The 144,179-nt window shown below is 41.0% G+C and overlaps 1 protein-coding gene across 1 annotated transcript; it reads left to right on the forward strand.

The window, feature by feature from the left end:
• Window positions 1-19,689: 19,689 nt before the first annotated feature.
• On the forward strand, window positions 19,690-85,055 carry MSN (moesin). Its single transcript, XM_026487609.4, has 13 exons — window positions 19,690-20,085; window positions 60,100-60,183; window positions 70,340-70,435; window positions 71,825-72,099; window positions 73,522-73,605; window positions 74,278-74,424; window positions 75,442-75,538; window positions 77,395-77,558; window positions 80,189-80,319; window positions 80,581-80,741; window positions 82,012-82,104; window positions 82,424-82,648; window positions 83,194-85,055. Exons 1-13 carry the CDS (start codon window positions 20,074-20,076, stop codon window positions 83,356-83,358), a joined length of 1,734 nt encoding a protein of 577 aa, XP_026343394.1. The 5' UTR covers window positions 19,690-20,073; the 3' UTR covers window positions 83,359-85,055.
• The last annotated feature ends 59,124 nt before the right edge of the window (window positions 85,056-144,179 follow it).

A 144,179-nucleotide genomic window follows, 5' to 3' on the forward strand; every position in this document is an offset into this window, starting at 1 on the left:
TTTATTTTTTTAATAATGATTTTTTATTATGTTAAGTTAGTCACCATACAGTACATCCCAAGTTTTTGATGTAAAGTTCCATGATTCATTACTTGCATATAACACCCAGTGCACCATGCAAGACATGCCCTCCCTAATACCCATCACCAGCCTATCCCAATCCCCCACACCCCTCCCCTCTAAAGCCCTCAGTTTGTTTCCCAGAGTCCATAGTCTCTTGGTTCAGTCCCCCTTCTGTTTACCCCCTCTTCCTTCTTCCTTTTCTTCTCCTACCGATCTTCCTACTTCTTATGCTCCATAAATGAGTGAAACCATATGATAATTGTCTTTCTCTGCTTGACTTATTTCGCTTAGCATTATCTCCTCCAGTCCCGTCCAAGTTGCTGCAAATGTTGTGTAATCGTTCTTTCTGATGGCTGAGTAATATTCCATTGTATATATGGACCACATCTTCTTAATCCAGTCATCTGTTGAAGGGCATCTCGGCTCCTTCCACAATTTCGCTATTGTGGACAATGCTTCTGTGAACATTGGGGTGCATATGGCCCTTCTCTTCATTGTCTGTATCTTTGGGGTAAATACCCAGTAGTGCTATTCTGTGTTTAAAGCTTAGAACAGCTAGACTCAGTAGTTCTAGGCCTGGCTGCACATTAGAATCACATGGAGAGCTTTTGAAAATACTGGTGAACAGACTTCACTCAAGCCAGAAGATTTGATTTAATTGGTCTAGTGTGGGGTCCAGGCATTGCAATTTTTGCAAATCTCCCCAAGTGATTCTAATGTGCAGCCAGAGCTGTGAACCACTAAGCCAAGAGAAGCCCAGTCAGATGTAATCCAGATTGAGGGAGAACAAACAGGGCTAGATTGACTTCCTGGTCCTCACTAGGGCAGGACCATGGGGAAGGGATGGTACTACTCCACTGCTCCCCAGCTATATCTGCTTGCCTGGAGGGTGATTAGGAGCAGGAGGGCTGGTTACTTATAAAGATGACCAAATTTTCTGGTTTGCCTGGGAGTTTTCTGGTTTTACAACTGAAAGTCCTTCATCCCTAGTAGACTTGAAATGTTGGTTACCTTACACAGGGTAACTGCAAGTGTTTAAACCAGAAGTAATTTGAGCACTTGTTGGGACAACCACTTCTTTCTCTTCCTCAATTTTCTCTTCTGAAGAACACCAACAGCCTTTAAAGGCTTGTTCTACCTCTCTCACTGGCTGCTATAAAATGGAATAATGTAGGTGAAAGGGCTCAGTGATATGTAAAGCAATGCATACAATAGTGGATAGAATGTTATAAATAATAAGCAGTACCTGTCAGGCTGGAAAGGTTGGGCAAGATTCTTGCCAGTTAAATCTGTAATGCGCACTGTAGTGGTGGGATGGCTCTCATTTATCCTTTTCTTTTCTCCTATGGGTTCATTTATCTCTTCCTCCACATTTAAAAAATTCTAGGATATCAGAGATGGAATTGACCGCTGACACCTTTCAGTCCTATTCCATCATCAAATGGAGAGATGGAGTCCTAGAGAGGGAAAATAAGTGATAATACAGGTAACAAGATAATGCAGTTCATCAGTGGCAGATCTGAGACTCAAACTCAGCATACCTTGATGTGCCCAGCTCCTTCATTTCAGAGTCACAAAACATTGTCAAACCATCTCCTTGATTCCCATAAACACATATGTCCTTTTTAAGGGCATCATATTTTATTTCTCCTGCAAACACTGAGTTCAAAGAGAAAAGGAAACTCAAGGAACTGTGGGGGCTTAGGGCAGGGTAACAAAATTCAGTCTGAGAAAGTGGCTACAGTCAGGGAGGACCGCTCAGATAAGGTCAACTGAGACGAAAAAAAATTACTAGTTTTTCAGACAAACAGAACAGAGGGGGGAGCGGGAAGCCAGCAGGGGAAAGGCAGTTTAGGTAACGGGAACGGCATGCCCAATGGCCCAAAGGAGTCAGAAAATATGGTTTTTCTTTTCTTTTTTTTTTTAAGATTTTATTTATTTATTTGACAGAGAGAGACAGCCAGCGAGAGAGGGAACACAAGCAGGGGGAGTGGGAGAGGAGAGAGGAAGAAGCAGGCTCCCAGCAGAAGAGCCTGACATGGGGCCCGATCCCAGAACTCTGGGATCACGCCCTGAGCCGAAGGCAGACGCTCAACGACTGAGCCACCCAGGTGCCCCAGAAAATATGGTTTTTCAGTTCACTCCCATTGTTGTATGACTGCAGAGATGGGTGATGGTTAGCTGGACAGATGAGGCTAGTCATATATGCCTTGCTAAGGAGTTTGAACTTTAGTTTGTAAGTGTCAATACACCAGAAGGTTTTCAAAGCTTGTGTCAGATATTTAACTCTCTTGAACCTCTTGTAACTCCAGGGCAAATACAGAGGGATTAATAAAAACAGTGTGAAAGTTAGTTATCTTGAATCTCTGAACAAGATTAACACTTTCCTGGCCCAAGCTGCCAGTAATGGAACTGAAGCTTAAACCTGACTGACTCATTTCTGTGATACTGGGCTGGGAGGAGACTCAGCTCCTGTGTGGAGGTTCAGCCCCACCCTCCTGTGTAGGCTGAGCCAGGAAGAATCTGGGCCCAGGCTGGCAGACCTTCAGGTTGTCCCTTCCATAGTATGTTTTCTAGGTTGCTCTAGGGTCAGGGGCCCAGATCCTCTGGTCCCTCTACCCTTGGCAGCTACTGCCCCCTGGCAATGTGTCCTCCAGGATCTTTACTCTGGTCCTTAATCTCATCTGTATTAGAGGAGTTTTCCCCATCTGTCTTCTGGGCTTCATGTAATGACCCTTCCTACTCTCAGGTCACTATAGCATGGGGTTCTCTCTTTCTTTCTCCTCTACAGAGTTTATCTAAAGCATGTTCATTTAGCTGACAGTCTAATGGGGAAGGCAGATAATAATAATTAGAGGACAGTGGGAGGGTTTGGTATCCAAAGCATAGTGGGAGCACAGAGAAGGAAGGGAGTTTCTGTGGGTGGTGGAGCAGCTTCCCAGAGAAAATGAAATTTGGCTTGGGTTATCAAGGGTGAATAGGAGTTGGTCAAGTGGAGAAGGATTATAAAACTGAGGGAACAGTAGGATCGAAGGAACAGAGCTTTGAACCTACCTGGGGATGATTAAGTGTGGTTCCAACAGAGAGGTAATGCATGGTAGAATAAGGGAGAGTAGGGAATGGGGGAGAAAATGCTTAGATGAGACAGCTCAACCACTCCTGGGCATCTCCATCTGGGTGGTTTATGCGTAACTTAAACTCACCATGCCCCAAAACTTCTTTTCCTCGCCCCACAAACTGGTCCTTTTTTAGGACTTTTAATCACAGAGTCTTAACAATTCTACCTCTTTAATCTCTAATTTATCTGCTTTTCTCAATTCCTAATACTACCATCTTAGTCATAACTGAGGAGTACTGTCTATTCTTTCCCTATAATGAAAACTGTGTAACTGATCACGTCTCCCTTTCCATATGGACTTCAAGATGCTCAGAGCCAAATTCACAGTTCAGCCGTGTGAGCCCTAGTGGCTTCCATATCTGTGTTTTATTCTTACTAATTTCTCCTTCTCTCTCACCATCGTCAACAGGGTTCCTGAATTTTGACTTCCTAATTCTGACATCTGTCATTTTAAAAAAATTTATTTATTCATTTTTATAATTTTATTGCTTTTCTGTGGTAAGTTGCCTCAGATCATCTGTGGAATGAGTTCAGAGATGGATAAATTGAGAAATGGTTAGCTCACAAGAGAGAAAATAGTTCAGATCCTCATTATTTTTGCCTAAACGATTACAATGGCTTCCAAACTGAGTTCTATGTCCCGCACTCTATCTCATCCCCTCTAGTTGGTCTTCTTCTGTTCAGCAGTGTTATCCTTTCTAAAAGCAAAACCTCAAGTCACTCCCCTGCTTTGAAAGCATCAGCAGTTTCTCACTGTCCTGAGGATGACATTAAAGACCCTTAGTATGAGGTGCGAAGCCCTTTGCAAACTTACCACCTCTCATTTATTTCTACTTCTTGAGTACCAAGTATACTATATGCCAAACACTGTGTTATGCACTGGCACTCAATAGTGATAAAAAAAATAGACACTCTTCCTGCTCTCATAGAACTTAGAGTCTACTTAGGGAGACAGGAATTACTCAACTCAAGACTCAAATAAATGTATTCTTACAAATTGTGGTTATCTGGAGGAAGACTGACTAGTTCTCTGAGGACATATGGCAGGGAGCCTTACTAAGTTTTAGAAAGTTCCGTAAGAAGTAACATTTTATCTAATGAAAGCACTGGGTTGGTGCTAACTAGGCAAATTGTGGGAGTGGAGAAGCGTGTGCCCCCTGCGGAATAAATAGCATAAAAAGATCTTTGTAGGGGTGGATTAGAGAAAGAATGATACATTTTAGAAACAGAAAGAAGGCCAGTGTGTCTGGGATCTAAATAGCAACAAGGAGTGTTGGTTGAGAGGTTAAAGAGGTAGGCAGGAGCCAGGCCACAAAGAGCTTTTAAAGACCATGACAAAGATTCTGTTCTTCATCTTAAGAGCAAAGAGAAGAAGCCATTGAAGGCTTTTAAGCTGGGGAGTGACATGATCAGATTTTAATATTGAAAAGATTCCTGTGACTGCTTTGTGGAGAATAGATAGGATGAGAGCCAGAAAGGATGTGGAGAGATGAGTTAGGAACCTGCTGCAGCTATCCATTCAACTTGGCTGGGACCAGGGTAGCAACAGTGGTGATGGAAAGAAGTGGGCAGATTTGAAAACTAGTTAGGAGGTCCATTGATAGGACTTGGCAATGGACTAAAATGGCAGAGGATAAGGAAGAAGGAGATGCTAAGGATGACTCTTAGGTTTTTGAAGAAGAGGTTCAATAGGGAAGATTGGAAGGGGTTTTGGAAATGTTAAATTGGAGGTGTCTGTGAGGTAGAACCTCTTTGTCATATGACCTAGTGCTTCAGCCTCATCCAGATGGAACTTGCAGATCTCTAAGTTTCTGATATCTTCTGCTCCCTTGACTTTGTAGATTCTGTTCCTTCTATATGATGCAACACTTTCCTTACTCCTCCCCTCCATTCCCACTTTCCAGGAGGAAGGAGTAGCTCAAGGAAAGTCTGTATGACTTTGCATGGTGTGTGTGTGTGTGTGCTAATACAAATGAATGAGTATAGTAGTTAAAAGTGTGGGTCCTGTGTAAGAGCATCTGGGCTCATATACTGTCATCTTCAGGTGCCAATGACCTTGAGCAAGTTACTTAATCTCTCTCAGCTTCAGCTTCCTCATCTATAAAATGGAGATAATAATACCCATGATTTGAGGCTGTGAGGATTAGATGAGATAAGAATTCATATCAAGTAATTAAGTGCTTGACACATAATAAGCACTCAATAAATATTAACTGTAGTTATTGTATTGAGTGTTTGTAGTGGTAGGGTGGGGAACAGATGTAGACAATGAAGACACCAGCCTGACTAGAGATATCCAGCTGCATTTAAAAAGAGAGACGCATAAATGATCTATATTCTAGAAATTACAAATCACTCTTGAAAGACATTGAAGAAGACACAAACAGATGGAAAAATATTCCATGCTCATGGATCGGAAGAATTAACATAGTTAAAATGTCCATGCTACCCAGAGCAATCTACACTTTCAATGCTATCCCGATCAAAATACCAATGACATTTTTCAAAGAACTGGAACAAACAGCCCTTAAATTTGTGTGTAACCAGAAAAGGACACGAATCACCAAGGAAGTGTTGAAAAGGAAAAACAAAGCTGGGGGCATCACAATGCCGGATTTCAAGTTGTACTACAAAGCTGTGATCACAAAGACAGCATAGTACTGGCACAAAAACAGACACATAGACCAACGGAACAGAAGAGAGAACCCAGAAATGGACCCTCGGCTCTTTGGGCAACTAATCTTTGATAAAGCAGGAAAAAACATTCAGTGGAAAAAAGACAGTCTCTTCAATAAATGGTGCTGGGAACATTGGACAGTTACATGCAAAAGAATGAAACTTGACCACTCTCTCACACCATACACAAATATAAACTCCCAGTGGATGAAAGACCTCGATGTGAGACAAGAATCCATCAAAATCCTAGAGGAGAGCATAGGCAGCAACCTCTACGACATCTGCCACAGCAACCTTTTTCATGACACATCTCCAAAGGCAAGAGAAACAAAAGATAAAATGAACTTGTGGACTTCATCAAGATAAAAAAACTTCTGCACAGCCAAAGAAACAGTCCAAAAAAACTAAGAGGCAGACCACGGAACGGGAGAATATATTTGCAAATGACACTAGAGATAAGAGACTGGTATCCAAGATCTACAAAGAACTTCTCAAACTCAGTACATGAAAAGCAAATGAACAAATCATAAAATGGGCAGAAGATATGAACAGACACTTTTCCAATGAAGACATACAAATGGCTAACAGACACATGAAAAAATGTTCAAAATCATTAGCCATCAAGGAAATTCAAATCAAAACCACACTGAGATACCACCTTACGCCAGTTAGAATGGCAAAAATTGACAAGGCAAGAAACAACAATTGTTGGAGAGGATGTGGAGGAAGGGGATCCCTCCTACATTGTTGGTGGGAATGCAAGTTGGTACAGCCACTCTGGAAAACAGTGTGGAGGTCCCTAAAAGTTAAAAATTGAGCTACCCTATGACCCAGCCATTGCACTACTGGGTATTTACCCCAAAGATACAGACGTAGTGAAGAGAAGGGCCATATGCACCCCAATGCTCATAGCAGCATTGTCCACAATATCTAAATCGTGGAAGGAGCCGAGATGCCCTTCAACAGATGACTGGATTAAGAAGATGTGGTCCATATATACAATAGAATATTACTCAGCTATTAAAAAGAATGATTTCTCAACATTTGCTGCAACATGGATTGCACTGGAGGAGATAATGCTAAGTGAAATAAATCAAGCAGAGAAAAACAATTATCATATGGTTTCTCTCATCTATGGAACACAAGAACTAGGAAGATCGGTAGGAGAAGAAAAGGATAAAGAAAGGGGGGGTAATCAGAAGGGGGAATGAAGCATGAGAGACTATGGACTCTGAGAAACAAACTGAGGGCTTCAGAGGGGAGGAGCGTGGGGGAATGGGATAGGCTGGTGATGGGTAGTAAGGAGGGCATGTATTGCATCGTGCACTGGGTGTTGTACCCAACTAATGAATCATTGAACTTTACATCAGAAACCAGGGATGTACTGTATGGCGACTAACATGATATAATAAAAAATATTATAATAAAAAAATAAAAAGAGAGATGAATAAAAAACTAATGAAGTACTGTATGGTGACTAACATAACATAATAAAAAAAAAGAGAGAGATGGAGATAGAGAGATGAAGCTGGAAATGAAAGGTGGAGCTTGGATGTGAATGGAGAGAGAGTGCCAAAAATCACTGTCCATGAGTCATCAAGTGAGCACTCAAACCTAGGCTGGGATGCCAAATCATGTGACCTTTCTACTCTACTTACTGCTGACTTTCACCAGGAGAAAAACGGGAAAAAAAAAGTTGCTAAAAGGCAAGGTGCATCACCTCAGCAAGGAAAAGGTAGAATGCTCAGGATGTAGTCCAAAAGAAGAGATAAGATAGTTCCAGTGTATGAGACATTGTGTGTAAGGAAGTGGTGATTCTAATTCTAGCTCTTATACTCACTAGCTTGTGTGACCTTGGGGAGGGCTCATACTTTCTCTGAGCCTTTTCATAGTAGGGCTAGGAATCTCTACCTTGAGAAAGCAAGGAGTAATAGAGATAATAAGACATAACGTGTGAAAAAACAGATCATCACCACCACTGCAAATAACATATGAGCAACTCCTATCATGGCACATAGCAGGTGCTCCAGAAAAGGTTCTTGGTTGAAAATCAGCATCTGTATATATGAAAGTATGAAAAAGAACATCTGTCATTATAATCTAATGAAGAGTGTAATAATTTTCTGATTACCGTAATAAATCACCACACATTTAGTGTCTTAAAGCAACACTAATTTATTTTCTTAAAATTATGGAGGTCGGAAGTCTAAAACGGGTTAGCAGGGCTGCATTCCTTCTGGAGACCAGGGGAACATTCATTTCCTTCCCTTTTCCAGTTTCTTGAGACTTCCTGCATTCCTTGGCTGTAGATAATCTCCATCTCAAGGTCAGCTGATTAGCAACCTTAATTCCATCTGCAATCTTGACTCCTGTTTGTTATGTAATATAACACATCCATTGGTCTGGGAATTAGGATGTGGACATCTCTGGTGGGACCATTATTCTGTTAGTCTGCCTACTATAAGAAGGTAGATATTAAACAAGTAAATACATAGATAAAATACATTATTGCAATCTACAGTTAATGCTGTGAAGAAGACAAGTCTCTGAGATTGAGAATAAAGGTGTGTTTTTTTTTTCTGGGAGGAGGGTAGAAGACATTCTATTTTAGAAAGAATGGTTAAGGAAAGGAATTATATTTAAGCTGAGACCTAAAGGAAGGGAAGGAGCCAGCCATTCAAATAACCAGAGGAAGAGTGTCCCAGGAAGAGTGTACCAGTCAGAAGGAACAGCATCTGTAGAGACCCTAGAATAGGAAAAGTATGACACTGAACAGGAAGTAGAAGTATCCCATGTCCAGCCTTGCATAGGGACTGGGAAAATTCAGGTAGGAGCAGAACACCTTGTAGAAGTAAAGGAGATGATAAATGAGTAAATGTAATGAGGTAAAGTGATTTCATTACCTCCATCTCCATATAATCTATGAAGTCAGAGACTTTAGGGATAAGAAGCAGCCCCCCCTAGACCAGCAGGCAACCCCATGACCCTTGGGGTATACTGTGCTGATCCGGCTCCCTAGAAAATGGAAATGGCCAGAGTGTGGAGCACCAGAGGGCCAGTACACCTGCAGCTCTCGGACACAGCCAGTCAGTGGGTGGATCCAGACAGAGGCTTTTGCCCAGGAAACCAGGATGATCTCATCTCCATGACAAACACCATCAATCAGGAAAGCCTGGAGCTGTGGCAAGTTTCTGGGAGATGAGAAGAAAATGCAAGCCATACTTTTGACATTAGAAGCTTTTGTTGCAGATGTGGAACTCATGTCGCAAGAGGAACAAGATTTCTCCAGTTTCCAGATCAGTTGCTGGACAAAAGAAGCCCACATTTCTCCTGGGTCTCAGATCCTGCCCTGAGCCATGGTAGATAGCCTGTCTGGGTTTGCTCTTAGCAGAGAGATCCAAAAGCCAGCCTCTGTATTTCTTTTTCTTCCCTGAGAATAATTCAGCTTCTGTTTTTAGGAGATATCGCCAAGCAATAGAACTATAGGACCTTTTGTTTTTTAACTAACTTGCTTGATCTTTATTGTTTTTGAGTCTGGAGACCCAGCAGAAGAACACTAGCCTGGGAATCATGAGAGCTAGGTTTTTCCTAGAGCAATTTCATCTGCTCCTCTTGGCCTTAGTTTCCTTACATATAAAATGGGACGTGTAACCTAGATGATGGGTGAAAGTGTGATATTCTAGGATTCTGATTTCTGTTTACATCCTTTCACAAGGTGGGGTTAGACAATGATGAAAGAGTACGTTAGCTCTAAGATTCAGTGTTTACAGGGCTTTCTTTCTGGGCTCTCTTTCTTCTCCTAAATGTTCTGACACAGAAAAATTAGCTGGATATCTTTGAGCCCAGTCATCTGGCAGCACATTTGAGGTTTTGTTGATCTGAGGAAAGTAGAGTCAGATCATTCAGCCTCTAATCTCAAAGCCTTGGAGAAGGGGGTGCTGAGGGGTTGGGTGTGAGAGGAAGTGGAGAACAGCTCCTCCTCTTCCCCCGAGGCATTACACCTGCCAGCAACGTATCCTCTGGAGCCACTGGAGAGGTCCAGGAACACATGATGTATTTGGTTCTGAGGGACATGTCAAACTTGGTGGAAAGCCCTTCCTTTTCCTCACTGAGACATAGCTGCATATGGGCTCTCATCTTCATGTACACACATTGTTGGGTTGAACATAAGCAAAGTGCTTTTGAGGGAGTGAGAAGAAGAGGAAGGGCTCTCAAAACGTATTTTGAGACCTGTATTTCTCAGATAAAAGAATGTTAGAATGTTTTCTGGTCTATGACTAGGGGTAAGTAATGAGAAAAAGAGTCATATAGACAATACACATATGACCAAACAGGTACATCTAAACCCAGGAGCACCCTGGAACCTATGTTTCCACCCACATAGCTATGGTCATCCTTTTTCCATATGTAAGCACTTTATGGTTTGCAAAAATGCTTCTCATGTTCAACCTTATATATCCTTTTGACAACAATTCTGGAAGGTATCAGTGATTATTACCTCAGTTTTTACAGATGAGAAAACTGAGGCTTGGGGCTAATCAATTTATTTGCATTAATTTTTTTTGACCAATAAATGACAAAACAGAGGCTAAAAACAGGTCTTCTGGTTCCAAATGCAGTGTTCTTTATATTATCTTATGCTGCATTCTAAGTGACACTTCCTTTCCCTCATGCATATACAAAAAAAAAAAAGTCATGCAGATATCCAGCTGCATACACACACACACACACACACACACACACACACACACACACCCGAATCAACCATGTACAACTCTAGCCATTAGCAGAAGGCATTGAGCAGTGCTCTTTTGGAGGCCTCAGTAATTGGGGAGGAGTCTGCTCAAACCTTTGAGGCATCCTCCCTCTGTTCCTTGTCCATTTACCTATGCTGTTTCAGAGCATTAGAAATAGTTTCAATTGACCTTGCTAAGATGAAGCCTTTGATTTTCATACCTCAACACTTAGGATATGAGGAGTGGTAGAAAGAGCACATTATTTCCATAATGTTTCTTGTCTGTCTCTTGCATTAGGCTGGGAGCTCTGTGAGAGTAGTGGCTTCTATAGGTCTATATCCCTGGGGCCTAGTGCAGTGCACTGTGTATAGTAAGCATATATGAACACATTTTCTGAATGAATAAAATGAATGGTTGGATGAATAATAAAGTCAAATGGCTTAGTTTCAGATTCTTGTAGTATGATCATGGCCAAGTGACCTCACTTTTTTGAGCCTCGGTTACCTTATCTGTCAAATAAGGATTGATACCTATTCTGTCTAACTAAGATGTTCTTAGGAATGAAATAGATAATGATTTGAAAATGGATTTGTTTTCACCTGAGGGTTTTTACATTTTGGTTTCATAGATTCTTTTTTTTAAATGTTTTTTTTTATTATATTATGTTAGTCACCATACAGTACATCCCTGGTTTTTTATGTAAAGTTCGATGATTCATGGGGCGCCTGGGTGGCACAGCGGTTAAGCGTCTGCCTTCGGCTCAGGGCGTGATCCCGGAGTTATGGGATTGAGCCCCACATCAGGCTCCTTTGCTATGAGCCTGCTTCTTCCTCTCCCACTCCCCCTGCTTGTGTTCCCTCTCTTGCTGGCTGTCTCTATCTCTGTCAAATAAATAAATAATAAAATCTTTAAAAAAAAAAAGTTCAATGATTCATTAGTTGCGTATAACACCCAGTGCACCATGCAATACGTGCCCTCTTTACTACCCATCACCAGCCTATCCCATTCCCCCATCCCCCTCCCCTCTGAAGCCCTCAGTTTGTTTCTCAGAGTCCATAGTCTCTCATAGATTCTTAAGAGTATAGGAATCTCCTCTTCAACGTCCCAGAGTGTGGGCTCCTCCAATCTTTGCTCACACATCTCCAATTATGACTTCAGTACTTTTTATTGAGGGAGAGGGGGGAACAGAGGGAGAGGGAAAGAGAGAATCTTAAGCAGGCTACACGCCCAGCACTGTGGGGCTCAATCTCATAACCCTGAGATCATGACCTAAGTCAAAATCAAGAGTCAGACTCAACCGACTGAGCCACCCCATGACAGGCGCCCCATGACTTCAGTATTTATTCAGTGACTCTCCAGTTTTAGACAGATATGATAAGAACCTTCTTCCTTGCATCTCATTTTAGCTTTCTTTTAGCTCTGTCCTTTGAGGCCATATAGAGCCCATCTGTTAACCTTTCTTAAGGTGACCATTCTGAAGTCCAAACACATAGACAACATCCTCCTGAATCTTTTCAAAGTCAAACCATCTCAGATCCTCCAACTGTTTCTCCTGTATCCTGGGTCCCAGGCCCTCCCCAACTAGCTCACTCTCCCATTGATATACCCCAATGTGTGTGTCTCCCCTTAAAGTGGCAAGACCACAGTATCATACAGTTCTTCAAATGGGGTCTGACTAGGGAAGAAGACAAAACTGTCCTTTCCTCCTGGATTTTAGTCTTCTAGGCTTGAATTAACTTTCCTGGAAACCAGAGCTCACTGCTTAACATTTATGAAGTTTATAATCAAGTAAAACATCAGAGCTCTTTTTTTAAAATTATTTTATTTCATTTTTTCTTTTTTATTTCATTTTATTTGCAGTGTTATATTAGTTTCAGGTGTATAATATAGTGATTCAACAATTCCATACATAACTTCAGAAGCCTTTTTACCCATGCTGCTGCTAAAACACATCTTCTCCATCTTTTCCTCATGACATTAACTCTTCGGACTCTAGCACAAACATTACATTTGTTCTACTTTTAAGTTTTACTGTTATTTGGGCTTGTCACAAACTTTTTGGATCCTAACTCTATTGCCCAACTTATCTACATTCTTTCCTAGATTATTCTTTTTATTCTCCTTTATTCTCTTCTTTCCCCCTCTCTTCTTCTTCCTCCTCCTATTCATCCTTCTTCTTCTTCTTTTTTTTTCCTACCATTTTATATAATTACAAAAGTAATTCAGGCTCACTGAAAAAATTAAATAATATAGAAATATATACATTCAGAAGTGAAAATTCTCTCTTTACTCTTCTCTCTAATCCCAGTTCCCTTTCTGGAGATAACAACTGTTATGACTTGTTGTGCATATTTCTCCTTTTCTGGGGACTTGCATAAGTATAAGCACATGGACATTTTAATTCATAAATAGTATCATACTATTCATATTGTTCTGTAACTTCACAGTCATAGTAGTTCTTTTCATGGTAGTTCATGGTTTTAAAAGGTTGAACAGTATCATGTTGAACTGATATACCATACCGTATATTGTATATAATTAGTCCCCTAGTGATGGATATTTAGTTTGTTTCCCTTAATTATTATAGTATCACAATAAATGTTCTTGTTAATTCTTCTTTGTGAACAGTAGAATGTTTCCCTAAGGTAGACTGGTAGCAGGGCTGGCACACACACACACACACACACACACACACACACACACACACCACACAAAAGGCAGGAAAGAGAGAGAAGGAAGGGAGAGTGTTGTAAGTGGAGGGAGGAGTAATGAGACAGGAATAGGAAGCTCTATTCTATTAGTTTTGTCTCCTAACAGGAGAACTTAAGTCAGTATAAGGGGAAACTTGAGCCATTAGAGAATTTGGATGTAATACAACTCGATAGGCCTGCAGGGCTAGACATGAGAGTGGCAGAACCCTCTCTTCCCCGGGCCTAGCTGAGCAATTTGTCCTGAGCTCCAAATATATGTCTGGAAGTGTGTTGGGCTCCTTCTGCATGGAACACAAAATGTGACCCCTTCACAGGAGCAACTCTAGCCCAGTCTGAAATGGAGGAAAAGAAAAAAAAACAGCAGTTGACAAGACAAAGCAAGATGTGGGAGGGAAGCCAGGTGAGCACGGCGGACCTTGGGCACTACAGGAGCTGGGGAGAGGCAGAGAGTACAAGGAGGGCAGGAGAGATCAAGGGAAGGCTTTGTGCAGAGACGAGAGCGAGCACACTATACCGTGTACATGTAGTGGGAGTAGCCTGGCTCCAGGAGAAGGGCTGTGCTGGGGAGCTGTGGGAGGAAGAGAAGGCTACAAAGTTTACGTGTGTGTGTCGGGCAGGGGGGGGGTCACCTGACAACTCTAAGCACAGGTGATTGCTGTATTTCTGAAGATCACCATGGTGCACATGTGGAGCATGGCCACGTGGAGGAGGGCCAGGATAGGGCAGCCTGGAGGCAGGGAGACCAAAGAGCTGGTGAGGGTTGACCTAGGGCACTGACAATGGAGATGAGGGGGAGAGAAGCTGTGAAAGACAGAGAGCAGGGCTTGGTGACTGGATGGTAGGCGTTAGGCAGAGGGGAGTTAAAGATGATAACAGTGTGCACATGAAGGATGGTGCTAACAGCAAAACCAGCAACAGACATAGAGCCAATAGGGAGGAGAGTTCCTAAGGAGGAAGAGGGTGAACACCCTTTCCAGAGTCTCATATAAAACCAGGCATCTGGGGGAGTGGGCAAATAGCTTCCTTCTAGGCGTATTGAGTTGTGAACTGCATTTTGAGTTGTTCATGGAGGTCGTCATATGCTCAGCAGGCTATCTGGCCACATATGGTCTCTGGTCACGGCGGGGGGGGGGGGTAGGGCTGGGGGCTAGTGACTCTATTGGGACTCCCCTTCTGCAGGGCTAATTTCATATTCCAAGAGGACACTGGCTCAAATTGAATTAATATTGGCTGGCTGGGGGGAAGCTCTTGAAAAGTTTCTAGCCTTTTTGGAGGAAAAGCCAGAGAGAAGCTCTTCCCTCTCACTGTGGGCCATTAGTATGATTAATAATAAATATTCCCAGGCACTTTGATATTGGCAAGATGCTGTATCACCACTGTTTATTATTACCCACTCGCTACCTCAAGCTGTCTGGTGTGACCACTGAGGTGTAGGGGTGATAGGAATCTTAAAATGCATCTCTCTCCTCGGGTTTGTCTGGTCACTGGTCAGGTTGAGGAAAGAATGTGGACTTTGGACTCATAAAACCTGGTCCCAAATCCCTGTGCCACCATCAACAAACTGTGTGACTTTTGGATAAGTCACTTCACTCCTCAAAGCTTCAAACTCCTTGTTTCTACCTCTAAGTTTTCTTGCTAGATATTGAAATGTCCTCCTCACTGCTTGGCACACAATAGATGCCTCATTAATGGTATCTTCTCCACTTTCACCCAAACCCTAGCTTTTGCTTCCAAGAAGCTGATAGAAGACTGAGGATGCTTAAAAGCAGTATTTCTCTATTGCTGAAGTATACTGTACTCATAGCCATATTGTACAAGGAGGACCTATTTTCTTTGGGGAGATAGCAGTATATTCTTTTGCTTATTCTCTTGTTTGTGTAATGGTACAGCTAGCCTGGTGCTTGGCTACTGACCCAGAGGAAGGAATAGAGATAAAAGGCCTCAGAGTGTGTGGTCTCAAGCTAATGTTTGCTCTCATCTCTGACACATTTATCTTTAATGAACTGGGAAGGGGTTCCTGGGTTGTTCAGTTGGTTAAGCGTCAAACTCTTCATCTCAGCTTAGGTCTTGATCTCAGGATGGTGAGTTCAAGCCCCATGTTGGGCTCCATGCTGGGAGTCGAGCCTAGGAAAGAAAGAAAAGAAGAAAGAAAGAAAGAAAGAAAGAAAGAAAGAAAGAAAGAAAGAAAGAAAGAAAGAAAGAGAGAGAGAGAGAGAGAGAGAGAAAGAAAGAAGGAAGGAAGGAAGGAAGGAAGGAAGGAAGGAAGGAAGGAAGGAAGGAAGAAAGAAAGAAAAAGAAAGAAAGAAAGAAAGAAAGAAAGAAAGAAAGAAAGAAAGAAAGAAAGAAAGAAAGAAAGAAAAAGAAAGAAAGAAAAGAAAGAAAAACAAAAGAGAAAAAATGGGTAAGGGAGAAGAGCAACTTCAGAGGCTTAGTTAATTCCTTCCCTAAACATCAGCCACAAGCAATTGTGCTGAGGTGAAGCAGAAAAGATCTAATTTAGATGTAAAGAAGGACTTTCCAACAGTGATGAAAATGAAAAGCAGCCCTCAAAAAGTTCTAAGTGATGGGATCTTTCAACTGTTACCATCCAATAAATGGGAAGGCGAGGGTGCTTCTTTATCCAAAGTATCTCTAGGATTCAGTACTGCTCCCTAACCAGTTCCTCTCTGGTATTGTCTCTCCTGCACTATTATGTCCTCTGAAGGAAAAATACCATTTAGAATGTAGAAGCTTCTTTATTGCAGTGATTTTAAATCCTAGGGGTGGGAGGTGATTACAAGTCTAATCTCATTTCTCTCTTGAGTTGGGCATAGGCTTTCACATAAATCTGCATTACACAGTTCCTGATTTCAATTTCCTTGACTTTGATATCCAGACTTGCTGCTGCTCCAGATTAGCCCCAGACCGCCAGGAATTCTGAGCCTTTCCACTTGGATTCCACATCTGGCCCTAAAGCCCAGATCCTTTGCATCTCTTATCCCCTGATTCAGATGCCCCCAGCCTCCTTGGGACAGCTCTAGAATTTTTCTGTATCACCTTCTGCTCGTAACCGGCCCTCACCTACCTTTACTGGTTGAAAAATACTTGCCTACTCCTCCTTGAACCTTCTGAATTCAGATCTTCTGAAAATCCAAGTGTCTTTATACATTTTATTTCCCTCACTCAGGGTAGCCAATATATGTTAGCCCTATTCACATGTTTTCTCTCTACAAACAGTGACATAAACGTCATCATATCTAAACCTAAGCATGGGGATTACTCTGGCCACAGGAAGATTGAGCTAACTCTCATTTCACATGGGATCATTGTAGGGAGTGGGGTGGGGGGATACCAGAAGTTCTGGCCATATATGTATAAAGGGTTTTACAAAGAAGTAAGAAGCAATGGTGTGTTTCTCTGGCCATCTTGAAGAACAAGAGACCACCTCAGCTGCTTCCACTTTGTTCTGGAGATGGGGGGATAACTGAGATTGGTCCCTCCTAGCTAGAGAGTTTTAAATGTAACCTTCAAGCAATGTCCAGCTGTTTGACCATAATCACCATAACCACCTTCTGTCTGTGAAGTTGGAAGGGGGGACTATTTCCCTTGTTCTAGGTTTCAAAATTCTTGCTTGTATTATCTCAACAGTTTAACTGAATTCTTTGTCTTCTCTACTATCCCTGAATCAGTTCTTTACACTTATTGCCTGATCTTGGGTAAGTTCTTTACTCTTTCTGATCCTCAGTTTCCTCAACTTGAATGGGGGCTGAACTAAACAGTTTATGATAGCCTATGCTTTCTTCTTATTTCCCACCCTTCTCCTCCCCAAAGGGCAAACCTTATCTTTCTCTCTTGGTCCCTCTTTCCATCAACTTCCTTAGCTCCCCCACCCTCTGATCTCCCTTTCCCTATTTGGACTCCTGCGCCCCTTTTCCCTTTTAATAGTGTGTTCAGCTGCTTGACGCTCCCTAACTGGCTCTCTCTTGTGTGTTACAGGGGGTGTTGACATGGGACATGGGGAATGACACACAGGGGTTTCCACTCTCCAGAATGGATAATGAAAGTTGGAGTCTCCAATCAACTTCCCTTCCCCCTTTAAGCACTTATCCTAGTCTGAGGCTCTTGTGGGCTTTAGGAGAACATAAATGAGGGAATTGGTGAGTTCCTTGAACTTCTGAGAGTGAAGGGCCATGGTAATGTCAAGGTATGTGATTGGCTGCTCTTGCTATCCCTGCTGTTGAGGCTTTCTGGGGAGTGCTGCTCTTCCTTGGAGGGTCAACTTCTCAATTTAAGAAAATAGTTTGGGCAGGGAACATTTTTTTTCAGTTCTGTAATACATCTAAAGTAATTTTATTTTTAAAAATTTATTTTAAATTCCAGTATAGTTAAAATACAGTGTTATATTACTTTCAGATGTACAATATAGTGATTCAATAATTCCATACATCACCCCGTGCTCATCACAAGTGTACTTCTTAATTCCTATCACCTATTACACCCATCCTCCCCACCATACCTCCTCTCTGATAACCATCAGTTTGTTCTCTATAGCTAAGAGTCTGTTTCTTGGTTTGTCTCTTTCTATTTATTTTTACTTTGCTTGTTTTTTCCCCTTTGTTTCTTAAATTCCACATATGAGTGAAATCATACGGTATCTATCTTTCTCTGACTGACTTATTTCACTTAGCATTACACTCTCTAGATCTATCCATGTCATTGCAGATGGCAAGATTTCTTTCTTTTTTTTACGGCTGAATAATATTCCATTATGTATATATACCACATCTTCTTTAACCATTCATCTGTCAATGGACACTTGATCTGCTTCCATAATGTGGCTACTGTAAATAATGTTGCTATAAACATAGGGGTGCATGTATCCCTTTAAATTAGTGTATCTGTATTTTGGAGGTAAAAATACACAGAAGTACGACAATTACTAGATCATAAGGTAGTTCTAGTTAGAACTTTTTGAGGAACTTCCATATATTTTCAACAGTGGCTGCACATTGCATTCCTACCACCAGTGTAAGAAGTTTCCTTTTTCTCTATATCCTCCCCAACACTTGTTGTTTCTTGTGTTGTTGATTTTAGCCATTCTGACAGGTGTGAGGTGATATCTCCTTGTAGTTTTGATTTGCATTTCCCTGATAAGTTGAGCAGGGAACTTTGTTTACCCTAGCACACATCAATGAATCTTGACAGCAGTGACAGAAACCGAGGCACACTGATTTGTGCACATTGTTGAGTTGGGAAAGCAGAGGATCTGGAAATAGGACTGCTGATTCCTAAGCACAAATGCAAGGTCGGTCCTTATGCAACCCTACTAGACTCATCTATTGTTGAAGGGCTTCTACTGCCTTTCTCGTCCTTTTATAATGTCAGAGTGGGAAAGGACCTTGAAAGCCCAGGAATCCAGTCCTTTCTTGTTGCAAAAGGGGAAACTCAAGTTCAGAGAGGGGAAGGGACTTCCCAAGGTGACACAGTGGTCACAGAATGAGTTAATGGCAAAGCTACAACTAAAAGCCAGGTGTCCTGACCACCCCTCTCAAATATCCATTCTACTTCTCCAAGTTGGCTCATAATCCTTGAGGTATGTGGTGCCCTATACTGTAAAGGATACTCGAACCATACCTGCACACAGTTGCCTATGGATAGGAGGAAAAAGAACTGTGACCAATCACTTTCAAAGTAAAGCTCAAACTTATCCAGATAACTGGTACAGTCTTGAACTCTGTTGACCTGGGATTCTGTGACCTTGAAAGAAGTAGAATGATTGCTGGCAAACACATCTCAAAGACATGGACTAAGGGTGCATGCAACCTGGGAGATTATAGCCTTATCAGAAAGTAAATACACAAATCATGAATGTGTTGGGGGATGGAATAAAGCATCAAGGACTTGATTTGAAGAAGGTGAAGACTGGGATTTGAAGGAAGGAAAATGAATAGAGGACAGATGCAGAACAGAGGTCAAATTCTGTTGAAAATGAGGATTGAGTAAGAATGGGGAGGAAATACGATGGGAAAAAGGATATAGAGGTCTACAGAAGAGAGCAAATAAAGTGTTGGAGGAGCTGAGGCAGTGTAGCCAAGAGAAGAGAAGTTTCAGGGGGACATGCGATCTTCAGAGCTCTAAGGAATTATTAGGGACTGCAAAGGAGGTTTGTGGTCACGGGGAGCAGAGCTGAGATCCATAGGGGAAGGCACAGAAAAAAGGAGTTCAGCTACACACAATGACTTTCTGAGAGTCAGAGCTGTCTTGAGAGGGAACAGACAGTTTTGATAGGTAGTGAGCTTCCCATTAGTGGAAACTTGCAGTCAGGGGCTGTAAGCCTCTGCCAGGGTGCCGCCCAGGGTCGGGCCCTGCTTGGGGGTGGGGCCGGATGGCCTGGATTTGAAGGGGTGGGATAAAGAGTAGGCCTGTGTTGGGGGTGGGAGTCTCCCATGGAGCGCCCAGGCCCAGCCTGACCCCCACGTGGTTGGTGTGGCCAGGCTGGGCTGGGCGGGGCGAGGCCAGCGGCCGGCAAGAAGGCGGGCGCGAGGGCGGGGAACAGCGCGGAAGCCCAGCCACATAAAGAAGCGGGCGACGCGACAGGGGCGGCTCTTTCCTGGGTGGGGTTTGTGAAGTCGTGGCCCGTTAGCAGGAAGCCGAGCAGTTGCCCCAACGAGAGAGAGGGACCCAATCCGAGCCTCCGGCCCCCAGAGTCCCTGCTGTCCGTACTGTGTGCTCAGCGCTGCCAGACAGCTCCTAGCCGAACTTTATCAACTCTGCCACTTTTGCAGCCACCATGCCTAAGACGGTGAGTACGGGGGATGTGCGCTGCCGCCCTGGGAGCTCTAGCCGACTCTGGTAGCCTCTTGCTGATGCCTAGGGGCTTGGCCAGCCATCCGCCCACTCAGAATGCCGCGCCCTCCGCTAAGGCCTGGGGTGGGGAGGGGCAAGAATGGAGTCCTGGTCTGGTGAGCCCTCCGGTGTGAGTGGGTAGCGGGCGAGAAGTGTGGACCGGGCGGGACCGGCCTCTTTCTCAGATTCCAGCGTCCTGCGTGTGGGATGAAGCAGTAGGGAAGGTTCTTTGGGGGCCCGAGGTCTCCTCTTGTCACTGACGGGCTATGGGGGCAGGGGAGAGGAACACTTCCTCCAGTTCAGGAATTGGCGCTTTTCTGGGGGCAGGGCTGCCTTGGTCCAGGAGGGGCCGTGGGAAGGGAATAGGGAGCTGCAATGGGCTGATCAAGGCTCCAGATGTTTCCCACTATTACGGGAAGAAAGAGTTGGTGGAGGAGACAGTTGTGCAGGGACTCATAAGGGGCTGTTTGCTTCTACCCAGGATCACTAATACTTCACTGGGAGGAGGAGGTCTGCTCTACTTCCTAGGGTAGAAGACTGGTTTCTAACTCCTCTCCACCGACAGATCCTTGCCCTTCCCATTGCTTAATGGCTCTCTATCTCCTCCTATCCCCTCCAGACTGTTCTGTGAGGTGTGGATTTTCCCCAGTAGGGCCACACCTCTCTAGAATGGTGGAAGCTTCTAGGATTTGATCTCCACCCCACTGGCTGTTATGAGAAGAGCAGAAGCCTCCTGGGAGTGGGGCCTAGGGAGGCCGGATGCCCAGAAGGGAGGGGCATGGGAGGGGTGTGCCTGAATAATGAGTCCTGCTTGCTTTTGTGCAAGTCATACCAAGAGACTACTGGGGCCCTTCTCTTGTTCAGGAAGGCCTGGTGACCACCCTGGCTTGAGTCCCTAAGGCCAAGCAGCTTATGCTTCCAGACCCCTCTCCCTAGAGGACTGCCTGAGCCTCGTAGAGCTGAGATAGTTACTAGTAGCCTTGAGAAGGTCTGAGCGTCCCTGAAGGAGAGAAGTGGGGAGCCTGGTTCTTTGGGTATATGCTGAATTTGGTTGCCACGTTGCTATATTCCAGTCTTTCTGCCAAGTCATTCTTGCCTTTCCAGAACCCTGCCTATTAGAAACACCAAGTTTTCAACAAATATGTGCTTCTACATTCTCTCTTTTTAAAACTGCTCATGGTTTTATGACATGGGGTTTTTCCACACTTGTCCCCTCTTCCCTGACACACGTAAAGTGAGAGAGGATGAATTTGAAAAGAGAAAGAGGGGGAAAAAAGCCCACTGTCTCCCAACATGGAGGATTATAACGATCCTTCCAGAGACTCTGAGTTTATCTCTCTGTGGGTGGTTTTACCTAAATAGATGGGTGGATTTCTGGGAACAGACTTTGCCCCATGACCTCTCCTCACTAATGGCATCTTTTATCCTCATTTCTAATAATCTCACCTTTAAATGCAACTTGATGGGCCTGGAAATTGTCTCAAAGTTGCGTTAACCATCCCATCTCAGAATTGGCAAAGAAGATAGCCTGGTGATCCTTTTCCTGGGCTTGGACAGAGGCTGGAGAATGAGCTGTTTGAGGTCAGGCCTAGGGTACTGAAGGTACCTGAATACTGAGGGTATTTTTATGCAGATTGACTGAAACGTGAATCAAATTGGAAGGAGAGGGCTGAATTTTGATAGTTTGAAAGCTTTGCAGAATTTTTCGTGCTGTTCAGTTCAAGGAATGGTCAACTTTTAGGAGAAACAACTATATCATGCCTATTAAGAGCATAGAATCTTGACCTGAAAGGGACCTCTGAGACCGTCTAGTACAACTTTCTTCCTCTTCCTACCCCACTATTTCTCTCTTTTAACTAATGAGGATATTGGGCTTACGGAAAAGAACTACCTAAGAGCATATGGTGACATAACCAAGATTAGGGCCCAGGCTTTTTGATGCTTATTTCAATGATCCTCTATTCTGACTCAATGATTAGGTTCTTGAAGTTGAGTCCTCTCTCCTGCCCAAAGCAAACTGCTCCCTGTTCTTAGGCCTTCCTGGTCCTCAGATAAAAGAAAGTAGATAGTTTAGACAAAGTAACATTGGCATTTGGTGGTCTCCTGGTGAGAGTTGGGGGTTTCACAAGGTGCCCCCTGTTACTTTTCTCATCCCTCGTCCCAATCCTGAGGCATCCAGGGGCATACACTAGTTCACTGCATGTCAGCTAGTAACTTTAATGGAGGAAGAAGATTCCCTGTTTTCTGCTCCTTCTTCACTAGGCTGTTAGGCTATTTCTGGATTATGACAGATAGGGAAGGGTAGTGGAAAAATCAAATCCATTCATTCTTATGAACTATGTCTACAATCTGCCCAGGATTGGTTTCACTTTTACAGCCAATTGTCTCCTTTAATCAGCCCAACCTCCATTAAGTCTGTTAAAACATGCTTCTCTGCACGCTCTCCCTGCCAATTCTTGGATTCTGCTTCTAGTTGCTAGTTTCCTAAGTCTGCCAGAACGAAGAAGCTTACTAACTGATATCCACCCTTTCTGCTAAGACAGTTGTAAAAAAAAAAAACAAACAAACCACAACTTCCCCCCTCCCTGCCCTCTTTAAATTGTTTTAGGTCACAAAGTCTTTGGGACTTTTTGATTCCCTAAAAAGAGATTGTTTTGAATTTTCAAGGTTTTCTTGAATTTTTGGTTTGTTAGAGTTGAAAAGGCTCTTCACAGTGGTCAAGTCTAAACTTTCTCATTGTATAGATGGGGAAACTGAGACCCACAGATAAGAAGGGGCTGATCTAGAATGATATAGCATGTCAGTAGCAAAGCCAAGACTTGAATCTAGGTCTTAGTTAGAGTATCAGTCTTGGTAAAACCTTTTCAATTTGCTGGATTTTTAGCTCTACCTCAATAGGTCAGCGGAAAGGTGATCAAATGACTATTGATGGGACCATCCATATGAGCAGATGTAGAGTCCACCTCCTTGAAGTATTTGAAGGCTTTTGGATCTGGATTCAGCTAAACTTTAACAGGGACTTTGTGGACTGTTTATTCTCCGGCCATTCCTAGCATTGCTTGAGCCACTCGAGTGGCACTAAAATGGTACTTTGTGAATAGAAGGCAGAATCTCAGTCTTTTAACTCTTGAACCAGCCCTTCCTACAGACTTCAAGGCAGGGCAAGGGATTAGGAATGGAGGTTATATGTGAGAGAGGGTGACTCTGGATCCTGCATCTCTCCACCTCTTTATTTCTCTAGTTCATTCAGCCCTTTGTGAAAGCGTAGATGATAGAGCAGGAACCATCTTGGGGATTTCCTTTAAGCTGTTCCTTGAATAGCCCTCTGGGCAGAGAGGGGCTGGTGGAGTAGGAGGACACTTGAAGGCACCAACTAATCTATACTTAGTCTTGCAGAGGGGAAAGTTGCTCTGTGAGTGGGTGACAAGGGCGGTATTGACCACTGGTCTGCTAACTCTTCATTATTCTCTAGCTGTCTATAACAATAGCTTTGTTTTAAGGGTGTTATTTTTACTTTTCTCTTTTCCTCCTCTCAGGAGAGTGCTTTACTGGATGATAAAGTGATATTTAGAGGTCATCTGGTCTGTCTCCCTGATTCCAAATTCAGTTCTATCTGGATGAGATGAGATGACAGCTACATTTATCTGAACTCTGTTCTACTAGTGTTGCTTGGCAACAGTCTGTCTAGGTTCCTTTGTATCTTCCTGGGAGTCCCCCTCACTGGAATTTCCAGACTCAAGGTCCCCAGAGGGGAGAATATCTGGCTACCGACACCACCAGGGTTGGGCTGTTAATGGCTAGAGTTGATGAAAATTGGCATTATAACAGGTTGGGAACAGTGTGTTTCTGATTTTTCAAAGATAGAACTGAGTTTATCATGTATGGCTTTCCAAACTCTCACAATCTTTTCTCCCTGCTACCACACCCCACTCGTCTGCCCCAAAAGAAAAACGAAACAAAACAAAAAAATAAAAAAAACCCAGAATACAAAGGTAGTCTCCTTTGGGCCAGTCTAGTGGTCAAGTGGAGAGGTGGTCTTGTCATGATTGGCTGGTTTTGTTGTTCATCCCTCCATTTCATGCTTGATAGAGCTGAAAAACTTTTCAATTCCAGGTTCTGATTTGTGGTATAGGAGCAGTCCCTTGAAGGGTAGGTAGCTCAGGACTCCATTGATTGGGGAAGTGGCAAGTAACACTGACCTGAGAACTTTTCTTCTTCACTTTCCATGTAAGAAGAACATCTTCCCTGTCCTCCATAAAGTGATCTAAATGAAGTAAATATTTAGGCAAGTCCCTTCTTTAGGCTCTCAGTCTCTCCAATTTGTCATGAGGGTATGTAAAAGTAATAAGTACACTCTAGGGACCTTTCCAATACTGATGTCCTTGAGAGCCTCAATACAGCCTCAAGCCTCCCATTTCTATGTTTTTTTCCTTCAGACATTTTTTTTCCCTCAAAATTTGAGTGCCTTCTATGTACCAGGCAGTGTGCTAGGCTTTGCTGGGAATATACAGTTCATCAGCACTCGCTAGAATGTACCTTCTTTGTTCCCCTACACCTCTGGAGTACTGTTTTTTTCCTGGGTGCTGAGTTCAGAATGGAGTTTCTTGCTTGGGAGTTGGTTTGTTTCGGTAGTCGCTCTAACAGGAACACTGGCATGAGTGTTCTTGGCTGTTTCTTCTTAAGTCTATAGAGGGGAAAGGGCTATGTCTTTCCTTACCGAGGAATAAGAAAGAAACCAATGACACTGTATTGTGAAGGTTGACTGAAGAGCCTCAGACAAACACTGAAAACTGAATGGGTGTCCCCTCTTTCTTTTTACTAGCTGCCAATAGCATATACCCCTTGTAGTTCTACTGAAATGCTAGGAAACTACTAGGTTATGTTTCAAATGTACTTTCTAACCTTGTAAGTGTGGTAATCGGATATTGGTAGACTTTGAGAGCTGGTGGGCATAAACCAACTTCCCAAGATATCTACCACCAGTGAGCTGAGGTACAGCATTCCAAATGCATCTTCACTTAAGATGACCTCAGCCTTAAACTTCACTTCAGCTGATTGTTCTGGATGGTCTAGGTTTCTCACATGGGTGTTTTGAACCACAGAGCAAATGACCTGGCCTTTAACTTTTTATTTCTACCTTTATGTTTTAGATGGGGACAGCAAAGGCCAGAAAAGGGAAGTGATATGAGTGAATTGTAATAAGGTTGGGACCAAAACCTAAATTGTCTGCCCTCCTCCATGTAGGGGAGGAACTTCTCTTTTAAGACTTATTTATTTATTTGTTTTAGAGAGAACACGACCTGAGGCAAAATAAAGAGTTGGATGCCCACCCAACTGAGCCAACCTGGTGCCCCTAGGGGAGGAACTTTTAAGGTCTGCCTTCTAAATGGCACTTGGTGCAGGGTGGTCAGTGCTTCCTACCTCTGTGCAGGGGGATGACCTGACCATAGTGTTATTATGGTCGTGGGAAGAGCAAATCCTTCTGAGTGTGTAGAGCTGACCTCAAATGTTGTATGGAGATGGTTCAGGCTCTGACAGTGCCTTTGGGACTCTTTGTAGCACTTCCCAGGAAGGTAAATGTTTTTTGCATTGTTTGCAAGGAGTGGTAGAAAACAGATATGCATGTTGAAGGGAGGTAAAGGGAGGAGATTAGACACATTTTCCTGCTTAAGACTGAGCCTCAACTGTCCTAAGAGTCTTTATGGAGTAGAATTATTTCTTTTCTATTCATAGCCAGAGGAGTCAGCTTGTTCAGGATCACATAAAGTTGGACAGGAGAACTTGGCTTTCCCAATTAGTAAGTTAGTGGTCTCTCACTAACTTGCCTATCTTGGAAGAATGACTCTATTCACCAAAGGGACACAGATTTCCAGAGAATTGGCTCTGTGGTGATTACATTAACAAGATGGCTGCAATGGAGTTCCCCTAAATAGCTTCTGCTGTAGCAGGTTTCAGTCAGTGGGTGACTCAGTTTTTCTGGGGCCCCAGAATGACTGTTTTCTCTTCCTGCCCGCTCCTCACCCAAATTATTGCTTTCTCTTTGCCTTTTTAAAATTTTGAGTTCTGACCTCTCTGTATCTAACTTAATGTTCCAGCTTGACCTGTTCCTTGAATTAGGAGAACATTATGGTACTTTTGTTAGTACTTTGGTGGCAGTATTTTCTGCTGTAGCAGCCATTTTGAATTCAGACTGGAGTTTCCTGGCCTCAACCCTCACTACTCACCTCTAGGTGTTGTAGGCGAAGCCTGGGGCAGGTAGAGAGCTAAAAAAATAAAAGAACTTTCAGGACTTCATAGAAAGGTAGCATAGAGTAGTGGGGAAAGCACAGACTCTGGAACCAGACTGCTTGGACTTAAATCCCAGCTCTGTGACCAATTAGTTGTATAGCCTTGGGCAAGTTACTTAACTTGTGTGTCTCATTTTCCTCAACTGTAAAGTGAAAATAATAGTAGTACCTATCTCATAGGGTTGTTCTGAGGATTAAATGAGGCAATTTGTGTAAAGTGCTTAGAACTGTGCCTAGTATCTAATAAGTTAGATGCAAATGTTTGTTATTATAATTTTTTATGGAACTGAACTACTGTATGCTCAACCCTGTGCTAGATAAGATGGGTAAGAAAGAAGGCAGGCAGTTGCGTTCTCACCATTTATTGAGTGGTTTCTAGGTACTATTTACTATAAGAGATACAAATAAATGAATGGAGTATACAATTGCTGCCTTCATAGATCTCCTATTTAATTGGATATTTAAGGCTAACTCACTTAAAAACATTTTGAGAAAAATAAATTTTACATAGCATTCTCTGTAGATTTTGAGAAGGGGGTTTAATGGGACATGAACAGGGCTTTGAAGGAAGTGTATACTTGGGAGCGGCGGCTGTTCTGGGTGGGAGGGTGATGTGGTTTTGGTACGTGGAGATAAATCCTAGGCCAGTGCTCTCTTGAAAGTGAGTTTGGGGGCTCCTGGGTGGCTCAGTTGGTTAAGTGTCTGCCTTCAGCTCAGGTCATGATCCCAGGGTCCTGGGATTGAGCCCTGAGTCGAGCTCCCTGATCAGTGGGGTGTCTGCTTCTCCCTCTCTCTCCCTTCTCTTGTGCTTGTGCACAAATAAATAAAATCTTAAAAAAAGAGTTTGTCGAAATGAAGGAAGCCTTGAGGTGTTTCAAGGACAGCCACAGAGTACATGCAAGCATAGACCAAGTTACTCTTTGCAGGGTCAGTTAGAGCCAGTAGCTCTGAAGGGGTTTGTTGGGGAAGACTGCACCTTGGATTTTCTAGAATTGGGTAAATTAACTGAAATAAATTTTATTGTCTTTATTGCCCATGTAGGTATTTTATACGGCAGAGTATCAGTCAAGGCCTAATGAAAGAGAAAAGTTGAGATGTGGGCATGTGGTCTCACAAAACAAAGTATAATTCCAAGAAATCCTTTCCTGGATACGTATTTGGGAGGTGACAGGGGTCAGGGCCTAGAAGGGGGAACAATGCATACCTATCAGACTTGGTCAGCATTTCCTTTCCTCTCGTTAGTCCTGGACTCCCTTAAATACCTGAGAAGGGGGATCCCTGGGTGGCACAATCAATTGAGTTCCTGACTCTTGGTTTTGGCTCAGGTTATGATCTCAGGTTCGTGAGATCCAGCCCTGCGTGGGGATCCGTGCTCAGTTTATAGTCTGCTTGAGATTCTCTCTTCCTCTGCCCCTCCACTCGTGCTCTCTCTCTCTCTAAAATAAATAAATAAATCTTTAAAAAAATCTGGGAAGGATCAAGGCTTTACTTTTCTCCATCTTAGTGTATTTAGATAAGATTCCTGATTTTGCTGTCTCAGTCTAATCTGCCCCCTACCACTCCCTACCACATCCCCCAACCCCCTGTCCTTTTTCAGAAATCTCAGGTCGAAGGTTAGATGAAGTACACCAAGAGGTTCTTATCTGTTGTGGTCTTTGACTGAGGGTGACTAATCTGTGGTGTGGAATTATAGGGTGGGGGTCAAGGTAATAGTGTCATCTATTTGAGTGTCATCAGTTAAGTTGTACAGATCTTTGCTATCCTCAAGGGTGTTTTTTAAAACATGTTATTTATTTATTTATTTATTTATTTATTTATTTATTTATTTATTTTAGGTGGGGCACGAGCAGGGAGAGGGGCTGAGGGAGAGAAAGAATCTCAAGCAGACTCCACACTGAGCATGGAGCCCAATGCAGAGCTTATTCTCAAGACCCTGAGATCATGACCTGCACCAAAATCAAGAGTTAGACGCTTTAACCGACTGAGCCACCCAGGCACCCCATTATCTTCAAGGGTTTTAAGTGAGCAAAACTCCTCTCCAAACATCCTTGCAGATATACCTGGGAGATTAATAACTCAGAAATTCCCTCCTGAGAACAAATGTCACTTAACTTCTTTACCTTTGAAATTTTCCTTTCTTTAACATGAAACTATCAACAATATCAGAAATATGTAACCAGATTAGATCAGATCCCTCTTCCCCAGGTTTCTTACTCCTCTTGAGGCATGGTGGATCTAGAATATGTTTAGTGAGAACATCTTGCATTTTGCTTCACTGTTACACTATACCTCTCTGCTGGTACTTGAAAAGCTGCTCCAGCAGAGCCTGAGGGTGGGCCTGGGGAAAATCTCTTTTGGTTGTCTTTCTCTCTGCCATAGCCTGGGCATTTTCCTAAGGTTGGGAGTTTGCCTCCTGGCCTTAGGCCAGTTGTCAGAGGAAACCAATGACTAAACGCTTCCTCCCTGTGACGTAAGCTTTTGGAACTTTTCCTGATGATTCCCTACCAGTCAAGTATGCCTTATTTGGCTATTTTCTCCCCCCTCAAATGCCCTTTACCACCTCAACTAGTCCTCTGTTCTTTTTTGGTACAGAGAATGCCTTTCTCAAGTTTATATAGTGCCACTTGCAAACTTTTCTTTTTTTCATAGTGTAGGGCTTGCTTACAGCAGGTGGTTGAGGCTCTTTGATGGAGATGGAGGAGAGGTGGGAGAGAAGAGAGAAAGATGGGAGAGCTCTGGAATGACTGTGATTTCTCCACCCCGCTTTCATTTCTTCCCATTCTTTTTTATCTCTCCTGGCTCTCTTGACCCAGTCTGGTCACCTCTGTCTAGCTTCTTACTTAGATCTCTGACAGCCTAGGAGTAGCCTTGCTTAACCTAAAGAGGCTCAGAGTGTGGGGGTAGGGCAGGGTCTTCCTGGGCCTCTCAACATCTTAAACCAATCCCTTGGAGTAGGTAAAGCGTTCCAGTTAGTAAATTCTTTGTGTGTGCCTTTTGTATGCCTAAGCTTCTCACTTGGCTTTCCTGAGTGTAATGAGTCCAATGTCCCTCTGCCTCCCATCCTCAGTCCTAAGCTGTCTAGCCCTAGGTTAGAAGAGCTGAGCTTTTTGACATTTATAGCTTGAGGCGCCTGTCTGAATGGTTTTTTTCTTAATGCTTTTTAATAGAAATGGTGCAATGAAAAGAATAGTGTACTTAATCAGGGTATCTGTTTCTTAGTCTCTGCCTGTGCGATCTTGAGCAAGTCATTTCTTTTTTTTTTTAAGATTTTATTTATTTATTTGACAGAGACAGCCAACGAGAGAGGGATCACAAGCGGGGTGGGGGGGTGGGAGAGGAAGAAGCAGGCTCCCAGCAGAGGAGCCTGATGTGGGGCTCGATCCCATAACGCCAGGATCACGCCCTGAGCCGAAGGCAGACGCTTAATGACTGTGCCACCCAGGAGCCCCTGAGCAAGTCATTTCTATGGGCCATAGTTTTAGTATCTGTGTAATGAGAACATTGGCTTTTCCTGAAATTCTTATTATTTGTGCCCAGTCTTTAAGAAGATAGTAAGGCTTCTTGGAAAGAGTGTAACAGAACAGAGAGCAGTGATTATTTGGAGAAGTTGCCCTCTCTTTACAATGACATTGGGAACATTATTTTTCCCCCCAGCTATCCATGTGTAAGTAACCCTCTTTATTTCAGTGAACTCTGCTTAGAGGTCTTGGATCCACCTACCACAGAGCTCACTGTGGGCATCCTGGCTTGGAGAGACAACTGTTGACTAAGTGCCTTGCGTGGGGCCTTGGAGTCCAGCCTGCAAACCACAATTGCTGGTTATTTTGGGTCATTGGTGACTCCAGGAAGAATAGAAGACCCTGGGATTGGTCATTGTTCCAGCAGGGAAGGGAGAGAATAAGAAACAAACCAAAACTGAATGCAAATGAGATTTGACTTCCTTTACCCCCTTCCTCCACAACATCCCTCTTCTTAGGGCTATGAAATTGCTTTTGGCCAAGTCTTAAATTGCTAAGGTCCCCTTCCTTTTCCTCTGTCTGAGTCACTGACATCTATGCTGCCCTTGGATGTGGAGAGCTAGGGATGTGGGCTTGGGAGGAATTTCTAGTGAAGGAGATTGCCACACACCTAGTGCTAAGCCTTCAACTGATCCTGTATTTTGTGAATATGGCTTTCTTTGGTGTTAGACCTGTATATCAAAGGAGAGTGATTTCTGAATTTCTTGTCAAGGCCTAATGGGCTGATAGGACATAAGCAAGTTCCTAGAGGTGATGTGCTCTTGGCTGGGTCTGTTTTCACTCATCTTATTCTTCCTTTTTACTGATATTTTGTATAGTTTTTACTTGTGAATCAAGGATCTCAGGCTGTAGTTCAGCCACCCAGGAGCTGGCCATGAATTTGATCCTCACCTACCCTGAGCCCTGAAGGGAGGGCATGATAGAAGTAGTCTTGGTATTTGTCTTCCTTTGTTTGGGAACAAGTTCTTAAGGCTATTTAACCAAAGAAGGCTTAGTTGGGTAGAGCTGGGCAGTGCTTTTGAGTGGAAGATTCCTCCCCAACGTTAGGCTGAAGCAGCCTCTTGGCTGTGTAGGAACTTGCTGCTGTGTACAGCCACCTTGCTGTCAGCCTTTTCTTTCTTAGAGGCCTCTCAGGTGGTAGATTAGAATGACTGTTCACGAAGGAGAGTAAGCAAGCAGGTGGATGAGTGAGAAAGGGCGAAGGAAAGAGGAGTCAAATGGAGGAAGAGTAGTTATTTTTGTATTTCCCCTTTTTATAAAACCCAACATGACATATGACAGAGTTTAGTAAATGGAGTAATCGTCCATAAATCCACCATTTTAACGTAGCAATTATTATTTATGTGTATTTCTTGTCATAGCTCATATATGTAATATAATTGTCCATGGTGCAGTCATAGTACACATAAAAAAGTACTACTACTTTATCCTTACTTAATATATCACTAAAAATTTAGGTAAATGCTTAATTTTTAAAAATGAACACTTTAATGGTTTTATAAAATTCCATCCATTGGCTGTGCCATAATTTACCTTTAGTTTTTTGGGTGTCATTTAGATTACTCCCAGCATTTGCCAGTATTTATAACACTGCAATGAATGTGAGGAAAAGAAAATCTAAACCCCTTATCATGGTGTATATATAGAGAGCCATTTACCATCCTAGCTTACTTTCCGGTCTTACCTCCCCACATGTATGCTATGCTATGGCTTTGTGGGATCAAGGTTTTCCAAGTAAGCCATATCTTTTATATCTTTCAGCTCTAGCATATGTCTTTTCTTTCAGTTTGAAATGTCAAGTGTGTCTTCCTCACATCCCTCCACTCTATGTCACCTCCACTGGAAGCTTTCTTTAATACTCCTAGGTAGTATTGGTTGCACCACCCTATGTGTGCTGACTTCATAAGAACTTCTGTTATGATATGTACCATGTGGTGTTGCAACCATCTGTGCTCCCAGACTTTCTCCTTCAGTAAACTCATGGACTTGAAAGTTTCTAATTACTCCACCTCAGGAAGGGGCTCTTGTCCAGGTGGAGGTGGTTAGGAATGGGCAGGTCTTTGAAGAATGTATAGTCAGTGACAGACATAGAGAGAGAGAAGCAGCAGTAATGTATGCAAGGGATCCAAGAGTGTTGAATTAGAACCTGGTAGGACATACTAGACACTAGTAATAGAAAAAATACACCTTGGAGAAGGGAAGGTGCATTAACACCTATAGGGCAGAGAGACACCTGAGAGTCTTGTTGGCCTTGAGCCACCAGTACAAACTTCCCAAATCATTCCAAATCTCATTTTCCTATCTGCAATATGGAAGGAGTAATAGCACCCTACTTCTTAGGGTTATGGCAAAGATTTAGGCACTAATGCATCTGAAAGTGCTTTGTGAGATGTGGGGCACAAGGAAAGGAGGGTAGGCCCAGGATATCCCAGAATTTTTCTAGTTGTCCTCTTAAAGTTCTCTCCTATGTGTGTTTCTTATTAAGCCTCTGAGCCCAGAATGCCAGATGCTATGGTTTCTCTGAGCAAGGCCTACAGCTTGGTGCTTTAGTGGAAGGTATGCAGGGAAGTCCCATCTCCCCATTCACCTAAGCAGCATGGCTCCAACAGGCCCCAGTGCAGCCCTACTCATGAATAGCCCCAAGTGGCTGGAAAGGGAGGCGCCACCTTCTCTCCAGCTCTTGAGCATCAAATGAATGGTACTATAGTAGAAGGTTTCCTATCCCTTCAGCTGGAGGTGGAGTTATAGAAGCTGCAGTGAAGCTGGGTACCTTTCAGGCCTTTTGGGCCCAAACCTGCCTTGGATAGATGGACAGGTCTCTTTGCCACTGACTATATGTTATTCAAAGACTTGCCCATCCCACCTGTCTTGGGCAAACAGCTCATGGGGAACCACCCAAGCCAGATTCAAGGTCTTTGGATGCTTTTTCTTTTCTCCACATACTACCATGGCTTCTTGCTACTATTGTGGCCATTTGAAAACCCCTAAGCTACCCCAGGATTTTGTTTTATAAAGGAAGCAAATTATATGAATCTATGGAAGATTCACTAACTATAAAATACAACAAGGTAAAGGGACTTGCTCAAGGTCCCATAGTGCATCAGGGGCAGAATCATATCTTAAAGCCAGGACTGTCAGGAGTGTGTTCTTTCCATTCTATCAGCCTATGCCACTAAGAATGTAAACTTCATGAGAACAAGGAGAGTTTCCCACTACTCACTGTATGCCCAGTACCTGGCACAGTGCCTGGCATAGAGGAGGTACTCAAAAATTTATGTTGAATAGATAGATTAATAGCTACTATTGTCAAGTTGGATTGTCTTTCAGACTTCTTTGGCTAAGTCTACTAGAAAGCCAAACAACAATTCCAGTGGGCCACTGGAAATTAGCTAATGTAGACCCAGCTGGGCCCTGGCAGAATGGAGCTGAGTAGTGCCAAGTAATGGGGAGGAATTGTCCCTCTTGTGTACCTTAGAGAACCTGTTTACCTGTGAGTGGTCAGCTAGTTCACAGACAATTTCCACTCATCTTTTTATGTCTTCACGTAATATTGGTATCATTCACACCAAGGGAGAATATTTGAATCAAAATTTTTAGTGGATTCTAACAGGCAGCCATGCAAGCATTTCCATCTGCCTTTGTGAAGCAACCCACGCTTTGGCCATAGAGTACATATTTGAAGCATTACCCAATTTTTAAATTTAATTTTTTTATGTGTGCTGCTCACTGTGGCATAGCAAGCAGGCAGGGCTGCATTGTATAATCTTAATCCTGAGAGGTATATGCTCCTGAGGTTTAGGGATTGAGTTGATGCCTATGCTCAGGGATGGCAGGACCAGAGACACAGATCAGGGAAGACAGCAGGGAAGTTCTACAGATCATCATGTTGGGGCACTCAGCATCTGTGTTCTGTTGTTGCCACTGTTGCTACCACTACTGCCACCACTATTACCCAGGCTGCCTTAGGGCCCAGAGCTGCATATCCTTGCAGATTTGGACATATTTTAGTCAAGGTAGGCTAATTTGGGGAGCAATAGAAGGTACTCTTTTTCCTACACATTCCCAAGAGTGGGGTGTGGCTAGCATTTGGGAGGTTTAGGTTGAAGCCTACTAGATAAAGTTGGGTGCTCCAAAATAGGTAAGTGCCTCTGAAGGTCATCTTGTCTTTAAATGATTTCTCCAACTGTTCATAAAGTGCCGAGCTAAACACCATATAGGGTATATTAACAGTCTGTGCTGTTTGGTAGGGCATACTTAAAGACACACTATTTATTTTACAATTTATTATTTTTTTCATTATGAAACTAAGACATACTTGCTGTAAGAAATAAAATAGTACTGAAAATATAAAATTACCTGTCTTCTGCCCCTGACTGTTCAAGGAGATAACGACCATTTACCAGTTATATGAACTTAGAATCCTTTGTAAATGCATTTATACACATATAGTTTTAAATACATGCATAACACAAATCCATACTGTTCTGCAATTTTTTTTTACTTATTTTGTGGTGGCCATCTTCTCATGCCAAATCATATTTTAATGTCTGTATGGGCTCATTAATAAGCAAATTATCAAATGGGTGGAAAACATGAAATCTCCACAAATGAAAAGGGCCCATATTCTTTGTTTAGTGGAAAATGAAGAGGACATTCTAAGTGTTTACCTGCCAGAGAGAGAAAGGCTTCCTGGAGAAGGTGGGAGTTGTGGACCCTTCTGTTAGCATGAAGGATAGGATGAGGAAAGTTATTTCTCTTTCCAAGTCCCATATATAGAGATTGCTGTGATTTCATCTGTGTTTAAATGATCTTAGTGGAATGCTTGGCAGTAGGTAAACCACTTTCCTCTGCTTTACATGGACCCTTCTCTCTCCTGTGGTTTTTCCAGTTCGGGGTAGCTTCAGTCCAAACAGTACCTGACTGAGAACCCTATTTCCCAGAAGACCTCTGGCTGCCATAACTGTTTGAGTTTAAGGAAAGAAGCTGTGTGTGTATGTGTGTGCGTGTGTGTGTGGGTGTGGCTGTTGGTGGTGGAGGGTAGTGGTGGTGGTCACATGCCTTTCCAGTTTTCCCCAGAAGGACATTGAAGCTGGGTTAGAAACCTCCCCACCACTCATAGGTATCAAGGATCTTGTTCAGGTGGCAGGAAAGTGTAATTTTGCAGCGTATTCTGTTGTAATTAAGCCATTTAGTTGAAGAGTTGAGGAAGATAGTGATTTGTGAACTACAAAAACAAACAAACAAAAAACAAAAACAAAAAACACCAATATATTTTGAAAACAAATTTAGCTCAGTGGCTGCCCCTGGTCTCAGAAGTTTGCTAGCTTAAAGATATTGATCATGTTGAAAGGAGCCAGACCCAATAAGGACAAGCAGAATTACTGGAAATGCAGGATCTCTTCTGCCCACTCAGGGCATGCCCCTCCCTTCTCTTGTTTCTTAGTTTCCAGACTTCCACAGTGTATGGAACAGAGCTTCTGCTTGCCCAGCCTTTAATCTTGGAGCCTCTGACACCAGAGGTTGACCTTGATTGGGCCAGGCCTACAGGCCACAGCAGGTGTTATTGCCTTCTTCTTTAGACAAACAGGAAGCTGCCTGCAGATTCTGAGTGATCGGAGCTTTCTGAATCTTACAGCACAAGGAGACCAAGGCTCTGAGATCAAACTCCAAAAAGGGAAAGAGGATGACACTTTGGTATACTTTAGCCTTTGGGGTAGTTGGATTGAAAGTATCTCCAGGCACTTATTGTAGGCCAAGCTTGCAGGAGGATCTGTGTTTTAGTATATTGGCTGTGTGATCTTGGGGAAGTCCCTTAACCTCCCTGAGCTTCCCATTCTTTATTGGTAAAGTAGAGATGATAATGCTAGCCTCAGAGTTGGTGGGAAACTTGGATAAGATAACACTGGAAAATCCTCAAATATTAGTTCTGTAGAAAATCAACATAGAGTATTCAGGCGCTCAGAGACTTAAGTCACATTTTAACAGCCTCTGTTGACAAAAGGCAGTAGAGTGTGCCAGTGGATGAAAGACTTTCACCTCACCATTAAGAATGGTTATCCTTAAAAGGTTAAGCCTCAGTTACTAGGAACAGTTCTGTGGAACAACTCATTTATAGACCGTTTGGGACCAGTGATGCATTGCCATATAATCAGCTCTCAACCATCCATAACAACACTTTCTTTTTCCAGGTACTTGTAGTGCCTTTCCTAAGCCATGTAAGCCCAGGCAATGCAAACTCTCTTGGCTCTTCTGACAGTCCAAACAAGAACAATTTGTTAGGGATATATTTCCCAAACAATTTCCCAGACATGAAGTGGTCAGAGTGCTACTAATGAGTTATCTATAGGGTATTACTCTTATGTTGATGTGGATAACTGACCTTAACCAGTGAACTTTGGCTTCTGGAACAAGGAAAAAAATAGACTTCTACTTTCCTGGCCATTTGTGCCATTAGTACCATACTTCCAGGCTGTGAACTCAGGGGTGACAAATTTATGAGACTGGGATTGAGAGGGAGGCAACCCTTCAAAAAGTAGAGATAGAAAAGACCTTGTATGAGATTGTCCTACATAGATGTTATTCCAGGGAGGGTTTGAACAGTTCTCCTTTCCCCAGTCTATTGGGATTCAGCCTTTATCAGGGAGAGCCAAGACTGAAGAAATCTTGAAAGAGCTCTTAGAGACCCCTCCAGGTAAGTTCCTCTGGAGCCTCTAGCTTTTGAGCAGCCCAGAAAAAGGAATACTCGGGTTAAGAAGCTGAGATAGAGTTACAAGTTTAGAGGATAGCTGTCTGCTTTCTAAGAAGTTCCTATTTAAAACAACCTTGACAGATCTGAATTGAAGGAATCCCTGTACAGTTTGGCTAGCATTGCCCTACAATTATTGTCCAGTGCTCCTAGCTTTCCTTATCCCTTGCCTGGACAAAAAACAAACAAAAATCTTCAACACAAATACTGATAATTCTCTATGTTTATCTTATGCATCATAGCTGTCAAAGCCCTTTTTACCACTATTATTATGTCATTTGATATTCATTAGCTCTCTCCAGTTGGCAGGCTAGAAATTTTTATCCCCATATTTTCATATGGGAAAACTGTGGCTCAAAGAGGTTAAGGGGCTCTGCAGAAATTACTCCGCTAATGAATAAGGGCAAGACAGGACTTGAGTGGGAAGCAGAAGACTAGTTTTAGACTGTATAAGGAGGAGTGTGGGAAGGGGAGATAAATGTTGTTTCACAAAGGCCTGGACTTAAGCTCTAGTCATGGTTAGGCCAGAGTTCTAAGGCTAGAAAGGAAGTTTCAGGTTTAAACATGAGGTCTTTCCCCTATACCAATAGTTGCTCAACCTCCCTTTAGTTTCTCCTTCTAATATATCATGAGTCAAGAATAAAGCTTAGAGAGAATTCTAGTAATTTGGATTTGTGTGTGGATGTCCACCTGTCAGTTGTTTATGTTTGGAGCCTGGCCTGACTCTTGTTTTGCAGCTGGTATCCTGTGTCACCCTTCCTGCTAATGTCGGACCACTGCCTTCAGGGCTAGTCGAGATTTCCACCTGGTTGAGCCAATAACTTACTTGGTTTTGCCTTACTTCTGAACACAAGATGTTGCTTGTTAGGAAATGAGAATTGTTTGGGGACTGCTTTGACCTAGCTAATGTAGGGTTTTGTTTGTATCTTGGGATCATGAGCATTTGTCCAACTTGTTGTTGAATGGAGGAAGTATTGGGAATTGTGAAAAGAACACTCTTCTGGAGTTGAAGAGCTGGAGTTTTATCTGGGCTCTGCCACTAGTTTCCCAGGGCAATCTTGGCCTTTTGGGGCCATAGTCTGTTTTATAAGGAGTTGGTTTGCCTAATCTTTGGGGACCGTTCCTGTCCTGAAAGTCTGTGATTTACTCAGAAATGTTATATTTCCCTGACAATGGACGTGGGTCTGCCCTACCTTGGGTAGGGGGATGGTGGCCACATCTCAGAAATGTTCTCATTCTGTTGGGAACTGAGGCAAGAGGCAGCTCCACCAGCTCTGAGAGGTTGGAAGTGGTCAGCTATGTTTGGCTCCTTTTTTATGAAGATTTTATTTATTTATTTGAGAGAGGGAGAGAGAGAGAGAGAGTGAGGGAATGGGGGAGGGGCAGAAGAAAAGGGAGAAGCAGGAAGCCTGATGTGGGGCTGGATCCCAGGACCCTGAGATCATATATGTCTGGCTTTTTGAGGGGAGAACTTCATAGAAAGGCCTTGGGAATGTTTAGGGGCATAACTGGATGCAAGGATAGGCAGGCAGGGTGGTGAGAGTCAATCCAGGAAGAGATGCTTTGGAAAGGTTGTTCTTAGGGAACCTACCAGAAACAGGAGCTATAATGACACCGTGAGGCAGATGGTTTAGTATAGTCCCTGGCCACATAGTCCCTGGTCACAAGTAGTTGGTAAGCCCTCAGGAATGTGACACTGTCACATGGGAATGTGTCACTAGAGCAGCCAAAGCCTATGGAAGCAGGAAGAGCAGCTCTCTCTTGTTACCATCGCCTCTGTGTAGGGTGTGAGTTCCTTAAATTTGGGCAATAGAGGCCAGAAGTGACAAATAGAAAAAATCTAGTTCATAATGGTAGATAGGTCTGGTCCTTTAGAAGTAAAAGTCATAATGCTTGCTTGATTTCAAAGTGTGTGAGTTTGAATTTACTGGTGCCAATACATTTTTTTTTTTTACATATCTGAAGCAAGGTTAGGGAAAGGAGGAAATTTGAATTCATGATCCTAGTGGCCCTAGAGGCCAGAATGAAGGTGGAGTTCAACTGTTAGAGCTGCTGTTCTTATAGTAGGGGGCTGAGATTTGCATGAGGCCAGCTACGTTCCTTACCTTCTGATCTACTGGGAAAGTCTAGCTTGCCTGCACAGTTGGTCTTGGCCAGCTTTGGGAAGCCCATTTAGACTGATTAGACAATTGTTCTGGCTTAGGGCTTTGGGCATCAGTATTTTTTAAGAGCTCCCCTATTCTAATGTTGGACTACAGTTAATAACTACACACCTAATCAAAGCCTCTTCATGTTACATCCAAGAAAATGGAGTCTGAGAAAAGTAGAGACCTGTACCAATGCCCACATAGTGTGAATAGAGCTGAGCTGAGCTGTGATTTGTCCAGGGCTCTTTTCATTCTACTCTTGTAGCTGGAGGTAAAGGTGGCCCTAATAGCTCAATTGGGCAGTCTTTAAGCCTGGTCCTTGGGCCTGGATGAGATGGAAGTTATGTGTTCCTTCTCCCACCACAAGTGCTGGAGAAAGGAGTGGGATTCAAAGTAACTAACTGGGCCCAAGGGAAGTAAACAGCTCTCTTTAGAGCAGGAATTCACTGTCTGGGCATGTGTAGATCAGTGGTGGTAGGGAAGAAAGGATAGAACAGAAATAAAGTGAGTAATTCTATGGGTTCCAAGGCATTCAGTTAGTGGGAATATTATAGGGAGTTGGTGAATAAGAGCCTAAGGACCCTGTAAGTTCATTTTTCAGCTCCATGTAGAAGTGCTGGGCTGGGATCCTGCTCTGTGTTCAAAGCCAGGTGCTTAGGAACCGAAGACTGCTTGTTCTCCATTTCCTGCTTCAGCTAGATGGCTTTTACACCTGACTGGGCCCCAGACTCTGCCGCTTCTATACTTTTAGAGTACACTGAGTTCTTCCACAATGCCTGGCACCATATCACAATGTGGTCTTTAATTATTTTTTCACTGTTTTAAATGTGGCACCCCAATTACAGCATAAGCTTCTTCTATGGTAGAAAAGGGGGTTTTGTTCGGAGTCCTTCCTGGGGCACAGGAAGGTGTTTAATGTGGAGAAACAGGCAATTCCAGGAGGACATCTTGGTTTCTGTTCATCCACCAGCCTCCAAAGAAACTTTTTATTTGGGAAGAAAGGTGACCAGGAGCTTTAGGGTGGCTATAGCACATACTGCATTCTGTGGGACCTAATAATTATATCTTTTCACTACTAGATGGGGAACACCTTGAAGTAAGGGCTTGTCATAATCTTTGCATTCTCAGTGCCCAGTACCTGCCCCACACTTTGTAGGTGCTCAGTAGCTGCTGAATTTTCTTCTGTTTCTTCCTTGAGTCAGACTAGATTCTCTAGAAGCCGTCCATCTCCTGCGAGAAGAATCTGGAAGCTAATGGGGAGAAAAGGGCTACATCTGAGCATTGGCTATCAGTGGTACCCCTTGTATCCAGAAGTCCACAGTTCTTAGTGGTAGTTGATTTTTAGGGTACATATGCTTTCACGCATACATATTTTTTCTTTTCTTTCTTTTTTTCTACAGGAGGGGTAAATGTGAGGATCCAGGGCTTGGAATGGGAGGTCAGAAGGTGGGCACTTCTGAATGGTTGTTTTTTCTCACCACTTCCTTATGAGAGAAGTGCTAACTAGACCCTGAGGATCTTAGACCTTGTCCAGAGAAGAAAAGCTTGTGTGCAGTGTTGACCACTAATGGAGGCCTTTAGCCTTGGAGCTTTGTGGTTGGCACTAATTTCATTCTTAGCTTTCTTTCCCACTGAGTTCAACATCTCTGACTTGATTTCTTTTTATTCTTTATTATTTTTTTAATAATAATACTTTTTTATTATATTATGTTAGTCACCATACAGTACATCCCTAGTTTTTGATGTAAAGTTCCATGATTCATTACTTGCATATAACACCCAGTGCACCATGCAGTATGTGCCCTCCTTAATACCCATCACCAGCCTATCCCAATCCCCCCCCGAAGCCCCCAGTTTATTCCCCGCACTTTATTTTTGGCTTTGCTAAAATCCAGTCTGGCTTTTTGAGAAAATACCTGCTTTGTGTTCTGGTACTTTTGGAGCATGATATGGAAACTGTTTGGAGTTATGGAGATAATAGTACAGTATAATTCTAGTGATAGGCTTACTGAGATACGGAGACATTCCCATCTCCATCTGTAGCCCTTACATCCAGTGTTCTGGGGGCTTCCACTATGTTAGATGTTGTGTGTTTATGTCGGTACCTGCCTATTCGGGCACCTGTGCCTGTTCATGCCAAATATTTGTGAATCCTGAGATGGAGAGAATGTGGTGCCAAGGCTGAGTCACTCTTCTGGAAAGGTCAGAGTTTTAAGAGGAGTTGTACCAGATTTACTCTGGAATGCCTTTTCTTCTCCTTTCTGCCATGACTACCCTTCACCAAACACACCTAGGCTTGTGGATACACACCCAACTCCAGAATACTAGGGAGACTCAACCACTGAGATTCCTGACCTGAGGTGACCAGGGCACAAGGGGGTAAACAGCATTCATCAGAGCTGCTCTTCTTCTCCCCTTCCCTAATGTCCTCAATACCCTACACCTCTACCCAATAACATAGAAGACTTGTGGAATATGCAAAGATGTTTCTGCCCTTAATGACTGAAGCATATTTGTGGATAGTCAGTGAGTAAAGTTAGCTTAAATGGTTTTAATATGACAATTAATGGTGAGCATTCCAAGTAGAGTTGCCTCAGGTTTTCCCGTGGCTTTTTTGGGTGAGGATCTGGTCAGCATTGTTCAAGGTGACTTGAGAGAAAGGAAGGGTGGTAGCCACAAGATAAATAAAGTAGGCCAGTTATATAGGATCATTTTCAACTACTATTTATAGGTATATGACCTTAGGTAAGGCACTTAACCTTTCTGAATCTGAGTTTTCCGTTTTAAAAATGTGGGTAATAATGATTCCTTGGGATTTGTGAGAAAGAAAATAGTTCACTAGTGTGAAAGTACATCTAGGAGGGTGCCTGGCATATTGAAAGTGCTTGATAAATACCCTGTTTCTCTTAATTTCTTTCATGTATTTTGCCCTCTTAAGTATTTGAGATCAAAACATTTCAGGACCCTAGTTAGGCTTTGCCTCTAATCTGTAACTGTGCTCCCCATATGCAGTAGCACCACAAAATGGCCTATTTTGTGGTGAACCCTACTGTACCTTCCATTGCAGCCTATTGAGGGGGACTGAGAATCTATGTGGGCATGTCTTGCTTTGTGAAGAGGAACCCCAGCTCTGGAGAGCCTTGAAAATCTCAGGATGAGGGAGAGGGGGAAAAGAAAAGCTATACTGAGACCCATGTTAGACTGGATAGTTATGGGGTGGGAAGAAGAGAGGATGCAGAGGAGAAAATGATTAGAGGAGCCCTTACTCAAGAGGGCAAAGTAGTTTGTGAAATCAGTGTGCCCCGCCTCTTTGCAGAAGCCAGGCAGCTGTGGCTGAGGCCCATCCCAAGCCGTTGCTGTGCTGGTAGCTTTCACTTCCTCTTTGTGTATGTGTGGTAGGGTGTGGGCGCAGTGGAAATCTTAGTCTGGTTGCCTTTCCAGGTCTATCTTGGGTAGACAGGTTTCCCATATGGACTGAATGGGTTGTAGTATGCTCCCCTGAGGTCTGGAGAGTGGATCCTCCCAGGTTTGTGGGAGTTAGGGTAGGGAGTACTCATTAAGCTACGCTGGTACCTCAGTGGGGCTATGCAGAGCAGAGACAGCTTCCTATCTATATCTCGTATATTAGGCCACCTTGTCTGGCTTTGTCTTTAGGAATTTCTCTTTCTGCCTGTGGAACAACTCTCCCCCAGATCTGATGATCTTGTGTCTAATACTGTGGTGGTGAAATGGTTTGTAATTTACTCTTTTCTGATAAAATCTGGGGAGAGAGTCTGGAAACTGGGAAAGGAGACTTGGATCCTTTGTACCTTAGGGCCTGTTTTCACATGTTGTATATTTTCCTGTAGCATACACTGTGTTTCTTGCCTCTGAGTCCTTGTACATGCTATTTCTCTAACTGGAACACCATAAGCTTCCCTTTCCGTTTAACATCTTTTTCCTGTGACAGTCTTATTTATCTCAGGACATGTCAGCTCTTCCTCTGAAAATCTTCTGCCCTTCTACTTTCTCCATTGTGACCTGAGTGCCCCTTTATGTTTCCACAGTTCCCTCTGATTATCTCTATCACTACTCTTGCTGTATAGAATGGTAATGACCCATTTACTTGTCTGCAGGCCACTGCCTTTCAGCTCCCTCCCTCCCCAAAAAAATCTGTTACATGCTTATTCACTCACTTTCACACACATATGCAAGCATTAAAATCATCTCAAGGCCTTGATCCATATTGGGTGTCTGATAAGTTGGTGTATGGAACTAGAATGTGTACATATGCAACTGTATCAGAGGAGCAGATCCTTTCTAAAACACCTGAGGTAGGTAAGAGTTGGCCCTATTTTCTTTTCTAGATCTTACTAGAATTATAGGTACAATTTTAGGGTTTACTTTGGAACAATGTCTATTGCCTGCGCCACTGGCAGGGGCAGGGGGCTCTGGGTAATTACTTTAGAGATTCTGGTAGGCCTCTTTCCTGCTGCTGTCTGAAGAAACTAGACCAGAGCTAGGGTAGTGGGGGAAAGGGCTTCTTTGCCCAAAGAACTCGTGTGTGCGTGTGTGTGTGTATGTGTATGTAGGATAAGTGGTTTCAGGTATGCTCACCTTGGCATTAGGGGGTGTAAATACTGTATGTTTGTGGTGGTAGGGGTGCTAAAAACCCTGTTATTGTTGGCTGAATAGGTTAAACAGTTTTTACCAGTCTCAGTAATTTGGTAGCTGAGCTTGTAGTTTGGAAGGCAAGATGTGGCTTTATCAACAAAAAAATACAAAACCATCTTTTAAAGAAGTTATATCAATCTATATAGGGACCCAAACTAATAAGCTGGATGTTATGTCCCTGTTCTCTTACTGACCATCCCTGCTCTGCAACTTTTCCAAAATCATTATAGATCCATAAAGCTCAAGAACATTATTTGGGCTTTCTTTACCTCTGCTTCCAGGAAGATGACCATGACAAAAATGAAGACTGTAAGCTATGGCCACAAACAGCAATACCTAGGGGGCATGAGAGTACTCTTCAGCCTTCAGCACATCCACTGGAGGCAGGTGCTGAGAAGTTGGTATTTTCTTAAGGCCTATGTGATAAACCTTGTTCCTTGATGGGGGCAAGAGTTAGGTTAGGTTATAAGATTAAGTGTGGGAAAGTAGTAGGCTGGGTGGGACTGAGGACATCCTACTTAGGGGTAGTCAGCCAAAGTCCCTCATACAAGCCTAGCCAAAGATCATGCTGCACTGAACACTCACGCTTAGTGAGGCAGTGCTGTGGAATGGCATCTGCCTCTTTGCTTCACTCTAGATGAATGAGGAGGTTCTCCCTGAATGTTCAGCTACATTCTTTGCTACTTATAGTCTAGGAAGTGAAGATAAGGGAGAGCCAGGGAGTCAGCTGGTCAGAGGGAAATGAAGAGAAATTGAACAATAAGTAGACTCGAGCTGTGGTCCCTCTTGCCATCCCTTACTCTTTGAGTGTGTTGGGGGAGCTGTTTATTATGGGTCCGAAGCCATTTTCTTTTTCATAGTGGCCAAAGCCACTCTAGGCCCATTAAGACTGTCTGCAGATTGTGCTGCTTTAGCAGAAATGCTGATACTGGCATCTAAAACCCATATGTAGTGACTTGAGTAATGTTTGGGAGACTTTTTGTAAAATAAATTTACTGCATTTTTGTATCTCCTGGTTCATTAACCAAGGAAGAGCATTAGCATGTTGTCTTCCAGTTTCCAAATATAGAAGTTGCCAATTTGTGTTTTTCCAGAAAATTTGTTTTTCCAGAAAGTACTTTGGATCATCACCATTTGTCTCTAGGCATGGATCCTGTAATGTGGAAGTTGCTCTCAGTGTTAACTTGTCACCCTTCCTGTCCCTGTCTGTGAAACTGGGAGATTTACTGCAGATTACTCAGCCTGATCAGGCAGAGAACTCCAGCTCCCTCCCCAGTCAACCAAAGCCTCCTCCAAGGAGGGGAAGTGTGGTAATGACATTATCTTTCCCCAGGCAGCCACGTGTTCTCTGAGAACAGGATGTGGGGAGGGCTGGGCCCCAGTCACAGGGTTTGGAGAGGGCACGGGAAAGTGGGCTGGTGGTGTGGGCATGCGGGTTGGTACCTGCCTCCTTGGCCTTGAAAGGCACCAAGAGCCCCTGTATTCTTAAGGGTTCACTTACGTGTACTCATGTGTACACTTATACGCACATGTCTGTGTTCTTAACCCTAAGAAAGAACTATAAACACCTGTGAATGAAGCCCAACTCTTCAGGCTGGAGAAATTCAGTGGTAAGGAGTGGGTGGGCCCATGCTTCCCACTACTAGCTCATGCCTTGTGACTCCTGCACCTATTGGCCATTTGGCAAGGTTTTGTTGGGGGAGCTGGACCCCATTAAAGAATGGGGCTGCTTTGTTTCTCTTTCCCAGGGCCCTAGTCATTCCCCTCCCCCCAGATGGCTCCCTAGCATACTGTGATGATTTGCATGTTCAGTTTCTTTTCAGGCCTCATCCTCTTCTTCTCCCTGCCCCCACTACTTCTGTTGGGGACCTTTGGAGATGTGCTGCCTGGGGTGGGGAAAAGAGGATGTAGCTAGCTTCCTGTACAAGGGAGGGTGGGGTGCCTGCCTTCCTGCTTGTCTGCCCACCCGCCCAATTGCCATTTACCCAGTGCTTGAGGAACTGACTGAAGAGTTCAGAGTCACCAGAGGCTGAGGGGCTTTCCAAGGGCAAAGGGATGGCGCTTTGCTCTTAATGGCTTTTCTTCACAGTTCTTCACCATGGGGATTACTGGGCTTTCTTTTCCTGGAATCCCAATGCTGAAGTGACCTTTAGAGGCTAATTGGTCCAACTACCTAAGATGGGGAAACTGAGACCAAGAGAGTCCTTTAAGTCCTGTAAAGAACCAGTGGCAGAGTTAAGATGAGAAAAATTCTAGAAAGTTATATCTGGAGCTCTCTCCCTTTCCCTAAGCTGGTAGTCTAGTGGTTTGCAAACTGTATTTGGCTGAGCTACCTGGGCAGCTGCAGTCCCCCTTTAACTAGAACAATTCTAGTGTATGTACTTCATATTTTGAAGTTTCATATGGTTTTCCATCTGAAAGGGTGAAGAGGCAAGAAGCTGCTAAAAATAAAATAAAATTGAAAACCACTGAGCAAGGCATACCCATTACAGCTGGGGACACTCTACCTAGAAAGGGGAGAGATTATCCCAAGGTTACTGGGACCAGACCCAGGACCAATTTCTGGCCCACTGTTCTTGGCTAGTTGCTCCTAGATAATGGGTAGCTCCCTCTACCAGAAGAAGACTGTTCCTACCCCATTGCTGCATTGATCTTCTCCCATCCCAAGGATAGTTCCTCTGTCCTGAGACAGAGCTAGAGGCCACTTGATTTCTTAGATAAAATAAATGACAATGAGTAAGCCATTGGACTTTCTTTTAACATTTTTCCTTTTAACCTTAAATAAGATAAACTTGGAAGGGTAAAAAACAGTGTACTAGAAGTTGGGGAGACCTGGGTTCTGGTCCTGTCTCCTTCACACTTGAGCAAATTCCTGTTTTCCTCACTGAGGCTCCATTTCTCCCTTCTGTAAAACGGGGCTTGTCTATGCCCTGCCTTTCATATAGAATTGAATTCAGTGAGAGAATGCATGCAAACAAGTGTCTTTTAAGCGTAAAACACTGTGTACATGGAGCTAAGGTTATTCTCGCATAAGGGTGAACCAGGCAACCTGGAAGAATCTGGATTGGATAATGAGGTTGCAGGAGAAAAATAACTAAAATTTAGCAAACATCTAATACATGCTAAGTGCCAAGCCAGGTTTGTTTTTTTTTAATTTCAAGATTTTATGTATTTATTTGAGAGAAAGAGAAAGAAAGTGAGAGAAAGAGAGAGAGAACACAAGTGGGGGGCAGAGGGAGAGGAAGAAGCAGACTCCCCATTAAATGGGGAGCCAAAAGTGGAGCTCGATCCCAGGACCCTGAGATCACAACCTGAGCCAAAGTCAGAAGTTTAATCCATTGAACTACCCACGCTCCCCAAGCCAGGTTCTTTCTTATAAGTAAAGGAGACGATGGTTGTTCTCACAACAGTCCTGTGAGGTAGGCATTATTGCTCCCATTTTATTTGTAGGAAAATTAAGGCTTCAAGAGATCTATGGACTTGCAGTGTCCCAGGGCCTCCTTCCAGAGCCCACACTGTCAGATATTTGTGAAGAGACCCTAAGAATGTGCTGTGGTTTCCACTGGGGCTTGCTTGCTTGCTTTCTTTCTTTCTTTCTTTCTTTCTTTCTTTTTCTTTCTTTCTTTCTTTTTTTAAATAATTTTTATTTTGTTATATTAGTCACCATACAGTACATCCCCAGTTTTTGATGCAATGTTCCATGATTCATTATTTGCATATAACACCCAGTGCACCATGCAATATGTGCCCTCCTTAATACCCGTCACCGGCCTATTCCAATCCCCCACCCCCTTCCCTCTGAAGCCCTCAGTTTGTTTCCCAGAGTCCACAGTCTCTCATGGTTCATCCCCCCTTCTGTTTACCTCCCCTTCATTCTTCACTTCCTTCTCCTACCGATCTTCCTATTTCTTATGTTCCATAAATGAGTGAAACCATATGATAATTGTCTTTCTCTGCTTGACTTATTTCACTTAGCATAATCTCCTCCAGTCCTGTCCATGTTGCTGCAAATGTTCCACTGGGGCTTTCTAACCCATTCCCTGCCTCACTCCAGCCTCTCTCCTGTGGTAGTGACTGGCCTGTTTCTTTCGCTTTCACTTCTCAGTCCTGGGTTCTTTACCCCCAGCTTTCCATGGCACCGGGCACGTTTAGGTGCCCTTGTTTGGCCTTTAGATGATGGAGAAGCCCTTTGGGTCATCCATTTTTTGTTGACAAGAGAGGTTTCCTCCTCCCTCGGGATGCTGGTGAGGAGAGTCAGGGATTTGTTGCTCATCAGACAGACATGGCTTTTGGCCAAGGTCACGAAGCTAAAAGATGGCAGTTGTTTCCTTTCATTGAGACTCAGTTTCCTCATTTGTAAAATGGGGCTAAAGATGCTTACCTGCATGTGTATCATGTGTTGGTAAATACTTAAAAACAAATTTTCTGGTGAAGTCAAGATTTATACTGTTTGCTGAACCCCGTGGTGTAAATACTGTCACCATGGCCGATTCCAAGGTACCAATGTGAAGTCATTGAGGGAGGAATTGTAAAGAGATGCACATGATCAGGGCTAGTGTGAGCTGGTTCCAGTGCACCATTATTAATCACACTTATCTGAGACTTCCACCCTCATCCCCCCAACATTCTCACATCTCTCTGCAAATATAGGACTCCCTCACCATGTCTCTTCTGTTCTCCCAAGTTCCCAGATCATCCAGGAAAGGGAAAGTATCATTTAAGGTCTGCTCCTTGCCTGGAAACTCTCCCAGGAAAGAGTGAATATAGAGTGCTCAAGGGACAGAGAACTCAAAAAGGCCTAATTAGAACGTTTTGATCAATGTGTTTTGGCTGGTGAAGTATCTGCATCAGCTGTTTTCTCCCATTGTCTGATTCTTTTTTTGTGTCATTGTTATGTTAGTCACCATACAGTACTTCGTTAGTTTTTGATGTAGTGTTCCATGATTCATTGTTTGCATGTAATACCCAGTGCTCATTGCAATACATGACCTCCTTAATACCCATCACCAGGCTAACCCATCCCTAACCCCCGCCCCTCTCAGACCTTCGGTTTGTTTCCCAGAGTCCATAGTCTCTCATGATTCATCTCCTCCTTTGATTTCCCCCCTTCACTTTTCCCTTCCTTCTCCTAAAGTCCTCCATGCTATTCCTTTTGTTCCACATATGAGTGAAACCATATGATAATTGTCTTTCTCTGCTTAACTTATTTCACTTAGCATAATCCCCTCCAGTTCCATCCATGTCGATGCAAATGGTGAGTATTCATCCTTTCTGATGGCTGAATAATATTCCATTGTATATATGTAAACCACATCTTCTTTATCCATTCGTCTGTTGAAGGGCATCTTGGCTCCTTCCACAGTTTGGCTATTGTGGACATTGCTGCTATGAACATTGGGGTGCATGTGCCCCTTCTTTTCACTACATCTGTATCTTTGGGGTAAATACCCAGCAGTGCAATTGCTGGGTCATAGTGTATCTCTATTTTTAACTTTTTGAGGAACCTCCATATCGTCTTCCAAAGTGGCTGTACCAGCCTGCATTCCCACCAACAGTGTAAGAGGGTTCCCCTTTCTCCACATCCTCTCCAACATTTGTTTGATTCTTAACTAGATATGAGGATGGTGGAAAGCTCTGGACAATGACCTGAGCATTTGGTCATTCCAGAATGCACTTAGTTTTCTGTTTGGAATTCCAAAGTCTCTCTCTCCTGCCTGCGGAGCCTGCTCTGCTGTGCTCTAACCTCAAAGTCCCTGTCATGAGGATATCTGGACCAGAGAGCAGTTTAGAAGGCTAGACCTCTGATCCAACCCCTCATCTCCTCTCAACAGTCTGTGCCAGGTGAAGTTTCTTTAAATTTCCTAAGGGATAAGAATCACCTGGGGCAAAACCTAATTCCCAAGATTCTCTTCTGGAGAGTCTGTTTCAGTAAGTTTAGAATGGGGTCCAGGAATCTGAGTTTTTAAATTAGTGCCCTAATGATTCTTATGATCCTTTAGGTTTGGGAAACACCAAATTAGCACTTCACAACACTCTGCCAGGTTGGCATCATTATGCCCACTTTACAGGTGGGAAGGTGGAGAGCTCATGGCTTTTTGGTAGAGCTGGATCTTACATATAGGTTCAGAATACAAAGCTATGTTCTTCCTACAACAGAGACATTACTTTAGTGCACAATAGTGTCTGTGGTGGGGAGTGATGATACCAAGTAGCAAGAGGCAAGGATAATCCATGCCCTATTTTACAAATAGGGAGACCAGGTTGCAGAGGGGTTTGGAGGCAGTAGCAGGACTGTTTGCATTGCTGATCTTTTGTAGAGGTGGGCTTCATTCAACTCTAGGGAGCTGTTCACCAGGCCCAGAAGCCTAAATGTCTCCATAGTTGTTCTCTGCTTGTGTTTTCCTTCCTTCAAGCATCCCTCTAACCATAGTGACAACCAGCCCATGAGAGGCTGGTTGGTTCAGGGAACTGTATTCCATGCCAGAGGTTCCCCAATCTGTCTGGGCCTTAGAATTATCTGAAATTCTTAACTTCTGATGTCCAAACCCTGCTTCTTACATAATAAATCAGAATTTCTGTGGGTGAGTTCAGGGAATCTGTATTTCAAAAATTTCCTTAGTTGATTTTGATAAGCTGGTTTGCAGACCCAGCTTGTGATTTTCCTGGATACCAGCTGAAGAAAGTTTGGAGGTCCTCGTGGGTTGTGTTGAGGGGGTAGGGATTTGTGTATTTTGGTGAAACATGATTGGAGAAAATGGCAAGGCAGAGCCCAGATTAAGGAAGATCAGACAGCTTCTGTAAAGGACAAGGTAGCATAGGTGTTCTGTTGTTTTCTACCTCTTCTCAGGGCTCTGCTTCTTGGGGAAAATTCTCATTCCTTCCAAGAGGGAAGACATTTAAAATAATGCATGCAAGGATATGTGTGTGTGTACCTGATGTGCATGGCTTCACATTGTTTAACCAGCTAGAAATCTAATCACATTTTAGAGTTTGTCCCCATAGTGAAAGAGTCCTTTATGCTGAAAGGGCTCTCTGGAGGCCTTCTTGGGGAGCCAAGAGGGTAGCCCCTCTTCAGTTGAACACATTTTCATTTTAAATCATTTCTGGGAGGTAGGATATTTGTAACAATGTAGCTAAAAACTAAAAACATGTGGTGCCTAGGTGGCTCAGTTGGTTAAGCGTCTGCCTTCGGCTCAGGTCATGATCCCAGGGTGATGGGATTCAGCCCTGCTTCCAGGCTCCCTGCTCAGCAGGGAGTCTGCTTGTCCCTCTCCCTCTGCCCTCCCCCTGTTTGTGCTCTCTCTCTCTCTCATAAATAAATGAATAAAATATTTTAAAAATATATGTCTAAAAAAGGAGGGGTCAGTAGTCATACCATTCTACTTGTGATGTGCTATATATTTTCATGTCTATTTTTTTTAACTTAAATCTCCCAATAACCTTGTTGTGAAGTTGATATTATTAAACCTGTTTTATAGATTAGGAAATTGAGTTTCAAAAAATGGAGGTCAAAGAAGCCCCAAAGCCTTTTTCTGTTATACCATGCTTCATTCCTCAAAGAGCTGAGACAGTTATTTCTGGGACAAGGACTCCAATTTTGTGGGTTCCCCAGATACGGGGTTTGCTGTTGGCTTACCAGTAGGGTGGACATAAAGCTGACCTTGGCCTACCTCTGAGGTTAAAAACATCTTTTTGACTTGGCCTGGAAGCTTCCTCCTGTCCCTGCAGAGTTCACTGATCCTGGCTTCAGCAGTTTTTAACACCCAGAAGCATAAGACAGGGCAGAAATCCCATGAACGTTAGATATAACTCAAGCTGAGGCTTGGGTCAGCCCTGGTGTGCTTCAGAGCTGTGATGCTGGTGGTTCCAGGGGTGTGTTCCTGAGCAGAGAAAGTAGAGCCTTCTTCTGGTGCTCCGGGCAGACCTGGCATCTCTAGGTAGCTGCAAATGGTCTGTGTTTCCAGCCTACAGATACTTCTTATGAAACTTGCAGGCAGGAAGCTGGGTCAAGCAGGAAACTGATGTGAAAGACTGAAATCCAGCAGGGTGTAGCCCCAAAGAGGGGCTTTGCCCATTTGGGAGACTTAGTTTATTAATGATGGGCCCTGTCCCCTTTTATTTCAGCAGATTCAGAGTCTTAGGAGAATTGAAGAACCTGTTATCCTTAGCTATGAAGATATAAATCTGTTCCTCAGATTCCCTGCCTCTTTCCCTATTGCATCCCACCCTCTCCTCACCAACCTCCAGCTCAGATCTTGGCTGTGTCTGCTATTGGGGAACTTCCCAATCAGTTGCTATCCAAGTTTTTGCAAAATAAGCTGTCTTAGAAACAAGGGATCTTTGAGTTCTCCTCTATGGTGTTAATGAAAGTTTTAGTCTCCCTAGAATGAGTGTTGGTGAATGTCTCAGAGCCTGAAAGTTAGGCCTGCCCTCTGTTGAAAGCTAGACTTCCAAGCCATGCCAGCTTGGAGTTTTTCATGGAAGCAAGATGGCCCAGCTTCCTCCACATAGTCTTCATAGTCCTCAGCAGTGGTTCACCTGAGGTATCTACTGTTTCTAAGTGCCAGGGTGGTTCTATAGCTTATTAAAGGCCACTGGATCAAGAGCCAGGTTTTTAATCGCTGATCACATGCTGCCTAGCAGCAGTGTGACTCTGGGACAATGCCTCTCCTTTTCTGGACCTCAGTTTCCCCAGATGTTATGTTGCAGAGTTTGAAGCAAATGATCTCTAAGGTTCCTTTCAGGTCTGACAGTTTGGGATTCTGGACTGTTTATTCTCTTGGAGAACAGGGATGAGAAGTTCAGAAGGATGCTATTCTGGAGGAGCCAGATGAGATTCTAGAATGAGTGAGTTTAAATCTTGAGGAACTGTAAAGAGTAGGAATGGTTATGCTGAGAAACTGGTGGGACAGCCACTGTAGCTAAGAAGGAGAGATGAGCTGGGGTGGGGGTTAAGGGAGTAGGTGTTGTTTGATCCTGGAGTATGGTTTGGTTGAGGTGATTCTGAGAATACATCCTAGAGTTAGGTGCAAATGGCGAAAAGCTAGTTTACTTCCTGATATTCATGTGTTGAGAGGGGGACTCTACCTCAGTCTGAGCTTGATCAAAAGGCCATACAATTAAGGATGGATTAATGGGGAAGCTGCAGCTCGCTAAGGTAGTCTCATTGTTTCTGACCTTTACAGCTTTGGCCTCTGCTCTGAACTATCATTCCCATAGTGACTAGGTATGTTCTTATTGCTAAGAGTGATTAGTTACATGTGGGGGTTACTCCCCCAAATATATAGTTTACTGGTGGAGTAACACCCCATTTCCAATATGCCCTTGTCTCCCAGTGCTTCTTGGGGACCTTTTGGAGGGCAGGGCTGAGCCAAAGCAAGTAAAAGGGGAATCCTTGTCTCCCATGGCCTTTGCAACAATTGAAGTGGTTGAAGAACTGCTGACCCATTCAGATATGGGTGTGCATGGTGTTGGATGAGGCTCTCCTTTCCAAAACTACTGGGAAAAGGCACAGGCATAGGAAGGGTTAACCCCAGGCAGGTCTTGATGACTGTGTTAAGGGTCTAGAGATGGGCAGGAAGAGGTCAGAACAGATACCATTCCAGGTACCATTTCCAAGTCAACAGTGGCTGAGTTGCTGGGAAGTGAGTGAGTCAGTGGAGGAGGGGGAGGAGGAGAGGGAGAATGCCTCCTAGGCTGGAGATTCAAAGCAACCCTTGTTTTCTCCCTTATGGAAAACAGCTGCTTGAGGCAGTGCTGTCATCCCAAGAGGCAAGACAGACCAGGCCTTGCCCTGCCCTGCCCTGCCCTCGCCTCAGTTTTGGCAGCAGGAAATGGTGGGTGCTGGAGCCTAAATAATGGGGATTAGGTAGTTTGAGTAACACTGTGGTGACTGTTCTCTGTCCAGTGAAGCGACTGAAGTTCTGGGGTTGCCTTGGTAAGGCTTGTCCTGCCTTTGTCCCCCTCACCCACTTGCCTTTGTCTTCTTCATACCAGCAGCTCCACTGAAATGCCAGAGCGGGTGGGCCCTTGAGGAGAATGGGGAGGTGGCAGGTGGGGTGAGGTCATTGAGCTCAGACACAAACTGGGCTGACTCACAAGCTCTGCCCCTGCGAGGGGGCCTTCCCAAGGAGTGCTTCCCAGATGTGCTCAGGCTTTCAATGCCAGAGTGTTTGGGCCTTGGCCAAAATAGTTGCCAAGGCAGTGTCTGAAGACAGCAGTGAAACCAGCATGACCAGAGAGGAGGGTGGAGTCATGGAAGGAGCTCCGGGAATGTCTATAATACGAGTCTTCCTCACTTGCTGGCTGAGTAAATTTGGCTTCAGTGATGTTAAGTGAGACTGTGGGTGATGGGGCTTGGCACATAGTTAGTATTCACTAAGTGTTCATTTCCATCCTTCTGTCACCTGCCTCTGTGTATTTCAGTTTCATCATCCATGAAGTGGGGCCAGTAATTTTAATTCTGGCTTACATGTCCATGCTTTAGGCAAGTTACTTGTGGTTATTCAACTCTCTCTACTTTCTCCTCTGCCCCAAACTCCTTTCCAGGCAGAGCCATCTTGTAGTTCAGTGATATGCGACAAGTGAGGGGAAACATTGCCTTGATCTACTCACTGTTGTCTGGCTGCTGCTTACCTGGATGTTCCTGGCTCTAGGAAAAGAGAGGGTTGGTCTTTTCTTTGAAGCTGACCAGGCCCAGAGTCCAAAGTAACCCAGCTTCTGCAGCATCTGGCCTGGTTATTTTTTTTTTTCTAGACCAGCCAATTAGGGACACAGGAGAGATCTCAGTTTGTTGAGGGCTTTGGATGGCAGACCACTAAGATAGGTTTGTTAGTGTCCAGTGAAGAGCATTGGTGTGGGAAGTGTCTGTGTTCCATTGTTCAATAAATAACAGTATACTTATTGTTCTTGGGCTAAAGGTAGGAGGGCTAGTGTATATGAGAGAGTGACACCGTCCCTACCACACCCAAACTTTTTTGTTGTTGTTCCCTACACGGTCTTTAAACTCAGGCTGTGCCTAGATCCTCAGGGACAGGGTTTGGAAGGGATTTAATTCTCTACATATTGAAATGATACCCCACCCAGGCCAGTTCCTCCACTCCTGCCAAGCTGAGGGGCTGTCCCAGAACTTTCTGCTGACTTTGGAAGTTTTATTTTCAGGTTGTTGCCTTCCAAACTAGACCACCCTCTTCTCATTGAAATTGCAAAGACCAGGCCTCAAAGGAAGGCAGTGGGTACCTACTAGGATGAGCATCCAGTTGGCCCTGTGTGGCAGTGGGTCTGGGCATGCAGCTCATCTTACACACTTGGGTTCCAGATTAGTCTAAGGAAGAACAAGGGATCTTCTTTGATCAAGACTCCTGTTCTACCTATTACCTTCAGGCCCCAGCTATGTTATTACCCTTATTCATCCCTACCTCTGACACACAGAAAACAGGAGAGTACAGACCTATGAACCTGTCCTCATGACTCACATTTTCTTCTGAATTAAGTGGTGGCAAGAATAGAAGTCCCTTTGTGTTTGCTTTTCTTTCTATTTTTTGTTTTTAAACTTATGATTATTTGTCCTCAATGAAATTCAGGAGATCTTAGGCTGTTCTCCCTGGAGTAGCAGCCACTGTGGAAATGGCAGAAACCCTGGGCAGGGATTCTGGGGAAGTAGGTTCCAGTTTGGTTTCAGCTGGACAGCTTTAGATTTTAGGAGAGCCCTTATTCTGGGGTCATGCTGTATTTAGGAGGAAGGAAGCATAGACAACACTAGCACGGATGACATGCTTATTCCTAACCCAGGCTGGGTCCTGTTCTAACAATTGATTTATTCAAGTAACATTTCTTTAACAAATATTTGACTTAAATATTTGGCCTTGTGAGCTAGGCTCTAAAGATGTTACATTGATATGACCTGTGATTGACACTGGCTTATTAACTTTGAAAATTCTTCCCAAAGGTGTGAATTAAAGGGAACTCCTAGGCCGTGGAATGTTTCCCTGGAATCCTACCTCTTTCATCAGTTTCCTCCCTGGGCACCTTCTTCCAAAAAACCGTGTTCTGATTCTGCCCCCTCTGCTCAGAATCTCCAGGCTGGCAGGCCACTGCCAACAGGATTAAGGCCCAACTTTCTAGCATAGCCTTCAAGGCCGTCCACTTACCTTCCCAGCCTCTCTGCCTACTCTTCACTGTGTAGGCCTCATTCACCCTGGAGCAGACCTGCTTCTAAATGGGCCATCTCCATCCCTATCTCATTCTGGGCCACTGCACACACTAATTTCTCTACCTGGGACATTTAGGTGTTATTCCCCTCATCCTGCACTCTCCCTTTAAAAAAAATGCAGCTTATCCTTGTGGACCAGTGCAAATATCATTTTGAACTCTGGTTTCTTATCTCCACAAAAGGTTTCTTCTGTTCTGCTATGGCACTTCTCAGGGTTTTCCTTGTATATTATAGTTTTCCTATTATTCAAAAAGTGCCTTGGGGTCAGGGACAGGTCCTACAGCTCTACTCTAACGTTCCTTAATGTTCCTTAAAGGTAGTGTTCCTTTAATATTGGGTGAATTGAAATAAATTTATAGGAAGCTCCTTAACCTAGAATCTTAGGCCTTCATGGTGGTCTATGGATATAATCGGAAGTGGGAAAGATCTATGAACCTGGATTGAGAAAAATTACATATTTGTTTTTACTAACCTCTCACTGAGACTTAGACCTCCTTCAATTATGAATACAGGCAAAATTGCACTACTAAGTATTTACCCCAAAGATACAGATGTAGTGAAAAGAAGGGGCACATGCACCCCGATGTTCATAGCAGCAATGTCCACAATAGCCAAATTGTGGAAGGAGCCGAGATGTCCTTCAACAGATGGATAAAGAAGACATGGTTCGTATATACAATGGAATATTACTCAGCCATCAGAAAGGTTGAATACCTACCATTTGCATCGACATGGATGGAACTGGAAGGGATTATTCTAAGTGAAATAAGTCAAGCAAAGAAAGACAAATATCATACGGTTTCACTTATATGTGGAACATAAGAAATAATGTGGAGGACCACAGGGGAAGGGAGGGAAATCTGAATGGGAAGAAATCAGAGAGAGAGAGACAAACCATGAGAGACTCTGGACTCTGGGAAACAAACTGAGGGTTACAGAATGGGAGGTGGTTGGGGAATGGGGGGATGGGATAACCAGGTAATAGATATCAAAGAGGGCACATGTGATGATAAGCACTGGGTATTATGCGCAACTAATGAATTGTTGAACACTGCATCAAAAACTAACGGTGCACTATATGTTGGCTAATTGAATGTAACAAATAAAACAAAATAAAAGAAAAATACAAACCCTAGAATCTACAAAGGAAAATAATGACAAATTGATTATGTAAAAAATACTATAGGAAAAAAATTGCTTAAAGATATAACACAAATAACAAACTGAGAAAAAAATATTTATCCAACCTATGACCAAACATGAACTTCCTTAATATATAATAGATACATACTAATTAGTTAATAGATAAAGAGAACAGCCCAATAGAAAAATAGACCAAGGACAATAAATTAAACTGCTAATAAACATAATTATTTTTAATGAGAAAGCTCAACTCACTGTTGTATAAACAAAATATAATTTTTATTTTTCCAAAAAAACTCTAATATGTTGGCTAATTGAACTTAATTTAAAAATGCAAAATAGAACAGAAATGTAAATGACAGAATGAGGAGAGCTTCAGAGCTGATGAAGGCATGGAGGTGTTGGGAAGGTGGCCCAGCTGGAGAAGGCATGGAAGCTCTGTATCCCCCCACCCCCTGCCTACCTTGCCCTGTGCATGTCTTCCATTTGGCTGTTTCTGAGTTACATCTGTTTCTATAAACCAGTAAATGAAAAAAAATGAATACAGGCAATAAAAGAAGTGGTAAAAATAGCAGGACCTGTGACTGTCAGTAATGGAAATCTAAGAAACTTTATATCACAATTTTTTGCTGAGGTTTAATTTTTATTTTATTTAAAAATTTATTATTATAGTTGATATACAATGTTATATTAGTTTCAAGTGTACAACATAGTGATTTGACAATTCAATACATTGCTCAATTCTCTAGTTATTGCAGATTTCTCAAAATATTGCTGTGCTCAACACAATGTTGACGTTAACAGTGGTAATAATTAATAAGATACAGTGGTAGGCAATTACTTAATATCATAAAAAGCACATATTTTTATAACTATTTCAATATAATTGGTTTCTTTGTATCACTTTATTTTATGCATTTACAAATATTCTGAAACGGGGTCTATAGACTCACCAGACAGCCCAGAAGGGTCCATGGCACAGTAAAAAGAACAAGGTATAAAATCTTCCCACTGCTGGATCTTTAGCCTATGCTAGATCTCTGTATTTCTTATATCCCCATGCTTAGAACTGCTCATTTAACCATCTTCTGAGTACCTACTGAGTCTTGGGTACTGGAGAGGTAACTCAAAGTAAGACAGAAACCTTGAGGTGATAATGAAGTCTAGATAATTACTAGTCCAGTGTACTAAAGGCCCTACTGGCACTTTTCTACTCTTTGCTATCTCCTCAGTCATTGGTGTTTTGAGGTCTCCCTTGACTCAGCTCAAGGGTGATTTGAGGCTAGATGTTGAGGCCAAATTCCAGCAAATCGGGCCTCATTCTCTCTACCTTATGAAGGCCCATTCTACGGAGGTCACTGGATTGGCAGGAAGCCTAGGATTAACACCAAGTCAAGGTGGCTAATCTTGCCCGTTGTCTCCCTCTGGAGTAACTTGCCTTACTTGTTCCTGCCTTCAGGGCCTTTCCTGTCCCATTGTCAATCTTGAAATAGATTTCCTCCCTGGCTCCCTAGTGGCATTTATTTACAAAGTTGTTCCCCAGTCATGGTCCTCATCAGAATTGTTCAGCTGGCAAAATGGCTGTTCGGCCCCCTCTTCCCCGCTAACTGACCCCTATGCTCAGGAAAGACCCAGAGGTGTCAAAGACTGATAAGGCTTAATGTCTTACCCATTCCATGGGGATTTGCATTTTTGATAATTCTATTTTTAGTCTCCAACCAATAGTATAAGTAGTATATAAACATCTTAGAAAATGTAGATTAGGCTTTTTTTTTTTTTAAGTTTAAAGAAGGGAGAACACACTCATCACCACCCTAAAACCAAGCCTGATTAACCCTTGGGCATGATTCCAATAATTATCTCTCTGTGCATACTTTTTATAGAATTGAGCTCATGTAATCTTGTTGCTTATCCTTCCTTGCTTAATATTACTGAAGTATTTTCCCTGGGCATGAAATAGTTTTCAAAATATTTTATAGGGCCTTATATAACAAGCCAGGTTTTGGCTGTACTATATAGAGTACTTACGCAAAATGTACCAAAATTTAAAGAATTAATCTTTGATTTCTTCTCATGGGAGATATTTTGCACTTTGATGTACAAAGGGTTTAGTGTATTGGTTTAAATTGAGGTTTGGACTTAGGTTTGAATTTAAACCCTGTCTTCCCCACTTACTAGTGATATGACTTTAGACAAATATTTATTTCTTCATCCCTGATGTGGAGATAACATTATCTACTTCACAAGGTGATTGTTGATGTTGAATGGAATTATGCACATGAATCGCCTAGTGAGTAGCAAGTCTCCATACATGAAAGCTACTGCATATTGCTACTACTATTACTACTACTACCAAGTTTTCAGCCAAAGGAACAAATCTCTATTGATGAAATTTCAGCTATCACTGACCTGATCAGGCTAGGGGATCTATTTGTAAAAGCGGAGGGTACTTTTTCTAGTGGCTATAAAATTGTGTGTGTGGTTACCTCTTATTTTCATTGGTGCCTGTCCCTTTGCCTTTTCCCTTCTGCTGTCTCGGCTTTGGTAGCATCTCTGTGTTACTCACACCTACCTTTGCTAAGACCACTTTTCTCTTTTGTGCTTAGGGAGACCAATGAGACATAAATGCAAGCAGTGTTAGCAATGCATGTCAGTATATAGAACCATAGACACCAGCATTGAAATGGTGGTCATCACCTAGTGTAATTGACACACATACCCCCCCCCCCCCGCATTACTACTGTTGTACAGATGAAGTGAACTAGGGCCCAGGAAGGAGATAAGACTTACCCGAGTTTGTAGATTGAGACAGTTGCAGTGCTAGGCTTGGAACCCAGTGTTCTTTATCTTGCCCTTAACTTGTGTCTGCAAAGACCAGTACTGTAGATAATCCAGACTGTGGATCAGAGGTGGGAAGAGAATGCTGTGGGCCTAGAGCTGGCTGGTGTAGCAGGGGAAGACTTCCTGGAAGAAGTACAGTCAGCACTTGCTTCCTCTTGATAGTAGGCTGATTTGCATTTATGTGTTTGCCCCTTGGTAAGCATTGCTCTGTGGCTATGTTTTTTGTCTTCATAAGCTGGTTGGGAGCCAGGGCCTGGTTATTGTTTATTTATTTCAATATTCTCCCTTCTTTCCCACCGATATCTAAGTTGCTCAGATTCTTAGCATCCTAGTTCCCTCTTCTGTGGTTGAACAGATACACTTGTCCCAGGTTCTACTAAGCACAGAGCCAGATAACTAACTTTCCTCTTTTGATCTCATCCTAGATCAATGTGCGTGTGACCACCATGGATGCAGAGCTGGAGTTTGCCATCCAGCCCAACACCACCGGCAAACAACTGTTTGACCAGGTAAGGGAGGGACCATTTGTTTCTTTGCCTCTTCCACTTCTTCTAATAGTTTCCACCACAATGCCCACTTCTTGGGGATCTCTTCTCCTACACGCTCCTCCAAGATAGGCCCAAACAAATTCTGACCCCCTAAGGAGGCAAAGGTTAACTTTGGCAGCCTGCACCTCGGATGGCTCCAATTAATCCTATCCTTGGTCCTGAACATGGTAGAAAAGAGAAGTGAGCAGGGTATGACTCTGTATTAGGTGCTCTAAAAATGTTAGCACATGGAACCTTCCTCTCAACTCTGAAAGATGCAAGTGATCTCTTCCCCATTTTAATGATGAGACTCATAAATTAAATAACTTATTGTATCTAGCCAGTATCTGGCTGGGATTTCAATGCTGCATTCCATGGCCTCTGTCACATTTTTTTTTTTTTTTTTTTTGCTTCCTAGTAGAAGGAAACCAACGTATTCTCCCTGCGGTAGTGTGCTCTATGTACATTTCCTTCAAAAGAATATTGGGACTTAGGACACCACTGGGAGTGGTAAATGCATTATGAGGGTACTTCATACCCTGCAGTCATGCCATGGAGGTAATGCTGATGTGTCATTCCCATCTCCAACGCAAGGGATATCCCTTCACAGGGGAGTCACTATAATCAGAAGGGATATGCTATATATAATCTAATAGTCAGGTGGGGGCCACAGAATCTTTCAGCATTCAAAGACTCTCCAAGGGCCAAGAGAATGTGCCATCTGTGACCAGACTTCTTGGAGTGAAAATGGGGTTCCCATTTCCACAGACTGGGATCCCTTCAGATGGGTCATTATCCCATTTCCCTACCAGTTTCTGGTGAGGTGGGGGTCTGATATTGTCTAGAGTATGTTACCTTGATGGATTTTCCAGGCCCTCTTTCTCATTTGCCCTCTGAGTCCCTCTATTGTCTAAGAACTTAGCCAGAGCTGGGGAGGGAAAGGAAGAAAGCCTCCTTCGGCCTCTTCTCAGACTCCTTCCCAGACCCCTGGTTCTACACATTACCCTTCTCAAGCCAAATGATGCCATCCCCTATCTTCAACACTGGGGGCTTTGTTCATTTGCATTGGAGGGGGATAACTGTGGAGGCAGGGTGAGGAAGGCATCATTTAGAACCTAAGGCAGAAAAATTCTTGAACAAAGAGGCTTATTAACTTCAAAAAGCCACAAGGCATGGTCATTCTTTGTTTGTGTTGGTTTGATTTGTGTACTGTGGGTGTTGTTCTGTAGAAAGCCCAGATGGTAGGGAGCCCTGGACAGATGGTATGCTAGTTGTGAAAGCAACTACTTCCCAAACAAAACCTTAGAGAGTCTTGAATCTTTCATACTGGCTGGAGAGAAGAAAGGCAGAAAACCAGTAAGTTCATGACTTCTCGTCTGGAAGATCAGTGTTGTTTTGACAAATATCGTTTATTGAGCACTTACTATGGACTAGCCTTGGCTAGGTGCTTTAATTCTTGCAATCATCCTGCCTCTGAGAGGTAAAAGAACATACTCCAGGTTATGCAGTTAGTAAGTTGTAATATGGGGTTTCAAATACAGCTCTGGGGGTGCCTGGGTGGCACAGTGGTTAAGCGCCTGCCTTCGGCTCAGGGCATGATCCCGGCGTTATGGGATCGAGCCCCACGTCAGGCTCCTCTGCTATGAGCCTGCTTCTCCCTCTCCCACTCCCCCTGCTTGTGTTCCCTCTCTCGCTGGCTGTCTCTATCTCTGTCAAATAAATAAATAAAATCTTCATATACAGCTCTGACTGCAAAACTATAGTTTTCCCACTGCAATATTCTGCCTGAGTAATTGAGGCTGTTTGGGTTGAGAAGACTTAAGAGAAAATGTGTTCTCTGTCTTGAGATTTCTGAGGGGCTGTCATAGGAAAGAGGGAGCTGTAATGTTCTGTGAGGTAAGATGGAGCATAACTGGGACTCCATGGGTGAAAAAGGGAAAATGCTTTGAACTCAAACAAGGAGTTGAGCATCTGGCACTCTCAGGGCCAAGGCAGGTTTGGATGGGAATCCACAGAGGTATGTGTTCATAGGCTGTTGGGGAATATGATCTTTTCCCTCTCTCTAACTTGATGAGTGAGTCATAAGGGAAGAAGTCCATTCTGTCTGGCCTTTGAGAGCTATTATCAAGGAGGCCCTCCTGGTGGAATTGGGGCCTAGGAGGAAGGAGCTGGACTCCTTGGAAGGAATTGACAAAAGCTCTGGGGCCATCCTGGAACCCAGAAGTTATCTGGCCAATGACCAGAGAGGAAGCTGACTGGAGAGGAAGCACCTTCTTTGGCACCAGTAATAAATAACAGGCAACAATGGGAAGTCATAGCTCAAGGAGACATAAGACCTGGTGGGAAAGGGAAGTGTGGCCTATAGTTCCTCCGTTTACGTTTGTGAGTGTGCACACAGCTAGGAGAGAACATGTTTTGCTACAGCAATTCGGTCAGTTACCACCACTTCTAAAGCCTGAAGTTCTTCATAGGGCTCTTGATCACATAGTTGCCACTAAGGGGCAGTACCACCACCATGAGTTCCATTTTTGAGAAACTCCTGCCTGGCTCCACCCCAGCCAGGGGCTCTAACTCTACCTGCCCCTTCCCTTCAAGATATTAAGCTCTACAAGAAAGGTGAAATCTCAGAGCATCCATTTATTCATTTGTGCATTGGCTGATTCACTATTGACTGAAGGTCTACTGTGTCTCAAAAATCTCTAGACCTATTAAACACCATCTCCATCCTTAAGGACCATGGAAGTTCCTTACCTATAGAAGCAGAGAAAAGTAAATGACACAACTCTCTTCCCACATAGAATAAAACACCCTTGAAGTTCAGGTTGTGTATAGAAGTGATGTATAGTGTATAAAGTATGGGATTCAGTGTCAGCTTTGGGTTCAAATTATGTCCTGCTATTTAGTTGTGTGACCTTGGATGGCTCATTTAGCCTCTTAGTACTTTAATTTTCTCAGTAAAATGGTAACCAAACTAATTTCAGAGATTTCGTGGCTTTATTTAATCCTAAATTAGTAAAGTGTCTGGTGTATAGCAGACACTCGAATGTTGGTTGTTCTTATTAAGGGCTAAATAAGTAGTAGAAATTGCCCTGGGAGTTCAGATAAGGGAGCCATTAAATCAGGAAGCTTTTCTGGCTTGGTAAAGTCCTTAGGATTTGTGGACTTTGCATTGAAGGCAATAACCTTTTCTTCTTTTTCTTCCATTTTATTTTATAAAATAACTAACATCTACTATTTTAATAGTAATATCCCCATCTTATAGATGAAGGATTGAGGCTTACAGGGGAAAAAGACCTGTTTAAGGTTAGATAGCTAGGAAGTGGTGTAGTGGCTTGAATCAAGGCATGTATCATTTGCAGTTTTCCCAGTGCCTTTTGTCAGCTGTCCTCTGTGACCTCCCCTCTCTTTGCCTGTTCCCATTCTGAGTGGAGGAAATTTGTCTCTAAACTTAGAATCCTAGCTGATCATCCTAGTTCTTATGTTCCATAGATGAGAGAAATCATATGATAAGAACTAGGATGATCGGTAGGGGAAGAAAGGGATAAAGAAAGGGGGGGTAGGGGCGCCTGGGTGGCACAGCGGTTAAGCGTCTGCCTTCAGCTCAGGGCGTGATCCCGGCGTTCTGGGATCGAGCCCCACATCAGGCTCCTCCACTATGAGCCTGCTTCTTCCTCTCCCACTCCCCCTGCTTGTGCTCCTTCTCTCGCTGGCTGTCTCTATCTCTGTCGAATAAATAAATAAAATCTTTAAAAAAAAAAGGAAAGGGGGGGTAATCATAAGGGGGAATGAAACATGAGAGACTATGGACTCAGGGCCTCAGAGGGGAGGGGGGTGGGGGAATGGGATAGACCAGTGATGGGTAGTAAGGAGGGCACGTATTACATGGTGCACTGGGTGTTATACGCAACTAATGAATCATCGAATTTTACATCGGAAACCGGGGATGTACCATATGGTGACTAACATAATATAATAAAAAAATCATTAAAAAAGAAAAAAAGAATCCTAGCTGAGTGTGTTCTATGCTGTAGAGCAAGTGGCCACTTGAACACAGGCAGTGTAGAGTAGAAGAAACAGTGTTGGTGGCAGCTCCTACCAGAACTTTCCAGTTGTGCACTGATTTGCTTTCAGGTAGGTGGTTGATACAGCTGCTGCCAAGCCTGTAATGGGATCTCAGTGGGCCTTAGGTGTTTGGGCATTAACGGAATTTGCACATAATTTTTCCATGCAGTTTTCCTTTTGAGGCTCCAGCCTTGCTTCCCAATCCTGCTCTGGGCTTCTGAAGTGAATCATTATATCAATAGTTGACTTACTTAGATAGATGCATGGGGGATATGGAGAGGAGGGGTCTGGGCTCTGGAATTGACCTGATCACCCCTTCCCTCCATAGACCTCAGATGTAGGCAGCCTTCACATACAGAAGAAAGACAAAAGAGGGTTCTTTCTTACATTCAGATGTTCCTAGTAATAAGTGAGGATTTTCTCAGAGGCAAAGCTCTTCCTTTCACTGGGCTTCAGCTTTCTAGTTTGTGCTCCTTAGACCCTATAATCTTCATAGTGTGTTGTGAGGGTTTGTGTTGTGTGGCTCAATAGAATTCACAGCCAATGTCTTAAAAACTGAAGTCCTAGTTCCTGTAGGTGTATATGGCAGGTTTTAGGAGGTACACAGAGCTGTGGGATGAATTTGATTTAGTATCTTTTTTTTAAGATTTTATTTATTTATTTGTTAGAGAGAGAGAGAGAGAGCACAAGCACGGGGACTGGCAGGCAGAGGGAGAAGCAGGCTCCCCGCTGAGCAAGGAGCCCGATGCGGGACTCGATCCCAGGACCCTGGGATCATGAACTGAACTGAAGGCAGATGCTTAACTAATGGAGCCACCCAAGTGTCTCTTGATTTAGTATCTTGGAGCATCAATTTTACTTGTAGATGTTATCTATGTCATTATTAAAACATTGGGGGTGCCTAGGTGTCTTAGTTGGTTTAGTGTCTGACTCTTGGTTTTGGCTCAGGTCATAATCTCATGGGTTGTGGGACTCAGCCCCACTGGGGCTCCACACTAGGCCGGGAGTCTGCTTGAGGATTCTCTCCCTATGTCCTTTCCCCACTCACGCACATGTGAGCCCTCTCTCTCTTAAATAAATAAACAGATCTTAGAAAATAAAAAAAATAGATATTTAAGGAGTAGAATGTAAAATGTGCACATGTAATTAAGATTAAACCTGAGGCTTCAAAGAAATTCTGGCTTTAACTGTCTACTTCTATCCCCCTATCCTTTGTGTCCTCTGGGGTATATGCATTTATTATTTTCTGCTGCTTATGGATTTCTCCCATAGCAGCTTTGAGAAATGCTAGCTCAGGCCAGATAAGTTGGCTGTCTGGGATCAAAGGGAGTCAAGAATATATATATATATAATCAGAGATGGAGGCATTTCTCAGAGTGGAATGGAAAGGACCTTAGTCACTGCAGCCACAGACGTTGTTCCTAGAAGAAGGACCTAGAGACTCTCTCCCACTAAAAGATAAGATTTCTCTTTTCTCTGGGGTGGAAGTCTCAGCTGGAAGCAAAGCTGTAAGCAAGCAAAGCTTGGCCTCATTTCCAAGTGGAGACAAGAGTTGCCTGATCAAGTGATTTCCAGTATCCTGTGGACCTTAATTGGAGATTTCCTTATAGCCTGGAGTCTAGGGGTCATCTGTTTTATCCTTTGTTCTTTTTCAGTCTCAGTTCTGACTTTAGATCATATTTCCTTCCCTCCACACCCTTATTTCCTCACTTTGGGACTTCAGTGGAGGCTGAGAGAGCGCTCTCCAAAGCCCTGAAGCCTAAGGACGTGGAAAATTTATATGCATCTGATTTCTCTATGTACATAAGGGAAGAGGCAGAGCTCAGCAAGATTAAAATTTGCTACTGATCCTGAGATCTTTTTTTGTTTGTTTGATATCACTTCAGCTGTTATTTGTCCAACTGCTCCTCAGAGATACTCCACATCCTAGAACTATTTTGGGTCCTGTGATCTTCCTCTCATTACACCCTTACTCATCCTTCTAGTGAAACAGACAACATGGTGCAAAATGAGGCTAAGGAGCTCATTCCTGGGACCTCTAGGACTGATTATGTAGTCTGTAGCTGCCTTAGTTCCTTTTAATTCTGGGGTCTCTGAGCCTCTACAATTGGTATAGGCAGAGGCCAGTTGCTGCCCTACCAGTTCTATTCTGAGTCAGCCATCCCATGACCTAGCGTCCTGGCCCTAATGGTCCATCTCTAGCATCTTCAGTGTGTCTCTTTCTCACCTGGGGATGAATTACTTCTTCCCCACCAATTACATCTGGACACACTATTCTTCTACAACCCTGTGGAAAATCTTTAGAACTGTTAATTGGATTCTACCTTAGATCTAGGATGAGATAAGAGGTGTTTTAAATAATCTTTTCTGTCCATACACTCCCCCTCTATCCTCTGCAAAAAAAAAAAAGCCAATTATCACATTTCAACATGAGCATTTTGTGTTCTCCATCTAAAACCTATAGGCAATTCCAATTGCCTATTAGGCTCAGGGACTCACCTTGCCATTGAATCCTGGAAGTCTTTTGATCTTTCTAAAGACCCCCCCTCACACACACACACAACTTATCTTTCTAAACATGTTCCTAGTTACTCAAGTCAGCAAGAAGTAGATGGGAAATGGGACTGTATTTCTTTTCATTTACAAATAACCTTATTAGTGAAATGAACTTGAAGGAAGAAAGAGGCCATTTAGGTCATACCAGTTGTAGTAGATGGAGAAGCTGGATAGATGGGGAAGCTAAGGCTCAGAGAGGGAAATGTGCTGCCTTAAGATCACATAGCAAATTAGAGACAGAGGTGAGACTTTCATTCATGTTTCCTGATACCTGATTCAAGCTATGAAAGGGAGGGTGAACATCATGCATGCCCCAGTGATCAATGAAGCTTGAGGACTTGGGGATATGGCTTCTCTCCAAAGTGGTTGTTGACTGAGCCTAGTGGAAAGCCAGGAACCATATCTATACGCAGAGATGATCAAAGTTCATTACCCGGCTGGGATATGTGGGCAAAAGAGAGACAAGGCAGTTAGTCACTTGGGAACCCCGGGGCTCCTAAGCTCATACGAATCCTTGGGATTAAAAGAGAGCATGCTAGAAAAGAAAGGGTACAGGTTTTGGAATCATACACATCAGGATTCTAGTCTAGTCTCTATGGCTTTAGGCAGGTTGCCTGTCTTTTGGGGTGATGTGCAATTAAAAAATTACTTAAATTTTAGTTAACATACAGTGCAATATTGGTTTCAGGGGAAGAATTCAGTGATTCATCACTTATATACAACATCCAGGGCTCATTACAAGTTCCCTCTTTAATACCCATCATCCATCCAGTTCATCACCCACCCACCTCCCTCCATCAACCCCTCAGTTTGTTGTCTACTGTTAACAGTCTCTTGTGGTTTGTTTCCCTCACTCCTTGTCTTTCCCCTTTCCCATATGTTCATCTGTTTTGTTTCTTAAATTCTACATATAAGTGAAATTGTATGGTATTTGTCTTTCTCTGATTGATTTATTTTGCTTAACATAATACATTCTAGCTCCATCCACATCATTGCAAATAGCAGGGTTTCATTTTTTTTTAAAGATTTTATTTATTTATTTATTCGACAGAGATAGAGACAGCCAGCGAGAGAGGGAACACAAGCAGGGGGAGTGGGAGAGGAAGAAGCAGGCTCATAGCGGAAGAGCCTGACGTGGGGCTCGATCCCATAACGCCGGGACCACGCCCTGAGCCGAAGGCAGACGATTAACCGCTGTGCCACCCAGGTGCCCCAGGGTTTCATTTTTTGATGACTGAGTAATATTCCATTATATATATACTGCATTCTTTGTCCATTCATCAGTTGATGAACATTTGGGCTCTTTTCATGGTTTGGCTATTGTTAATAATGCTGCTGTAAACATCAGTGTGCATGTACACCTTTGAATCTTTTTTTTTTTTTTTGTACTTTGGGTAAATCTCTAGTAGTGCAATTGCTGGATTGTAGTTCTATTTTTAACTTTTTGAGGAATCTCTATACTGTTCTCCAGAGTGACTGCATCAGTTTGCATTACATTCCCACCAACAGTGCTAAAGGGTTCCCCTTTCTCCACATCCTTGCCAACACCTGTTGTTTCTTGTGTTGTTAATTTTTCCATTCTGACAGGTGTGAGGTGGTATCTCATTGTGGTTTGGATTTGTATTTCCCTGATGATAAGTGATGTTGAGCATCTTTTCATGTGTCTGTTAGCCATCTGGATGGACAAGTTCTATTCATGTCTTTTAGGCAGGTTGCCTATTAAGCCTTTGCTTCTTCATTTATAAAGTAGAGATAACAGCCATCTCAGGGTTGTTCAGTGTTCAGTACCTGGTACATAATAGGTACTCGATAGATATGAGCTACTTTACCTTAGGGCCTCTGAAGCTCTAGATTGTAAGCTTCAGGAGTGACTATGGAGTCTGGCTTTGGGTGCATGGTAGAAACTTTGTGGATATAGTGGAGGTGTGTATGTGTGTGTGCACGTGTGTGTGTGTGTGTGTGTGTGTGTGTGTGTGTGTTGAGGGGAGATATGATTTATTCACAAGGAAGGACATTAGCAACATTGGGTCCTTTTTTCCTATTTCTATCTCCAGGTAAATTCCTTTACCTCACTCCCCTACCTCCCCTGCCCACCCCTCAAGAAAAAGAAAAAAAGAAAGAAGACCATCAGCATAACCTCATTAGGATGTGAGTCAGCTTTATTGCCTCCATCTCCAGTGGTGGGCATGCTGGAATTCAGCTGTCAGCCAGAACCATTAGCATGCTAATGTCAGGGACTGGAAAACAAACTCTATCTCCTGGCAGGCCTCCCTTTCCTACCCACTGCTTAGCCAAGAGGCCCAGAACACCAGGGTCCACTTAGCTACTATACTGAGGTACTCACCCTGTTTCTACCCTCTTTCCCACTCTCAACCTGTGTAAGTGGTAAGGGGAATCATGACTAGCTTCTAATCGGGGCTGTAAAGAAGCATCTCAGCACCTAGACATGGCACATCTTTGGAGTATATAGATACCACAATACCTGCTATGTCTTCTTGAAAATTCTTTCTTGGGGCATTATTTTTTTATTTTTTTAGTATTTTTTTATTATATTATGTTAGTCACTATACAGCACATCCCCAGTTCTTGATGTAAAGTTCGATGATTCATTACTTGCGTATAACACCCAGTGCACCATGCAATATGTGCCCTCCTTAATACCCATCACCAGCCTATCCCATTCCCCCACACCCTTCCTCTCTGAAGCCCCCAGTTTGTTTCCCAGAGTCCATAGTCTCTCATGGTTCATTCCCCCTTCTGTTTACCCCCCTTCTTCTTCCCTTTCTTCTCCTACCGATCTTCCTACCTCTTATGTTACATAAATGAGTGAAACCATATGATAATTGTCTTTCTCTGCTTGACTTATTTTGCTTAGCATGATCTCCTCCAGTCCAGTCCATGTTGCAGCAAATGTTGAGAATTAAATGGGACTCAGAAGAGTGAGGGCATATTCCTTTTTTTTTAGTAATAATTTTTTATTATGTTATGTTAGTCACCATACAGTGAGGGCATAGATAAAGGAGTAAACCAAGAGCAGAAGATATAGGAGTTAAGTCAACACTGTACTTCCAGCCTTTAATTCATCCTGGGAGTAGAAAGGCACATGGCAAAATAGAGGGAAGAAGTGGCAGTAAACACTGGATTTGAATGGGTTTGGAGCCAAACGGACCTGACCCTTCTTGGAACCTTACTTTCACTATCTATAAAATGGGCCTAATTGTAAATGTATCACAGGGCTATTGTGAAAATCAAAGGGGATAATGAATATAGTTATTGGTGTATGGTGGTGGTCCTAAGTGATAGACCTGTTCCCTACCTCAGCGAAAGTACTTTGTGTAGAGTTGCTGACATCATTTCTTGACTGCTTCCCAAGTGTATTTCCTTGCCAGACCCTGGACACCTTATGTCCTTTAAAGTCAGGGACGATGCTAGTTTCGCTTTTGTGTCTTCTGTGCCTGGCACAAAGTAGGCATTCAATCAGTGTGTTTTTTGTTTTTGTTTTTGTTTTTTTCTTTTCTAGGTGGTGAAAACTATTGGCCTGAGGGAAGTTTGGTTCTTTGGTCTGCAATACCAGGACACTAAAAATTTCTCCACTTGGCTGAAACTCAATAAGAAGGTAACTGCTTACCCCATTGTTGGGTTTGGAATTCATTATTATATGAATTGTTATCTTATATTCAAGGGGCGGGGGTAAAATGTGCTAGCTGGCAAATCCAGGGCCGTGCTTTTCACTGGGTGGTCTACTGACCACTAGATCAGAATAAGGGCAGAGGACTCAGCCAAGGCAGAGCTCCTGCTCTGTCTCCACTTTGACTTCTAACAGTGAGGATGGCCAGTGTCCAAGGAGGAAGAGACCCTTCCCTTTCTCCTGGGAGCTCTGTCTTAAACTTTGACTTGCTTTATACCATAGTCATTAATGGCTTTTCAAGAGGGGATTGGCATCCTATTTTTTCTTTCCAAACTCTAGGTCTTTAGGAGGTTTGTTAAAAGGCGAGTAATAGACTTTTGAACTGGAAAGAATCTTGAAGGCCTCATAATCTTACCTTGTCTCTTCTCTACCTGTAACCTGATACCTAAACTCTATACTGATGCTTTTCTCTTTCTTGGTTTTCTTTTTTTTTTCTCCCATAGGCATTTACACATAAGTTTATTAACACATGTATCTTTTTTTCCTTCAAGTACTTATTTAAATTCCAGCTAGTTAACATACAGTGCAATATTATTTTCAGTTGTAGAATTTAGTGATTCATTGCTTACATACAGCACCTAGTGCTCATCAAAGTGCCTTCCTTAATACCCATCACCTATTTAACCCATTCTTTCTTGATTTTCTATCTCAATTGAACACCAAATGAGATGATTTGAGTATGGATCCATTCAAGCTCTTCACGTCCAAGCAGTGTCTCTGCAGGAACATGGCAGTCCTCCATCTCAATATCCTCAAACTTCCTAACTTTGTCCTCGGAGGTTTCCAGTGTCTTAGGTTTCTGATTGTGTTTAGGCGATAGTTGCCTCACCTTCTGCTGGTAGAGTCTTATTTTCCCAAGAAGAGGAGACTTTTGCTGGACAAATGTGCTGCTGTTAAGAGCTAATTTCAGGCTTTAAAAGATAGTTTATGTTCTTGTCTAGCCATTTTCCAGGCCTCAGTGATACATACTGGTTTTTACTTTGCTAATTTATGGTGTTGGGGAAGCCTTAAAGAGGAGCTTTCTTAAGCCTAACCTCAAAATTTAGGGGCAGTTCGTATATTGTCAGATGTTGGTGGCTTGAAGGCTTATGACCATCAGTGGGTATAAGGTCATTTCAGGAAGGAATCCCCAAAGAGAAGCAATTATGGACATGGAATTGGGTCCCCGGGGAAATCAATGTGCCTCTTTTCTGAATTACCAGAACAGTTGCCACCTGGCTCTTTGGGATTAACCAAATTGATGACCTTTTACTTGTCTCTCCCCACCCTACAGCTAAAGACTGTTTTTTGAGAACCCATAACCTTTGCTCCTCCCAGGTGACTGCCCAGGATGTGCGGAAGGAAAGCCCCCTGCTCTTCAAGTTCCGGGCCAAGTTCTATCCTGAGGATGTATCTGAGGAATTGATCCAGGACATCACACAGCGCCTGTTCTTCCTGCAAGTGAAGGAGGGCATTCTCAGTGATGATATTTACTGCCCACCTGAGACTGCTGTGCTGCTGGCCTCCTATGCTGTCCAGTCTAAGTATGGTGACTTCAATAAGGAAGTACACAAGTCTGGCTACCTGGCTGGGGACAAGTTGCTGCCACAGAGGTGAGGTGGTTCCTTTGGCCATCTGCACTTGCATGGGGAAGGTCTGTGGCTGACCAAGCCCTGTTATACAGGGACTGCCTTTCTACTAGGTAGGGTCTGTCTGAAGACCATGTTATGCATACTGGTTTTTACTTTGCTAATTTATGGTGCTGGGGGAGCCCTAAAAGAGGAGCTTTCTTAAACTTAACCTCAAAATTTGGGGGCAGTTGGTATAAGAGACACACATTTGCATATGGCACTGTACCCTGTTGTTTCTCTGACTCTCAAAATAAAAAGCTTTTTTCCCTCTTCTTTTGCCTGATTACAGAATTGCATTACTCTGAAAACAGGTGCTTATATAGATTACCAGCGACAGATTGACTCCTCCTACTCTGGTTCCATTTTTTCAATCCTTTTCACTGATTTAAATCTCTTGCATCAAAGGTTCACAGGAGGGAGAGAGGGAGCTCCAACAGTCTTTTAATATCAATAACCAGTGTACAGAGCTTTCTGCTTTTATAAACTTCAAAGCTGAATGCTCTCAAACACTCATTATTTTTGTTTTAGCATCACAAGAACACACGAAATGAATAAGGCAGGCATTATCCTTATTTCCTGGCTGAGGAAATAGAGCAGGGTGCTCACTCTGACTTGCCAGATCTCCCACAGCTCGTTTGAGGCAGAGCCAGACCTGGAACCCTAGTCTTTTGAATTTTTAACCCTGGGTTTTTCCCTACTGCATCCAGTGGCCATTTTCATAAGCTTTTGGATGGAAGGAAAAGTTCTTCATTCTGGGAACCTCAGTCCCATTGGAGCTGTGGCATATGCACAACTTACCGGAAGGTATCAGGGATAATGGTTGTGACCTGGAACTCTACCTGAGTCACTGCTTTGATGTCTGAGATGGCATATTTAAAACAAGTCTTGTTAATGATCTAGTAGATCTGGGAGGTTGAGCCTGTTAGTTTCTTCTAAAGCCATTTGGGCTCAGTTCTCCGTTCTGTAGCTACAGGCTGTAATCTCATTCCTGAGCAATTTTCTTATAAAAGCAAATGTTGGTCCCATAAGGATCTAGGAGAGAGTGTCATGCCTCCTCCATGAGGCCCATCTCTACTCTTAGCCCCTCAAGGCAGCATAGACTCTTGATACATTACTGCCCTACTTGAAAATCACAGCGTATTACTGGATTTTCTGGTTAAAACTACAAAAGAAGGTGTTCCCACTGTCTTTCTTTCCCACCCATTCTTGTATCTCTCCTACCTCTCAGGCAGTTCCCTATATCTAATTAATACCTCCTGCTGTAATTTCAATCTACTTCCAGTATGATCTCAGTGGGCTGACTCCATATCTTCTTTGCATCAACACCTCAGAGAGCTAAGTGGGTTTCCCTTTACGCCTGCATTTGGGTTTTGTGCTTGAAACTACTATCTGTTATATTCCAAGGGTCCTAGAGCAGCATAAACTCAATAAGGACCAGTGGGAGGAGCGGATCCAGGTGTGGCATGAGGAGCACCGGGGCATGCTCAGGTAAGATCGCCCTAGCAACTATGGGTTCTACTGCTTTGGCAGGGAGAATGAGAGTAGGTTCTGGAGGAAGGAGGCAAAGGACTAGGGTCACTGGAAGATGTTGGAGAGAAAGGGACAAGAATGCAATTTATAGGGGAAATTAGAGATAGAAAGCAAATAATGATCATTATAAAGCTATATTTTTTTTGAATGATGGCAACTGATAGTCCAAACAGTTTTGACCATAAGAAACAGAAGGGACTTCAAGATCCCCAGGGAGCTTCTAGAGTACCAGGGACTCCTCCCCAAGAAAGAAATGAGGAAGGAGCTCTCTAAACATGGCAGATCATTTGGGTGTTGTCTAGTTGAGTAACAAATCTTATCATTTTGCCATCATTACACCATCTGGGCTCTGCTAAGAATATAAAGTCTTCATTGCAGCTAACATGCCAGAGGCCAGCAAGGGTCAGTCCACCCTTGTTACTCTTGGGAACCTCAGATCTTAGGCTCCTGTCAGCAGGTTTTGTTTGACAAAAGTCATGTTGTGCTCTGTTTTCCATCATCTGCTCACCTTTTATACCCTTTCCCTCCCCTAATGGCAAGGTTCTTGTCAGAAGTGCAAAGCAGGTAGGCTATCTCCCTGGGTCTGATTCACAGGCTCCCCTCTATAACTCCCCCAAATCTGTTATTTAGGGAGGATGCTGTTCTAGAGTATCTGAAGATTGCCCAAGACCTGGAGATGTACGGTGTGAACTACTTCAGCATCAAGAACAAGAAAGGCTCAGAGCTGTGGCTGGGGGTGGATGCCCTAGGTCTCAACATCTATGAGCAGAATGACAGGTATAGCTTAGAGTTCTCTTAGTTTATTTGGGCCACTCTGACACCTAAGGTTCATCATGAAGTAGGACTGTACCTCCTGGGTCCCACCTGGGTCCCACATTTTTCTACTTAGTTTAGATCAGCCCAGATGATTGCCATAACCTCCCAGGCCTCTAAATCTTGCATTGACCAGACTTACACCATCCACTATGGTAGTCGCTGGCCACATTAAGCTCTTGAAATGTGGCTACTCTTAAATTGAGATATGCTGTAAGTGTAAACTATACACAAGACTTCGGAGACTTAGTGTGAAAAAGAAAATGATGAATGTCTCAATATTTTTTAAATATTAATTTACATATTCAAATGATAGTCTTTTGGATATACTGGGTTAAATGAACTGTTATTATAGTTACTCCCACCTGTTTCTTTTTTACTTATTTTCATGTGGCTACTAGAAAATTTAAAATTGCATGTGTACCTCTCATTATATTTCCACTGGACAGCATTAACCTAGCATCTACCTTGTCAGGATTTGTAATTAATTACACTCCCATATGATTAAATGCTTTTTGGCCTATTTTCCCTCTTTCTACAGATTTATGTCACTTGCTTTTTTTTTTTCCCCTTGGTCTGCCCTTGGTGAGGATGGATGTAATAAATGATTGTTCCATGTAATTTCTGAATCTTGGATCTCATTGTTTACATTCTCCCCAACTGTTACAACCTTGGGTGGAAGAGTCCCAGTAAAATAGGGCTGGAGATTCTTGTGATTTTTACAAGTTCCATGCCTCAATAAAAAATAAAATAAAACAAACCTCAGAGTTTGGGACAAGGAATAATAAGTTTGTTGTGGTATCAGGAGGTCCCTTTTGTACCCTCAGTGCTGTCAACTGACCTGGTGGCATGTGATAACACTGGCTGAGCTGGCAGTGAATCTACCTCCTTAAGGAAGAAGTTTGGGATGCAGAGGGCAAACCACCAACCCTCTATGTCCTTCTTGTCTTTCCCTTGTCCTAATGTTCTTGTTCTCTACAGACTGACTCCCAAGATAGGCTTTCCCTGGAGTGAAATCAGAAATATTTCTTTCAATGACAAGAAATTTGTCATCAAGCCCATTGACAAGAAAGCCCCGGTAAGTGATTCTTCCTACTGGATGAGACAGGTACTTGCCAAGACCTGGATAATGCTAGGAGCAATCATGTCATTGTATCTTTCTCTCATTTTTCTGGCTTTTGTGTGTCTGTGGGCAGGGGGTGCTGGGAATAGGAGGAGCAAAAGGAGATTGACACTGGAAGGGGATATTGATGACAAGACATGACTAGGAGGCATTCTGTAGCTGGTGCCACACTGCTACCTGTGTGTTAGGAGAAGCATAGATGAGGGAGAGCCACAGGCAGTCTGAGTACTGCCTCTTAGCCACCGTCCTCTGCTGCCCTGATGCTGTGGGGGTGGAAACAGAGAGTGCATATTATTTTTTAAACCCTCTAGGCTTTGAAGTGAAACTGTTCATGTGCTTGATTTATTTTTAATTGTGGAGAAAAGACAGAGCCAGAAGTCCAGATCCAAAGATGATCTTCCAAACTTGCTTTTTGGTATAACTTTGCTGCTGTCCTCTCAAGACTTATCTCCAGAGCAACCCAAGAACAAGAAAGGCCTTTGGGTCCAGTCATTCTTCTAACATGCTCACCACACTTTTCACCTACTCAGTTGCCTGTGGTTGATAAGACTGGAAAGATGGTGATTGAGAGTAGGATAGAAAACAGAAAACGGTCTCCTCTTTTGGTGTACCTCATGTCCAGCAAGGGTCAAAGCCCATGCTAAGACAAACCCTTCTCATGAGGCCTCAACAATTCTTCTCCAGCTGTAAGGTCTCTGAACTTCTGCTGCTATGCACTTTATATATGCTATATATGCTATCAACAACACTGTCAGGTAGATTGTAGCATACCTGTTTTATAACTGTGGAAATTAAGGTTCAAAGAATTGGAGCGTTTTGTCCAAGATCACACAGCTAAAAATGGTAAATCTGGGGTTTATACATACATTATTTGACCTCTAGAGCCTGTGCTCATTCCACTGCACACTAAGCCATATGAAACAGTAGTTTGGGTTCCATGGCAGAAGAACTGGTAGTTAGCCCATTAGTTGGTAACCTTGGTCCAGTGGTATTTATAGTAACAAACTCAGACTCACTAGATTTTCGTGTGTGTGTGTGTGTGTGTGTGTGTGTGTGTGTGTGTGGTCTTTTCTTTCTTTCTTTCTTTCTTTCTTTCTTTCTTTCTTTCTTTCTTTCTTTCTTTTTCTTTCTTTCTTTCTTTCTTTCTTTCTTTCTTTCTTTCTTTCTTTCTTCTTTCTTTCTCTTTCTTTCTTTTTTAAATTGCTGCTGTGTTCAACTCTCATTGGAAAAAGGTAAGTAACAAAGCCAGCTGAGATCAAAGGCTTATTTTTTTAAAATAACAGCCAGGACAATCATGTTCAGATTTATGTATTCATGTATACATTTACAACTTACCTTATTCCAAAAATGATTTAAGGGCCTGTGTCTAGGATATGCTTTTAGGAGGTTACAAAAACCGTCCAGCCCTCCATACTGTACTCACCAACGTATTATGCAGGAATTATTGGGCCGCTAAGAGAGGCCCCTGAGATTTAGCAGGATCCCAAATTAGCAGATAGGTTCAGTTCCTATCTTTCAATTAGATTGAGGATATTTTAGGATGCAATGCTTTCATAAGCAAAGGTTGAACTAAATTGTGATTTGGTGGAAAGAGCGCTGGTTTCAGAGTCAAGAAGCCTGGGTTCTAGTCCTGGGTTTGCCACTAGTCTGCTGTGTTACCATGGGCAAGTCACTTCACCACTCTGATAATTAATCTTCCTATGTGTAACATGAGAAAATTGGGCTAAATAACCCTTTCAGTGCTTTCAAAAGGCAGAAGCTCACCTTCATCTGTCCCTCCAAACTCATTTTGATTGTTGGTTTCCCATCAGGACTTTGTCTTCTATGCTCCCCGACTGCGGATTAACAAGCGTATCTTGGCCCTGTGCATGGGGAATCATGAACTATACATGCGCCGCCGCAAGCCTGACACCATTGAGGTACAGCAGATGAAGGCACAGGCCCGGGAGGAGAAGCACCAGAAACAGATGGAACGGTAGGTTCTGTGGAACTGGAGTGGAAGCTGGGGCTAGGGCAAAGAAGCTTCTCAAAACTGTCAAGATTGATACAGGAAAGACATGAAACCCTCCTGGGTTGGAGGGAGAGAGCTGTACAGAAATGTCACCTCCTCCATTAAGTCTCAGGCATCCCCTTCCTCAGGAAGCAGGTATCAGAAGCCTAGGATTTCAGGGACTCATAGGAGGGAGAGGTATTTCACAGTTCCACATTGTCTCTGACCCTTATGCCATTGCTCTTCTAGGCAGAGTCTGGGTTGCTCTGGGCTATCTGACCAGCGTAGTGGCATTAGCAGAAAGCTCCATGCCCATTTAAACATGGACTCTGTAGGGATTTCTGAGTGGAATTGGGCAGAGCCACCAGAATTTTTCTTATGAAGCCCCTATGCTCTGTAACCAACCCCCCCGCTACTGAAAGTGTAGCAAGGCTCAGCAACAGCAATATCAACTTGGGAACTTATTAGAAAGGCAGACTCTGACACCCTACTCCAGACCTGCTGATTCAGATTCTGAATCTTAAGATCCTAGGTGATCAGTTCTCCAAAGAAGGTATGCAAATGGCCAGCAGGCATGTGAAAACATCCCCAGTCACCAGGGAAATGCAAATCAAAATGAAAAGTGAGATGCTATTTGACTGACTAATATGGATATAATAAATAAATGCAGAAAATAATAGCTGTTGTCAAGGATGTGGAGAAATTAGAATTCATGTACATTGCTGGTAGAAATGTTCCAGCTACTATGGAAAATAGTTTGGTGGTTTCTCAAAATGATAAGCTTAGAATTACTATATGATGGGGCGCCTGGGTGGCATAGCGGTTAAGCGTCTGCCTTCGGCTCAGGGCGTGATCCCGGTGTTATGGGATCGAGCCCCACATCAGGCTCCTCCGCTATGAGCCTGCTTCTTCCTCTCCCACTCCCCCTGCTTGTGTTCCCTCTCTCGCTGGCTGTCTCTATCTCTGTCGAATAAATAAATAAAATCTTTTAAAAAAAGAATTACCATATGATCCCACAATTCCACTCCTAGGTATATAATTGAAAATGTACATGTACACACGTGTTCATAGTGATACTATTTACAATAGCCAGATGGTAGAAACAGCCCAAGGGTCCAACAGATGAATGGATAGACACATTGTATAGCCATACAATGGAATATTATTCAGCCATAAAAAGGAATGAAGTACTGATACATATTACAATGTGAATGAAACTCTATAATATTATGCTAAGTTAAAAACACCAGACACAAAATTTCATATACCATATGATTCCATTTATATGAAATATCCAAAATAGATAAATGTGTAGAGGCAGAATCCAGGTTGGTGGTTATTAGGGGTTATGGAGAGGAGAGATAGGAAGAAACTCACTTAATGGGGGTGCAGTTTTGCTTTAGAGTGATGAAAATGTTTTGGAACTAGATAGAGGCGTGAATGTACAACATTGTAAATGTACTAAATGCCACCAAATTGTTTGCTTTATAGTGGTTACTATTATGTGAATTTCACCTCAATAAGTTATTTAAAAAATAAGATCCCAGGTGATTCCTATACATGTTAAGGTTTGAGAGAACTGTTCTAGTAGGTACTCTGTAATAAAGAGTTTGGAACCTCAGGAGGCTTTTAAATCTAGTAGGCTAGAAAAGGAGTCTGTGTTTGAGAGGTTAGACACCAAAGTTCTTATTTATTCAGAAAAATTTTACTGAGATTGGGGGCAGTTTACAGAGCTGGATCTGGCAGGAACATGCCCTCAAGGACCTCACAGTCTGGTAGGAGAAAGAGGAAAAACACTATTTACATAACTGTTCAAGGTACAAATGCTGTGTCATTTTTTCACTCAATAAATATTTATTGAGCAGTGAAAGATAAAATAGACAAAAATCCCTACTATCAGGAAGCTGACATTCTAGTGGGAAGAGACAAAACAAATAAGCAAATTATACAGTATGTGAGATGGTAAGAAGTGCTGTGGAGAAAAAGAATAAAGAGGAGGGATGGGGATAAGGAGAGGCCAAGTATTCTGAGGGCCCAGAGAAAGAAAAGATACCTAGCCTAGGGTGAAAAGGCAACCTCCTGGAAGAGGTACTGGGGCAAGAAAAAGTGAATACCTACTCTAGATTTGCAACAAATTCTGGGGAAAAAGAGCCTAGAGCGGGGCTTCAGAGGGCCTGCAGCATTAGACCTAAGGACTGATACCCTAGCCATAGAGATCAGTGGACTTGAAGCATGGTATCCCAGCACAGAGTCAAAACTTGACTCCCTATAACTATGAGGTAGGCAGGGTAGGACTTATTAGGCCATTTTACAGATAGGGGTACTGAGAACAAGAACAAAGAAGTGATATAGCTAAGTTCACCCACTGGTTACCCACTGGTGAGTAGTAGAGCTGGGAGTCCAGGTTGGATCTCCTGACTCTGGGACAAAGTGACAGGGTCCTGAGTGTACTGACCCACGTGGGACTATGCTGTGAGGACAGGATGTGGAGATAAGGGAGCATGGTCCCAACTCGCAAGCTCGAAGTGTGTTGGATGGGTAGGCGCTGAGGGTCCAGGACCAGGGAACCTTGGGGCCTTTCCATGTGACTGATTCTATCCTTTCTCTTTTCTTAGTGCTTTGCTGGAAAATGAGAAGAAGAAGCGTGAGATGGCAGAAAAGGAGAAGGAGAAGATTGAACGGGAAAAGGAGGAACTGATGGAGAAGCTGAAGCAAATTGAGGAACAGACTAAGAAGGCTCAGCACGGTGAGGCTTAGAGTCAGTTATCTTGAAGACTGGGTTTTCCTAGAGCCTGACTCTATGAGCTGAAGACCCTTCTGCCTGAGCTGCAGACTCAGGGTATATAATCCATATGTGGCTACAGATAGATGAAAGATGGGGCAAAAGGAAGAGTGCCCAGAGCTTTCTGCCAGCTGTGCCCTGGGGTGAAGCATTTCCGGGAAGGAAACTAGGTGTTCCTTCCATGTCTGCATGTTTCACCACCTTTCCCCCTTCTTCTCTTTCCAGAACTGGAAGAACAGACCCGCAGGGCTCTGGAGCTTGAACAGGAGCGGAAGCGTGCCCAGAGCGAGGCTGAAAAACTGGCCAAAGAGCGTCAAGAAGCTGAAGAGGCCAAGGAAGCCCTGTTGCAGGCCTCCCGGGATCAGAAGAAGACTCAGGAACAGCTGGTAAAGCCACAAAATGGGCTAGAATTGTAGTACCTGAATTTTCTTCCCTATCTGTCTACCTATTCACATTTACCCCTGCCTGCAGGGCTGGCTCCTTCCAGCAGGTGCCAGTCAACAGGCCCCCAACAGATAGCTTATTCAGAAGCAAGTTGCAAAGTCACTGATGTGGCCCAGAAAGTCTTCCCTAACTCTTACTTTTATTCTACTTTCTTAGCCCTTTGGGATCTGAGCTGATGACCTGACAAAGGAAAGGGAGGAAGGAAAGAAGCAAAGGAATTTACACTTAATTGACTACCTACTGTGTGTTACAAGCTATGCTAGCAAATTTTCCTTTCCCCATTCTTATTTCCTCTCCCAATAATCCTATGGGATTAATCTGCATGGGATACTATGCCCAGATAAGGAAATTAAGACTCAGGGAGGTTTAAGGGACTTGTCAAAGATCACAGTGTGGCTGAGTAAGGATAAGAACCCATTTTTGCCTTTTTGAAGGGTTTGTTCACTAAAATCATATGTAAAACTATGTTTCTATGCACTTTTCAGGGGAAGAGGGTAAGTAATCTTCATTTCATCTTTATTTATTTCTGTGACTCAGAAGTTAAGAACCTATGTCCCAAATTCCTTGATATATGTTCTTTCCCTCTACTGTTTGGAGTGTGAATGCAGGAACTAAGACCTAATTACCAGGGGGAATCTTCCTCTAGGATATAGATGTGTCCAAGGTGTGAGGGTGTGCATAAGCTTTTTCCCTTGTTCAGGTTGCCTTGTGATACTACAGTGTTTTTCCTATACTTGCCCTGGGAGGAGTCTTAGTGGAGACCTGAACATTCTAAGAAAACAGGAAAAAGTCTGGCACTTCAGGCAGTGACACAGTGATTTCCAAAGCTTTATGAAGGCCCTAAATATGCAGTGGGCAATAATGCATGCAAGAGAGAAAGAGAGTGGGGGAGAGAGAGGGAAGTGGGGGAGAGGGAGAGGAAGAGAAAAAGAGATGAGGAAGAGAGAAATGACGTTTGTGTTCAGGAGGTCTGTAGTCTAGGTGTAGATCTCTGACTTCTAAGGAAATGATTTGGAGTTAATAACAGTAGATCTGAGAATAGGAGTGGTCCTCCAGGCTTCCTGGAGGAGGTGTGGTAAAAAGAGCCTCCAGGACAGCAAGCAAGTGGAACAGCAGGTTCCCTATGGATTCCCCAGGGGTACGGGGGTTGAAGATACCTAGGTCCTGAGAACTAGAAGGCTCAGCTCTCACAAGTTTCCAATTTATCCATAGGCCTTGGAAATGGCAGAGTTGACAGCTCGAATCTCCCAGCTGGAGATGGCCCGACAGAAGAAGGAAAGTGAGGCTGTGGAATGGCAGCAGAAGGTGAGACACAGTGCCCAGAACAAAAACATTATGAGAAAGGGTACCACATGCATAGGTTTCAGTTCTTTGATTCATCAGATTTGGGCTCCGTACTCTTTCCTTCCTTAACAGCAGGCATCATGGGCTTTCTCAAATACTTCCCAGAATTCTCCAATACACCAAGGAAGTTGGTAAATTATTACTATTGTACAGGTACAGAAACTAAAGGCAGACACAGTGACATGGCCTACCTCCTGCTTGGCCATTCTATGCACTTGTAGGATGCCACAAGTTAGCTTGATCTGACTGCTGATTCTTCATGCCCTCTGTTACTGGACAGGCTCAGATGGTACAAGAAGACTTGGAGAAGACCCGTGCTGAGCTGAAGACTGCTATGAGTACACCTCATGTAGCTGAGCCGGCTGAGAATGAGCAGGATGAGCAGGATGAGAATGGGGCAGAGGCCAGTGCTGACTTGCAGGCTGATGCCATGGCCAAGGATCGCAGTGAGGAGGAACGTACCACTGAGGCGGAGAAGAATGAGCGTGTGCAAAAGCACCTGAAGGTATCCTGGCAGGGCCAAAGGGTCAAAGATATCCTGTGCATTCCCTAGATCATCATGGAGTTAGGTAGAGGAGCCTGTCTCAATGGAGTATGGGAGTCTGAGCCTTTCTCTAATGAGAGCTTTAAGGGTAGGCACCCATCACTTATCAATCAGACCTTGGGCCACCTCTTGCTTTTTTTTTTTTTTTTTTTGCCCCACACTCCATTTATCTCTTGTATCCATAAAATACCATGACCCAATTTCTACCTGAATCTTTGATAAGTTGCTCTACTCTCAGAGAATACCTGCCATTAGTCCCCTAAGTTTGTGGGTTTTTTGTTTTATTCTTGCCCCACTGCAGTCCCAACAGGGCTGAAAATGGCCCTCAAAAATATGTGTATGTGTTTGAGTGTAAAAAGAGAGGAGTGAAGGAGTGTGTATGTGTGGAGAGGGAGAGAGAGAGAGGGGGAGAGAGAGAGAAAGAATGAATCTGATGAATCTGGTTAAATAAGGGGAGGTAAAGTAAGAGCAAGCCATTAACCCCTCATCCCCTTATACCCTCACAGGCCCTCACTTCAGAACTGGCCAATGCCCGCGATGAGTCCAAGAAGACTGCCAATGACATGATCCATGCTGAGAACATGCGACTTGGCCGAGACAAATACAAGACCCTGCGTCAGATCCGGCAGGGCAATACCAAGCAGCGTATTGATGAGTTTGAGTCCATGTAATGGTCACCCAGGCTCTAGGGACCCCTCCTCCCTTCTTCCTTGCCCCCATACTCCTATACTCTTGCCTAACTCACACTGTGCTGAAGCCACTAACTAGAGCAGCCCTGGAGTCATGCCAAGCCTTCAGTGCCCCTATGGGACCAAACCTAGCCCCTCAGCCCTCACTCACTTCCTTGGGCAAATAAATGGCCCACTATGGTGCCAATTGGACACTCTTTTCTCTCTCTGTCCCATTTTAATCTAGCTTTCTAGAAGAGACCACTTCCGTAGCTCAGAGGCACTTCCCATTTCCCATTGATTGGGGAAATACCCCCACTTTTACTGTTCTGTAGGACTTAAGCGTGGTGTAGGTTGAAAACTAGCCCCATCCCTGCGTGAACTGCATTCCTTTTCAGGGTCCTGTGATTTGCAGAACTGGAGCATCACAGGGTTTACAGAAGGAGGCAGGACCCTGGATATATCCTCTAGGATGTCAACTGACCTAGGGTTAGACCTTCCAATGTCCATTTCTTCTAGAGTTATTTAGGCTTTATAATGATTGGAAGCTAAAAAGATGTTCAGTCATTCTTTATGCCTCCCAGATTGGACCTGTTACAAAATTCTTATAAGTCTTGTCCCTGAGTTCAGGAAGTCAGTTTCTCCCCACAATGAGATGGGAGGAGACAGTACCTTCAAGAGACTTCACCAACATCTTAGAAGGCTTTTGGCCATTCTATTCAAGCAAGGCTGTTTAGAAGATCCTCCCTCAATGCCTTATGGGAGCCTAGGCTTGTTTTAAGGAAGCTCTATGGGCAGAGGTATCCCTTACTGTTATTCTGGGCTCCTCCCTTCTTGGGATCTGCCCCTCCCCGTTCCAATCCCCAAATTCCCTCCAGCTAGAATAGTAGGGATGGTTACCCCAAAACCTAGCCAGCCCTATCCAGGACTCTTGCCAGTGGGGGGAATTGTTCACACGGGCTTCAGAGAGCTGTTGGGGGCTCTGGCCTTGTCCCTTCTATATTCTAACCCCTTTCTCTCAACACAGGAGTAGCCTCCTCCTCTTCTTTGTTTCATGTGTGCTTTTTTTTCTACCAGTATTATATATTCTAGTGGCATCTGATTCAATATAATTTCTGTGTTTCTTGCTAATGCACCCTTAGAAGATATTAGTTTTGAAGCAGGATCATTTTGGCCTCATTTCCTTACCTGGGAAGCATATACTATATTATAAAAGAATATTTTGCCAGAAACATTATTGTAAGAAGCTTTCAGTATTAACGACGTCACCTGTCACAGTCCATTCTTGAAGTACTTGGTATTTGGTTTTATTGTTCTTTTTATTTTCCCTTCTCCACAGAGTTCAGTCCCCAAAGGATCATACTGTCCTTTCATGCAGTGCCCCTGGCCCAGAGCCCTTGGCTTTGATCCCTCCCTGACTCCATCCCGCCTGACTTTGGAGAGTCTTATGTGCATTGCTGTGAATTATATTGACACTCTCTTGGTGATATGCCCTATACTGGCTAAATTCAAACCTGGAATTCTGGGGCAATCTAGCTGCCTTAAGGGCAATAACACACCCACAGGGAGGCTAGGGAGAAAAGTTATATTTTGTATTCGGTTTTTTGTGTGTATTTTTGGGGTTTTTAAAAATTGTTTTTGGAGGGGTTTATGCTCAACCCATGTTCTATTTCAGTGCCAATAAAATTTAGGAAGACTTCTCTGTGACTTGATTTTTTGTTGTGGTGTGAGTAGGTGGCTATAAGGTACTACACTGTAATTTCCATTCTGTAGACCACCTTCCAATCCTTGTTCTCATTTCATCCTCGTTTTAGTCCTATGGAGAGTGGATATGAGCATCGTCATTTTAGAGAGGGGCCAATGGAATTGAAAAAGAAGAATAACTGCCCAAGGGCACAGGACTGTCTTAATCACCTATGCACTTTCCACAGCTCCAGGCCAGTTTTTCCAGTGTAGGTGGGCCCTGCATTGACCATGTGAGGCTCTGGGGCTCACTTGCACTTGGGACTTTGGAGCTCCTTGTGAGGAATGGTTTGTATCCCTAGACTCCTCCTGGGATAGTTAGGCCCTGTCTTGCCTTCTCGTCAGGAAATCTTCCAGGCTTGCCAATTTCCTACTACCCTCACTTTTTGTGGTACCAGTGAAGGTCCCAAAAATTACCTTGAGCCCTGTGGTAAAAGGCAGTGGGGAGTGTAGTGTGAAGTGAAATAGAGTGTATATATATATATATATATATATATATAGAGAGAGAGAGAGAGAGAGAGAGAGAGAATATATATATGTATACACACACACACACACACACACACACACACACACACACACAAAAGCTGTTGGGAAGTACTTTATGGCTTACAAAACATGTCAGTTTTGTAGCCTAAATGGTAATGCCAGTTTTACAGATAAGGAAACTGAGACCCAGATAGGACTTCTAGGCTGTCTTGAACCTGACACATTATCTCACTTAACAGTCCCCTTCTTGGTGAACCAACACTTGCAGGGAAAAGTAAACTATGTATTCCGTGAGCTGTATATCCTTCACAACAAACCTTTGAACCAGGGCATCTGAACTTGTCTGCACATTGGAATTTTAAAGGTTGAAAAGCCCAGACCACATCCTCAGATCAAGTTACAATCTGTAGTAGTAGGATTCAGACATCAGTATATTTGATGATTTCAATGTGTAGATAGACTTGGGAACCACCGTTCTGAAGACATAGTATTTTTTAACACTTTTTAAAATTTTAAAATTTTATTTTAATTTCAGTATGGTTAACATATAGTGTTATATTAGTTTCAGGTGTACAGTACAGTGACTCAGCAATTCCATACATCTCCCAGTGCTCATCACAGCAAGTGCACTCCTTATCCCATCCCCCATTTCACCCATCCCCCCACTACCTCCTCTCTGGTAACCATCAGTTTGTTCTCTATAGTTAAGAGTCTATTTCTTGGTTTGTCTCTTTCTCTATCTCTTTTTACTTTCTTGCTTTTTTCCCCTTTGTTTCTTAAATTCCACATATGCGTGAAATCATATGGTATTTATTTTTCTCTAGGCATTACACTCTCTAGCTCTATCCATCTCATTGCAAACGACAATATTTCATTCCTTTTTTTTGGCCGAATAATATTCCATTGTATATATATATACCACTTCTTTTTCCATTCATCTATCAATGGACACTTGGGCTACTTCCATAATTTGGCTATTGCAAATAGTGCTGCTAGAAACATAGAGTTGTAAGTGTCCCTTTGTATTAGTGTCCTTGCATACTACTAAATACCTAGTAGTGCTATTGCTGGATCATAGGGTGTTTCTATTTTTAACTTTTTGAGGAAACTCCATGATGTTTTCCACAGTGGCTTCACCAGTTTGCATTCTCACCAACAGTGCAAGAAGGTTTCATTTTCTCCACATCTTTGCCAACACTTGTTTGTTGTATTTTTTATTTTAATTATTCAGACAAATGTGAGGTGGTATTTCATTGTAGTTTTGATTTGCATTTCCCTGATGATGAGTGATGTTAAGTATCGTTTTGTACGTCTGTTGGTGATCTGGTTATCTTCTTTGGAGAAATGTCTGTTCATTTCTTGTGCTCAATTTTTAATTGGATTATTTGTTTTTTGGGTGTTGATTTGTATAAGGTCTTTATATATTTTAGATACTAACCCTTTATCAGATATATCATTTGCAAATATCTTCTCTCATTCAGTAGGTTTCCTTTTACTTTTGTGGATTGTTTCCTTCACTGTGCAGAAGATTTTTATTTTGATGTAGTCCCAGTAGTTAATTTTTGCTTTTATTTCTCTAATCTCAGAAGACATGTCAAGAAAAATGTTGCTAGGGCCAATGTCGGAGACATTACTGCCTATGCTCTCTTCTGGAATTTTTATGGTTTCGGTTCTCATATTTAGGTTTTTAATCCACTTTGAATTTATTTTTTGTGTACGGTGTGAGAAAGTGGTCCAGTTTCATTCTTTTGCGTGTAGCTGACCAGTTTCCTAGCACCATTTATTGAAGACACTGTCTTTTGCCCACTAGATATTATTTCCTGCTTTCTCAAAGATTAATTGACCATATAGTTGTGGGTTCCTTTCTGAGTTTTCTATCCTGTTCCATTGATCTATGTGTCTATTTTTGTGCCAGTACCATACTGTTTTGATTACTACAGCTTTGTAATATAAAGTCTGGAATTGTGATACCTCCAGCTTTGCTTTTCTTCTTAAAAGTTGCTTTTGCAATCAGATCTTTTGTGGTTTCATACAAATTTTAAGATTGTTTGTTCTAGTTCTATGAAAAATACTGTTGGTGTTTTGATAGGGATTGCATTAAATGTGTAGATTGCTTTAGGTAGTATGGACATTTTAGCAGTATTTGTTCTAATCCATGAGCATGGAATGTCTTTCATTTCCTTGTGTCATCTTAAATTTCTTTCATCACTGTTTTATAGTTTCCAGAGTACAGGTCTTTCACCTCTTTGGTTAGGTTTATTCTTAGGTATCTTACTATTTTTGGTGGAATTGTAAATGGGATTGTTCTCTTAATTTCTCTTTCTTGCACTGGGTGTTATTCACAAATAATGAATCATGGAACATTACATCAAAAACTAAGGATATAATGTATGGTGACTAACATAACATGATAAAAATTATTATAAAAATTCTCTTTCTGCTGCTTCATTATTATAATATAGAAATGCAACAGATTTCTGCACATTAATTTTTTGTCCTGTGACTTTACTGAATTCGTTTATCAGTTCTAGCAGCTTTTTGGTGGAATCTTTTGAGTTTTCTTATAGTGTCATGTCATCTGCAAATAGAGACAGTTTTACTTTGTCCTTAGCAATTTGGATTCCTTTTACTTATTTTTGTTGTCTAATTTCTATGGCTAAGACTTCTAGTCTTCTTCTTTAAATGTTTGATAGATTTCACCTGTGAAGCCATCTGATCCTGGACTTTTGTTCATTAGGAGTTTTTTGATTCCTGATTCAATCTCCTGCTGGTAATCAGTCTATTTAAAATTTCTATTTCTCCTAGCTTCAGTTTTGATAGCTTATATGTTTCTAGGAATCTATCTATTTCTTCTAGTTTGTCCAATTTCTTGGCATGTAATTTTTCTCAATATTCTCTTGTAATTATTTATATTTCTGTGGTGTTGGTTGTTATTTCTACTCTTTCATTTGTAATTTTATGAGTTGAGGACATACAATTTCATCCCCATTTACAGATGGATAAAGTGAGGCCCATCAAGATGGATTATTTTGTTCAAGGTCACAGAGATTAGTAGTCTTATAGCCAGGACATGGGCATAGGCAATTTGGTTCATCAGCCTGTGTTCTTAACCATTGCATTATGCCTTCTCTCTACCATTCCTAGGAAAGGACAGACGTTCACTGAGAAGAGGAGATACATGTAGAGCTTCAATTCTAAGGTAGCAAATAGAATTCCAGGGCCCTAGAACATCAGTGTAAGAGGAAGCCTTAGGAATTTCTGCTTATTGTAGTCCCAAATGTTGTTGCTCTGGGGAGTAAAGGAACTGAATTCTAGGTCCCTTCCAACAACAATCAGAGGATGTCTGCTTTTGTATGCTTTATATGTGGGAGTGTATATGTGCAAAATTTTTTTAAAGGAGAAGACAGGTAGACTTCTGTTTCCAGGAAGATAAATGCAGTAGGCAGAATAATGCCCATCCCACCCTCAAAGATATCCACATATGAATCCATGGAATCTGTGGATATATCACCTTATGTGGCAAAAGAGACTTGGGGATATGATTAAGTTAAGGATTTTAAGATAGGAAGATGATGCTGTGTCATCCAGATGGTCACAGTGTAGTCAGAAAGAATTGAAGATGCTATGCTTCTGGTTTTAAAGATGGAGAAAGGAGCCACAAGCTGAGGAATGCAAGTGGCTTCTACAAACTGGGAAAGACAAGGGAATGCATTCTCCCATAGAACTACAATGAATGCAATCATTCATTGCTGACACCTTGGTTTAAGCCCAATAAAACCCATTTTGGACTTCTATCTGACTTCCAGAGGAGTAAGGAAATAAATTTGTGTAGTTTTAAGCCAGTATAATATTGTTCTCTATTTCTCAAAATTTGCCATTCTTGAAATAACAATGCTATAGAAATGGAAAGCAGCACTTAACAAGGAGGGTAGGGAACCATGTGAGAGGTAGATGTAGCTGTAGCAGAGCAACATGAGGTTGGAAAATGGTAGAGTCAAAGGACCCTAGGCATGCCTTACCCTATGAATACAACTAGATAATAATAAAATCATTCTAAATGCCCAAGGAATTGACCTTAAGACCAGCAGAACAAACCAACCAAAAGTAGAGAAGAGGTCACATGGAAGAAGGAAGGGAGTGCAGAAAGGAAGATTGGCAGATAAATGTTTCCTGGCCATTGCAGTGGGGTGGGAACTGTAGTTGCAGACAAGGGTAATGGACAGACTAACACACAGGGGCATGCACAGGGAAAATGCATCTATATACCATTTGGCTTGGAAAATGGGAGGGGCTGAATTTCGTGACTTCTGGCAATCAGTGTGGCTTAACATCTGGAGTTCGAAAGGTCAGAAGGCTTGGCTGGGATGGAGCCCAGAGGGCATCGTGCTACTTGTGGAGAAAAGGCAGGCAAACAACCCGTGGACATAAAATGTGGAAATAGCTATTTGAAGAGTGCTTGGCGCACCTAGTGGGTAAGTTATTTAGTCATCTCAAAGCACAGCCCAGAGACACCCCTCTGGGGAAAAAAGAACTGGCTGGCACCATTTCCCTCCCTGGCCCCTCAGCATAAGCACAGGGCCACCTGTGGAAACCAGCAAAGTGCCAACACCTGAGACCTAACTTGCTTGCACTAAGCCCCACTTCCCTGTGTTCTGGTGGAACTGTCCTTCCCATTCTTGCCTGCCTCTGTCCCAGCTTCGTGGGCCCTCTCCCCCAGAAGAACAGCCCAAACCACTGTTCACACTGCATTTCATGACTTGGGAGATTTACAGAGCCTTGGTGAGAGTGGAAACAGGTCTCGTTTCACAAGAGAACAAAACACACCTATTTAAAACATGCCACATTAAGGTCAGGGAATAAACACTGCCCACAACTGGCAAAGAGAGCCTCTGCAAATGAAAGGCTTGAAGGAAAAAACAGCCAGGACAAAACAGCAGAACACATGAAGCACACACTGGAGACACTCCCAGGCCCTGGAAAACAGGGAACACTACATGGCAGGGCACTACAGGACTTGTTCTTCATAAGGCCATTACGCTCAAGAACAGGAGACATAGCTGACTTTCTGAACACACAGATACAGGCACAGAGACTGAGACAAAATGAGAAGACTTTATCCCAAATGAAAGAACAGGACAAAGCCATAGCCAAGGATCTAAGCAAAACAGATATAAATAATATGCCTGATGAAGTATTTACAGCAATGATCAGAAGGATACTCACTGGACTTGAGAAAAGAGTGGAAGACATGAGTGAGACCTTAACGCAGAAATCAGGAATAACATAGCAGAGATAAAGTACTCAATAAATGATAGGAGAAACATGTTTGATGGAATTAACATCAGGCTGGGAGAAAGAGAGGAACGAATTAATGACAGAAGAAAGGATAGTGGAAAGTAATCAAAGCTGAACAAAAGAGAAAAAAAAAAGAATTACACAAAATGAGAATAGACTTAGGAAACTCTGTGACTCCATCAAACATAATAGCATTCATATTATAGAAGTCCCAGAAGAAAAAGAGAGAGAAAAGGGGGAAGAAAATTTATTTGAAGAAATAATTGCTGAAAACTTCCCTGGTCCAGGGAAGGAAACACATCCAGGAGGCACAGAGAACCCTCAATAAAATCAACCAAAGCAGATCGACACCAAAACATACTGTAATTAAACTGGCAAAATATACTGATAAAGAAAAAAAATTAAAGCAAGACAAAACAAGAAAATAACTTACAAAGGGGACACCATAAGGGTAGCAGGGGATTTTTCAGCAGAAACTTTCCAAGCCAGATGGTGTGTGGCATAATATATTCACAGCACTGATGGCAAAAGTCTGCAGCCAAGAAAATTCTATCCAGCAAGGCTATCATTCAAAATAGAAGGAGAAATAAAGTATTTTCCAGGGAAATAAAAACTAACGGTGGGGGCACCTGGGTGGCTCAGTTAAGTGTGTGTCTTTCAGTCAGGTCATGATCCCAGGGTCCTGGGATAGAGCCCCCCTTGGGGATCCCAGCTCAGTGGGGAGTCTGCTTCTTCCTCTCCCTCTGCCCTTTCCCCTGCTCATGCTATCTCTCTCACACAAAAATAAATAAAATCTTTAAAAAAGAATGAAAGGAGTTCATGACCACCAAAGCAGTCCTGCAAGAAATATTAAAGGGGACTTTTTGAGTGAAAGGAGAAACCAAAAGTAACGGTAAGAAGGTAGGAAACACAAAAGCAGTAAAAATGAATATCTCTGTAAAAAAAAATCAATGATCTTACAAAATAAAAGGATGTAAAATATGACAAAAATATACCAAAAATGTGGGGAGGAGAAGAGTAAAAAATGGGTTCAAACTTAAACATCAACTTATTACAGATGGCTATATGCAGAAGAGGTTATATACAAACCTAATGGTAACCATATATCAAAAATCATTAATAAATATGGAAAGAATAAAGAGAAAGAAAGCCAAATATAGCATGAAAGAAAATCAGCAAACCATGAAAGAGAAATACAAGAAAGAATCAGAGAAAATCTTCAGAAGCAACCACAGAACAAATAACAAAATGATAATAAATACACATACATCAATAATTATGTTGAAAGTAAATGGACTAAATGCTCCAATCAAAAGACATAAGGTCACAGAAGGGATTAGAAAAAAACAAACAACCCAAGACCCATCTATACGCTACCTACAAAACACTCATTTTACATTTAAAGACACCTGAAGATTGAAAGTGAAGTAATGGAGAAATAATTATCACTCAAATGGATGTCAAAAGAAAGCTGGAGTAGCAATACTTATACTGGACAAACTGGACTTTAAAACAAAGATTGTAACAAGAGATAAAGAAGGACACTATATCGTAATTAAGGGAACAATTCAGTAAGAAGATATAACAAATGTAAACACTTAAGCAAAAATAAAACAAAGCGAAATCAGAGAGGGAGACAAACCATAAGAGACTCTTAATCATAGGAAACAAACAAAGGTTTGCTGGAGGTGAGGGTGGTGGGGGGATGGGATAACTGGGTGATAGACATTAAGGAGGGCATGTGATGTAATGAGCACTGGGTATTATATAAGACTGATGAATCACTGACCTCTACCTCTGAAACAAATAATATGTTAATTAATTGAATTTAAATTAAAAAACTTAAAAAATAACACCATGCACCCAACAAGGGAGCACATAAATACACAAAACAGTTAATAACAAATGTAAAGGCACTAATTGATAATAACACAATAATAGTAGGGAACTTTAACACCCCACTTACATCAATGGACAGATCCTCTAAACAGAATATAAAGAAGAAAACAATAGCTTTGAATGACACACTGGACCAGATGGACTTAACAGCTGTATCCAGGACATTCCATCATAAAACAGCATAATCCACATTTTTTCAAGTGCACAACTGATATTCTCCAGAATAAATCATGTATTTGGTCACAAAACAAGCCTCAACAAATTCAAGAAAATCAGTGTCATACCATACATCTTTTCTGACTAAAACACTATGAAACTAGAAGTCAACCACAAGAAAACATCTGTAAAGCCCATAAATACATGGAAGTTAAATAACATGTTACTAAACAATGAGTGGGTCAATAGGAAATCAAGGAAGAAATAAAAAAAAAAACTACATGGAGATAAATGAAAATGAAAACATAGCAGCCCCAAACCATTGAGATGCAACAAATGTGGTCCAAGAGGAAACTTTATAGCAATACACGCCGACCTCAAGAAGCAAGAAAAATCTCAGATTTCTAACCTATCCTTACACCTAAAGGAGCTTCAGAAAGACAACAATCAAAATGTAAAACCATCAGAATGAAGGAAATAATAAATGTTAGAACAGAAATAAATGATATAGAAACTAAAACAAAACAAAACAAAAACAAAAAACAATAGAATAGATCAATGAAACCAGTAGCTGATTCTTTGAAAAATCAATAAAATTGATGAACATCTAGCCAGACTTATCAAGTGAAAAAGAGAAGACTCAAAAAAAAAAAATAAAATCATAAATGAGGAGGAGAAATAAAAACCAACACTAAAGAAATACAACAAATTATTAGAGAATATTATGAAAAACTATATGCCAACAAATTGGACAACCAGGTAGAAATGGAAAAATTCCTAGAAATTCATTTGAAAAGACAAATAGCCAGCAAAGAAATTGATTCAGTAATCAAAAAACTCCCAATGAACAAAAGTCCAGGACCAGATGGCTTCACAGGTGAAATCTATCAAACATTTAAAGAAGAGTTAAAACCTATTCTTCTCAAGTTATTCCAAAACTAGAAAAGGAATAAAAACTTCCTTCTAGTTTGAATTAAACTAGAATGAAAACATTCATTCTATGAGGCCAGCATTACCCTATACCAAAATCAGATAAAGGCACAACTTAAACTATAACTACAGGCCAATATCCCCAATGAACACTGATGCAAAAATCCTCAACAAGAGACTAGCAAACTGATTCCAACAAGACATTTAAAAAATCATTCATCATGAGCAAGTGGGATTTATTCATAGGTTGCAAGCATTGTCCAATATTTGCAAAATAATCATGTAATACAGCACATCAATAAGAGAAAAGATAAAAACCATATGACCATTTCAATAGGCACAGTAAAAGCATTTGACAAATTACAACATCCGTTCATGATGAAAAGCCTCTACTGAGTAGGTTTAGAGGGAACATATCTCAACAAAATAAGTGAAAAACCCACAGTTAACATCATCCTTAATGGAGAAGAACTGAGAGCTTTTTCCCTAAGCTCAGGAAAAAGACAAGGATATCTACTCTTACCACCTTCAGGGAACATAGTAATGGAAGTCCTAGCCAAAACAGTCAGACAACAAAAAGAAATAAAAAGCCTATAAATTTGTAAAGAAAGAAAAAGATCGTCATTTACAGATGTCATGATTCTCTCTATATAAAACTCAAAAGACTCCACCAAAAAATTGCTAAAACTAAGAAATTCAGTAATGTTTCAGGATACAAAATGAATGTACAGTAATCTGTTGCATTTCTATCACCAACAGTGAAGCAACAGAAAGAGAAATCAAGGAGTCAATCCTATTTAAATTGCACCAAAAATAGTAAGATACCTAGGAAAACAACTTAACTAAAAAGTGAAAGACCTGTACTCTGAAAACTATAAAACACTGATGAAAGATGTTCACGATGACAAAAATAAATGGAAAGACATTTCATGCTCATGGATTGGAAAAACAAGTATTGTGAAAATGTCTATACTACCCAAAACAATCTAGACATTTAATGCCATCCTTATCAAAACGCCAACAGTACTTTTCACAGAGGGAGAACAGACAATCCTAAAATTTGTATGAAACCACAAAAGACCCTGAATAGGCTAAGCAATCCTGAAAAAGAAAAACAAAGCTGGACACATTCCAATTCTGCCATCAAGTTGTATTATAATGCTGTAGTGATCAAAACACTATGGTGCTGACACAAAAATAGACCCATAGATCAGTGGAACAGAATAGAAAACGCAGAAATGAACCCACAACTATATGGTCAATTAATCAAGGAAGCAGGAAAGAATATCCAATGGGAAGAAGACAGTCTCTTCAACAAATAATGTTGGGAAAGCTGGACAGCCACGTGCAAGAGAATGAAACTGGACCACTTTCTTACACCATACAGAAAAATAAATTCAAAGTGGATTCAAGACTTAATGTGAGAAATAAAACCATAAAAATCTTAGAAGAGAACAAAGGCAGTAACTTCTTCGACATTGGCCTTAAAAACTTTTTTCTAGATATCTCTCTTGAGGCAAGGGAAACAAAAGCAAAAATAAACTATTGAGGCTACATCAAAATAAAGAGCTTCTGCACAGTGAAGAAAACAATCAACAAACTAAAAGGCAACCTACTGACTGGGAGAAGATATTTGTAAATGACATATCTGATAAAGGATTACCACCCAAAATATATAAAGAACTTATACAAATCAACACCCAAAAGACGATCTGATTTTAAAAAATGGGCAAAGGGCACGAACAAGCACTTCTCCAAAGAAGACATCCAGATGGCCCACAGACACATGAAAAAATGTTCATCATCATTTACCATCAAAACTACAGTAAGATATCACCTCACACCTGTCAGAATGACAAAAATCAAAACCACAAGCAACAGTACATGTTGGCGAGGATGTGGAGAAAAAGGAACACTCATCCACTGTTGGTGGAAATGTAAATTGTTACAGCCACAGTGGGAAAAGGTATGGAAGTTCCTAAAAAATATTTAAAATAGAACTAACCTAGGATCCTGTAATTGCACTACTGGGTATTTACCCAAAAAATACAAAAACACTAATTCAAAGGGATACATGCACCCTATGTTTATAGTAGCAGTATTTACAATAGCCAAATTATGGAAGCAGTCAAGTGAACTACTACTACTACTACTCACACACACACACACACACACACACACACACACACACAGTGTGTGTGACACAGAGGAATATTATTCAGCCATAAAAATGAAATATTGCCATTTGCAATGATGCTGATGGAGCTAGAGAGTATAATGCTAAGTGAAAGAAGCCAATGAGAGAAAGACAAATAGCATATGATTTCATTCATATGGGAATTTAAGAAACAAAACAAACAAGCAAATGGAAAAAAAAAGAGTGAGGCAAACCGAGAAACATATTCTTAACTATAGAGAACAAACTGATGCTTACCAGAGGGTAGGTGGATGGAGAAATGGGTTAAACAGGTGATGGGAATTAAGGAGTGCACTTGCCATGATGAGCACTGAGTGATGTATGGAATTGTTGAATCAGTACATTATACATCTGAAACTAGTATTACACTGTATGTTAACTGGAAATAAAATAAAAACTTGCAAAAACAACCAGAAAAAATTTAACAAAATGGCAATTAGTACATTTCTATCAATAATTGCTTTAAATGTAAATTAACTAAACACTCCAATCAAAAGAGAAATGATGAATGAATGGATAAACACCACTACCAACAATGATAACAAAGTGGTGATGTAGGAAGACCCTGAGGAACTCGCCTCCTTCATGGAGTGCACCAAAGTACATCTATTTATAGAGCAATTCCTCCTGAGCAAGAGCTAAGGGCCAACTGAACAGCTTCTGCACAAGAAAAGGTAGAAGAGAATGGTGAAAGAGAACAGCAAGTGAGACTGAGACACAACAACGAAGGAAACTCCCATCCCTGATGCTTCAAAATGCAGTGGGGAAGGATAGTACTGAAGGATCAGGAGCAGATTTCTCTGTCTTTGGACACCGAAAAAAATGTCAATTTAAAAGAACAACTAACATATAAAAGATCCAGCCCTAGAATTCTGCCAAACAGTGGAAGGGCTGCTGGAACTCTCTTTTGGTTGGAGGGACTAGAGAGTGACACCATTTATACCTCCCCTCTCCCTTGAAAGTGCAAACCAGAGCAGGGTAGATGTCAAGCTGGCCTGCCACCTCAGCAAACACCTGGTCCCTTACCCACAACAATCATGGTGCCCTGGAGCATAAAAAAAAAGGCATGGATTAAAAGAGCAACTAGCATATAAAAGAGCCAGTCCTACAACTCCACCAAATTATGAGGAAGCTGCTAGACCGCTCTCCTGATGGGAGGAGCTGAAAGACACAGTCTGCACTCCCCCATCACCTAGAAATCACAGACCAGTGCACATTTTGGGTGCCTAACTAGTCTCAGTGAGCCCTGGCCCATAGCTCATACTAGCCCCAGCCATCCTACCAAAATGGCCACAAGGTGGTGCACAATGAGACACCCCAGGTTAGTGCTCACTACAGCTCTAGCCTTTGCACCAAGGTAACACTGTCATGAAACACCCTGGAACACTTTTGAGCCCATACTGTTTTTGCCTCAGATAGTTTGCTGGGGCACCCCCAGTATATAGTGCTCCAGAATCTCCCAGCTAATGCCTGCTTCATACCCAACCACCCCACCAAGGCACCCCTTGCATGGAGCACCCCAGACATCCCTGCCTATACCAGCCCTGGCTCATTACCTGGCCAAGGAACCCCCTGATGAGGATCCTGAGACACCTGTATTTGCATCCAATTCAGTTTCAGCTTTACTGCCAGGTCACCCTCAATGTGGAGAGTCCCAGGACAAGCCAGCTTGTAACCACTTCAACATCCACTGTCCTGCTAGAACACATTTTACATGGACAACCCAGGGACCACGCCAGTCCATTCCTATATTAACTAATCACCCCTGCATGGAATGCCCCAGAACCCCCTAAACTGTACCCCATCTCAGCTCTAGCCACCCCTCCCACCACACCTCCTTCTGTATGGAGAGTCTTAGAAAACCCCAGCTTGCACCCACTTTACTTTCAGCCATCCTGCCAGAGCACCTTCTGCACAATGATTCCAGTGACCTCTAGTCTTACACACTGCCTCAGCTTTCAGCAATCCTGCCAAGGTAACCCCTGCACAGAGCACCCTAGGACATGCAGGCTTCCACCCATTACAACTTCAGCTGTCTTGCCATGGTGTCCTCTGTGCACAGAACTGGGACACCGCAGCCAAGACCCACTTCAACTTTAGCTGTCCTGCCAGGATTCCTGCTGCACAGAAAGGCCTATGACCAGGGAGGACTAGGAAAGATGGTGGTGGAATAGGAGGACCCTAGGCTCATCTTGTCCCATGAACACAACTAGATAACTATCAAATAATCCCAAATACCCCAGAAATTGACCTGAAGACACAGAAAAAAAAAAAAAACCCTCCACAACTAAAGGGAGAGAAGAGGCCATATTGAAGAAGGTAGGAAGTGTAGAGATGTGGTTTAGGGGAGAAATAGATCACAGGTGCTGTGGAGGGGAAGGAGCAATAGTGCAGAAAAGGGAAGAGAGAGAGAAAGGAGCACATAGAGGAATGCCCAAGGAGAACTGTTTCCCCAAAGCCATTGGCTTGGAAAATGAAAGGGGCTGAATTTCCTGAGTTCTTGCAACCAGCAGGGCTTAAAGCCTGGACTTTTAGTGTCAGTGGGCTTGGATGTGATACAGCATGGAAGGCATTGCACTACTGGAGAGAAGGCAGGCAACAAGTGGGGTGGGGGTGGGGGTTGTGCTGTAGACAGCATGGAAACAGCGACCCAAAAAATGCTTGGGGCACAGAGTGGGGAGATTATTCGCTCTTCTTGGAGCAAATCCCTGAGAGACAGTATTCACAGAGACACCTCACTGGTAACAAAAGAGCTGGCTGGAACCATTTACCTCCCATGCCCCTTAGGATAAACACAGAGCCGCCTGAGAGACTCAGCTCAGTGCTGACACTGGCTCACTAACTTGCTTATATAAAACAATGAATTATTGTGCTTTGGTGGCACTGCCCTTCTCAGTCAAACTTGCCATAGTCCCAGCACAATGGGCCCCTGCCCCAGAAGACCAGCACAAACGTTTCCCCACACCACAACTCCAGAGCAGAGAGTTCTGCAGAGCTCAGTTCTACTGCAGTTGGTGTTAGGTCTCATTTCACAAGAAGACCAAAGCACACCTAGTTAAAACACTCCACATTAAGACCAGGAGCCAAACACTTCCCACAGCAGGCAAGGAGAGCCTCTGTGGAAAACTGGTCTGAAGGATAGAGCACCCACAACATAACAGGAGAATGCACACACCACACACCAGAGACATTCTCTGAAGCACCAGGCCCTGGACACTACATGACCTCTTTTCATAAGGCCATTATGTTCACAAGCAGGGCACTGCTCCACTGGATTTTGTAAAACAGAGAATGCAGAGACATAGACAAAATGCCAAGAAAGAGGAATTTATCCCAAATTAAAGAACAAGAGCAAACAAGGAATCATGGAAGAGTACATGAAAAGCTAATGATGTACTGTATGGTGACTAACATATCATAATAAAAAAAAAGAACAAGATAAGACTAGGGTGAGAGATCTTAGTGAAACAGATATAAGTAACATGCCAAATGGAGAATTTAAAGCAACAATCATAGAATTACTCACTGAGGTGGAGAAAAGAATAGAATACATCAAGGAGACCCTTAACACAAAGATAAAAGAGTTAGAAAAGAATCAGTCAGAAATGAAGAACACAATAAATGAGATTGGAAACAGGCTTGATGCAATGAGCAGCAGGCCGTAAGAAGCAGAAGAACGAATTAGTGACCTGGAAAACAAAATAAGAAGAATGAAACTGGACCATTCTCTTACACCATACATGAAGATAAACTCAAAATGGATGGAAGACCTAAATGTGAGACAGGAAGTCATCAAAATCCTAGGGGAGAACATGGGCAGTAACCTCTTCAACATCAGCCACAGCAACTTCTTGCAAGACACGTCTCTAAAGGCAAGGGAAACAAAAACAAAAATGAACTTTTGGGATTTCTTCAAAATAAAATCCTATTCACAGCAAAGGAAATGGTCAAGAAAACTAAGAGACAGCCAACGGAATGGGAGAAGATATTTGCAAATGACATATCAGATAAAGGGCTGGTATCCAAGATCTATAAAGAACTTATCAAACTCAACACTCAGAAAAACAAATAATCCAGTCAAGAAATGGGCAGAAGACATGAACAGACATTTCTCCAAAGAAAACTTACAAATGGCTAACAGACAACATGAAAAAATGCTCCACATCACTAGGCATCAGGGAAATACAAATCAAAACCACAATGAGATACCACCTTACCCCAGTTAGAATGGCAAAAATTAACAAGACAGGAAACAACTAATGTTGGCAAGGATGTGGAGAAAGGGGAACCCTCTTACACTGTTTTTGGGAATGCAAGGTGGTACAACCACTCTGGAAAACAGTATAGAGATTCCTCAAGTCATTAAAAATAGAGCTACCCTAAGACCCAGCAATTGCACTACTAGGTATTTACCCCAAAGATACAGATGTAATGAAAAGAAAGGGCATATGCACCCCAATATTTATAGCAGCAGCATCCACAATAGCCATACTGTGAAAGGAGTTGAGATGTCCTTCAACAGATGAATGGATAAAGAAGATGTGGTTCATATATACAATGGAATATTACTCAGCCATCAGAAAAGATGAATGCCTACCATTTGCATAGACATGGATGGAACTGGGGGGGATTATGCTAACCGAAATAAGTCAATCAGAGAAAGACAATTATCATATGGTTTCACTCACATGTGGAACATAAGGAATAGCACAGAGGACCATAGGGGCAGGGAGGGAAAACTGAATGGGAGGAAATCAGAGAGGTAGACAAACCATGAGAGACTCTGGACTCCGGGAACCAAACTGAGAGTTACAGAAGGGAGGGGGTGGGGAGATAGAGTAAACAGGTGATGGGTATTAAGAAGGGCACATGTGGTGATGAGCACGGGGTATTATAAACAACTAATGAATAGAACAGTACATCAAAAGCTAATGATGTACTATATGTTGGCTAATTGAACATAATAATAATTTAAAAAATAATGGAAAATAATGAAGCTGAACAAAAGAAAGAATTATGCAACATGAGAATATACTTAGGGAACTTTGTGATTTCATCAATCATAGTAGCATTCATATAAGAGTCCCATTAGAAGAAGAGAGAGAAAAACTGGCAGAACATTTATTTGAACAAATAAAATCTGAAAACTTCCCTAATCTGGGAAAGGAAATGGACATTCACTTTCAGGAGACACAATGAACTCCCATCAAAATCAACAAAAGCGGGCCAACCCCAATACATATTGTACTTCATGTTGCAAAATATAGTGATAAAAGAAAAATCTTAACTGCAGCAAGACAAAAGAAGTCATTAAATTAAAAGGGAAAACTCATAAGCCTTGCTGGAGATTCTCAACAGAAACTTGGCAAGACAGAGGGAGTGCATGATATATTTATTGTGCTGAATGGAAAAATCTACAGGTGAGAATACTCTATTCAACAAAGCTATCATTCAGAATAGAAGGAGAGATAAAGAGGTACCCAGATAAACAAAAACCAAAGGAGTCCATGAGCACTAAGCCAGCCTTCCAAGAAATATTAAAGGGTATTCTTTGAGTGCAAAGGAAAGACCAAAACTCACAAAGACAAGAAAGAATCACAGAAAATCTCCAGAACAATGACAAAACAAATAAAACAATGGCATTAAATATATATCTACAAATAATTACTATGAACGTAAATGGACTAAATGATCTAATCAAAAGATATAGGGTGTCAGAATAGGGGATTAAAAAACAAGACTCATCTACATGCTGCCTACAAGAGATTCATTGCAGATCTATGGACACTTGAAGATTGAAAGTGAGGGAATGGAGAAACATTTATAATGTAAATGGGTGTCAAAAGAGGTAGAGTAGCAGTACTTATATAGGATAAGCTAATTTTTTTATATAAGTTAGTTAACATACAGTGCAATATTGCTTTCTGGAGTAGAATTCAGTGATTAATCGCTTACATACGACACCCAGTGCTCATCAAGAAAGTGCCCTCTTTAATACCCCTCACTATTCTAGCCCCATCACTCACCCACCTCCCTCCATCAACCCTCAATGTGTTCCCTATCATTAAGAGTTTCTTATGGTTTGTTTCCCTCTCTCCTGTTTTCCCCCTTCCCATATGTTCACCTGTTTTCTTTCTTAAATTCCGCATATGAGTGAGACCACATGGTATTTGTCTTACTCTGACTGACTTATTTCACTTAGCATAGTACACTGCAGTTATATCCACGTCCTTGCAAATGGCAAGATTCAATTCTTTTTGATGGCTGAGTAATATTCCATTATATATATTATATATATAACATATATATAAAACATATATATAATATATATACTATATATTACACATCTTCTTCATCCATTCATCAGTCAATGGAGATTTAAGCTTTCTCCACAGTTTTGCTATTGTTCATAATGCTGCTACAAACATAGGGGTACATGTACACTTCTGAATGAATCTGTATTTTTGTATCCTTTCAGTAAATGCCTAATAGTGCAATTGCTGGGTCATAGGGTAGTTGTACTAACTTTTTGAGGAACCTCCAACTGTTCTCCAGAGTGGCTACAACAGTTTGTATTTCCACCAATAATGCAAAAGGGTTCCCCTATCTCCATATCCTCGCCAACACGTATCGTTTCTTGTGTTGTTAATTTTAGCCATTCTGACAGGTGTGAGGTGGTATCACATCATGGTTTTGATTTTTATTTCCCTGATTATAGTGATGTTGAGCATCTTTTCATGTGTCTGCTAGCCATCTGGATGTCTTCTTTGGAAAAGTGTCTGTCCTTGTCTTCTTCCCATTTCTTTCTTTTTTTTTTTTAAAGGCACTTTTTTTTAAAGATTTTATTTATTTATTTATTTGACAGAGAAAGACAGCCAGCGAGAGAGGGAACACAAGCAGGGGGAGTAGGAGAGGAAGAAGCAGGCTCCCAGCAGAGGAGCCTGATGTGGGGCTCGATCCCTGAACGCTGGGATCACGCCCTGAGCCGAAGGCAGATGCTTAATGACTGTGCCACCCAGGCACCCCTTTTTCCCATTTCTTAACTGGATTATTTGTTTTTGCGGTGTTGAGTTTGATAAGTTCTTTATAGATTTTGGATACTAACCCTTTATTTGATATGTGACTTTCAAATGTCCTCCCATTCTGTAGGCTGCCTTTTAGTTTTGTTGATTGTTTCCTTAGCTATGCAGAAGCTTTTTATCTTAATGAAGTCTCAATAGTTCATTTTTGCTTTTGTTTCCATTGTCTCCAGAGATGTGTCTAGTAAGAAGTTGTTATGGCCAAGGTTGAAGAGGTTTCTGTCTGTATTCTCCTGTAGGATTTTGATGGCTTCCTGTCCTCACATTTAGGTCTTTCACCCATTTTGAATTTACTTTTGTGTGTGGTGTAAGAAATTGGTCCAGTTTCCTTCTTTTGCATGTGACTGTCCAGTTTTTCCAACAGCATTTGTTGAAGAGACTGTCTTCTTTCCGTTGGATATTGTTTCCTGCTTTCTTGAAGATTAGTTGACCATAGAGTTGTGGGTCCATTTCTGGGTTCTCTATTCTGTTCCACTAATCTAAACATCTGTTTTTGTGCCAGTACCATACTGTTTTGATGATTACAATTTTGAAATCTGGAGACCTCCAGTTTTGTTTTCTTTTTCAGGATTGTTTTGGCTGTTTGGGGTCTTTACATGTGGTTCCATACAAATTTAAGTATTGTTTATTCTAGCTCTGTGAAAAATGTTGGTGCTATTTTGATAGGGGTTATATTGAATGTGTAGATTGCTTTGGGGGATATAGACATTTTAACAATGTTTGTTCTTCCAATCCATGAGCATGGAATGCTTGTCCATGTCTTTGTATTCTCTTCAATTTCTTTCCTAAGTGTTCTATAGTTTTCAGGGTACAATTCTTTTACCTCTTTGGTTAGGTTTATTCCTAGGTAGCTTATTGTTTTTTATGCAACTGCAAATAAGATCAATTCCTTGATATCTTTCTGCTGCTTCAGTATTGGTATAGAGAAATGCAGTGCATTTCTGCATATTGATTTTATATACTGCAACTTTGCTTAATTCATGTATTAGTTCTATAAATATTTTGGTGTAGTCCTTCAGGTTTTCTAATAGAGTATCATGTCATCTGTAAATAGTATTCCTTTTATTTCTTTTTGTTGTCTGATTGCTGAGGCTAAGACTTCCAATACCGTGTTAAATAATAGTGGTGTGAGTAGATATCCTTGTTTTGTTCCTGACCGTAGGGGAAAGGCTCTCAGTTTTTCCACATTGAGGATATAAGCTGTGGGTCTTTTGTATATTGCCTTTCTGATGTTGAGGTATGTTCCATCTATCCCTACTTTGTTGAGGGTTTTTTTTATCAAGAATGGATGCTATATTTTGTCAAATGCTTTTTCTGCATCTATCGACAGGATCATATGCTTCTTTTTTTTTAATGTTTCAACAATTCTTTATTTTATTTTTTAATGTTTTTTTATTATATTATGTTAGTCACCGTATGGTACATCCCCAGTTTCCGATGTAAAGTTCGATGATTCATTAGTTGCATATAACACCCAGTGCACCATGCAATACATGCCCTCCTTACTACCCATCACTGGTCTATCCCATTCCCCCACCCCCTCCCCTCTGAAGCCCTCAGTTTGTTTCTCATAGTCCATAGTCTCTCATGTTTCATTCCCCCTTCTGATTACCCCCCCTTTCTTTATCCCTTTCTTCCCCTACCGATCTTCCTAGTTCTTATGTTCCATACATGAGAGAAATCATATGATAATTGTCTTTCTCTGCTTGACTTATTTCACTTAGCATTATCTCCTCCAGTGCCATCCATGTTGCATCAAATGTTGAGAATTTGTTCTTTCTGATAGCTGAGTAATATTCCATTGTATATATATTAACAAAGTTAAAATGTCCATGCCACCCAGAGCAATCTACACTTTCAAAACTATCCCGATCAAAATACCAATGACATTTTTCAAAGAACTGGAACAAACAGCCCTTAAATTTGTATGGAACCAGAAAAGGCCCCGAATCTCCAAGGAACTGTTGAAAAGGAAAAACAAAGCTGGGGGCATCACAATGCTGGATTTCGAGCTGTACTACAAAGCTGTGATCACAAAGACAGCATGGTACTGGCACAAAAACAGACACATAGACCAATGGAACAGAATAGAGAACCCAGAAATGGACCCTAGGCTCTTTGGGCAACTAATCTTTGATAAAGCAGGATAAAACATCCAGTGGAAAAAAGACAGTCTCTTCAATAAATGGTGTTGGGAAAATTGGACAGCTACATGCTAAAGAATGAAACTTGACCACTCTCTCACACCATACACAAAAATAAACTCCAAATGGATGAAAGACCTCGATGTGAGACAGGAATCCATCAAAATTCTGGAGGAGAACATAGGCAGCAACCTCTATGACATCGGCCAAAGCAACCTTTTTCATGACACATCTCCAAAGGCAAGAGAAACAAAAGATAAAATGAACTTGTGGGACTTCATCAAGATCAAAAGCTTCTGCACAGCCAAGGAAATAGTCAAAAAAACTAAGAGGCAGCCCACGGAATGGGAGAATATATTTGCAAATGACACTACAGATAAAAGGATCATATGCTTCTTAACCTTTCTTTTATTACTGTGATGTATCATGTTGATTGATTTTGAGAATGTTGAACCACCCCTGCAGCCCAGAAATAAACCACACTCAATCAGGTGAATACTTCTTTTAATGTACTATTGCATTCAATTTCCTACTGTTTTATTGAGAATTTTTCCATCTATGTTCATCAGGAATATTGGCCCATAATCCTCTTTTTTAGTGGGGTCTTTGTCTGGTTTTGAAATCAAGGTAATTTTGGCTTCATAGAATGAGTGGACTTTTTCTTTCCATTTCTATCGTTTTTGAAACAATTTGAGAAGAATAGGTATTAGCTCTCCTTGAAATGTCTGGTGGAATTCCCCTGGGATGCCATCTTGCCCAGAACATTTTCTTACTGGGAGATTTTTTAAATCACTGATTTGATTTCTTTGCTGGTTATGGGTCTGTTCAAATTTTCTATTTCTTCCTTTTTCAGTTTTCATAGTTTTTATGTTTCTAGGAATTTGTCCCTTTCTTCCAGATTGTCCTGTTTGTTGACATGTAATTTTTCATGGTATTCTGTTATAATTGTTTATTTTTCTCTGGTGTTGGTTGTGATCTCTCCTCTTTAATTCATGATTTTTGTCTATTTGAGTCCTTTCTCTTTTCTTTTTGATAAGTCTGGCTAGGGTTTATCAATTTTATTAATTCTTTTGGAGAATGAATTCTTAGTTTCGTTGATCTGTGGTGCTGTTTTTTTTTTTTTAATTTCTATATCATTGATTTCTGCTCTAATCTTTATTATTTCCTTTCTCCTGCTGGCTTTAGGCTCTATTTGTTGTTCCCTTTCTAGCTCCTTTAGGTGTAAGGTTAGGTTGTGTATTTGAGATTTTTTTGCTTCTTGAAGTAGGCCTATATTGCAATATACTTCTCTCTTAGGACTGCCATTTCTGCATCTCAAAGGTTTTGGACGTCATGTTTTCATTTTTCATTTGTTTCCATGCATTTTTAAAATTTCTTCTTTAATTTCCTGGTTAACCCATTCATTCCCAGTAGGATGTTCTTTAACCTCCATTTTTTGAGGTCTTTCCAAAATTTTTCTTGTGGTTGATTTCAAATTTCAAAGTATTGTGGTCTGAAAATATGCATGGTATGATCTTGATTTTTTTGTCCTTGTTGAGGGCTGATTTGTGACCCAGTATGTGATCTATTCTGAAGAATGTTTCATATGCACTAAAAGAATGTATGCTGCTTTAGGATGAAATGTTCTGAATATATCTATTAAGACCATCTGATTTAGTATATCATTCAAAGCCATTGTTTCCTTGTTGATTTCCTGCTTAGATGTTCTGTCAGTTGCTGTAGGTGGGGTCTTAATGTCCCCTACTATTATGTATTATTATCTATGAGTTTCTTTATGTTTATTATTAATTGTTTTATATATTTGAGTCCTCCCAAGTTGGGTACATAAATATTTACAACTGTTACATCTTCTTGTTGGATAGACCCTTAATTATGATATAATAAGGATGGCTACTCTGGCTATCTTTTGAAATCCATTTCCATGAGAGATGGTTCTCCATCCCCTCACTTTCAATCTGCAGGTGTCTTTAGGTGTCAAATGAGTCTCTTGTAGGTAGCATATAAATGGGTCTTGTGTGGGTTTTTTTTATCCAATTTGACACACTATGTCTTTTGATTGGAGCATTTCGTCCATTTACATTCAAAGTAATTATTGGTAGATATGAATTACCCCATTGTGTTACTTGTAATGTTGTTGTTTTGCTTATGTTCTCTGTTCCTTTCTAGTTTTTATAGCTTTTTGGTCTTTTCTCCCCACTCAATAAGAGTCTCCTTATTATTTCTCACAGGGCTGGTTTTAGTTTGTCTGGGAAACTCTTTATCTCTCCTATTCTGAATGACAGCCTTCCGGTCTAAAGTTCTCTTGGCTGTGTATTTTTCCCATTAGACACACTGAAAATATCATGCCACTTTCTTCTGGCCTGTCAAGTTTCTGTTAACAGATATGCTGTGACTTGAAATATCTTCCCTTGTAGGTTAAAGACTTTTCTTCCCTTGCTGCTCTTAGGATTCTTTTCTAGTCTGTGTATTTTGTGAATTTGACTATAATATGTCTTGGTGATGTCTGGCTTTTGTTAAATTTAATGGAATTTGTTTGTGCTTGTTGGATTTTGATGTCTGTGTTTTTGTTCAGATTAAGGAAGTTTTCAGCTATAATTTCCTTAAATAGTCCTTCTGTCTCTTTTGCTCCTTCTTCTTCTGGGACTCCTATGCTTTGAATGTTATTATGCTTTAAGCAGTCACTGAGTTTCCTAAGTCTACCTTTGTGATCTAATAGTTTTCTTTCCCCTTTCTGTTTCATTATTTTCCATAATTTTATTTTCATATCACTGTTCATTCCTCTGCTTTGTCCAGGCACCCAGTTGGCTTTGCATCTCAGTTATAGCATTTTAAAATTTGGCCTGACTAGTTTTTAGTTCTTTTATCTCTGCAGTAAGGGATTCTCTAGTGTTTTCTATGCTCTTTTCGAGCCCAGCTAGTATCCTTACTACTGTTGTTTTAAATTCTGTTTCTGACATCTTACTATTATCTGTATTGATTAAATCCCTGGCTGTTACTTCTCCCTGTTCTTTCTTTTGGGGTGAATTCCTCTGTTTTGTCCTTTTGTTTAGATCACTGTTTTTTGTGTGATTTTTAAGAAAGGCTTTTATATTCCTGCTCCTAAGAGTAATGGCTGTATTAAGAAGATGTCCACAAAGGGGGGGCGGGTTCTATATACACTCTGTTGTTATATTTTGGTTCCTACTGTCAGGTCAGCCCTCTTCAGAGTTTCTTCTCGCCTGCAGTTGGGGGGGTGTTTGGACCTTGTCCACTGTGTAGTATATTTTAACTAGGTGTGCTTTGGTCTCCTTGTTAAAAGAAGCTAGATAAAAGAACGAAAAAGAAAGAAGAAAGAAAGAAAGAAAGAAAGAAAGAAAGAAAGAAAGAAAAAGAAAGAAAGAAGAAAGAAAGAAAGAAAGAAAGAAAGAAAGAAAGAAAGAAAGAAGACAAAGAAGGTAGATCCTATTTCCCCTGGAGCTGACGTTTTGCAGGTCTCTATGATCAGTAGACTTGGTGCATGTGAGGAGTTTGTGCTGGTCTTCTGTGGGAGGAGTTTGCTGTACAGATTCTCAGGTCAACTTGCCCTCTGGAGAGTCACCTGCAGGGTGTAGAAGGGAGGGTTTGGTGTAAATGGCTCTGGTCTCCACTGGGGGCACTGTGTTGTTCACTGAAGTCTGTCAGTGATGATGGGTGAGGGGGAAAATGGCATCACCCTGCTCTCTCATCCCCTGAGGAAGGAGTTCATCCCCATCACTCTTCTCTTCAGAAAGCCCTCACAGAAGGGTGTGTCCCTAGCTTCTGTGAGATCCTTGACTTCACCCGGTGTGTGTCTGAGCTGTCTGCCTGCTAGGCAGCACAGGACTCTTGTGTTTTATCCAGGCATGAGGCTGTGTTTCAAAACTTCAGATTTTATGGACGCACACAACACAGACCCACACTGATCCTCTGGGGGAGGTTCTCTCTGTGCTTTTGCCATTTGTCAGTTTGTGTCACAAAGGTGGTTGAAGCACCTTGCAATGGTTCAGAGTTTATGGTGAAGCACAGCAAAAGGCTGGCACCAATGTTCGCTGCCCTCAGCTTGTGTCTTTGTTCCAATGCTAGGGAATGGGGCAGCACTTTGGTACCATCAGTTCTTTTCTCCCAACTGAGGCCATGGCACCACTTCCAAATGCAGTCCAAGAAGGAGAGCTGTTTTTCCCTATGCAACCCAGGGGATCCTCAGACCATGCTGCCTTCTCCTGGGTCTCTGCCCTCCTTCCTCACAGGAACACTGCTTAGCCCACCAGGCATGACTCTGACAATGGTGTGGACTTCTAAAACATCATACTTTACACCCCACTGCTTATAATAACTTGGAGTAGTCAGCCTCTCTCTTTTTCCCAGTCAATGGTTTTGGGGAAGATATTTTTTTGCACAATCACCTGCCTGCGGCTTCACTCTTTCTCTCCCTCTCTCTCTCTTTCCTCTCTGCATAATCAGGGCTCCCTGCCCTACATAGCACCCACAGTTCTTTTCTTCCCCAAATCAACACTTCACAGCTCTTACCTTCCATGAGATGGCCATTTTTCTACTTTTAGATGTGCAGTTCTGTTCTCTCAGTCCTCAGATCAATATCTTGGGTGTTCAGAATGATTTGATATTTATCTAGCTGTGTTGGAGGGATGAGGCAAACTTAGGGTCCCCCTACTCCTCCATCATCTTAACTGCTCCCCAACAAACATTTGACATTTTAATTATAATGTGTTAGGGTGTATATATCCTTGGGTTCAATTTATTTGGAGCTATCTGGGTTTCCTGGACTTGAATGTTTGTTTCCTTCCTTAGATTAAGTAAGTTTCAGCTATTATTTAAATTAATAAATTTCTTGCCTCTTTTTCTCTTAGCTTTTTTTTCCTGGTACCCCTAGAATGGGGATATTTTTCTGCTTCATATTCTCCTTTTCTTCTTTTCTTTTTTTAAAGTATTTTATTTATTTATTTGACAGAAAGAGAGAGAGAGAGAGAGTTTTATTTATTTATTTGACAGGGAGGGGGGAGATAGAGCAAGCATAAGCCAGGGGAGTGGCAGGCAGGGGAGAAGCAGGCTCCCCGCTGAGCAAGGAGCTCAATGTGGGGCTGAATCCCAGGGCCCCAGGATCATGACCTGAGCTGAAGGCAGCCACTAACCAACTGAGCCACCCAAGGCACCCCTATATTCTCCCTTTCCGCTTAATATTTTCTGCAAGTATTCTGTATGGTATCTTCACTTTTTAACATTAAAGTACAATTGACACACAATATCATACCTGTTTCAGGTTTGCATTGTAATGATTCTATATTTTTATACATTACAAAATGATCCCCCTGGTACATCTACTTATCATCTACTTATCATCTACATATACACTATACAAAGATGTTACAATATTATTGACTATACTTCTTTATGCTGCCCATCTCTGCGACCTATTTATTTTAAAATTAGAAGTTTGGGGACACCTGAGTGGCACAGTCAGTTAAGCATCTGTCTTCAGTTCAGGTCATGATCCCAGGGTCCTGGGATTGAGTCCCACATTGGGCTCCTTGCTCAGTGGGGAGCCTGCATCTCCATCTGCCTGCTGCTCCCCCTGCTTGTGCTCTCTCTCTGACAAGTAAGTAAATAAAATCTTTTTATAAAAGCTAGAAGTTTTTACCTCTTAATGCCCTTTACCTATTTCACCAGTTCCTCCATTTTTCTCTCTTCTGGCAATCACTATTTTGTTCTCTATATCTATGAGTCTCTACCTGTTTTGTTTGCTTATGTCTTTTTTTTTTTAGATTTCTCACGTAAGTAAATTCATATGGCATTTCTCTTTCTCTGATGACTTATTTTACATATCATATCCATTTATATTATTGTAAATGACAAGATTTCATGCTTTCTATGCCTAGGTAATATTTCATTGTATATGTATACCACATCTTCATTATCCATTTATGGATACTTAGGTTGCTTCCATATCTTTGGTATTGTAAATATTCTTCATCAAGCATAGGGGGGCATATTTCTAACTGAACTGCTGTTTTTGTTTTCTTTGGATAAATATTTAAAAGTGGAACTTCTGGATCTTGTGGTAGTTCTATTTTTAATCTTTTGAGGAACCTCCATACTGTTTTCCATATTGGCTGCATTAATTCATATTCGCATCAACAGTGCATGAATAGTGCATCAACAGTTTCTCAACATCCTGATCAAAACTTGCTATTTTATACCCCAAAAAACCTTGCTATTTTATAAAATAATAAGCAATTTGACAACTATGAGGTGATATTGTTGTTTTTATTTTTATTCCCTTGGTGAGTAGTGATGTTGAGCATCTTTTCAGGTGCCTGTCAGCCATCTGTATGCCTCTATGGAAAAATATCTATTCAAAAACCCATTTTTGTTGTGAAAACTGGACAGCAACATGTATAAGAAAGAAAATGGACCACTTTCTTACCCCATAGACAAAATAAATTCAAAATAGATAAAAGACCTAAATGTGAGACAGGAAACCATCAAAATCCTAGAGGAGAACACAGAGTAACCGCTTTGATTTGGGCCATAGCAACTTCTTACTAGAGACATCTCCTGAGACAAGGGAAACAAAAAGAAAAATTAACTATTTGTTCTTCATCAAGATAAAAAGCTTCTGCACAGTGAAGGAAACATCAGCAAAATTAAAAGCCAACCTACAGAATGGGAGAATATATTTGCAAATGACATATCAGATAAAAGGTTAGCATAAAAATTATATAAAGAACTTAAACTCCATACCCCAAAACTAAATTATCCCATTAAAAAATGGGCAGAAGGCATGAATAGACATTTTTCCAAAGAAGACACAGATGGCTAACAGACACATGGAAAGATGCTCAACATCACTCATCATCAGGGAAATGCAAAGTAAAACTACAATGAGATATCACCTCATAACTGTCAGAATGGCTAAAATTAACAACACAGGAAACAACAGGTGCTGGTGAGAATGCAGAGAAAAGGGAACCCTCTTACACTGTTGGTAGGAATGCAAGCTGGTGCAGCCACTCTAGAAAACAGTATGGCAGTCCCTCAAAAAGTTAAAAAGAGAACTACCTTATAATCTGTCAATTGCACTACTAGGTATTTACCCACAGGATATATAAATAATGATTTGAAGGGATACAGGCACCAGGATGTTTATATCAGCATTATCAACAATAGCCAAATTATGGAAAGAGACCAAATAGTCATTGACCAATTAATGGATAAAAGAAGATTTGGTATTAGCATATATACATGGAATATTACTCAGCGATCAAAAAGAATGAAATCTTGCCATTTGCAGTGACATGAATGGAGCTAGAGAGTATTATGCTAAGTGCAATAAGTCAGGCAGAGAAAGACTAATACCATACAACTTCACTCATATGTAGAATTTAAGAAACAAAACAAATGAACATGGGGGAAAAAAGAGAGGCAAACCAAGAAACAGGCTCTTAACTCCTATAGAGAACAAACTGAGGGTTGCTGGAGAGTAGGTGGATGGGGGATGTTTTAAATGGGTTATGGGTATTAAGGAGGGCACTTGTGATGAGCACTGTGTGTTGTATGTAAGTGATGAATCACCAGATTCTACACTTGAAACTAATATTACTAGTATGTTAACAAATTGGAATTTAAATAAAAATTTGAAACTAAAACTATTACTACCCATTTTTTAGTTGAATTACTCTCTTATATTAAGTTGTGTAAATTCTTTAAAAATTTTATAGTAACATCTTATCAGGTATAAGATTTGCAGATATCTTCTTCCATTCATTAGATTGCCTTTTCAATTTTGTTGATGTTTTTCTCAGCTATGCAAAAGGCTTTTAGTTTGAAATAGACCCATTTGTTTATTTAAGCTTTTGTTGCCCTAGTATGAGGAAAGTGATCTAAAATATTTTTATACTTTCATTTTTTTAAAGATTTTATTTATTTATTTGAGAGAGAGAGAGAGAGAGCACGAGCAGAGGGGGAGGAGCAGAGAGCCTGATGTGGGGCTCAATCCCAGGACCCTGGGATCATGACCTGAGCCGAAGGCAGGCGTTCAACCAACTGAGTGACCCAGATGCCCCTAAAAGTATTTTTAAAACCGATGTCCAGGGGAGAGTCCAAGATGGTGGAGGAGTAGGAGACCTTAATTTCATCTGGTCCCAGGAATTCAGTTAGAGAGCTATCAAATCATTCTGAACACCTATGAACTCAACCAGAGATTGAAAAAAAGAATAGCTGCAACTCTACAGATAGAAAAGCAGCCACTTTCTGCAAGGTAGGAGGTGTGGAGAAGTGACTCCAAGGTGATATATAGAAAGATAGACCACGGAGGGAGGGAGCCTTCATCAACCGACTACAGGCAAGTGATATAACAATGGAGCACAAAAAATGGAACTTTTAGAAGTCTGCCCTGGTGAGGGACATTGCTCAGGCTGCTAAGTGGGGACAGAACCCTAGCTGCAGCAGTGTGGTCTCAGGGTCACAGGAGGACTGGGGCTGCTGGAGTGGCAGAGCTCCCAAGCATCAGGGCAGAGAAGCCAGTTGCAAAGAGTGAACCCAGGAGTGGGCTCACAGCTCAGGGTTGCTATAAACCTTGAATTGTGGCACAGTCAGGTGACTGCTCTCTGAGCAGGGGCCCATAAGCAGCAGAGCTGGCAACAACCCCTTTCCTCCCCTGTGAGGAGCAGTGAGAGCATGCCACAGGAGTCTGCAGTGTTTGAAGACAGAAAGAGTTACAGGCCGGGTGAGCACAGTGTGACCAGAGACCAGGGAGACAGTACTGATTGACTGCTTTTCTCTGAGGGCTCACTAAGGAGTGGGGCCCCAAGCTTTCAGCTTCAGGGCTGGAGATTGGGAGGTCACTATTTTCATTCTCATCCTCTAAATCTGCACAGAAAGCCTTGAGGGAAAAAAAGGCACATAAAGCAAACTGGAGCAGATTACTTAACCTGGCCCCCTGGCAAGGGTGGTACAATTTTGCCTGGGGAAAATACACTTGAGAATCAATGCAACAGGCCCCTTCCCCAGAAGATCATCAAGAACAGCCAAAACCAATTTACTGATCAAGGAGAACTGCAAAACTCCAGTGCTAGGGGAATATAGCATACAGAACTCCTGGCTATTTCCCCATGATTCTTCTGTCCTTCAACTTTAACTTTTTTTATTTTTAAAAACTTTTTTCTTTCGTTTTACAACCAATTTCTTCTTTTATCAACTTCTTTTTAAAATCTTTTTTAATTTGCATTTTTACATTGACATTTTATCCCTTCACTGTATTTAATCTTATTTTTGATATATTATTTTTATTCCTTTAAAATTTTGGGATGCAATTTCTTCTAACAAACCAAAATACACCCCAAATCTAGTGTTTGGTTTTGTTCTATTCAACCATCTGATCATATTCTCTCTCTCTCTCTTTTTTCTTCTTCTTCTTCATTTTTTTTGTTTTGTTTTTCTTTTTTGTATTTTTTTGTTAAATTCTTTTTAAATTATCATCTTTACAGTTACATTCTATGCTTTCAATGTATATAATTTTATTTTTGTATATATGTTTTTCTTTCTTTACAATTTTGAGATGTACTATCCACTAACAAACTGACCAAAATGTACTCAAGAGATAGTGTATTGCTCTGTTCTGTTCACCTGTTTATATCCCTTCCTTTGCTGTTGTTTTTTTTCTTCTCTTTTGTTTTTCCTTGTCTTTTAATTTCCATTTTTACAGTTATATTCTAGCCTTTCACTGCATTTAATTTTTTTAATATGTATATAAGTTTTTCTTTCTTTACCATTTTGGGATATAGTTGGCTAAAAAATGGAACAAAATACACACTGAATCCACTGTATTGCTCTATTCGGCTCAACTGTCTGATTATATTCTCTTTCTCCCCCCCCCCTCCAGTTGCGGGTGTCTTATTTCTTTGGTGTATATTTCTCTAGGGTCATTGTTGCCATTGTAATATTTTGTTCACTCAGTCATCAATTATTCTCTGGAGAGAATGACAAGATGGAAAAATTCACCATAAAAAAGAAAACAAGAGGCAGTATTGACTGCCAGGAACCTAATCAATATGGACATTAGTAAGATGTCAGAAGCAGAGTTCAGAATAACAATTATAAAGACATTAGCTGGGCTTGAAAAAAAAAAGCATAGAAGACACTAGAGAATCCCTTTCTGGAGAAATAAAAGAACTAATATCTAACCAAGTCAAAATCAAAAAGACTATTAATGAGATGCAATTAAAAAATGGAGGCTCTAACTGCTAAGATAAATGAGGCAGAAAAATCAATTAGTGATATAGATTACCAAATGATGGAGAATACAGAAGCTGAGAAAAAGAGAGATAAACAACTACCGGATCATGAGGGGAGAATCTGAGACAAAAGTGATCCCATAAAGTGAAACAATATTAAAATAATTGGGATACCAGAAGAAGAGGAAAGAGAGAAGGGAGCAGAAGGTATATTGGAGAAAATTATGGCAGAGTACTTCCTTAATCTGGGGAAGGGAATAGGCATCAAAGCCCAGGAGGCAGAGAGAACCCCCCTCAAAATCAATAAAAGCAGGTCAACACCCTGACATGTAATAGTGAGACTTACAAATCTCAGAGACAAAGAGAATATCCTGAAAGCAGCTCAGGACAAGAGGTCTGTAACCTACAAGGGTAGAAACATTAGATTTGCAGCAGACCTAGCCACAGAGACCTGGCAGGCCAGAAAGGACTGGCCTGATATATTCAGGGTGCTAAATGAGAAAAATATGCAGCCAAGAATACTTTATCCAGCTAGGATGTCATTCAAAATAGAAGGAGTGATAAAAAGCTTCCAGGACAAACAGAAACTAAAAGAATGTGTGATCACCAAACCAGCCCTACAAGAAATATGAAAAGAGCTCCTCTAAGCAAAGAGAGAGCCCAAAAGTAACATAGACCAGAAAGGAACAGAGACAATATACAGTAACAGTTGATTTACAGGCAATACAAAGACACTAAATTCATCTTTCAATAGTTATGCTGAATGTAAATGGGCTAAATGCCCAAATCAAAAGACACAGGTATCAGATTGGATAAAAAAGCAAGACCCATTGATATGCTGTGTGCAAGAGACTCATTTGAGACCCAAAGACACCTCCAGATTGAAAGTTAGGGGGTGGAAAAACATTTATCATGCTAATGGACATCAAAAGAAAGCTGGGGTGGCAATCATTATATCAGACAAATCAGATTTTAAACCAAAGACTGTAATAAGAGATGAAGAAGGGCACTCTATCATAATTGACGGGTCTATACAACAAGAAGGTCTAACAATTGTAAATATTTATGCCCCTAAATTGGGAGCAGCCAATTATCTAAACCAATTAATAACAAAATTAAAGAAACTCATTGATAATAATACAATAAGAGGAGGGGATGTTAACACTCCACTCACAGCAATGGACAGATCATCTAAGCAGATTAACAAGGAAACAAGGGCTTTGAATGACACACTGGACCAGATGGACTTAACATATTTTCAGAGCATTTCATCCTAAAGCAGCAGAATACACATTCTTTTTGAGTGCACATGGGACATTCTCCAAAATACATCACATACTGGGTCACAAACCAGGTCTCAACTAGTACCAAAACATGGGGATCTTTCCCTGCATATTTTCAAACCACAGTGCTTTGAAACTGGAACTCAATCACAAGAGGAATTTTGGAAAGAACTCAAATACATGGAGGCTAAAGTTCATCCTCCTGAAGAATGAATGGGTCAACCAGGAAATTAAAGAAAATTTTAAAAATTCATGGAAACAAATGAAAATGAAAACACATGGGGCGCCTGGATGGCTCAGTCATTAAGCATCTGCCTTTGGCTCAGGATGTGATCCCAGAGTCCTGGGATCGAGCCCCACATTAGGGTCCTCCATGAGGAGGCTGCTTCTTCCTCTCCAACTCCCCCTGCTTTTGTTCCCTCTCTTGCTGGCTGTCTCTCTCTCTCTCTGTCAAATAAATAAATAAAATCTTTAAAAAAAAGAAAATGAAAACACAACTCTTCAAAATCATTGGGCTGCAGCAAAGGCGGTCCTAAGAGTGAAGTATATAGCACTACCATGAAATAAAGAAAGGTCTCAAATACACAACCTAACCTTACAGCGAAAGGAACTGGAGAAAGAACAGCTAATAAAGTCTAAACTCACCAGGAGAAGAGAAATCATAAAGATTAGAGCAGAAATCAATGAAATAGAAACCAAAAGAAGAGTAGAATAGAACAAGGAAACTAAGAGCTGGTTCTTTGAGAGAATTACTAAGATTGATAAACCCCTGGCCAGACATACAAAAAAAAAAAAAAAAAAAGAAAGAAAGAAGAAAGAAAGAAAGAAGAAAGAAAGAAAGAAAGAAAATAAAGAAAAGAAAAGAAAAAAAGAAGGGACCCAAATTAATAAAGTCATGAATGAAAGAGGAAAGATCACAACCAACACCAACGAAATAAAATTATAAGAACATATGAGCAATTATATGCCAACAAATTAGGCAATCTGGAAGAAATGGATGCATTCCTAGAGATGTATAAACTACTGAAACTGAACCAGGAAGAAATAGAAGGCCTAAACAGACCCATAACCAGCAAGTAAATTGAAGCAGTAATCAAAAATCTTCCAACAACAGTCAAGAACTTGTGTTATCCCGGGATGGAGTTAAGATGGTGGAGGAGTAGGGGACCCCTTTTTCAGCCAGTCCACTGAGTTGAGTTGGATAGGTACCAGACCATCCTGAACATCCACGGAATCAGCCTGAACACAGGAAGATACATCCGAATCTCTACAAATGAACATCTCCAGCGCTGAGTATTAAGGTACGAAGCAGGGAGCCATGAAACCGCGCACAGATATTGGAAGATAAATGGAAGGGGGAGGAAGCCACCGCATTCAAGTGCCAGGAAGCGGTATCCACCTGCACGGGGGAGCAGGGGGACTAGCGGACCGGCACCTGCGAAAGAGCAGACTGAGACTGTGAGTGGGGAACAGCCGGGGAACGCGCACTACCAGACTGAAACGGAGCTCCGGTGTGCTCACTGTAACCACACTGAGACCGCAAGCTCCGGGAGCACACGGGGCCCCTGGCGGCTGGCAGCTGGCTGCTGGCAGCTGGAGGTGTTAGAAACACAAAGGACAGAGACGCGCATGCCCTGGAAGTGAGGGCTGGGACATTGGGTGTGGGGCGCACATCCCGGGACGCTGCAGGGTTGAGCAGCACCAACAGAAACAGAGTTAAAGTGGCCAGAACATCAGCAGAGAACAGTCCGTGATCCCTCTGTTCTGAGACAGAGGCTGAGATTCGGCCACTGCTGCTCTGACTCTCAGAAGAGGCACAGCAAACTGCCAGGGAAAGCCACCAGAGAAAAAAAGCCTGGAAATACTGGCTCACAGTGTGCCCATCCCCATCCCCCCTCGCAGGGGACACAGAGACTCTACCCAAACATGGTTGCCTGAGTATCAGTGTGGCGGGCCCCTCCCCCAGTAGGCAGGCTGAAAAATCAAGAAGCCCACACCCCTAAGATCCCTATAAAACAAGGGCACACGGCCTGGGTCCGGTCAATAATTTGGGCTCTGGACAACCCCACAACCTCTCCTCATCAGAATGACGAAAAGGAGAAATCCACCCCCTCCAGCAAAGAAAAGACAAAGAGTCTGTGGCCTCTGCCACAGAACTAATGGATATGGATATAACCAAATTATCAGAAGTGGAATTCAGAGTAACAATGGTCAAGATAGACTTGAAAAAAGTATTCACGAAAACGTTAATGAGAATATAGAATCTCAAAGGGCAGAAATGAGAGCAAATCTGGCAGAAATTAAAAAGACTGGGGGGCCTGGGTGGCACAGCGGTTAAGTGTCTGCCTTCGGCTCAGGGCGTGATCCCAGCGTTACGGGATCGAGCCCCATATCGGGCTCCTCGGCTGTGAGCCTGCTTCTTCCTCTCCTACTCCCCCTGCTTGTGTTCCCTCTCTCACTGGCTGTCTCTATCTCTGTCGAATAAATAAATAAAAATCTAAAAAAAAAAAAGAAGAAATTAAAAAGTCTATGAGCCAAAGGCATTCAAAACTAGAGGCTCTGATGGCCAGGGTGAATGAGGCAGAAGAACGTATCTGCGAATTGGAGGAGGGGTTAGTAGAAGAGAAAGCTAAAATAGAATCTGGGATCAAAAAGATCCATTCTCAAGAATGTAGGTTACGGGAGATTACTGACTCGATGAAACATTCCAATGTCAGAATCGTCGGCATCCCCGAGGGGGTGGAGAAAAGCAGAGGTCTAGAAGAGATATTTGAACAAATTGTAGCTGAAAACTTCCCTAATCTAGCGAGGGAAACAAACATTCATGTACAAGAGGCACAGAGGACCCCTCCCAAGCTCAACAATGACAAACCTACACCACGTCACGTCATAGTGCAATTCGCAAGTATTAGATCCAAGGATACATAATGAAAGCGGCCAGGGCAAACAAAATTTCTCATGCACCAAGGCAAAGGTATCAGAATTACGTCAGACCTGTCTACACAGACCTGGAATGAAAGAAAGGGTGTGGGGGGGGGCATTTTTAAAGCTCTTTCAGAGAAAAACATGCAGCCAAGGATCCTTTATCCAGCAAGCCTGCCATTCAGAATTGAGGGAGAAATAAAGACCTTCCAGAATCACCAGTCATTGACCAATTTCATAACCATGAAACCAGACCTACAGGAGATATTAAGAGGGGGTTCTATAAAGGTAAAAAGGCCCCAATAGTGATACAGAAGAGAAAGTCACAATCGATAGAAACAAAGACTTTACTGGCAACATGGCATCATTAAAATCATATCTCTCAATATTCAATCTCAATGTAAATGGCCTAAATGCTCCCATAAAACGCCACAGGGTTGTAGATTGGATAAAAAGACATGACCCATCCATTTGCTGTCTACAAGAGACTCATTTTGAACCTAAAGATACATTCAGACTGAAAGTAAAGGGATGGAATACCATCTTTCACGCCAATGGACCTCAAAAGAAAGCTGGGGTAGCAATTCTCATATCAGACAGATTGGACTTTAAACTAAAGACTATAGTTAGAGACACAGAAGGGCACTATATTATTCTTAAAGGATGTATCAAACAAGTGGATATGACAATTATAAATAACTATGCCCCCACAGGGCAAGATACAAAAGCCAACTCTTAACCAGAATAAAGAGACATATAGATAAAAATAAGTTAATAATAGGGGACCTCAACACTCCACTATCAAAAATAGACAGAACGCCGATGCAAAAAATCGACAAAGAAACAAGGGCTTTGAATGCCATACTCGACAAGTTGGACCTCATAGATATATATAGAACACTACACCCCAGAACCAAGGAATACTCATTCTATTCTAATGCCCATGGAACATTCTCAAGAATAGACCATGTTCTGGGACACAAAACAGCTCCCAACTGATACCAAAAGACTGAAATTATTCGCTGCATATTCTCAGACTACAACACTTTGAAACTGGAACTCAACCACAAGGAAAAACTTGGAAGAAACTCAAACACTTGGAGACTAAGAACCATCTTGCTCAGGAATAATTTGATAAACCAGGAAATCAAAAATCAATTTAAACAATTTATGGAGACCAACGGGAATGAAAGCACAACAGTCCAAAACCTACGGGATACTGCAAAGGCAGTCCTAAGGGGGAAATACATAGCCATCCAAGCCTCACTCAAAAGAATAGAAAAATCTAAAACGCAGTTTTTATATTCTCACCTCAAGAAGCTGGAACAGCAACAGAGGGACAGGCCTAATCCATGCACGAGGAAGCAGTTGACCAAGATTAGAGCAGAAATCAATGAATTAGAAACCAGGAGCACAGTAGAGCAGATCAACAGATCTAGAAGCTGGTTCGTTGAGAGAATTAATAAAATTGACAGACCACTGGCAAGACTTCTCCAAAAGAATAGAGAAAGGACCCAAATTAATAAAATTATGAATGAAAAAGGAGAGGTCACAACCAACACCAATGAAATTGGAAGGATTATGAGAAACTTTTATCAATAGCTTTAAGCCAATAAATAAAGCAATCTGGAAGACATGGAGGCCTTCCGGGAAACCTATAAACTACCAAGACTGAAACAGGAAGAAATTGATTTTTTAAACAGGTGAATTAATTACAAAGAGATTGAGTCAGTGATAAACAACCTTCCAAAAAACAAAACTCCAGGCCCGGATGGTTTTCCTGGGGAATTCTACCAAACAGTCAAAGAAAAAATAATACCTCTTCTCCTAAAGCTATTTCCAAAGATAGAAACAGAAAGAAAGCTACCAAACTCATTCTATGAGGCCAATATTACCTGATCCCCAAACCAGACAAAGACCCCATCAAAAAGGAGAATTACAGACCGATTTCCCTAATGAATATGGACACCAAAATCCTCCACAAGATCCTGGCTAATAGAATCCAACAGTACATTAAAAGGATTATCCATCACGACCAAGTGGGATTCATCCCTGGGATGCAAGTGTGGTTCAACATTCGCAAATATATCATTGTCTTAGATTTTATCCAGAAAGAAAAATTCAAAAATCATGATTCTCTCAATAGATGCAGAAAAAGCATTTGACAAAATACAGCATCCTTTCCTGATTAAAACCCTTCAGAGTGTAGGGATAGAGGGTACATTCCTCAATCTCATAAAAACCATCTATGAAAAGCCTACAGCAAATATCATTCTCAATGGGGAAAAGCTGGAAGCCTTTCCCGTAAGATCGGGAACACGACAAGGATGCCCACTCTTGCCATTATTACTCAACATAGTACTATAAGTCCTTGGAACAGCAATCAGACAACAAGATGTGAAAAAATGTATCCACATCAGCAAAGAAGAAGTCAAACTGTCTCTCTTCGCAGATGACATGATACTCTATACGGAAAACCCAAAATAATCCACTCCCAAACTATTAGAAGTTATAGAGCAATTCAGTACTGTGGTGGGATACAAAATCAATGCTCAGAAATCATTTGCATTTCTATACACGAATAATGAGACTGAAGAAAGAGAAATTAGGGAATCCATCCCATTTACAATAGCACCAAAAATCATACGTTATCTTGGAATTAACTTAACCAGAGACGTAAATGACCTATATTCTAGAAACTATAAATCACTCTTGAAAGACACTGAAGAAGACGCAAAAAGATGGAAAATATTCCATGCTCATGGATCGGAAGAATTAACATAGTTAAAATGTCCATGCTACCCAGAGCGATCTACACTTTCAATGCTATCCCGATCAAAATACCAATGACATTTTTCAAAGAACTGGAACAAATAGTCCTTAAATTTGTATGGAAATGGAAAAGGCCCCAAATCACCAAGGGACTGTTGAAAAGGAAAAAGAAAGCTGAGGGCATCACGTTGCCAGATTTCGAGCTGTACTACAAAGCTGTGATCACAAACACAGCATGGTACTGGCACAAAAACAGACACATAGACCAAAGGAACAGAATAGAGAACCCAGAAATGGACCCTCGGCTCCTTGGGCAACTAATCTTTGATAAAGCAGGAAAAAACATCCGGTGGAAAAAAGACAGTCTCTTCAATAAATGGTGTTGGGAAAATTGGACAGCTACATGCAAAAGAATGAAACTTGACCACTCTCTCACACCATACAGAAAGATAAACTCTAAATGGATGAAAGACCTCGATGTGAGACAGGAATCCAACAAAATCCTTTGAGGAGATCGTAGGCAGCAACCTCTATGACATCGGCCAAAGCAACCTTTTTTATGACACTTCTCCAAAGGCAAGAGAAACAGAGAAATTGAACTTGTGGGACTTCATCAAGATCAAAAGCTTCTGCACAGCCAAGGAAACAGTCAAAAAAACTAAGAGGCAGCCCACGGAATGGAAGAATATATTTACAAATGACGCTACAGATAAAAGAGTGGTATCCAAGATCTACAAAGAACTTCTTAAACTCAATACAGGTGAAACAAATAAAGAAATCATAAAATGGGCAGAAGATATGAACAGACACTTTTCCAATGAAGACATATAAATGACTAACAGACACATGAAAAAATGTTCAAAATCATTAGCCATCAGGGAAATTCAAATCAAAACCACACTGAGATACCACCTTACGCCAGTTAGAATGGCAAAAATTGACAAGGCAAGAAACAACAAATGCTGGAGAGGATGTGGAGAAAGGGGATCCCTTCTACATTGTTGGTGGGAATACAAGTTGGTACAGCCACTCTGGAAAACAGTGTGGATGTCCCTCAAAAAGTTAAAAAATTGAGCTACCCTATGCTCCAGCCATTGCACTACTGGGTATTTACCCCAAAGTTACAGACATAGTGAAGAGAAGGGCCATATGCACCCCAATGTTCATAGCAGCATTTTGCACAATAGCTAAATCATGGAAAGAACCAAGATGCCCTTCAACAGATGACTGGATTAAGAAGTTGTGGTCCATATATACAATGGAATATTACTCAGCTATCAGAAAGAACGAGTTCTCAACATTTGCTGCAACATGGACGGCACTGGAGGAGATAATGCTAAGTGAAATAAGTCAAGCAGAGAAAGACAATTATCATATGGTTTTTCTCATCTATGGAACATAAGAACTAGGAAGAGCAGTAGGGGAAGAAAGGGATAAAGAAAGGGGGTAATCAGAAGAGGTAATGAAGCATGAGAGACTATGGACTCTGAGAAACAAACTGAGTGGTTCAGAGGGGAGGGGGTTGGGGGAATGGGATAGGCTGGTGATGGGTAGTAAGGAGGGCACATATTGCATGGTGCACTGGGTGTTATACACAACTAATGAGTTATCAAACTTTACATCAGAAACCAGGGATGTACTGTATGGTGTCTAACATAACATAATAAAAAAAACATTAAAAAATAATCTCCCAACAAACAAGAGCCCAGGGCCTGATGGTTTCCAAGGGGAATTCTTCCAAACTTTTAAGGAAGAATACAAATTCTTTTTAAGTAAATATGAAACATACTTCAAGAGAGATGACATGCTAAGCAAAAAATAATTTCTCAATAATATTTCCAAGATTTTAATCATTTCAGCTATATTTTCTGATCACAAGAATAAGAATTTAGAAATTAAGTACAAGAAGAAAAGTGGAACAAAAACTTAAAGAGTACAACAATCTAAATTAACACCTGAATGAACTACAAAAATAAGCAAAACCCAAAGTTAGTAGGAAATAGGAAATAATAAATGTAAGAGCAGAAATAAAGAATATAGAAACTATGATAAATAAATGAATATAAAACTTAGTTCTTCAAAAAGTTAATTAAACCTCAGTGGAATAGAAAAAAAAACCAGACCCATATATATGCTATCTACAGGATACTCACCTCAGACCTAAAAGGACAAACAGACTGAATGTGAAGGGATGGGAAAACATTTAAAGTGCAAAAAGAAGCAGAAAATAAAGCCAAGGTGCTAGTACTTATATAATAAATAGACTTTAAACCAAAAACCATAACAAGACAAAGAAGGACATTATATAATAATAAAGGAGATCAGAGAATATAACAATTATAAATATCTATGCATCCAACATTAACACACCTAAACACACAAAGCAAATATTAACAAACATAAATAAGGAAATGGTAATATAGTAGAAGACCTCAACACCCCCACTTACATCAATGTGTAGATCATAGAGACAGAAAAACAATAAGGAAACAGTCTCCTTGAATGAGTCATTAGACCACATGGACACAACAGATATGTAGAGAACATCCGTCAAAAAAAAAAAAAAAAGAGAATATGCATTATTTTCAAGTACACATGAGGAGCACCTGGGTGTTCAGTCAGTGAAGCATCTAACACTTGATTTCAGCTTGGGTCATGAGGGTCATAAGATTGAGCCCTGCATCAGGCTCCATGGTTGATATTCTCTCCCCCTCTTCTTCTACCCCTCCCCAACTTTCACTCTCTCTCCTTCTGTCCCTATATAATTAAAGTGTGTAAGTACACACGAAACATTCTCCAGAATGAATCACATGTTAGGCAAAAAAAAAAAAAAAAAAAAAAAAAAAAAAAAAAAAAAAAAAAAACAACCAAGGTGAAATTCATTTAAGAAAACTGAAATTAGGGGCGCCTGGGTGGCACAGCGGTTAAGCGTCTGCCTTCAGCCCAGGGCGTGATCCCAGCGTTATGGGATCGAGCCCCACATCAGGCTCCTCTGCTATGAGCCTGCTTCTTCCTCTCCCACTCCCCCTGTTTGTGTTCCGTCTCTTGCTGGCTGTCTCTAACACTGTCGAATAAATAAATAAAATCTTAAAAAAAAAAGAAAACTGAAATTATACCATGTATATTTTCTGACCATGACAGTATGAACTAGAAATTGATCACGAGAGAGAGAAACTGGAAAATATGCAAATGTGTAGAGGGTAAACAGCATGCTATTAAAGAACCAATGGATCAATGAGGAAATCAAAGAAGAAATAAAAAAAATGCAGAGACAAATAAAAATGAAAACTCTAGGTACAAAATATGTAAGAAGTAGTAAAAGCAGTTCTAAGAAGGAAATATAAGTAATACAGTCCTATTTTGTGAAATAACTCAAAAGCTCAAATAAATAATGCAACCATACAATTAAAGGAACTAGAAAAATAAGAAACAAAGTGCTAGGTGAGTAGAAGGAAGAAAATAATAAAGATGAGAGGAAAGACAAACCTATGGAAACCAAGAAAAAGAAAAAACAATGAAAACCGACAGCTGATTCTTAAAAGATATAAATAAAATTGATAAATCTTTAGCCAGAATCTTCAAGAAAAAAAGAGAAAGGAACAAAATAAAATAAGAAAGGAAAGAGAAGTAACAAATGGTACCACAGAAATACAAAGAATTATAAGAGAATACTATGAAAAACTACATGCCAACCAATTGGACAACCTAGAAGAAATGGGTGAATTCATAAGAACACAAGCTCTTCCAAAACTGAATTAGAGAGAAATAGAAAACCTACACAGAACAACTACCAGTAACAGATTGAATAGGTAATTTAAAAATTCCCAACAAACGAAATTTCAGGACAAGATGGATTCACAGTTGAACTCTACCAAAAATTTAAGGAACAAATACCTATATTCTTCAACCTATTTAAGAAATAGAAGAGGAAGGAAAACTTTCAAATACATTCTAAAAGGCCAGCATTAACCTGACACCAAAACCAAAGAAAGACACCACAAAACAAAAACAAAAACGAACACAACTACAGGTCAATATCCCTGATGAACATAGACGCAAAGACCTCAACAAAATATTAGCACACTACATTTCACAGTACATTAAAAGGATTATTCAGCAGAATCATGTGAAATTTATCCTGGGGATACAAGAATGGTTCAATTTTTGCAAATCAGTGTGATACAACACATTAGCAAAATGAAAGATAAAAATTATTGATCATCTCAGTACATGCAGAAAAAGCATTTGAAAAAATTCAACATCTGTCTACAATAAAAAATCTCAACAAAGTGGGTTGAGAGGAAACATACTTCAACAAAATAAAAACCATATATTTAAAAAACCTGTAACGAACATAATACACTATGGTGGAAAAAAAAAGGGAGAATTTTCTCTATGATCAGGAACAAAACAAAGGTGTCCACTCTCACAACTTTAAAAAAAATATTATGTTATGTTAGTCACCATACAGTACATCATTAATTTTTGATGTGGTCTTCTATGATTCATTGTTTGCATACAACACCCAGTGCTCCATGCAATACGTGCCCTCCTTAATATCCATCACCAGCCTATCCCAATACCCCATTCCCCTCCCCTCTGAAACCCTCAGTTTGTTTCCCAGAGTCCACAGTCTCTCGTGGTTCATTACCCCTTCTGTTTACACCACCATCGTTCTTCCCTTCCTTCTCCTACCGATCTCCCTGCTATTTCATATGTTCCACAAATGAGTGAAACCATATGATAATTGTCTTTCTCTGCTTGACTTATTTCACTTGGCATGATCTCCTCAAGTCCTGTCCACATTGCTGCAAATGTTGGCTAATCATTCTTTCTGATGCCTGAGATTGCCTTGTCAATTTTTGCCATTCTACCTGGGGTAAGGTGGTATCCCAATGTGGTATTGATTTGAATTTCCCTGATGGCTAATGATGTTGAACATTTTTTCATATGTCTGTTAGCCATTTGTATGTCTTCATTGGAAAAGTGTCTGTTCATATCTTCTGCCCATTTTTTCATTTGATTATTTGTTTCTCATGTAATGAGTCCTAGCTAATAGGATCCAATAGTACATTAAAATGATTATCCATCATGACCAAGTGGGATTCATCCCAGGGTGCAAGGGTGGTTCAACATTCGCAAATCAATCAGTGTGATAGATCACATTAATAAGAGTAGAGACAAGAACCATATGATCCTCTCAATTGATGCAGAAAAAGCATTGGACAAAATACAGCATCCTTTCCTGATTAAAACCCTTCAGAGTGTAGGGATAGAGGACACATTCCTCAATTTCATAAAAACCATCTATGAAAAGCCTACAGCAAATATCATTCTCAATGGGGAAAAGTTGAGAGCCTTTCCCTTAAGATCAGGAACACGACAAGGATGCCCACTCTCACCACTATTGTTCAACATAGTACTAGAAGTCCTAGCAACAGCAATCAAACAACAAAAAGGGATAAAAGGTATCCAAATTGGCAAAGAAGTCTGTCTTCACAGATGACATGATATTCTATATGGAAAACCCAAAAGACTCCACCACCAAATTACTAGAACTCATATGACAATTCAGTAATGTGGCAGGATACAAAATCAATGCTCAGAAATCAGTTGCATTTCTATACATGAACAATGAGACTGAAGCAAGAGAAATTAGGGAATCAATTCCATTTACAATAACACCAAAAACCATAAGATATCTCGTAATAAACTTACCAGAGAGGTAAAGGATCTATACTCTCGAAACTACAAAACAGTGATGAAAGACATTGAAGAAGACACAAAAAGATGGAAAAACATTCCATGCTCATGGATCGGAAGAATAAACATAGTTAAAATGTCTATGCTACCCACAGCAATCTACACTTTCAATGTTATCCTGATCAAAATACCAATGACATTTTTCAAAGTGTTGGAACAAACAATCCTAAAATTTGTGTGGAACCAGAAAAGGCCCTGAATCACCAAAGAAATGTTGAAAAAGAAAAATAAAGCTGGGGGGCACCACGTTGCCTGATTTCAAGCTGTACTACAAAGCTGTGATCACAAAGACAGCATGGTACTGGCACAAAAATGGACACATAGACCAATGGAGCAGAATAGAGACTCCAGAAGTGGACCCTCAACTTTATGTTCAACTAATCTTTGACAAAGCAGGAAAAAACATCCAGTGGAAAAAAGACAGTCTCTTCAATAAATGGTGCTGGGAAAATTGGACAGCTATATACAGAAGAATGAAACTTGACCACTCTCTCACACCATACGCAATGGTAAACTCCAAATGGATGAAAGACCTCAATGTGAGACAGGAATCCATCAAAATCCTAGAGGAGAACATAGGCTGTAACCTCTTCGATATTGGCCACAGCAACTTCTTTCATTACACGTATCCAAAGGCAAGGGAAACAAAAGAAAAAATGAACTTGTGGAACTTCATTAAGATAAAAAGTTTCTGCACAGCAAAGGAAGCAGTCATCAAAACAGAGAGGCAACTCACAGAATGGGAGAAGATATTTGCAAATGAAGCTACAGATAAAAGGCTGGTATCCAAGATCTATAAAGAACCACTCTCACCACTTTTATTCAAAATAGTGGAAGTGCTAGCCACAGCAATCAGAAAGGAAAAAAAGGAAGTGAGGCATCCATATTGGTAAAGAAGATGTTAAACTGTTGTTATTGGAAGATAACATAACACTATATGTAGAAATCCTAAAAACTCCACAAAAGGTATTGGAATAATAAATGAATTCTGTAAAGTTGCAGGATACAAAATTGATACCCAGAAATTGGTAGTGTTTTCATGCACTAAAAATGAAGAAACAGACAAAGAGACTAAGAAAACAATTTCATTTACAGTTGCACTAAAAAGAGTGAGACACTTAGAAAAAAACTTAACCAAGGAGGTGAAAGCCTGGCATGATGAAAAATATAAAAAAAAATAATTAATGAAATTGAAGATGACACAAAAAAATTGAGAGGAATTCCATGATTATGAATTAGAGGATTCAGTATTGTTAAAATGCACACACTGCCCAAATTAATAAACAAATTCAATGCAATCTCTCTTAAAATACAAATAGCATTTTTTTCACAAAACTAGAATAAATAATACTAAAATTTGCATGGAACCATAAAGGCTCTGAATAGCCAAGGCTATCTTGAGAACAAACGAACATAGTTAAAAGTAGCAAAATTCTGCATTTCAAGACATACTACAAGGCAGTAGTAATAAAAACAATATGGTACTGGCACAAAAACACACACGTAGATCATGAAACAGAACAGAGAGTCCAGTAATAAGCCCACACTTATATTGTCAATTAATTTATGGCACAGAAGGCAAGAACATACAACAAGGAAAAGACAGCCTTTTCAATCAATGGTGTTGGGAAAACTGGACAGAAAAAAGCAAAACAATGAAATTGGACGACTTTATATCATCATTTACCAAAATAAACTGAAAATGGATTAAAGACCTAAGTGCTACACCTGAAACCATAAAAATCCTATAAATGAACACATGTAGAAATTTCTCTGACATTAGCCTTACCAATATTTTTGAAGATATGACCCCTATGGAAAGGAAACTAAAGGAAAAATAAACTGTTAGGACTACAACAAAATTAAAAGATTTTACACAGCAAAGGAAGCCATCAACAAAACAAAAAGATAACTGACTGAATTGGGGAAGGTATTTGAAAATGATACATTTGACAAGAGGTTACTACCATATATATGGTAGTAACTCTCTCTCTTTCTCTCTCTCTCTCTCTCTCTCTCTCTCTCTATATATATATATATATATATATATATGGCATAATATATATAGCACATATATATAACCATATATATCATATATATACCATATATATATCTAAATATATATCATATATATATATACAGTATATATATATATATATATATATATATGTTACTTATACATATGTCACTACTATATATATATATATTTTTTTGGTGGTGGTGAGATTATATATATCTATATATCTGTATATATAGATATAGATATCTGTGGAAAAACTAGATCATATGGTATATATATATCTTAACACCAACAAAATAAATAAATAATCTGACTTAAGAAATGGGCAGAGGACCTGAATAGACATTTAAAAAAATACAGATGGCCAAAAGACACCTGAAAAGATGCTCAACATCCTTAATCATCAGGGAAATGGAAATCAAAACACAATGAGATCTCACCTTACACCTGTCAGGATGGCTAAAATTAAAAAGACAAGGAATAGTAAATATTGGTGAGGACTAGGAGATAACACTCATGCACTATTGGTGAGAATGTAAGGGACTTCAACACTCCACGCACAGTGATGGACAGATTGTGTGAGCAAAAGATCAACAGGGAAACAAGGGCTTTGAAAGACACACTGACCAGATGGACTTCACAGATATATTTAGGGAATTTCATCCTAAAGCAGCAGAATACACATTCTGTTCAAGTACACATGGACCATACTGCAGAATAGATCACATACTGAGTCACAAATCAGGTTTCAACTGGTACCAAAAGACTGGGATGATCCCCTGCATATTCTCAGACCACAATGCTTTGAAACTTGAACTCAATCACAAGAAGAAATTTGGAAGGAATTCAAACATTTGGAGGTTAAAGATCATCCTACTAAAGAATGAATGGGTCAACCAGAAAATTAAAGAAAAATTAAGAAAAAAATCATGGAAATAAATGAAAATGAAAACACAACTATTCAAAACCTTTCAGGTACAGCAGAGGCAGTCCTAAGAGGAAAGTACATACAGCAAGCCGTTCTCAAAAAACCAGAAAAATTTCAAATACACAAGCTAACCTTACACCTAAAGGAGCTGGGAAAAAAAAAAAAAAACCTAAAACCTAAACCACGCAAGAGAAAGGAAATAATAAAGATGAGAGCAGAAATCAAGGATACAGAAAAAAAAAAAAAACAGTAGAACAGATCAAGGAAACTAGGAGCAGTTTCTTTGAAAGAATTAACAAGAGCAATAAACCCTAACCAGACTTATCAAAAAGAAAAGAGAAAGAACCCAAATAAAGAAAATCATGAATTAAAAAGGAGAGATCACAACCAAAACTGCAGATATACAATTATAAGAAAATATTATGAGCAATTACATGTTAACAAATTAGGCAATCTTGAAGAAATGGATAAATCCCTAGAAACATATTACATACCAAAACTGAAACAGGAAAAAATAGAAAACCTGAACAGGTCCATACCCAGCAAGGAAATTGAATTAGTAATCAAAAATCCCCCAGAACAAGAGTTCAGGGCCAGATGGCCTTCCAGCAGAATTTTACCAAACATTTAAAGAAGAATTAATACCTATTCTTCTGAAACTTATTCCAAAAAAATAGAAATGGAAGGAGAACATCCAAAAACATTTGATGAGGTCAGCATTAACTTGATCCCCAAACCAGACTCCACTAAAAAGCAGAATTGCAGAGCAGTATCCCTGATGAACATGGATATAAAAAATCTCATCAAGATACTAGCTCATAGGATCCAACATTATGTTAAAAGGATTGTTCACCACAACAAAAGCAGATTTATTCCTGGACTCCAGGGGTGGTTTAACATCCTAAAATTAGTCAGTGAGATGCATCACATTGATAAAAGATAGGACAAGAGACATATGATCCTCTAAATAAAAGAAGAAAAATATTGACAAAATACAGCATACTTTCTTGATAAAAACTCTCTGCCATGCAGGGATAGAGGGAACATACCTCAATATTGTAAAAGTCATCTACAAGAAACTCACAGTGAATATCATTCTCAATGGGGAAAAACTGAGTGCTTTTCTGCTAAGGTCAGGAATACAGCAGGGATGTCCACTCTCACCACTGTTGTTCAACATAGTACTGGAAGTCCTAGCCTCAGCAGTCAGAAAACAAAAATAAATAAGAGGCATCCAAATTATCAAAGAAGTCAAGCTTTCACTCTTTGCAGATGACATGGCACTCTACTTAGAAAACCAAAAAGACTCCACCCAAAAATTGCTAGAATTGATGCAGGAATTTAGTAAAATTGCTGGATATAAAATCAAAGGACAGAGTTCAGTTGCATTTTTACACACTAAAAATGAGGTGGAAAAAAAGTGAAATCAAGGAAACAATCCCATTCACAATTACACAAAAATTCATAAGGAATGTTGAAAAAGAAAACCAAAGATGGGGGCACCACAATTCTAGACTTTAAGCTGTATTACCAAGCTGTAATCATTAAGACAGTATGGTACTGGCACAAAGACAGACACATAGATCAATGGAACAGAATAGAGAACCCAGAAATGGACCCTCAACTCTATGGTACACTAATCTTTGACAAAGCAGGAAAGAATATCCAAGGGGAAAAAGACATTCTCTTCAACAAGTAGTGTTGGGAAAATTGGACAGCCACATGCAAAAGAATGAAAACTGGACCGTTTTCTTACACCAACATAAAAATAAACTTGAAATGTATGAAAGACCTAAATGTGAGACAGGAATCCATCGAAATCCTGGAGAAGAACACAGGCAGCAACCTCTTTGACTTCAGCCAAAGCAACTTCTTGCTAGTCACGTCTCCAGAGGAAAGGGAAACAAAAGCAAAAATAAACTGTTGGGACTTGATCAGGAGAAAACTCTTTTTGCACAGCAAAGGAAACAATCAACAAAACTAAAAGGCCACCTATGGAATGGGAGAAGATATTTGCAAATGGCATAACAGTAAAGGGCCAAGATCTGTAAAGAATTTATCAAACTCAATGCCCAAAAACAAAATATCTAGTTAAGAAATGGGCAGAAGACATGATCAGACATGTTTCCAAAGAATACATGCAGATAGCTAAAGACACATGAAAAAATGCTCAACATCCCTTGGCATCAGAAAAATCCAAATCAAACACAACAAAATACCACCTCACACAGGTCAGAATGGTAAAATTAACAACTCAGGAAATAACAGATGTTGGTGAGGATGCAGAGAAAGGGGAATCTTCTTACACTGTTTTTGGAGTGCAAACTGGTCCAGTCACTCTGGAAAACAATATGGAGTTTCCTCAAAAAGTTAAAAATAGAGCTACCCTCCAACTCAGCCATTGAACTATTATGTATTTATCCAAAGGAAACAAAAATAATGATTTGAAGGGACACATGCACCCCAGTGCTTATAGCAACAACATCCACAATTGCCAATTTATGGAAAGAGTCTAGATGTTCATTGATGGATGAATGGATAAAGAAGGTGTGATGTATATATACAATGGAGTATTACTCAGCCATCAAAAAATGAATTCTTGTCATTTGCAATGATGTGGATTGAATAAGAGTGTATTATGCTAAGCAAAATAAGTCCATCAGAAAAAGACAAATACCATATGATTTCACTCACGTGGAATTTAAGAAACAAAACTGATGAACATAGGGAAAGGGAATGATAAGATAAAAACAGAAAGAGGCAAACCATAAGATGACTGGATTAAGAAGATGTGGTCCATATATACAATGCAGTATTACTCAACCATCAGAAAGAACGATTACCCAACATTTGCAGCAACATGGACGGGACTGGAGGAGATCATGCTAAGTGAAATAAGTCAAGCAGAGAAAGACAATTATCATACGGTTTCACTCATTTATGGAACACAAGAAATAGCAGGATGATCTGTAGGAGAAGGAAGGGAAGAATGAAGGGGGGGCTAAACAGAAGGGGGAATGAACCATGAGAGACTATGGACTCTGGGAAACAAACTGAGGGCTTCAGAGGGGAGGGGGATGGGGGATTAGGATTGGCCGGTGATGGGTATTAAGGAGGGCACATATTGCATGGTGCACTGGGTGTTATACGCAAACAATGAATCATGGAACACTACATCAAAAACTAAGGATATACTGTATGGTGACTAACATAACATAATAAAAATTATTATAAAAAAAGAGACTCTTAACTCTAGGGAACAAACAGAGGGTTGCTTGAGGGGAGGTGGGTAGGGGGATAGGATTTTTGGGTAATGGTCATTTAGGAGGGCACTTGTTGTAATGAGCACTGGGTGTTATATGCAACTGATGGATCACTAAACCCTACCCTGAAACAAAGAATACACTATATGTAACTAACTTGAATTTAAATTTTAAAAAGTTATGTCATAAGGAATATAGCCAATGATACTGTAATAATATTGTGTGGTAACATGGTAGCTGCATCTGTGGTGAGCATAGCATAATGCATAAAGAAGTTGAATTACTATGTTGTACATCTGAAAATAATGCCATTGTTTATCAACTGTATTCAAATAAAAATTGTTATAAAATAAATCTATTTCAGATTTTTACTAACTTAATTTCAGTTACATATAGAAATGATATTGTTATATACATGCATTCTATACTTAAACTATTTGGGGGTATAATTGTTTTATATATTATAATACCACTAATATAATGAGAAAAAAATCAGTAAACCTCTAACTAGACTCGTCAAGAAAAAAGGAGGGCTCAAATAAGTAAATCAGAAGTGAAAAATTAACAGTACAACTCATCCTATAGTAATACATCAAATCAGAACAGCATTACAAGCAATTACACTCTTAAAAATTGTACAACAGCTGAAATGGATAAATTCCTAAAAACACAAAGCCTTCTAAGACTGAATCACAAAGGAATAGAAAATCTGTATAGGTTGTTTACCAATAATGAAATTGAATCAATAATTTAAAACTTCCAAGAATCTAAATTGCAAGATGAAATGAATTCACAGGTAATTTTAAAAATTTTTAAAATTCATTTATTTGAGAGAGAGATAGTGAGAAAGAACACGAGTGGGGAGGAGAGGGAGAAGCAGGCTCCCTGAGAACAGGGAGCCCAACGAGGTACTCGATTCCAGGACCCTGGAATCACGACATGAGCCAAAGGCAGACACTTAACCAACCAAGCCACTCAGGCACCCATTCACAGGTAAATTTTACCGAACTTTTAAAGAAGAGTTAGTATCTGTTTTCTTAAAAATTTCCAAACAACTGACGAGGATAGAAAGCTTCCAAACTCATTTTATGGGGCCATTATTACTCTGATACCAAAACGAGAAAAAGATGACACAAAAAGGAAATCCATAGGCCAATACCCCTGGTTAAGATAAATGCAAACATCCTTAACAAAATATTTGCAAAATGAATTCAACAGTAAATTAAAAGAATCATATATTATGATCAAGTGGGATTTATTCTAGGAATGTACAGGTAGTTCAACAACCACAATTCAAACATAATACACCACATTGTCAAAAGGATCATTTGAAAATGTGCAGAAAGACACCTGACCACTTTCAACATCATTTATGACAAAACTCTCAATAAGTGAATAAAGAGGGGATGAAGCTCAACATAATAAGGACCGTATAACAGAAACCAACAGTTAACATCAAATTAAGCTGTTAAACGGTGAAAACTTTTCCTCTAAGATTAGGAAAATACAAGGATGACCACTCTATCCACTTTTATTCCACGTATTGTGGAAGTACTTTCCTCAGCAATTAGGCAACAAAAATAAATAAAAGTTATCCAGATTGGAAAGAAAGAATTAAAATTGCCAGTATTTGGAGATAGTATAAAAAAAACCATAGAGAGTACTCTAAAAAATTATAAGTAATAATAAATTTAGTAAAGCTGCAGGATACAAAACTAACATACAAAAATTAGATGTGTTTCTATACACTACTAATGGTCTATCAGAAATTAAGAAAGTGGGGTGGGTGCCTGGATGGCTCAGTCCATTAAGTGTCTGCCTTCAGCTCAGGTCGTGATACCCGGGTCCTGGGATTGAGCGCCATATTCGGCTCTCTGCTCCGCAGACAGCCTGCTTCTCCCTCTCTCTCTTCAACTCCCGCTCTTGTACTCTCTCTCTGTCAAATAAATAAATAAATTCTTAAAAAAAAGAAAATAAGAAAGCAATGCCATTTACAATTGAATCAAAAGAATAAATACATAATCTAGGAATTAATTTTACCAAAAAAGCTGAAAGACGTGTACTCTGAAAACTAAAAGACCTTGAAGAAAGAAATCAAGAAGGCACACAAAAAAATAGAAAGATATACTGTGTCCATGGACTAGAAATATTAATATTGGTAAAATGTCCTGAATATGCAGAACAACCTACTGATTCCAAGCAGTCCCCGTTACACACCAATGTCATTTTGCACATATACAAAGAATCCTAAAATTTGTTTGAAACCATAAAAGAAACCAAGTACCCAATGCAGTTTGAAGACAAAAATAACAAAGATGGATATATCATGCTTCTAGATTTCAACACACATTTTGAAGCTATGCTAATCAAAACAGTATGGTGTTGACACAGAAAAAACCACATAGATCAATCAAATAGAAAAGAGACCCCAGAAATAAACCAATGTATATATGGTCAATTATTCTATGCAAAGGAGGCAAGAATATACAATGGGGAAAAGACGGTCCCTTCAATAAATGATATTGGGAAAACTGAACAGCTACATGCAAAAGAATGAAGCCAGACCACTACTAAATGAATGAATGAATGAATCAATCAATCAGTCAATACTGATTAGAAACTTAAATGTGGGATCTAAAAGCATAAGCTGCCTAGAAGAAAATATAAAAAGGAAGCTCTTGGATATAAGGTTTTTTAAAATTTAAATTCAATTAATTAACATATAATGTATTTTTTTCAGGGGTATAGGTCTGTGATTCATCAGTGTTATATAATACCCAGTGCTCACTCATTACAATACATACCCTCCACAATGTCCATCACTCAGTTACCTCATCCCTCCACCCCCCTCCCCTCCAGCAACCCTCAGTTTGTTTCCTATCATTAAGAGTCTCTTATGGTTTGTCTCCCTCTCTGGTTTCATGTTCTTTCATTTTTTCCTCTCTGCCCCTATGATCCTCTGCCTTGTTTTTTAATTCCACGTATCAGTGAGATCATATGATAATTGTCTTTCTCTGATTGATTTATTTTGCTTAACATAATACCCTCTAGTTTGATATACATCATTGCAAATGATAAGATTTCATATTTTGATGGCTGTGTAATATGCCATTGTGTATATATACACTACATCTTCTTTACCCATTTATCTGTTGATGGACATCTTGGCTCTTTCGATAGTTTGGCTATTGTGGACATTGCTGTTATAAACATTGAAGTGTTGCCCCTTCGGATCACTATATTTGTATCCTTGGGGTAAATGCCCAGTAGTGCAGCCACTCTGGAAAACAGTATGGAGGTTCCTCAAAAAGTTAAAAATAGAGCTACCATACAACCCAGCAATTGCACTACTGAACATTTACCCCAAAGATGCAGATGTAGTGATCCAAAGGGGCACCTACACCACAATGTTTATAACAGCAATGTCCACAATAGCCAAACTATGGATAGAGCCGAGATGCCCAATGACAGATGAATGGATAAAGAAAATGTAGTGTGTATATATATTTACAATGGCATATAACACAACCATCAAAATATGAAACCTTATCATTTGTAATGATGTGGATTGAACTAGAGGGTATTATGTTAAGCAAAATTAATCAATCAGAGAAAGACAATTATCATATGATCTCACTGATATGTGGAATTAAAAAACAAGGCAGAGGATCATAGGGGCAGAGAGGAAAAAATGAAAGAACATGAAACCAGAGAGGGAGACAAACCATAAGAGACTCTTAATTATAGGAAACAAACTGAGGGTTGCTGGAGGGGAGTGGTTTGGAGGGATAGAGTACCTGCGTGATGGATATTAAGGAGGGCATATGACATAGTGAACACTGGGTATTATTACAAGACTGATGAATCACTGACCTCTCTCAGAAACAAGTAATATATTATGTTAATTAATTGAATTTAAATAAAATGCTTTTTTTTAAAAGATAGAACCAAAGGGGGAAAAAAAGAATTTGTATTCTGTGATTTTTGAAACAAATGTTCTTTATATACCTATTAAGTCCCTACGGTCCAATGTGTCATTTCAGGCCAATGTTTTCTTATTGATTTAAACTCTGGATTAACTGTACATTGATGTAAATGTATTAACATCTCTTGTTATTGTATCACTATAATTTCTCTCTCCAACTCTGTTAATATATGATTTAATTGTTTAGGTGCCCCTATGTTGAGTGCATAAATATTCATGAATATTTTATATTTTTCTTGAATTGACTCTTTTATCATTACATAATGTCCTTCTGGTTTGTTTTGTAAGTTTTTATTTAAATTCCAATTAGTAAACATAGAGTGTAATATTACTTTCAGGTGTACAATTTGGGGATTCTACACATACATGCAACACTTGGTGCTCAGCACAAGTGCACTCCTTAATCCACATCACTTATTTAAACCAAACCCACCCCACCTCCTTTTTGCGAACCATCAATTTGGACTCTATAGTTAAAGTCTGTTTCTTGGTTTGCCTGTCTCTCTCTTTTGTTCCTTGTGTTCCCTTTGTTTTGTTTCTTCAATTCCACATATGAATGAAATAATATGGTGTTTTTCTTTCTCTGACTGACTTCTTGCACTTAACATGATACTCTCTAGCTCCATCCACGTCATTGCAAATGGCAAGATTGCCTTCTTTTTTATGGCTAAGTAATATTTCAGTGTGTGTGTGTGTGTGTATAATTTTTCTTTATCCATTCATCAGTCCATGGACACGGAGGCTGTCTGGAAAATTTGGCTATTGTAGATAATGCTGCTGTAAACATCGAGGTGCATGTATCACTTTGAATTAGTATTTTTTATTCTTTGGGTAAATTCATAATAGTGAAATCACTGATTTTTGGGGTAGTTCTATTTTTAACTTCTTGAGGAACCTCCATAGTGTTTTCCAGAGTGGCTGCACCAGTTTGCATTCCCATCAATAGTTCAAGAGAGTTCTGCTTTTTCCATATCTCCACCAATACCTGTTGTTTCTTGTGCTGTCCATTTTAGCCATTCTGACACGTGTGAGGTGATTATCTTCCTGTAGTTTTGATTTGTATTTCCCTGATGATGAGTGATGTTGAGCATCTTTTCATGTATCTGTTGGCCATTTGTATGTATTCCTTGGGAACATGTCTATTCATGTCTTCTGCCCATTTTTTATTTGGTTTATTCATTTGTTGGTCTTGATTTTTATAAGTTCTTTATATAATTTAGATACTAACCCTTTATCAGATATGTCATTTGCAGCTATCTTCTCCAATTCTGTAGGTTGCATTTTAGTTTTCTTGGTTGTTTCCTTTGCTGTGCAGAATCTTTTTATTTTGATGAATTTCCAATAGCTTATTTTTGCTTTTGTTTCCCTTGCCTCAGGAGACATATCTAGAAAGGAGTTACTATGGCAGAGTCAAAGAGATTACTGCCTGTGTTCTTCTCTAGGATTTTTATGGTTTCCTGTCTCACATTTAGGTCTTTCATTGATTTTTAATTCATTTTTGTGTGCGGTGTAAGAAAGTTGTCCAGGTTCATTCTTTTGTATGTTGCTGTCCAGTTTTCCCAACACTATTTGTTGAAGAGACTATCTTTTTCCACCGGATATTCTTTCATGTTTTGTTGAAGATTAATTGATAATATGGTTTTGGGTTTATTCCTGGGTTTTCTATTCTGTTCTACTCATCTTTGTGTGTATTTTGTGCCAGTACCATACTGTCTTGATCATTACAGTTTTGAAATATAACTTGTAGTATGGAATTCTGATGTCTACAGGTTTGCTTTTCTGTTTCAAGGTTGCTTTGGCTATTCAGGGTCTTTTGTGGTTCCATACAAATTTTAGGATGTTTTTTCCATCTCTGTGAAAAAATGGTGATGGTATTTTGATAAGAATTGCATTAAATGTATAGATAGCATTAGGTAGTATAGATGTTTTAACAAAATTTATTTTTTCAATCCATGAGCATCAAATGTCTTTCCATTTCTTTTTGTTATCTTCAATTTCTTTCATCAGTGTTTCATAGTTTTCAGAGTAGAGGTCTTTCACTCCTTTGATTAGGTTTGTTCCTAGGTACCTCATGGTTTTTGGTGCAATTGTAAATGGGATTGATTCCTTAATATCCTTTCTGCTGCTTCCTTATTGTGGTATAGAAATGCAACAGATTTCTGTATTCAATTTTATATACTGTGACTTTATTGAATCCATGCATTAGCTCTAGCAATTTTTTGATGGAGTATTTGGGTTCTATATAGAGTAGCATGTCATCTGCAAGTAGTGACAGTTTTACTTCTTCCTTGCTTACATGGATGCCTTTTATTTCTGTTGTCTGATTGTTGTGGCTAGGACTTCCAGTACTGTGTTAAATAACCATGGTACAGTGGACATCCCCATTCTATTTTTCCCCACTGAGGATGATATTAGCTCTGGGTTTTTGATATGTGGCCTTTATGATATTGAGGTGTGTTCCCTCTAAACCTATTTTGTCAAGAGGTTTTTTTTTTTTATCATGAATGGATGTTGTATGTTGTCAAATGCTTTTCTGTATGTATTGAAATGGTCATGTGGTTCTTACCCTTTCTTTTATTAATGTGGTATTTCTCATTGATGAATTTGTGAATTTTGAATTACCCTTGTAACCCAGGAATAAATCTGACTCGATCATGGTGAATAATTCCTTTAATGTATTGTTGGATTAAGTAAATATCCAAGGATCATTTGAGCCTTGTTATTCTATCCTTAGAAAGAGCCCTGAGTCCCTCTTGCTTATACACTCAGTCCCCTTTCAAATACCTATTGGTCCCTAGATAGTTATCTGGTCCTAGGTCTTTCTTTCATTCACTGTTCTCTTATTCCTTTATTTATAGTTTTTAATTTCTCCTTCTCTTCATTTCCCTCCCATTCCCCAATCATGAATTAGGGGTGAGAATGGGTGGCAAACGGCATTTCCTTTATGTGACTGTACAACAGAGTGGCCTAATTCTACCATTTGGTATGGAGCTTTATAGTTTGCAAAGCACTACCACATGTATGGATCTGTTCAAGAGAGATTTAATGAGCCCTCTTCTCTGTTGGGCACATGATCTTGTGGCATCCTCACAACCCTGTAAGGTAGGTTGATGGAGCCCAAAGCCCAGCTGGGGATGCTGGACTCAGCTCACTGGTTCATGAGCAGTGTCAGAGAGGATTGGGCTGCATCACCTGGCTCCCTCCAGTTTCATCGGCTGGCTCCCAGATCTGTCCCTAAGGAGGATGCTATGCTTCTCCCAAAGGTGGGAGAAAAAGAATAGAGAGGCTTAGAGGTAAACTGGTTCACAACCACCCACCAGTTGTTTTTCTGTCCCTAGAAAGAACTGTGAGTCTCTTTTGTCTGTACCTCTACCCCACCACCCCCAAATGCCTATTGGTCCCTGAAGAGTCACCTGACACTAGGTCCCTCTTACTGGAGGTAGGATGGCTTCTTCCAAACAGAGAGCAGCCAAGCACCCTCTGTGGCTTGCTTCCAGCTTTGTGGCCTGGACAAAGAGGGTGATTTTGAAGTCTCTTGTCCATGGGCACAGAGTTGGAAGCCAGGATGGTTCCAGGATAGCAAATTTGCAGGCCCTCAAACCATTTACACCACAAAAAATATCTCCTACAGAAATGTAAGGGACTGAGTCCTTACACTGGGGTTGGGAAAAGGGAACTGCCCACTGTCTTTCAGGGCCTTACCCTAACTGCTCCCATCTCCTACCCCACCTTCCTCTCAATCCCCATATCTCCCATGTTGAAATCACCTTAAAAGAAAAGAAAAACAAAAATTAAAAATCAAAATATGCAGAAAAGAACAAGTAACTACATTTCAGGTGGTTATCAAACTAAGGGGGAGAAAGTTAGACATCTACTGGTGTCCATACTTTCATCCATATGTTCCATCTACCCCTTGTAATTCTTAGTGGCAACATAAATGTACCTGTGCTAAATTTCATACTCAAATTATGCCCTGTCCCCAGCCACACTCTTCGTTTATGTTGATTTTCATTTCTTAGACTTAAGAATGAATATTTGGCCTGTGCTTTTTTGGTTCACAAAGACAATGCTTTGTCTCATTTGATCCTCATGAGACCTTGTAAGGCAATCAGGTGGGAGTGATCAGACCCATATTACAGATGAATAAATTGTGACAGAGAGGGGAAGCAATTTATCTAAGGGCACAGCCATGTCCTCTTCTTTCTTAATAAAGTCATTTCTACTGAAGTATCTAGGACTCATAGGGTTAAGAGCAGTGAAAACTTCATCTGCTTGGATGGCTGGTCTACCATTGGCCTTTTGTTACATCCAGTGAAAAGACAAAAAAAAAATCTGTGAGCAGGTGAATGGAAACGGCTGAGAGAAGGTGGAAGGAAGGGAATTTCTGGGGGGGATGGTCCTGAAGAATGGCCTTTGCCATCATAAGAAAGCAAGCAGAAAGGAATAACACCACTCCATATGCACTATGGCAGAGGTTCCAGCACAAATGGGCTGATGCCAATACTTCCTGCTTCGAACTTGGTGGAGATAAGACTTTCTGCATTCAAAGCAATTTTAACAACAAGTCTATCTCCCTACCACCCACTCTGATCACCTTGACAGGAGCTTCCCTTGGACCATGGAGTTAGGTCTCCTCCAGGGAGAAAGCGGGACAGGGAATGTGGTGGCCAGTAGAGGACATAGCCTTTGCCTCCACAGAATAACAGCTACTATATATTGAGCCCCTACTCTGTGTCAGGTATTGTGTTGTATATTTTGCCTCTCCAACTCCCAAAACTGAGAAAAGGAAAGCTAGGGTCATCAGCTCAAGTTTACAGATAGGGGTAAAACAGAATCACATAGTAAGTTGTTCAAGAGCCAAAGTAAGAACTAAGCTTCCTAGGATTCTAGTTAATCCTAGACATTTTCAAGGATCCAGTCTCTAAACTTAGAATTTGTTGCTACTCCTAGATCCACTATATCAAGTAAACAGTTATAGTGTCCCTAATAAGAATATCTTCTCCAGTGATGTGTGTGTGTGTGTGTGTGTGTGTGTGTGTCTACCAACACTGATGCACACACAGACCCTTTCTGTAGTATTTAGGGAAATTAGAATAAATAAATTTTGTCCCATATCAGTTTAGTCTTTGAAAGTTTGTTTTCATTCATGCCAAAGTTAAAACTACAATGTTAAGTATACTAGTTTTAGGTGAAATATGAACACATGGACTTGTGCAACTGACTTGTGCAAATGATCACAGCCACAGATACATCCATGAACATACACACCACCACTCACACACATAATTACGTAGAAGTCACATCATTGCAAGAAAGGTAAGTATTTGCCTTTCTTTTGTGTGTGTGTGTGTGTGTGTGTGTGTGTAAATTATTTTTTAATTCCTTAATTTTTCTCCTTACTAAAAATTGTGATAAATGCACTTAACATAAGGTTTACCATTTTAAACATTTTTAAGTGTACAGTTTGATGGCATTTATTTTCTATTATAATAATTTTTTTTATTATGTTAGTCACCATATACCGATTTGCCTTTCTATTCCTGTTCCCAGGGTAGAGGATTGCTGAGGTGACATGCACAATGGACCAGAACTCAGGGCCTAGAGGAGATTCTGAAAAAGCAGTATCTGTAAGTAGATCCCCTTTACACAAACTACCCCCTTCTCCTAAAAACAAAAAACAAAACAAACAAAATGAAAAAGACCAACCCCCCC

This window comes from Ursus arctos, chromosome X, assembly GCF_023065955.2.
Source record: "Ursus arctos isolate Adak ecotype North America chromosome X, UrsArc2.0, whole genome shotgun sequence".
Classification (NCBI taxonomy): domain Eukaryota; kingdom Metazoa; phylum Chordata; class Mammalia; order Carnivora; family Ursidae; genus Ursus; species Ursus arctos.

Excerpts from the sequence above, each read along its gene's own strand:
- MSN (XM_026487609.4), top strand. Across the intron at positions 60,184-70,339 it reads GCAAACAACTGTTTGACCAG|GTGGTGAAAACTATTGGCCT; the intron begins GTAAGGGAGGGA and ends TTTCTTTTCTAG. Across the intron at positions 80,320-80,580 it reads GACTAAGAAGGCTCAGCACG|AACTGGAAGAACAGACCCGC; the intron begins GTGAGGCTTAGA and ends TTCTCTTTCCAG.